General features: G+C 46.8%; 1 protein-coding gene across 1 annotated transcript; it reads right to left on the reverse strand.

Moving 5' to 3' along the window:
* Positions 1-15733: 15733 nt before the first annotated feature.
* LOC146839308 (uncharacterized) lies at positions 15734-109461 on the reverse strand. The gene is made up of 4 exons (XM_085651332.1): positions 108911-109461; positions 74899-74977; positions 48583-49895; positions 15734-19005 (listed from the first exon to the last, which is right to left on the reverse strand). Exons 3-4 carry the CDS (start codon positions 49862-49864, stop codon positions 18386-18388), a joined length of 1902 nt encoding a protein of 633 aa, XP_085507458.1. The 5' UTR covers positions 49865-49895; positions 74899-74977; positions 108911-109461; the 3' UTR covers positions 15734-18385.
* Positions 109462-144179: the final 34718 nt, after the last annotated feature.

Genomic DNA, 144179 nt, shown 5'->3' on the forward strand with positions numbered 1-144179 from the left:
CCCCACATATGACCGATGTGTAACTGAGTGTTTGCATCAAGTGTCCTATCCGCTGAAAGAATCCCGGATCGTCGTTATTTGGGCCATATATGTTTATAATCATCGTGGGTGTATTATATAGTGTACCTTACAGCAGTATGTATCTCCCTTCCTTGTCTACCACTGCGCGGTGTGTGCGCCATTGTAGTCCTCTGCGCAGCAGGATAGCCACTCCCCTTGAATAATTGGAGTATCCACCGGACACCACCTCTCCCCATCGTTTATGCCCGAGCAAACCCGCGGTGCTTTCTGTCAGATGCGTTTCCTGTAGCAGACATATGTCTGCACCATGCCGAGCGAGATATGAATGTACCAGTCTCGCCTTACGACGGTCATTTAGACCTCTGATATTCCAAGTAATTCATGTTAAGTGTGACAGTTGTACATCAATGAGCCAACATTCCCACTCCAGTCCCCAGACAGCAGGTCCCCACAACACCCTTACATTTCCATTTAATTCCAATACTATTTTGACTTTCACGCAGATCTCATCCGCATATGCACAAGCTCTTTGGAACGACCAACAACCACCTCTGAATGTGCATATGGCATTTTGGCAGATTCCCCAAAACCCCCACCTTCCCAATCTCCCATTCCCCACCCACACCAACCCCCCAATTAGGTTGTGAAATCCCCCCCCCCCCCGTTACCTCAACTTTTAACTAGTAGCCCCATAAAAGGAGCCTTAAGGGAATCATCCCGTGGGGAACGTAGGTCTGCCAGCATCACTCCCCTGTCTCACGGCAGGTTGGCCAAGCTTAACACCGACTGGTCATATTAATACTGCCATAGCGACGCCATGGATCACATCAGATGAACTCAGCAAAGTCTACAATCAAAGAGTGCCCCATCAGTTAAAGCATTACAATACAGGGACCCAAAAGTATGGACTTATCTGACCCAGCTGTGCCGCACGCTAGTGCCTTCAGTCATTGTCGCTCGGGTTTCCAGCCTCGTTTGAATCCCCCGGCTTCGGATTTTGTCTCTGCTCCTTAGCCAACTGCTTTGCATATGACAGAGCAGCCTTTGCGTCCGTGAAGAAGGCAGGCTTGCCAGGGCCTTGTACCGTCAATTTGGCTGGGTAGATAAGCGAGTACTTAGTTCCTAGCTGCTGAAAAATCTTTTTGGCTGGCATGAATTCTTTACGGGCCGCCTGAACCTGCAATGTAAAATCCGGGTACATAGCAATGTTATTTCCGTCATATTGCACGTCTCCTTTCTCCCGTGCTGCTCGGAGGATCGCATCGCTATCTCTGTAGTTCAGGACTCTCGCCAGGATAGGTCTTGGCGGTGCACCTGGTCGTGGCCTGGGGCCCAAAGTTCTGTGAGCCCGCTCAATGAGGAACATGAGAGATAAGGAGGGGCCAAACAGCTCCTTCATCATGGTCTCTATATAACGCTCCATGTTCTGCATATACGTGGTCTCCAAAAACTAACGTCTGCTAAAATGCATGGGCAGCCTTGTAAATATCGCAATGTGTACATCAGCGATATTTACAAGGTTGTACTGCCCAGTGACGCCCACTTTGCATCTCATTAGAGATGCAAAGGGAGGCGTTGGGTAAAAGGGTGCTAACATGCGCTAATGCATGTTATCACCCTCTTGTAAATAGGGCGATATTTTTATCTCCGCTTTTTTGGCTTTAAAAGCCAAAAAAGAAGAGATATGGCCCTTGTAAATATGCCCCTTCATTCTGTTTTCTAGAATACATTTTCCTTTGTTATGCTTTTTAACCATTTCACTTTTCTTTTGTTCCTTAATGGCACATACATTTTTAATTTCTCCACAAATTTCATTTACTTCTTTGTCATTAGCAAAATTCATTTCCTTAATGCATTCTGCGGTGTGTTCTACACTTTTTTCTATATCAATAGCGTTCTTTAAATCAGGATTACCAACTAATGACTTCTGTATTTTCTTATGTTTTGTACATCGTACTAACAGGTCTCGAATGAGAGAATCCGTCAGATCATTGAACTCACAAGTGTTAGCTAAACCTCTTAGTCCTGCTATGTAATTCCCCACTTTCTCATTCCTTCCCTAGCTTCTTTAAAAAAATGTGTGTCACTCTAAAACAACATTTATCTTATCAGCAAATTGTAATTCTATCTTCTCAATGGTAGAGGCATTAACATCTCTCTCACCAAATTCTCCTTCCTCTTCTTTTAACTCAGAAAGACTGTGAAATACTTTCCTACCTTCAGCACCTAGGTTATGTAATAAAATGTGTTGTCTCCTTAATCGCTGAAAACCCACTAGTACCTATAGCTATCAAGTATGTTTCAAACCCTTTGATCCAGTTTCTCCATGCCATGATAGGTACTCCAGCCTCTGACAGGTGGAGGTTGGTTCATGCTAGCCGCTGCCATTATAACTGAACACAAATCTGGGATCAAAAATAAGAACAATATTAGAGTACCCTGTGGAAAAAATATTGTGGTTAGTAACACTAAATAAAATAATACATAAATAACCAGGTAAGTGATGTACTACATAAAATCATTGTACTCATACAAATTGTTGTGAAAGTTACTGCTGGGCTAACACCTCCACAGAAGACTTCTCTTCACAACATATAGTGTGTGGAACAGTTCTGAAGGCAAGTTGCAAAATGTCGAATGCGTGAAGAATATAGTCTGTTCACTGCTGGTTTACTTCCAAACCAAAGGTTACTGAAAATGCTGCTGCATAAGGAATGGATACTCTCTCTCAAATACTTAGGCACTCTCACCTCAATTGATAGGAAACCCCTTGCACGCAGAGATCTTAGAGGTGAGGGGAAACTTAAACTGCATACTGCCTCAAGAAAACAAAATTATCTCATGCAGCGGAGACCGAACTCCCAAAGGAAGAACCCGGTAAATGAGGAAAGCACCCAACGGAATCTCTGACAACGCGAGTGTAACTCCACTCGACAGAACACACTTCACAAGCAGAGCAGGCTCCTACTAGTGGGCAGGCACTCACCGCTAATCTTCCTGGATTATTTTATATTTAAGTGAACACTTGCCAGGGTACCGGAATCTCCGTCAGACCGCAACTATGAGGGAAACTGTAAATGACACCACACCACTTCCCGGGCAGGGGTAGCACCTTCCAGGGGGCAGTGCAATCACCGCTACGCCTACTAGGGTTTCCAAAGCAGGGTGGCACTAGAGTAAACTCCTCCAATGGGTCGACACGTCCAGAGTAACCCAGATGAGTTATAGAGATCAATGTTGGCTCCCTTCACGAATGCACAAGGCACAGTGCGTAGCCAGGGCAGCTTCCCGAAGCCGTAAGAGCCCTAAATTGACTTCCAGTTGCTGATCTTCTCAATGGAAGACGAGAGACAAGAAAACTCCAAACTCCACAAATGCCTTGCCGATCCTTCAGGAAACCTGTACAGCACTGCTTGGCAACACATGGAGGGGATGCTGATACGTTGCCCTCCTCGCAACTAGAAATTGTCGCCAGTGAAATGAAGAAGCTTACGTCAGGTAAAGAAACTTTATCCAGTAGCGTCCATCGACATCTCTGACCCAGAACTAGAGTTGGGTCCGGGAGTGCACCTTAGAATCCTCACAGCATTCTAGGAACAGGTCAATACAACTTGTAAGGGGAGGGAGGAATAGTCCAATGGCAGGGAGGGAAGGGAGGGAAAAAAGGTTACATTGATACAGTCAAACACGATAATCTCCTAGACTTACTTGAACACGGAATGGGGATATCTGAGAATGTTCTAAATGGTTCGCCTCCTTCTTAGACAGCCGTACACAAAGAATCAAGCTCAACCAATCGATGTCAACCACCACGGCTGTCACCTTAGGAGTACCTCAGGGCTCCTTCCTCTCACCTACCTTCTTTGATCTATTCATGGAGCCCTTAACTGAAATTCTAAAACTCTCCAATACCACATATATGCTGATGACACCCAACTATACATAAAAGTATCATCACCTGAGGATATCCGCTCCCTCAATACAACTCTGCAAAAAACACACAACTGGCTAACCAGAAGCCATCTCAAACTCAACGCTCTCAAAACCGAATTCCTCCTAATTACCCCTCCGCGAGGACACGTTAACATATAAGACTGGATGAAACATTTAACAACCTTCGACTGCAAACCACACATCATAGACTCCACAAAATCTTTAAGAATAACAATTGACAAAAATCTCAAAATGCACAAACACATCAGTGCAGCCACCAGAGGAGCAAACATTCATATGAACATTATCAGAAAACTAAAACCCTTCCTTCCCATTGACGACCTCAAATCAGCAGTGCAAGCCCTAGCGATACCCAGACTAGACTATGGGAATACAACCTAATGTGGTCTGCCGAGATCCAGCCTAGCTCCACTAAAAGCCTCACTCAACGCGGCCGCAAAATTGGTCACCGGCTCCAAAAGGAACAACCACATCACCCCTGACCTAAAGGCACTGAATTGGCTCCCTTTCGAGGCAAGATCACAGCTAAAAATCACCTGTATGACACAAAGCCTTGCACTTCGGCACACCAAAGTATCTAGCAGATAAACTGGAACTATCAGGTGGTGGCAGAGCATCGAGAAGCTCCAGCACCTGGCTACTGAAACCACTAAAATTCCAGAAAAAAACCCCTACGATCGAACTATCTCCGGCCTAGCACCCAGAAATTAGAATGAACACTTCAAGCACCTCCTTCAAAAATGAATTCAAACTGCTTTTAATGAACAAATTACTACCCAAACCCCTCACTTAACTTGCTCGCCAAACAGAACCTACACTCGATCATTAGGACCATTGACTTTCACACTCCTGAATCCGCTTGGACCTCTAAGATTGTTTGACAACAAATCTGCCCTCCCTACTCTTTACTCTCTCTTTGTAACTATTTGTATTAAACTTCAACATGTTGTAACTTATGTAAAGTGCTCTGATACCCTTCCAGGGTCTAGTCCACGCTATAGAAAACTTATCAAATAAATAAATAAAATAAATAAAGACGATGCGGGCATGTAATGACGTAACATATACAATATGATATCTGGCAGAGAATACTTTTTTTTTTTTTAAACTAGTGTAGAAAGAATTTCTGTCCCCAAGAATATGTACCGATGATCTTACCTGCGCTGCAAGAGTGTATTGCACACCCTGTATCCTGGTTTGGCAGGCACAGGAGTCAAAGGAGGTTCTGTATGGCTAATGACAACTCAGTGTTTAAGACCATTAGTTTCAGGTGCCGGAAAATAAGAAAAGGCACCAGGGTCCATGTGAGGCCAGACCCGGCACTTGCACTTGTAAGCACCTCCACTAAGAGCAGGCTTTGTTTATGACCCACAAGAGTAAAAGGCGCCCCCCTCAGGGGGTCAGAAACATGTCCAGAAGTAGCAGGCTGGTGGGGGCCAGTCAGGCACACACTACAGAGTTAGTAGGATTTCAGTGTGGGTGTATTAAGCTGAGATGTGTGGTACCTGTTAGAAATAGGGGTATCTAGTTGAAATGAATTAAATGGGTTTTTATAAAGTGCATGGCTACTCGGAAGCATCCCAGCGCTGAGCGGATAAACCAGAGGGAGCAGCCAGAAATTAAAGGAATAGCCAGGTTTTCAAATGCTTCCGAAAGATGGAGTGAGAAGATTCTCTACGGAGGTGAAGTGGGAGAGCGTTCCAAAGCTTGGCGGCATTGTATGAAAAAAGCCTGCCCCCACTTCTAGCTCTCTTGATTCTGGGCACTTCTGCCAGATTGAGCGTGTCAGAGCGAAGGTTTCTGGAGGCTTTATACGGGCGGATCAAATCTTTGATGATGGGAGGTCCATTCCCTTCCAGGGACTTGTGGGCTACACACAGGGCCTTGAAGTGTATTCTCTCCTGCACTGGAAGCCAGTGCAGGGAGCGCAGAGCGGGCTTCGCAGAACAGCGATGGCTGGTGCCAGTAAGCAATCGTGCCGCCGCGTTCTGAACGATCTGGAGCCTAGCAACCACTGCAGTGGGGGCTCCCAGATCGAGGGCATTGCCGTAGTCTATCCTAGATAGAATCAGAGCCTGTGTCAGTAGCTTTTTTGCTGGGAAAGGGAGTAAGGGCAGGACTCTGCGCAGCATTTTAAGCAGGCCGTAGCATGAAGCGACCGTCTTCCTAGCTTGGGTTTAAAAGGAGAGGTCTTGGTCGAGCCATATGCCTAAGCTTTTTATTTCAGGCTTTGAGACCGGGGCCGGACCCATGCAACCTGGCCAGAGGTCCTTGAGACTAATACTTAAGTGGTTACTGAGCATCATCAGCTCGGTTTTGTCGCCATTGAGCTTGAGATGGGAAAGGCTCATCCATTTAGCCACTTCCTCCAAACAGGAGTGGAGGTCAGTGGGTGACTGACCAGCTTGATTCAGTGCTACGACTAGCTGCCTGTCGTCGGCATAAGACACTATATGGATTCCAAAAGGGGCGACAATGTCCATATACAGTGTCCATATACACATTAAAAAGAGTCGGACTCAGGGAAGAACCCTGAGGGACTCAACACTGCAAGGGTAGGGGATCCGAGGTGATATCATCTTCAAACACCTGAAAGCACCTACCTTCCAAGAAGGATTGGAGCCAGGAGAGAGCTTGGCCTGACACTCCTCTGTCCGTGAGACGGTGAGCCAGAATTTGATGGTTCACCGTGTCGAAAGCCGCGCTCAGGTCAAGGAAAATGATCGCGGATGATCCTCCTGAGTCAAGAATCTTTGATTCCTCCACCACTACTAACAAAGCGGTTTTGGTCCCTTGGCGGGGACGGAAACCTGTTTGAGATGGATGGAGTAAATCATGAGACTCAAGGAAAGCAGAGAGTATATGATTAATATGTTTTTCTGCGATGTTGCTCACTCCAGGGAGGAGCAAGATAGGGCGGTAATTGCCTAAGTCATTAGGGTCCAGATGGGGTTTCTTAATAAGGGCTTTGACCATGGCTTTCTTCCACTCGGGTGGACCAAACCCGAGGTGAAGGAGGCATTAATCACCCTGAGGATAGGGGGTGCAACTATGGAGGCTGCCATTTTCAACACGTTAAGAGGTGCAGGATCGAGAGGCGATCCACTTTTCACCGAGACTAAGCTAGGCAGGAAAGAATCCAGGGTCAAAGGGGTAATAGTCTCCATGAGGGGGGCGTTCTTGGCTCGACTGGAGACTATACTGTTAGTGATGAAAGCATTGTCTTTCAAGGGGAGAAGCTTGAGAATGTTTTGCACTTTAGAAAAAAAGAATTGTGCAAGGTCATTACACCAGCGTCCGGACGGGTATCGTTGGTGGGTCAGGGACTTTGAGTAACTTTTTTGCAATCCGGAAAGTTTTCCTAGGAGAGTTGACAGCAAGGGCAATCTTTTCAAGTATAGAGCTTGAGCTTTCTTAATTTCCCCTTTATAGACCCATAAAGTTACTCTATATTCTAACTTCTTGGTGTGGGAGAAATCTTTTCTCCATAGCCTCCCCAACTTTTTGCAGTGTTGTTTGAGAAGGCGTAATTCAGGGGTAAGCCATGCTGATTTATTAAATCCAACTTTTTTCTGGATACGTTTTTTCTGGAAAGTTGGCAGAGTTATGCACCTTGTCCAAGTAGTAACCCTTCCTTCTAGTCAGGATAAAGGGATTACAATTCTAAAATAACCCTTGCTCACCCGCTTCGCACAAGCGGTCTGGCTTATCTCAGAGGCAATGTGTAAAGAATGTGCACATAATAAACAGTAATACAGTGAAAACATTACAAAAGGACACCACACCGATTTTAGAAAAATAGCCAATATTTATCTGTGTAAATAAAGACCAAAACATTAAAAATCCAACATACAGTAATCAAAATACGACTGCTGCAAGAATAACCTTAAAAAACGTCCTTTATTCCCGTAATTTTATATAGCGTGAACTTGATCAGAACGTATCAGGTATCAGAGCGCTCTACATGAACACAGTTGCATTACACAAGGACACATTCATTTTTTTTTGTTAGGCATGGGGAAATTAAGTGATTTGCCCAGAATCACAGGATGTTCAGTGTCATTGCCGAGACTCGAAAGCGGTTTCCCAGATTTGAGCTCGACCGCCCTAGATGTTAGGTCACATCCTCTCCCCAAGAGTCGGGGCTATCACTGCATCGTAAACAAACAAATCCAACAGTTCAGGCAGATCGCGGCAGCGTTGGTCAGCTACAGTGTCCACAGACCCGCAAACAGCACCTTGTAAATGCAGGGTGTTGAGGATTTTGCTATGAGATCTTAAATGTGGCTTTGTCAGGCTTGGATGTGCAGGAATTGTCGGTCCCTTGAAGCCAAACACGTTGTGGATCGAACTCCGTGGAGTTGAAGTCAGGAGCGCAGGCTGGCGTCGGAGCGAAGTGTAACAGTGGGCTTGCGGTGGTGCAGGCAGCGGCTCGTTGACGTGTGCAGCAATGTCGTTGAGACCAGGGCTGTGGTGTGAAGCTCGTCGCGGTGCCGGCAGGTCACAGTGCAAGCAGCGGTGTCGTCATTGCTGAAGCGCTGTCACTGGCAGATGATTTGCAGTTGATGGTGCTGGCATCAGTAGGCCAAATCTGTGGTGTGGGATGGGGCGGTGCATTGAGTAACTTACGAGAAGTACCCTCAGGCCATGGTGAAGGCAGCAGCGTCAATGTCCACGTGAAGCGTCATTGTCGGGGATACCAGGAGTAGATATGAAGTGAGGCGTGCAATGCCATCTGGTCATGGTGCAAGCAGTGGCTCGGTGGTAGCGTCGCTGAGACCAGGGTTGCGGTGAGATGTGGGAGAGTGCTCTCTGCAATGCCAACAGGACACTGAGCCGGCAGCGGCGTCAAGTTGCTTTTTCCTCTGTGGCAACTGAAACACTCAGTTCCAGAAGCGCGTACCCAGAGGTTGGTGAAGTCTTTGCTGTTCCCGAGACTTCTTGAACAGTGGGCAAGCTGTAATTAAAGCCCGAGGAGAATCTTTGGAAAATAAGTTGCAGAAGGTTCTGTCCTGTCCTGTCCTTTCACTGCCCAGGACAGAAGCAGCCACTGCAGGCCATTACAGCATAGCACACCGCAACGTGGCAGTTCCTGCTCACAGCTTCTCCAGCTCTTCTTCTTGGAAGGTTCCTAAGTCCAAATGAGTTCCAATATTCTGGGGTCATGGCCTCAATATTTATATTGCTTTTTCAGGCAGAAGGTTTCTGAGTTCAGTACAAACCAGTTCGGGCCTCCCTGGTCCAGCTTCACTACAGGAGGTGGAGACAGCATTGTGCAGAGCAGACACAGCCTATGCAGGTAGGGGTATGCGAGTGCCTCCTCCTCCATTTCTCAGTTCTCTTGGATAAAGAATTTTGCATCCTTTCAGTATTGTTATTTTTTCAGTTTTGGAGAAGGAAGCTCGCGGTTGGGAGCTGGTACTTATTTCGAAGGTAATTTAAGGGTAGAGAGAGGTAGTTAGGTATGTAGTATGTTATTTTTTATATTGTTGTGTAATGTAGCGTACTTGTAGTAGCATGTGGAATAGCTTTAGTGTGTTGTATTCTTGATGATATGAAGTGTTGTAGGTCATTAGTTATGAGTATTTGAGTGTGTGTTTTGTAATTGGTGGTGTGTTTGAGTGAAATGTGAAGTATTACAATGTATATGTATGTGTGGGAGTGAATAATTTTTTTCTTTTTAATAGGTGCTTTTGTTCCCGATTTGGAGTTGTGTCGGAGGATGCATTCGACTTTTTTTTGTTTTTTTAAGGATATGCATATTAGTTTCATATAAACAATTATTATTATTATTATATTTATTTTTTGGGTCTCCTGGAGCGTTTCTTTTTATGCTTCTACGCTACAGAGAAATATGTAGGAGGATTTCTTTTATACAGTTGTCTTTTTCCATTTTTTGGGATTTTTAAATTGGTCGATTTTGAAGGATTTCTGTCACCTTATTCTTTTTTGGCTAATGGTCTGAAGCTACAAAACTGTGGGTGGGGAAGGTTATTTATTTCTTTGTAGTTTGATGTTTCAATTTTAGATGGACTGATGTATTTCCTATCTGTGGAGGGTTATATTAGGTTTGGTTGGTTATTTTCCATTGATTTTTGTATTATTAATTTGCATTATTTTGTTAATGTAAAAAATCTTTATAATATGTCAAATATTATCGAAATAATATTACTTTTTTTATATTTAAAAAATGTATAGAAGTTAGGTTGGTGTGTTTTTTTATGTTTGCTAAATTATTATTGGTCATAGGTTAGATTTAGAGTATGGATTTTGCAATGGCTTCAAGGTATTCTAGACCTTTTGTATTTGTCTAGAGTCTAACTTTGTATTATAAATGCTCATACATTGTTTTAGTTTCTTTAGTTAGTTTAGGGCATAGTTGTGTTATGGATTGGTCTAGTCTAAGTTTCTGGAAGCTCTGTTCTTTTTGTATAGCTTCTAGTAGTCTTAGTAGGGTAGGTTTACTTCTTCCCATTGTGGACTGGAAGGCATTTTGCCATCCTTCCACTGCGTTGTTGGTTTTGGCTTGTTGGGTTAGGGTACTATTCTACACATTCCACCATGGAATGTGGAATTTTGAATGGCACATGTGTCCAGATCTATGTAGTCTTCCTACCCAGGTATCCTCAAAATAGTCTAGTAGGGGAGATAATTTATTTTCGTTGGCTTGATATTAATAGGTTATAATTAATTCTTATTTTTTCGGAGTTTTATATAGACCGAATTTGACTCAAAGGTATCAGAGCGCTTTACATGAGCACCAGTTGCGTTACACAAGGACACATACATTTTTTTGAAAGGCACAGGGAGATTAAGTGATTTGCCCAGAATCACAGGATATTGAGCGTTGTTGACTCAAACCCAGTTCCCCAGATTTGAGGTTGACCGCCCAAGCCGTTAGGCCACATCTTCTCCCCAATAATAATGATTTGCTACTTCAGTTATGGGGACATAGGCTAGAGCAATTATTTTTTTTATTTGATATGCAAAGTGGCTATTTGTCGCATATTCTACACTTAGGGCCCTATCACGATGTCCGCCGAAGTTTCCTCCACCCTACATCTTCTCAGTCATGGGACCGACTGACACCCGATCGGCGGTCCCGACCGAATAATTAGGATATGACCAAACACTGTTCGGTCACATTCCTATACTTTACAATGGGAGCATGTATTCAAGCCGGAATACTGCTTCCTTTGTAAAATAGGAGGTGCAGTTCATCCCTGAGATGCCTGCCAAAGGGTGCAGAAATCAACAGGGGTGGAGGCCGTGCACCAATGGGGACCCTGCCGGGGGCCCCCAAAGTTGAATTCTGACAGCCTTTCTGTGTTGTAAATGCCGGCACAGAAAGGCTGTTGAAATCAGACATTGTAATCCCTTGGGATTACTGACAGCATTCCGACTGGCGGACTGGCTATCAGAGCCTGTTGGAAGTCAGTCGGAATGACCAGTCGGATTCCTTTCCAACCGCCTCTATTGTAATGAGGTGGGCGGAAAGGAATCCGACCGGCACATTACGATGCTGTTGGAAAGGCTCCGACCAACGGTCGGAACCTTTTCCGACAGCATCGTAATCAGCCCCTTAGGGTAGTGTTTTGTTGGTGTCTCCATATGCTCTGATTAAAATGGTAATATCACTCTTGTATGGCTGTGTGGGGAACATTTTTAAGAATGGCTTGTATCATTGATTGTTCAAAGATATTGATATGTTTTTGGGGGTAATAATTGTTAGTTTGCTGTTTTATTTAGGTTAGGAAGTCTACATAGGTAGTTGTTTGTTTATTAGGCAAGAGGGCTAGATGAAAGGGATATTACTGTTTTGGTATTCCCAATGGATGGTATAAAGCTGGTAAAATGGTCTGGGACATATTTTAAATGTGTCATCCATCATCCATGTTTCGCATTGTCTTTATTTAAATAGGTTTGTGGGTGTTGTAAAGATAATGCCTATTTTTTTCTAACTTTTAGTGTCATATAAAAGGAATTGTTCCTCTTTGTGAGTTATAGCGAGTTCAGGTGGAATTTCTACCTCACTGAATGTTTTTGGGGCAGGTGATGTATGAGTCGTGGCTTTTTTGGTTCTGGAAATTAGTCGTTTTAAAGTTGATATGGCAGGTAACTGATCAGTTATGTGCTCTGGGACATTGGGCAAAATGTCTTTGAGAATTTCAGTTGTGGGTGTTTGGGAGCCAGTGCTTGCTTCTTTAATATTTTCTAATACATTTCTGACTTCAATTTCAGTCACAGGAGGGGGTGGTTATGTTCCTGGACACTTATAACAGTTGTTTCTCTAGTTGTTGGCGTCCCATTGCAAGCATTTGAATAATATTTTAACATTTCCAAATTATGTGGTTAGTGGTTGATATCTCTTGGCTGTATGTGTACCCCATATAGCATAACAAAGGTTTGCCTTTTTGCGAAGAGATCAATTTTGCACCTTTTGTCATTTTCTTAATTGTACTGTAATTACATATATATGTAGAAAAAGTTAAATAAATATTAAACTCATTTTTTACATTTTAACATTTCAACATATCTGGGGTGTGTAACATTTTTGGGTTTCTTGATAACGTTTCTGTTCTTTCTTTTTTTCAGTTTGCTGCTTTTTCCTGTTGAAATAAGAATAAATGTTTAGCTACTTTGTTTAGAAATAGCATGTTTTTTAAGAGGGGAAAGCGTGTGGGTGGGGTTGGTTTAGATTTTGCACTTGTGTGTTAGTTTGCATTTAAAGTATACTTACAATATTTAGTTGGTTTTTCTTGTTTTTCTATGAAGTTGGTTTGACTGAAGTTGGGCTATTCTGTAGAGAAGAGAAAGGGTAAAGACAGAAAGAATTAATTATTTAATATTGCATTTAATTTTAATTTACTTAGGTGTTGCATTTAATTAGAGTATAGTTACTTTGTAAAGTTGGTTAGTGAATTATGTATTTAAAGAGTTTTGTTCTTCTCTGTTATAGTTTATTCGTAATTTTTGGCATTTTGTATATCGTTTATTTAATTGGTAGAAATTGTTTACTGGTTATTGTTGTTTGTAGTTTTATTTTAGTGGTTGTTATAGCGTCTGTTCAATTGTTTTGTCAGTTATGTCCTTATTTACAAAACGCTAATTAATTTTGTTTAAAGGTATATGTGGCTTTAAATGTGTTTTTATTAAAATATAAGTATTTATTTTATGTGCAATATAATTTAATTAATGTAAGAAATATTTGTATTTTTATTTTATGATGTTTATATATGCTATTTATTTTTGGTGGGTAATTTAATTGTATAAAATATGATGTGATTTTAGAATTGTAAAAATATGGTTTATTTAAAGATAACATATTTATTGTGTGATTTTTTAAAGATTTCTATATTTCTACTGTAAATGTGTGAATTTATCGTTTTATAGAGGTTATTTTTATGTGTATGCAAGATATTTAGTTATAGTCGATATATATTGTTTCGATATTTTTGTTATGTGCTATGTTTATTTAATGTTGATGATATTTTTGTCAGCAATATTTGTGAGTTTGATATTATTGATAGATCATTTTTATTGATTTGTGTATTTTTTTCATTAAGTATAGGTTGTCGATATTTTTGTTATCAATATTAGTGTGACGATAATTATGTAGGTCGATATTAGTAGTGACAATATTAGGTCAGTGAACCCTGTTCAAGAAAAGGGTTCTCAGCGTTTGCGGCATATTTAGTTGTTATAGCAGCAACCTTCTTTTCTGAAAGTTGGGTTTAAATGGAGATTTCCCCTCCTTTATCTTCACATCAGACGAGCATTGTGAGACTCTTTTCGGCTTCACGTACTCTTCCTACCTGCACTCAGATCACCCTCCTCTCTTGTACTGCTTTTCAGATGAGTCCAGCACGGAACAAGGAGAACGTGTATCAGAAATCTGATAGCTGACTAGAGCCTTGATTTTAGTGCAATCACGAAAATCGTAGCATCTCTCAGAGGGCTCCGGGGGTAGAGAACCTCCAAGGTTTACCTTTTTGTAGTTGTTTAGATTTATCCTGTGTTTTCTTTAACAAACTCAAGGGTTTGCTTGGCTTACTTGTCTCTACTAGGTATTCCAAGAACTGGTTTAGGAAGTCTGGTTCCCAAATTATTGCGTCCTAAGGATGCATACCCATCAGCAATATTTATAGGTAAGTCACATTGCCAGTCGGCTTTTGCGACCTCTGCAAGCTGCTGGTGCATAGCCAGAGATGCTGTTTTGCCTACAATGTTAGACAGAATCATTGCGGACACCACAGGAAAATTCCCCATTAGTTTCATCTCTAAATCCATCTGCCAAGACTGACAAGAATGGTGTACCATGACTGATGGTATATACAGCAACAAAGACTGTGCCCCAAGTGTTACAGTCACCTATTGCAGGAATCATTCCGTGGTGTAAGCACATAGTTAAAATTCTGTGCTTATCCATAAGAGGAAACACAGCTACGATTTGTTTTATTTTTGAAGGAGGAGGAGGAGGAGGAGGAGGAGGAGGAAGAAGCACAGCACAGCCAGGCCCTACAGACCAATCACAAACCTGCAAAGCAGCGTTGTGGTTGGTTGTGAGCGTGCCGGTTGGACGCTCAACCAGGGAATAGGAGCCTGGGCTTGTTCTCCATGCAGGCTGTAATGCAGCCTGCATGGAGGAGGGGAAAGTGCGCAATAACTGTTTGGTCAGCCCTCTCGGGTTGCCCAAACCAGTCATGTGCACTTGAGTGGGTAAACCACTCCACCCCTGCCCTGCTATGTGAGCAGAGCAGCCCCACCCACCCACACGCAGAGGAAACACAACATGATAATAGATGAAAGTTATTATCATGTTGTGTTTCCCCTTCTCACACGGCTTGAAAGCAGTGGGCGACGCTCTTCTGCCATAACGGAGGAGCCGCCACTGGGGTATGGTGTTTAACCACTTAGATCTAGGGAACATATGCGTACTGGTGCAACTATATGTGGAAGGTCGCCTCAGAACCAAATGTGATGTTCCCAATGAGGTAATGGTATTTCTAAGAGCACATATGCTCTGTATTGTGCTGGTGGTGCAAATACTGTATAGTCATGAAAAGTGTTTGAGCATCCACAGCCGGAAAATTGACCGAAGAATAAAATACTTCAAAGTGATAGCCATCATGGGCTTCAACCACGAAAATAAAATCACCACCTGCATCAGTAAGTTCATGGTATGTCACATGCGCATGGACAGCAGGTCTGCAATTACCTGCAATTACCTGCAATGACAATAGGTGCTGGTGCAGCCATAAGTAGAACAGAAATGGAATCAGATTGCAAACACAAAAATCGATTATCCTTCTAAACGTCCAAGCTTAAACAACCAACATAATTTGATGCTTCCTAAAAACTTTGTAAGATTAATCTCCAACACCACGGAAATTCCCGGTGGTACATGGAAGGGCTATTATGGACATACACAAGCACTACTAAGGAGACCCGTGTTATCGGTACCAGAACAAGCGTTGGTGGTGCCATGTTGCAGGGATTCTGTTTAGAGACAGATCTATGCCTGGGACCACAGGACGTTAGAATGTAGGGACTGAGTCACCATACCACTTTAGTACGTACGGGCCCAAATCCGACTAGCCCACAGTGCCTTACCTGCCCTCCGAACCTTACCAGAGTAACAGGTAAATTGGCACCGCAGAATACAACTCTCTAGCCCCAGGGCAACCATGGAAACAGATACTCACCTTTCGTTCTCTCACTCATGCATGTCCATAATAAACAAAAAAAAGACACAAGGAAAGTTTACAATATTTATTGAAACTATCGTGCTCTATCATGAAGCAATTGTGCTGCAATTAGGAAACAGAGACAGCTGAGCAATGTAATTAGCATTACGAGCAAACTATACACAATAAAAAGCCCTCCCATGGCGAATGATATATCTGCCTAAGACTATTCTCACTACGTGAACACAGTGCTATATCAGAGATCTCTGGGATTAAAACCGGCCCCCATACCTGACATTTATAATTAGGTGGTCTGCATCTCAGGTTGCGCAAAGCTAGTGCGTCCGTCCCGGGACCTTCCCCTCTGCAAGAATCCTCCTCTCTGTTTTCAAAAGGCAGGTCTTGGTGTATATGATAAGAGGTGCCTCACATGAGAACAGCAGCTGTTCCTCTGTGTTGTGTCTAAATACCAAGCAGTGTTGCTAACTGATCACAGAAAAAACCAGGCATGGTGTTGATCGACCTTGTATGAAATATTCAGACCGATACCCAGTAGTAGAACAGAATAATAAAAACATGTACAGCGTATTTCTAAAATAATATCGTGACACAAAAAGAAGCGTGCAAAGCGACCTAAAACATGCAGTTAGGCTAAAATAAGGGAGAACTCAGTGGGCCCTAAAGGGAACTCATCACACATGGTCACTGATGACCACGGGTGAATCTTGTGGGGGGGGGGGGGGGACACAGCGTTCACCAGGATGCTTCACGACTCCATACACTAGTGCTGTTGCTTCGATATAATAGTTTGGAGGCAAGCCTCGTGCACTCACAGATGGCACTGAGTCCAGAGTAATCAGACTATTTTAAGCCAACCAATATGCTCAGTGAAGGAAAAGGTCCAAGGAACAAAGGTGTTCCCATAGCAATTACACTATTAAACTTCAAAAGTTGTCTTCTGAAACATCAACAGTGCAAATTGTACTTGTAACGCTTGCACTACTCTAATAAACACAGTGATTGTGCGAACCACACATTGGAATGCCTCGCATCTGAGGGACTAGTGGTGGAAGAGCTGCAGGGGAGGGTAAGTTCCTTCCCACCCTCTTCCTGGACAGACTAATCACCAAGATAGAAAACAGACACTCTGAACGTACTGATGAGTTTGAAGTATCTTCTGTCTCATCGCCACATGAAACAGACAGGCAGATTGTTTATTAGCAAAGTTTTATTGCATAAAATAAGACATTCTTAGCACACAGCTCACTGCGACAGTGTATCTAGTCTAATTGTCAATCTCACCCCTCACACTAGAACAGGACCACAACTGACATAACAAAACACATCACTGCATTTGTTGAAATAATTCCTACACTATCTTTACCTGACCCTCTGCTCTGTTTTGTAATGTAAGGAACTTAGGGGTTGATTACGATGTAGGGCGGATCGCCACCGCCTGCATGGCGGTGGCGATCTGCCCTACATTTCCCTCCGCCCGCCACCCATTTCCCCCCGCCATATTAGTATGGTAGGGGGGACCCCGGCGGATGGAAAGACCATCCGCCGGTTTTCCGCCGGTCAACCAGTCGGAAAAGGGGTTAGATATGGTGGCGGTGTCTGCTAGACACCGCCATCCATATTAGCATGGGTGCGGGATTTTGCTGTTGGGGGCCCGTTGCGGGACCCCAGGGCATTGGGGGGTAGGGGGTGAACATGGGGGGTACCTATGGTACCCCCCTACATTGTCATGGACAAGGTGACAGGCACCACACAGTGTCTGTCACCCTGTGCATGACAATGCACACAGTGCATTCCCAGCATTGTGGCGGGCGGTGCTGTGAGCACCGCCCACCACAATGCTGGGAATAGAGGATGCCACCGCCATGGTGGCATCCTAATTGCAGGTGCGGGACCACCACACCACTGGCGGCCGGTCCCAGCACCGCTAGGGTGGCGGGCAGACGAAAGTCCGCCCCCCATTCTAATCGTCCCCTTAGATTTTAGGTATTAAATCCTCACCAAAATGAACCATCTCAAAACTGAATCGTGAAATATTTTTGAAAGTTGAAATTTCAGAATAATTTGGTTTGTGCCACCTTTGTATGTTGTTAGAATCTACACAGCCATGCATTCTGTTTTGTTCTGATCTCTCTGCCTGGATGGTCTCTTGTGAATGCTTAAACAACGAGTCTGAAGATACTGATAAGAAGTAGATGCTTCTATTTTAGTGTTGAAGGGAGTTTTTATTTTTCATCCTCAAGTGGTTATTGCTTAATATTTCATCTACACATTTATTTTGCTCTTTTGCCCAGGTTTTCAATCATTTTTTGTTGGGTCCTAGGAGTTATTTTTGCTCCACACTTGGTAACATTTCATCACCCTTGCAAACTTTCATGTGTATCTAAAACATTTCATTCACAGTAAAGCAATTCCCCCTGAAGTTCTTTGCTTAGTGGAGTGAAGCAGAAGGGCCAACCTTCTGTTTGGAGACGCTGCAGATATTGAAGTTTGTCCGTCAACTTAAAGCTCTTCTGACATTCAGAGGAAAGCGAGGACCTCAGCCCTGATGGTTTCCAAGACATCATAGAAGGTCTAATTTCAGCTGTAAATTCTTAGATGACATAAAAAATATCAGATTTCTTTTTTTAAATGATGCTCCGTTTGCAGTGCTTGAGACGGCTTCTATCTTGTATGTGTTACTTGATGTTGCTGACAAGCCACCTTTAATTTAAAACTATTGTCATATCCTGTGCTGCAACATAGCCTTTTTCTGTGTGTGTTCTCTGATGTCCTACAAGGCGTTCCTTACGGTTAAAGCTCTTGCCACACACAGTGCAGTGATAAGGCCTCCATCCTGTGTGTAAGGTGTAATGGCGTAAAAGGTTCCCCCTTCGAGTAAAGCTCTGTGAACACACACTGCAGTGATGAGGTTTCTCTCCTGTGTGTATTCTGTGATGTTGTATAAGACTTGTCTTCTTAGTAAAGTTTTTCTCACAGATATTGCAGTGAAAGGGCCGCTCTCCACTGTGAGTTATTTCATGTGTTGCCTTATCTGCAAACTTGAGTTCATGCTCGGTGTAGGGATACCGTTCTGCGTGTGTTTGTTCGTGCATTAAAAGATGCGTCTTTCCAGTAAATGTCTTCTTATACTCAGCACAGGCATAGGCTCTTAGGCCGGTGCGTATTCTTTTGTGCCTTGCAAGTAGTGTTTTATTGTTAAAATTCTCACTCCTGTGTATTCTTTGGTGTTTTCTTTCATTCATTTTATAAGCAAAATTCTTCCTTCCTCCAGAAGCTTTAAGTTTCTCTTCCCCATTCATACTTTCTGTCTGCGACTGCCGTGCTGCAGAATGAAAAGGACACTGAAAATTATACATGGGAAATATTTCTTGAAACAAATGCTCTGTTGTAATTTGTGAATGGTGGACAGTGATATCCAGGAAGAACGGAAAACGTTACTACCTGTAACCAATTGTTTGCTGCTTGTAGTACTACAGTTCACACGTGGTGCACGTTCTCCCCGTCACGTGTAGGGTTCTGAATAGTACAACATGTTTACTTCAAAGGGGAGAGGAGTTGGCCTAACGGCTAGGGCGCTCGACCTCGAACATGGGGAACTGGGTTCGAGTCTCGATAATGACGCTGAACATCCTGTGATTCTGGGCAAATCACTTAATCTCCCCGTGCCTACCAAAACAAGCATTGGCATAGCCAATAGGTCTCGCCTTTGGGACCTTGTAAGTGTTTTGCCATGCAACAGTTGTTGTTGTACCAAACAAATTGTGCTGCATAAATAAATACTTATAAGGTCCCAAAAGCGAGACGTATTGGCTATGCCAATGCTTGTTCTTTGTAAAGAAATAGATGCTTGTTTCTATTTCTTTACTTTTGCTATAATCGCGGCACCGGCGCTTTATTTTTAACATTAATAGTAAAGCGCCGGAGCCGCGATTATACCAAAGGTAAAGAAATAGAAACAAGCATCTATTTCTTTACTTTTGCTATAATACATACAAAGAAAAAAGCTGGGGGGAAAAATGCTACCGCCGGCCACAGCCTGCAGTGCAAGCGCGCGCCCGCCCGCGCACATGCACTGCATGCTGTAGCCGGCGGTAGCATTTTTTGAAGCCCTCCTTACATAAGGTCTCCGCCAGACCAGCGCAAGCGCTGGGTCAGGCTCGACCTAAAAAGGAATGTGTGTCCTCATGTAACGGAACTGGTGCTATGTAAAGCGCTCTGATACCCGATTCGGGTCAGGTTCGCGCTATATAAAACTCTGCCAAAAAAAAGTTTCGATTTGGAGAACGATTTATAATCCCATTGACGAAATAGATAATGCATCAGCACGCAGACTCCAACTTAAATTATTGTGTTGTTTCTCTGTAAATAGAGGTATGTGTACTATAAAAAATAAACTGCTTAGTGAAACTGAGCAACCTATATACCATGGTTTTCCACCGAGTAGCTCGAGGCCTGGTATTCCAAGTCCGTAGCGCCCCGATGTGCTGCCCAACCTAGTGAATGAGACGCATTTGTTTGAATTTGGCATGCTTCCAGATTGGAAAAGGATATATTTAAAAGCACAATGTGCTAATTTGCAGAATTTATAATCTGATGTTTGCAGACAAATATAATTAAGTCTGATAGTTAAATGTTAATCCAATCCAGATGTTTTTTCTCTGGGGCCTGGGGGCAGTGTGCATATGACTGCCGTAACACCGAGGCATTCAGAATGACAATTCATAAAGCGGTTTGTGACCTTATTCTTGGTGAATATTCCTGATGTGCTCAGCTGGACACTGCTAGCTAATGTTTGAGAATGGATTATTGTCTGAAGTGGTCCCCACAGTAACACTCAGAATTTGTGTTAGAAGCGGAGGAAGATTTTTATTGAATATAAGTAGTTCTTACTAAAGAAAAGGCCTTATATAACAAATAAGGTGTCGGCCGAGCCTCATTGTTAGGATGGTCTGTAGTACTGGATGCGCTGCGGGTTCGCCCTCTGAAAGGTCCCAAAGGATGTGACGTGTGACTGAACTGTCTGTGTAGGACGAATTGTCCAGGATGGAGATCATTCTCCTCAGCCAGTTGGTTCAAGGGGAGGAGATGGCCTTCGACAAAGAAGTCACCCGCAGTGAGTACCGAGTGGTCTACCCAGACCCTCATGTCCCCAACACTGTAGAACCGGGGTCTCGGGGAAGACCGACTAGAGGTAAATTTGGGGTGCTTATTGGGGTCCCCCAAGAGAGGCGGTGTATCCTGGCCATGCATGTCTTTGCCACTTGCAGGGGCCAGGGGAATGGAGGTAGGTGTAAGTCCCAGAGCTTAGGTATCGACAGGGACCTGAGCTCGGTACTGGCTTTGTCTAGAGAGTGCACAGATAATCAGCGGGACAACCATTGGAACTAAGCTGCCAGAAAGTATGGCTTGAAGCCTCCCTGGTCCATCTGCAGCTATAATTTGACAAGGGTGATTCGTTTGCGTCTAGTTCCCCACATCAGTGTGCGGAGGAGAGAGTCTAATTCCTTGAAGAAGGAGTATTGTGATATGACCGGGAGGTTCGCAATAAAATATAGAAGGCGGGGCAGAATGTGTATCTTTGCGAAGGCGAACTGGCCTACTTATGGGGGCTAAAGGAAGGGACTGCAAGAAATGCATCTAGGTACGGATTCCTCCCAGGGCCTTGCGGATTCAGGGTGTCTGGATCGACACGCATCTGTAAGTGACCAGTGGTGCGCCCAGATTTCGAAGCAATCTGCCTGCACATGTAGGGGCAGTGAGGCATGGGACCTATCCAGCGCCATGTCGAGCAAACAATTTTGGTCTCCACCTAACAGCCATGGTAACGTGGTCTTAGGGCGAGTTGGGTGTGTAGATGCTCCCGAGGAGTAGTGTTAGACTCGGGAGTCTCTGGTTGGCGCAAGGTTGCCCTTGTGTCAAGCAGGAACCCTCTCCTCTACGTCAGGGCGCAGGATAACCCCTCGTGAATGACCCTTGCTCACCCTCTAGGTGCGTGGCGTGAGCAGCCAAGGCGATTCCTCAAGCGTTGTTGGTTAAGCACTTACAATCACACACACAGTAAATACATCAATCCCCCCAGAAACGGACACCAGACTTGGATATGTAGAAAAATACGCTTCTTTATGTAAAAATAGGAATATATATCTCAGCAGACTTATCACAAGACCAATAACGTTTTCGCTATGCCACCAGGTTGTAAAGCAGGCAAATGTTCTTTGTTCGTAGCTTCAAATGGATACTTTGTAGTCTCTCGCAAATGTTACTTGTGGTTCCAGTACTCACAGAGATCGTCACCTGCGAACGGGGAAATAAGGCGAAGCGGGCCCCTAGCCCGATACTGGAACTTCTTCAGTGATGGGGAGAGTCGGCACAGGTCGGTGCGACTCTCAGCTTGGGAAGTGGTCTTGGGTCCTTGGTCAGCGGGTGTGGGCAGGTAGGCAGGCGCGGCCAGCGACCCTCAGCACGGCGGTGCAGGGGGGGTCTCCACAGCGGGGGCGGCGCGGCCTGAGGTGTCCGGGGATAGCGAAGCGGGGTCACAGGGCACGGTCAGTGCAGCTGGATGACCCGGCGTAGATCACAGTCGTCGGACGGTTTCCGGCGGGAGGGGTGATAGCGCGTTCAGCGCGCTCCAGTGGCAGGCGGTGACAGGGGCGCAGGCGGCCTAGCCCGGGAACAGAGAGCGGCTCGGGACGGAGCGGGGCTCTCACGGGGCTGCGGCAGGCGAGCTGAGTGTCACGGCCCTAGGAGGGGCGATGAGGGGCGCAGTCTCTTTCCAGCGGGATGCACACACGGCTCGAATCGGAGGACGAGCAAAAGCACAGAGAACCCACTGGCCCTGGGGTTCAGTTCAGGGGGCAAGCTCAGATCAAGCCCTTGGAGAATGTTCAAGCACAAAGCAGCAAAGTCTTCTCAGTAGTCTCTTCCTCTCCTTTCTCAGCAAGGCAAGAAGCAGGCCAGCTCCTCCAGCGTCTTCTTCTCCTTCTAGTCGGGCAGAGGTTCTTTGTGGTAAAACAGGATTCTGATTTCTTAGGAGCCAGGCTCCTACTTTTATACCGTGATTCTTTTGTTCTTTAGCGCCAGGGGGCCTGGGCCTGGCTCAGTCCAGTTCTGGAGCACTTTGTTATGGTGACTCTGCTCTTTCCTTTCAGCAGCAGGGCAGAGACATCAGCCGCTCCACAGGGGGCGGCGCCGGCAGAGCACAGGTCTATTCAAGAGTTAAGGTGTACTCCTCCCACCCATCCTGGTGTCATCTCTCTACCCACCACCTGGCAGCCAACCTGTCTCTGGGGATTCCCCAACCCTGCTCCTTACTGTTGCTAGGCAGAACACACACACACACAGCAGAGGCGGACTGAGATGGCCAGGTCAGTAAATACTAACTTTCTAAAAGTAGTATTTACAAACCCAGGATATTAAAATAAACTTGACTACAAGAAGTATTTTATTATTCTGAGTTCAGGCATACTAAACTCGACATTCTACCATGCTCTCTGAGTCCACTGGGGTCACAGCGTGTAGTGACTCCAGCAGCCCATTCTGGCCTATGGAGAGCAGGTAGCCTTCAATAGTGAAAAACGAAGATGGCTGTAATTCACTACTAAGACATGCCACACACATCAGGGCATGTCCTACCTTATGCCTACAATGCACCCTGCCCGTGGGCCTACCAGAGGGGTGGCTAATATGTAGGTAAGGGAAGGTTTAGGGACTGGCAAGTGGGGGCACTTGCGCAGTCAGCGCGACGGTCCCAGATCGCGCAGAGGGTCTGCGGTGGCAGACCCTAGACACATTTTACACGGCCGCTTTCTGTGGGTGGCGCAACCAGCGCTGCAAGCCCACCAGCAGCATTGGCATTCACAAGCCCTGGCACCCCTGGTGCACTTTACTGGGGACTGACAGTGAATCCAATAAACCAATCATGAACATCAATTACAGGTACACTTTACCTAGGGAGCACTTGCACTGCGGCACGGATTAGCCGTGGCGCAGTGTCCTGAGCGGACAACACCAGCAAAACAATCGAGGCACACCATCAAAAAGTGGAAGGGAAACTCACGCCAAGGTGCCAGGTCTAACAAGTAGCGGATGGCCATCTAAGCTGCCTTCAAGTAGTGCATAGTGGCCTTTCCCTTTGATTATTACGTTTGTTTCCTGGAAGGGGTCTCCTATAATAAGACGATTTGCACCTTCTGATGCCGGATATATGAGTATACTGCGTAGAGCTTTCTGGTGGTATGCATGCCTCGGATGTTCAAGGTGAGGAAAAGAATGTCAGCTGGGGAGGCCATAACGATGTGTGGATGGTGTGAGTACCAGAAGTGGGGTGGCCACCCTGAGGCAGTGACACCGCAACTCCTTGCCATTATCGAAGGAACCACAAAGGGCCCATCCACCAGGGAAGTGTTTAAGGGGAACTGTGTCAACTTAGGGATTAAAGTATCCCAATGCTGAGGGCCTGATACAACAGGTAGTACTCCAAAACAAGGCATGTTTGTTGTGCCCTAGTGTATCATGGTGGTGAGGTTACTCGTTGGTGTGTAGCCATATTGGCCTTTGAGGGTCAAGGGACGAAGCATGCCAGTGTTGGTGGGTGGCAGCTGGTGGTCTCGGCATCCAATGTCGGTTTTTCACATGAGGTGAGTGCCATGGCGGAGGCTCTGAGTGGAAGAAATGTGTATGGGTAGTTTGATTATGGTGTGCCAGTGAGGGGGACCTCCACTTCGGTTGTGGTGCGCATAATGCTGGATAGGAATATTAAGGAAAGTCAACCACATTAGATAATCTGCAATGGGGTTCCAAAGGTACAATGTTCAAATAGGATTATCAGCTGCCTGTGGCATTACCAGTGGGGGAGTCTGCAAGCCATTGTGTGAGTCTTCGGACTGGGGAGTGTCTCTGTGGTTGTGGGGTTAGGCCCCAGGTTAGCAGCAGCCTGCTGAGCCCACCTTCGGCCTGCAATTATCTGCTCCAGATTAGGATACACGGGTCTCGTGTGATTTACCCTGCCACTGGCTTCGCGGCCGGGGGGGCCCAATGTGGGCTTGGCGCAGTCAGCTGCTCATTCTCCCTGATGTTGCACAGCCCAGTCCCAGACCTTCCTGGGGTTGGTGAAGAAGATGGCGGTGCTGCCAGACATTATCTTGAGGAGCGGTGGGACCAGTAGCGAGTGCTGCACCCCTGTTGGCAGAGGCGCCACTTGATTTCCAGGAAGGAGCAGCGCCAGCGATGAACCTCCTGGTTGTAGTCAGGAAACCTATACAGGAGTATGAGGATAGAAATTGTTGCACTCCTTAAAGTGTTCAGAAAAGATGCACTGTGTATCTTACTTTTTGTTGAGCAGAGCTGGGTGCAGGCGGATACTACCCACTGATCGAAGGCGTTATTACCTATCCACACAATTGCGTCATCCTAGAAAAGCACAACGTCCCCAATTTGCACTCCAATTTGAGAAATGTGCAACTTGTATACGCTTATTTAATTAATCATTCAATTTGTAATCATTCTGTAGTCAATTTCATGGATTGTAGATCATTCACGCATTCATGTTCTTAGTGTTAGAACATCACACTTTAGTTGAAGCTTCCTATGCATTTAATAGGAATCCCAATCTCTGACAAGAAATGAGCAGAATGAGTCAACAGCATGATAATCCTCGGAAGGTTTACCTGCAGGATTCAATTTCTAATTTACATTTAGGCGACCTCGGCAACAAGCAATAATTGTGCTTATAAAACAAGCCAAGGTAATTTCACTCAGAGGACTTTTTTCAGTTTGAGAAGGTGAACGGTGAAGGGATGATTTTACCATCAAATGCTAAGCAGTGGATGAAGAAAAAGTCTGACAAAATTTAAATTGATTCATTTTAACTTCATGCATCGAATGTACCAGATACCAATTCTTTTGAGTACAATTTATCCGGCCAGATGTTCTGGGTACCCGAGATGCAGGATAGCTGGAGCATGCTTTCTCCATTTAGCCTGGACCTGTGTGAAGGAGTCACAATTCTAGTTTGATATTACAATGAGGTTAGAAAGGGCAACCAACATTTACTTGGCTCTCTTCTGAGCATTGTTTTTTAGGATGTATCAGGCATGTTGTGACAATGATCAAAAATAATGTTTGATACCTGAACAAGCACCAAGTAAAACTATATCCTCACTGGAGACATCTGAAGCATCACAGCCATGGATCCTTAAGTTAAGGCTGAAACTCTATTACACATCAGATAAACAGAAAATACAAGATGGCAACCATTCAGTGACCATTAGGTTGGCGGTCTAGTTCTTCTCCACAGCACAACCCATCAGAATTTCCTTTGCACGCAGTCTAGTTTAGAGGTGCGCATTTCAACTGACTTTGTGAGCGGTGAGCAGTGTCTTGTCAGCACTATTGTTCAGAGTGGATTTTTTGCATTATTTGGCTTTTTCAAGTACCTGCCCCATTATTTAAACAGTCTGCATGCCTGGGGTATTCCCCATTACCTTTTGGTTCTATTGCTTAAAGAGTTAGAAGTGCATGAGTTTTGACCAGAACTGTTTCCAGATCATTTTCAATTGACTCTCTTTATTTTCACACGTTGTGCTGCTCGCGCATGTGTGGCGGCCATTTTGATTGCCTCCCGTGATCAGAGACTTAAGCTGAACGCGTGAAGACGGGTATATCTTCTTCTGTGTCCCGGCCCTTGTGCTCAGCTCCCAATTTACGCCCTGCTGCCTTTGCTTATGCACAAGGTTGGATACATTTTCATTTACCTAGAGTACTCAGTGCAGGCCCTCCCTCCACTCTCTATTGAACATTAAGTACCTTGAATTACTGTGCCTGACTTGGGGTCTGGATCACTGCTCCCCTTGATTGCTCCTTATTGAGGTTTGATTGTTACTCTAAGTTTTTTTTTACCCTCTTGGGACAACGTTACCTCTGCTGTGCAGACGCCTTCATTAAAGCTGAATATTATGAAGACGGGTAATATTGTGGGGCTCCAGCTGGGTCTCTGGAGCAAGACCTGGAGGACGCTTTGGATGTTGGGGTGCAGCATTCGGTCAACAAAGCCCTGGTAAGGGCCATTGCGCCTTTATAACACCATCTCTGTCGTTCTGCTGAGCAGCAGGGTTGACTGCCGACCCCTCCCTTGCGTACCAAGACCAATGGAAAGCCCCTAGGGGTCCCTATGCCGCAGACTTTGAGAGGTTGTGCAACTCTCTCACCTCAGCTCATGACTATAGTGCCTCTTCCTCTGCCCCTGTACCCGATCCATTCCAGGATGATGATTCTAGCTCTGTGTCGGACCAGAACTCAGACCATGAAGAGGAGCCTGGCCCTAGTAAGCGCAAACGCAAAGAGCAGCATGTAGATGCCATTCCTCAGGCCAAGCTATTTACATTTGAGCCTTCTGAAATTGTACATCCAAAATAGACGGCATTGCTCTCTCCACAAGAAGTGGCAGACTATGTTCAGCCACATATCCGACAGGCCTCTGATACGGTTGTGCCAGCTCGGCTACGTCCGAGTGTCAATGGCCAGATTTTCCTAGCGAGGTCGCTGAGACCCCGGAGGTTGATCCTACTCTTGTCACGTACCTGAAGAAATATTCTAAAGATCCATAAAAAGGGATTGATGAGGCTGGCGCTCATGCCAGGATAACCTGCTGGACATGTTGGGGTCCTTTATCATAGATCCTGGAACTGGATTTCCATGTCAAAGAGTCAGCCATGTCCATTGACCCTGCTGAATTGATAGGTTGGGCGCAACATGCGACCTGTCAACTTAGCAACGTTCACTGTGACATTTCCATGAGAGGCGCAGGTCCATTCACCTTAAGCTGAATCACAAATTCACTGAACTTGCATCTTCGGAATTGGGTCATATGGCACAGGGCCTCTAGTTTGGCCAACCTTTCTTAAAAGAAATTTCCAAATTTGGGGCAACCTTTAGCAATTTGGATAAAGCACAAGGGTCGCTCAGCAAGGTCTCCCATCCAGTTTTGGACAGGGCCAGAAGTTTTAGTGGGTGCACGTTCAGCCGTGGATACCAACAAGGCCCGCAGAAATCAGCAAAATAAAGGTGGCAACCAAGACTCCAACAACCCCACCTTCTATCCCTTCCGCCGCTCCAACAGAATAGTTTCCGGAGAGGACACTATGGAGGCTCTCAATGTTCCTCCCAAGATTCTGGTACCGCAGGTGAGACCAATTCTGTTTTCAGATGTGAAGCTGGGGGGCAGGATTCAAGCTTTCCTGCACATTTGGCAAACACTTACTGGTACTCTACAGTTCCCTGAGGCAGACCTTCCCTCCTCCAGTGATGTCTTTTTGCCAATAAGAGTGAAATTTTATCTGCTCTGAAATTCATAACCTTCTTCAAAGGGTACCATAGAGGTCTCACCCCTTTACCCCCACGTGTTTCTTAGTTGCAGCTTCTTGTTGGAAAAGAAGAGTGGCGGTTCTCGTCTAGTGTTGAATCTCAAGGGCTTCAATGGTTGGGTTGTTTACTGCCATTTCAAGATTGAGGGTATCCATCTATAGCAGGATATTCTTCAGGAAGGGGATTGGATGGTTTCCTTGGATTTGAAGGACGCATACCTTTCCGCTCCCATTTTCCACCCCACAGATGCTTTCGGCAGTTCCTTTGGCAAAGCATTTGTTAAGAGTACAAAGTCCTTCCCTTCGGTCTCTTCTCCGCCCATTTGGTGCTTTACGAAGCTCCTTCGGCTGGTGGTAGAATCCCTGAGAGCTCGAGGGGTGCGTCCGATTATTTATTTTGATGACTTTATTCTCATGGCTCAATGCCCTCAGTTGGTTATCATGATTACTTATATGTAATGTTTAGGAGAAGAGAATATAATTCAGTGAAAGAGGCATATTAAGTTTACTTCCAGTATTCACTAGGACAGCAGCTAGTCGTCAGAGTTGACATGCGATTTTGTTCTGGGAGCAGAGTCGTTTGTATTTCTGTGACAACTGATCATAGACAATTCTTTTCTTAAAAAAGTGATGTGAAAATGTAATTGTTGGGAGGATCCATAGACAACTGTATGTTATATCTTTTCGTGTTCCCTCATTATAGGTGCAGACAACAAGTACTATTAGGAAATCACAAATGGCTGTCCCTCTGGTAAGTGCCTGAACTAGAGATGGGTTGCAGAAAACGTAAAATCACTGACTCCAAAGGCAGTCTCTCTTTTAAAACCTTCCCCACTACAGGTGCATAGTACAGAAAGATACTGAGATATGAGGTAGGAGGGAATTGTGCCATTCATCTGCTCCTGTGGAATCTCCCAACGCTTTGACAGGATTTATCATACGTTCTAAAAGAACAAAATGCAATACAAGTTTTCAACTTTAGCTTTACTGTTAGCAGAGAGATGTATACCTATAAGCTGGCAGAGTACATGGGGCCCAAATGTTGGATTATGGGCTAGAGATACAATGGAGTGGGCCTTGGTGGAAGAGATTCATATTAGACACACCAGGATAGGTAAAAAACTGGCAGAATATTTGATTATCTGGACTGATGTAATGCAGACATTCCCCACTACAGGTGCATAGTACAGAAAGATACTGAGATATGAGGTAGGAGGGAATTGTGCCATTCATCTGCTCCTGTGGAATCTCCCAACGCTTTGACAGGATTTATCATACGTTCTAAAAGAACAAAATGCAATACAAGTTTTCAACTTTAGCTTTACTGTTAGCAGAGAGATGTATACCTATAAGCTGGCAGAGTACATGGGGCCCAAATGTTGGATTATGGGCTAGAGATACAATGGAGTGGGCCTTGGTGGAAGAGATTCATATTAGACACACCAGGATAGGTAAAAAACTGGCAGAATATTTGATTATCTGGACTGATGTAATGCAGACATTCTCTATACCCGAGAATCATGACACACAATAAGGACCCCCTACACGATGATACTTTGTTTGTGATTGAGATGGAGGTGGGTTGATGCGACACTACAGCCAAGTAAAGTTCTTTATACACTCCTGTTGAATAGATGTATTGTGCAAGTAACCTGCTGCTAGTCGAGAGGAGCGCCTAAGTACCATAAATGTTTTATAGAATGATCTCAGTGGGTGATTCAGGTTCGTGCAACAATCGTTATTAATGTCACACAATACTGTGTGTTCAAGGCATGTGTATTGTAGGAGAGTGGCATCTGCTTCACATGGGTACCCCCACTTTTTGCTGGTGTTTCACTGTTTTTCGACCTTAGTCTGGCTGCGGCCCTGCTAATCAGGACCACAGCCTAGCTGCTTCCTCTCTAAAATGGTTCCCATGTACATTGGGTACATATCTAATTGGATTCTGGAGTGCCTTATAAGCCCCTAGTATATGGCATACTATGTACCTAGAGGTCTACCAGGGGCTGCAGCATGTATTATGCCACCCCTGGGAAGCACTCCAAAATGGCACCACAGGTCTGCTACTGCAGCCTGGGTAAGGGTGTGCTTGCACCCCTTACTGTGGTATAGGCTACCTATATCACTACCCTATACAGACACATATAAACCTATAAGTCACTCCTATGGCAGGCCTTGACAATCCTGAAGGCAGAGTGCTTGGTTTTATGTGAGAGGGTGCCCAAGCATGAGCGGAGCCCCTCTGCAGCTTTCGGAAATACTTCCTTATGGCTGTTCTGTGATACAGCCATACCATATACTCTTAAGTGCATTATACCCTCGCAGTAAATGCTAACTTTGGAATGGCTGCATCAAAACATGTCGTGTTTGGTGTCAAACGCTTTGGAATACTACCCCCCCCCCCCGCCAGTTCTGGCGGCGGGGGTAGCATTCCACCCTTCTAGAGGGATAGACATGTTCACACTGGCTAAACCCGGTAGGACTTTCCTGAGCCCTGGCATCAGAAAATGGATGCCTCTGCCACAGACACAAGTCTGGCCTCCTGCTGCTGACCGAAACTCCGGCAGGGGAGGCCTGGACAATAGGTTTCCTGTCGAAGGGAGGTGTGACCACCTCCCCAAACAGGCTGATGTGTATTGGGGCTGGGCGGGAGCACTTTCTGGTGCTTTGAAGTCCTGCACTGGGGGCACGTTTGGTATCCCTGTGCATAGCCCAGTTCAAACCGGTTGCAGGGGCTACCTGCCCCTGCTCTGGCGCGAAACTGGACAAAGGAAATGGGTGTAACCACCCCTCTTTCCAAGCCCACCCATAGGTGGGGCCTTAGAGTTAGTCCATCCCCTAAACTTACTATAAGTATAGGAATCCAGTCCCTAGGACTTTAGATTACCCTGGACAAAACTCTGCAACATATATCCTGGACCTTCGGTGTTCTACTTTAACTAGAAGACTGAAGAAATCTCCCTTGGGGTCAAGGAGTGACTTCCCTGCTTGGCAGGCACCAAAGAAGCAACTGACCGGTCTGCAATTCTGAAGCTCCCGCTGGACGCCGAAGTCTCTGCATCCCCAGAGGTGGATTTCCAGACTTCCCCGAGCAAAGCTGAGGCCCGTGGCTATCGTGGGTGACGTGGAACCGTGACCCCTGGACACCGTGAACTTTTGCAGAAACACTATCTTCTGGGACTCCCTCGAAGTTGTGCTTTGGGCTCAGAGTAGCCCAGCCTTGAGCACCTCCTGCAACGAAGATTGTTGGCCTCCACTCCACGAGTGACCCGTGGGCCAGCTTCAAGTGCGACCGCTCGAGGCTCCTTCGCGATCACTAGCCCGTTGGCTAGCAGGTCCCCACGAAGGCGACTCCTTTTCTGCTTGGGCTTCCCTGGTTGCTCCAGACGTGCCCTGACTTACCCTCGCTGGGTGAGTCCCTCAGACCTTGCTGGTCTGCACCGCAGTCCTTTCTCTGAATTCCAGTGATTTGCCGTTGCCAAGGCTTGTTGGGTCCATTCTGGTCGCTGACACCACAGCACTTGACAGACTTCATGGGACAGCTTGAATCCGGCTTGTGGACTTCGTCGACGCCTCCTGGACCTCGTGGCTGAAGAGTCAAGACACTCATCAACTCACCTGAAGCACCCGACATCTGTGGGCATTGGTCCATCCTGCCCTAGGTCACTGGCAAGTGACCCAGACTCTGTCCCCTCTGCTTTCAGGTTCCTTCCATCCCAGATCCAGGCTTGGATCTCTGCGGACACTTCTCCTCTTAACGGCAGCAGCAGTTCTTTGCAGGCTCCCATTGAAATCGACGACGCGACCCGACACCAAAAGACACCTATGCACCCGGCTTCCCTGGGTGAGGTAACTCGAGTTCTCCGGTGCTCTTGTGGGTGCTAGCCCTAGAACTTCTTAAGTCCAAAAGGGTTTGGTCCTGACTCGATTAGAAGTGTCCCTAATCTTTAAATTTCCATCCGCGACATTCCCATAGAAGATAACGGGAACCCGCGGTTGTGTTTTCACACTGCATACAGTCCCCGTGGGTCCCCTGTGTCACTAATTTGGGTGGTTCCTTGGGGTCCCAGCGATTCTAGAGGCTATAGGCCTAGTGTCTATTCCAGTTGTGGTTCTTATACCACTTTTTTGGTACATGGTTTGGTACGCCCCTAGGGCCCAAACGTGTATTTGTGCTATTACTGATAATTGCTAACTTGTAAACTAAGTACTTCGAACTCCAGTCTCATAAAGAGACTAGAGGGGTGTGTTTTATCTTAAATACATATATTTTAAATATATACCTGGTGTGGTTGTCCTTTCATTTGGTCATTCAAGAGATAATAGACTGGTAAAACAAGCTGCTTTACATTCCTTCAAGACTTAGCCTGAAGGCTGCTCTCCATAGCTACTACTAGGATAGCTTTTACAAAAGGTTGTCTTTAACCATTCACCATAAGGGGTTGTTTGGACTGATACAAGGTGCCCACTAGAACTAGTGGACAGCATATATCAGGCCACCTTCTCACATTGGTGTGCAGCATGTGGGATTCCAGCTTGCTATTGTTTTACCAGATAATCTCAATTGAATTGATCAACTGAAAACCACTAAAGGTACCTTAGGTACATATAATATCAAGTTTTGCTACAGTAAGTTCTACTGAACGTAGAGTTGTGTGTTAAGGGATAGCACACCCTTTCTACAACTCAAGAGAGTTTAGTAGGCCACACTAGTGTAGGTAGTGCAATACACCACACCACATTAGTAATGTCTAACCATCTAGGAACCACTGATTCCCTACCAGGGACTCTGACGTCCCTATCCTGACGATGAGGATGGCGACTCAACAGGTCTATGCTGGATATCGGGTATGTGGACTGATATTGAAAAGCTGGCACAGGCTACAATGAAGGGATTCTGCTGCAGCATTTTATGCAAATCTTTGCTCACCGTCAAGGCAACGGATGTGGATTACTCTCTACAGCGCATACAGGCCACTGTGTGCAACACTTCTATCCAGCGGTTTGAAGCGGCCGTTGTGGAGTTTTAGGTTACACGTGTCACTGAAATCCATATTTAAATAATCCATATTTGTAAAGCGCGAACATATCACCCCTTAAGGTTTCATGGCGCTGGGGGCCCTTGGGGAAATTAGGTGAGCTATTGCCCAGAGTCACGTGATGCTGGTCTGAGCTGCCGCCGTCGCCGGGGATCGAACCGTGATCCTGTCCTTTGGCATCGGCCGCTCTGGCCGCTGCGCCATACCCCGCTCCAACACACAAATAGGACTTGAGAGCAGCGACGTGCCACGTCACTCATGTGTCCTCACGTGGATGGGACACTATTGCAAAGATACTCTGCCTTCTAATCTGCCTAGTTTCCTGGTAAACACATATAATTAAGAAATGTTCTGAACTCCCGCTGATTGTTCATGTGCACTCAGTTACTGTTGGGAGGCGTTTGAATGTCATCATACTTATGTCTTCTCAGCAATACATTTGTTTTTCATTCAATGAAACCCCGAGTAGTATGTGACAGTTTTGTGCATCTTCATTGAGGTTTCCTGAATAAAGACACAACGCGATCTCTCTTCTTTTACCTGAAACTTATTCTAATATATTTTAGCAGTTACTGGAAGATCATTTATATCATCATCTCGGCATCATGCAACCTACGTTTTTGCAGTTCCAGGAAAGCCACCTATAAGATGAAAGCAGCGGGTTACAGCGTTCAGCGAGTTTTTAGTCGCTACAAATAGGTTCAAATAAAAGGTGGCAGCTTGAAGTCATTGGGCATGGGTGGGCCAAGACATCTTTGAACATGTATCAGTGGTGGTGTGCAAGATGAAGAGGAATTGGACGAGTAAGCTGTCAAAAAGCTGGAAAGACATTTTTGCATGCCTCCAAATGTGGTGGTAAGGAGACGTCAGTTTGTATCCAGAGAGCAAACTGCCAGAGAAACTCTAGATATGGATGTGGCATTGCTTGGAGTGTTGCTGCTATATGTGAATTTGAAACCTTCACTCCACAGGTAATCAGAGACCCACCGTCGACTAGGTGCTATATTAAAGGAAGACAAGTAAAACTCGGTCATTAAAAGACGCAGTAGGGATGGGTTATAACACACACGCTCAAAGGAGTACGCCAAAGAATTAAACAAAGGAATGGAGGAAGCGGTCTATGCTGTAAAATCTGGTAAAGTTGGAGCAAGACAATATCACCAAGGAGAAAAGTTTTCAATATGAATAATTGTGGTTTCAGATGTGAATTTAAACTGCATGTAGATTTCTCTGAACAGTGTCTTCCTATAAGCAAAGAATGTGCTAAGTGCGATGTTAGGACATTTTAGCAGGGTATGGGGGGGATAGGACTAAAAAGAAGAAGGTCACTATGGTGGTGGAGGAGACAGATAAGGGGTTGGCCCACAGGCTAAAAGATGTAGTGTGAAGAGTGCACCACAAGAAAGATGCACCATTGGCCAGGGATCCTACTGAAGATGTCATTGTTGGAAGGGCCGCTAGTCCTCGCTTGACTGACTCAGGATTTAAGATTACTATCATTCCACAGGATACCTCAGAAGAAGAAGAGTCGGAGCGGGATCAGTGTCCTCCGGATATTAAACTGGTGGGGTGGGTACAATGGTAGAACTGATTTTGAAGGCTAATTACAGAAAACCGTGGAATTCAAATGATGAGCTGTAGTAGGGAAGACATTTGTTTCTGTAGAAGATCCAGACATACTAGGCTGGCCTCACCAAGGATGTTTATGGATTGTTTTAAGCCTAGGTTCTGATCCACAAGTGTTATGGGTGGATGATGGAATTAATATTGAAGTAGATCTGGAAAGGATATTATAGCAGAATAAGGAAATGTTTTGGGAAGAACTTGCAAGAGTGAACATAATATTAGGATCAAGGGAGGCATTGTGACAGTAAAGCAAAAATGTATATGTGTGCCGTTCAGCATAAGAACGGAGATGAGTCATCTGTTGAAGAAACTGTGTAATGAAGGGGTGATTTAACCTGAAGCCTCTACGTTGTGGCTGTCTTTTATAGTTGTGGCACATTAAAAAAAAGATCAATCAATCAGGATTCATAAACTGCGGTTAATCACCCAATAGGTTATCCAGATGCTTCAATAAACTCAGGATGTGTGTAGATTAGAGGAGCCTTAATAGAGTCATTTGAGTCGATGTCTATCCTTCACCCATAAAAGATTAAATGATAACTTTTGCTGAAGCAAAAATCTTCTCAAAATTTAATATGCTGTCAGGGTATCCTGAAGTGGTGTTCAGCAAGAAGTCAAGACATTTGATGGCATTTGTAGCTTCTGATGGACTATATCAATTTTACACCATGCCATTTGGTCTGGTCTCTGCTGCAGCCATATTCCAAAGGAGGATGGCAGACTGCAATTTTGGTTTTCCAAGACGATGTTTTGATTTATGGCAAACATTGAGATGAGCATATGTGTAGACTTACAATATCTTGGAAGTCTTCCTGAAAAGAGGTTTGTGATCAAGAAGAGATAGCTGTATGACTGGTTTAATATCTTGGGCATGTGGTTTTAGCTAAAGGGATTTCCCTATGGCCAGGCCTATTGAGAGCCACTGATGCACCTGTACCCAAAGATCATGACCAACAACTTGTGTTTAATGGCATGTATGAATTTTATTCAAAGTGTACTGAAAATGTTGCGGTGATTGCTGAAACACTTCACATCCTTTTCAAAAAGAATATTCGATTTGTCTGGTGTTGGGGACAGGAAGGTGCATTTGCAGAGATTAGGGGAAAACTGCTCAATGCGCCACTTCTGAGTCCATATCTACCAGGCAATGAGTGCGGTATCACTGATGATACTGGAAGGGCTGGTGCTGCAGTGACTCAAGGCAAAGGAAAGGAGGAATGTGCAATGGCATCACACACACTGCGACCACGTGAACGTAAATACTCGAGCATGGAGCGTGGGAGGTTGGACTGCACGAGGGCAACTGAAAAGTCATCTTTGTGTGGGACCAAGTTCAGAATAGAAAATGAACATAACCTCACATTGTTACCATTCAAAAGAGGTTTAAGTATGAACGTTTTGGAACATCATTTTGAGGTTGAAAATATTGCAGGACAGAGGAACAGAAATGCTGATTGTGCTTTGCCTGAGAAAATTGTGGATGACTGTAAATTTGTGGAACGTATTGTAGTGAGTATGAGAGATGTGAGGAGAGAGAGAGAGAGAGAGAGATGAGAGAGAGAGAGAGAGAGAGAGAGAGAGAGAGAGAGAGAGAGAGAGAGAGAGAGAGAGAGAGAGAGAGTGAGGAATAACAGAGTGGTCAGCGAGTGTATCAGGGTTTCTTTGGTGGTAGGTGTCAGAGTGGAAGATGCTGCAGGGCTATGCTTTCAGCTTATAAGACACTGTACTGCCTCATTTTGTGCCCTGGGAGGCAGAAACGCGCATGATCTGGACCTCGTAATGTCACTGGAACGTCAAAAGAGAGGCCAAGAAACATCAGCCATCTCAAGAAAGAGGAATTGGCCTTCAACCGATGCATGCGATATTGCAAAGCTATTGTCCACACAAACATGATCGCAGAGCCAATACTTTTCTTAGCAGTCATAGTATTTAGGAATCACCGGGGGAATCAGATGCCAAATTTCCCCAGTAATTCCACATATCTCAGAGCAATCACCATTAACTTCACATCACCCCCCAGCAGAATGACTTCGGCCACTGATATTGGCGACTTAACCAGAGGGAAAAGGGACAAAAACGTAACAGGAGACATAACAGCAAACATAGCAGGGGTCTTGTAATGGGGATCATATTAGATTAAAAACCATAAGCAAATCACACCTAATCCTGTATACTGAAATACAACTATCCTACCTTGACATTCAGACCACCTTGTATTGTGCACATAACCCTACAGACAACACTTCATCTTGAAACTCCCTTGACCTTGTACATAATGAATTTAAAAAAGAAGCTGGTGAGAATAGAATTACACTCAGATTTCCTGATAAAATACTGCAAATCAGGCACGATACCCATAGGACTACAAATAAAAAGTGAGCTTAGGTTATTTATAGAAAACAGGACATTTTTGAAAACATAGACTCTAATTGCTAACCGTTGCAGTAGAGACTGGATGTTACTTATCATAGACACTGCACAGGAAACAATTCTAATAGAAAGACAAGACATACAGACTCTAGAAGCAAGCCTTAAAGATGGGAACACCCTTGAGGAGGCAAAAAATAAATTAGAAGAGATTAACCAAGACATTAGCGGTTATCGAGAATATCTAACAAACAAGAAGACAACAAAATTAAGAAAAGACATGAGTAGATTTGATTATGAGATTGTTTACCCCTACTTAAAAAAAGATTATAATGAGAGACAAGAGCAACGGTGGCAGAGACCTCCTAGATGTAGGTTCCAGTATCAAAGACACCCAAAACATATAACCTTTTCAGAGACATCAGGCTCTAGTAGCAAAGATGAGATGAAAAAGAGATGAGGGACCAATGCACGGGAGAGATAAAGAGTACGAAGGTTTTTTAGAAACAAGGCCAAAAAGAAATCAGAGGAACTACAAGAACAGAGAGAAGGGGGAACCGCGAGAGAAACCAAGGAGGGAGGAACCAACACCCGCAGGAATACATACGGACAAGGAGCCAGAAGTACTGGCGGTAGATAGAACACCCATAGTCAACCTTTCCAAGAGGGCCCTAAATAGAATAGAGGAAGAGGTGTTAAGTAGGGGTTTTAGTTTTGTTCCCACTGCTAGTGTAAATAAATTTCAAATAGAGAAGGACTTGAGAGCCTTTTTTAGAAAGGTAAGATTGCACCGCTTTCTTGAGGGTGGACCAGAACGACATAGGGACCAGGATTCAGGCCTCAGACAGAAATCCACTTTTACTCCACATCTAGGACAAGTAGGCAAGAACGTGGAGACCTCTGAAACAGTAGTGAAAATGGAAGTTAATAACCTTCTACAAGAAAGATGTTATCAAGATCATAACATGTCTTAAAACCAGAGAGACGCCATAGAATCCCTATCTGATGATAAAAGCATTACCATCAAGCCAGCAGATAAGGGGGGTGGAGTCGTAGTGTTTGATACAGAAGAGTACGAGAGGAGAGCCTTAGCACTCCTATCTAATCCACAACATCATCAAAGGGTCCCGAATGCACGTTTGGAACAACTAAAGAGAGATGTGAGCAATTTGTTGGAATTAGCAAAGACTGAAGAGTGGATCAACATTGAGGAATACCAATTCTTGCACAACAGGAATCCTAAAATTCCAGCATTTTATGGACTTCCAAAAATACATTAAAACCTCACAGATCCACCGCTAAGACCGACAGTGGCGTCCATAGACTCGCAGTTCGAACCCCTCAGCAAATACGCTGATGTCTTCCTTAAGCCCTTAGTACAACAGCAAAAATCGGAAATAAAAGATACCGCTGACATGATCCCTAAAATAGAAGGCCTTGAGTTTATTAATAAAATGGAGTATATGGTAACCCTCGATATTGAGGCTCTGTACTCTAACAAACCCCAGGGAGATACTATAGAGGAGATCAGACGGATCATGAAACAGCCAATCATACAAGGAGCCAACAAGGCATTTATTTTAAAGTGCGTGTCAAAGTGCGCATGAATAATATCTTCCTAACAATTAAAAGGTACCAGCATGGGGACCACACGCGCCCCCAGTCTAGCATGTATCTCTATGTTGCGGGCGTTGGAAGAGACATATATATAACCAAATCTCTCCTTTTTATGAAAATGTCCATCAATGGTGTCGTTTTATTGACAACATCTTTTTCATTTGGCGAGGCCCCAAGGAACAACTTAATGAGTTTTTAGCATGGCTCAACCTGGGTGACAATAATTTAAGGTTTACAGCTCACATCAGTAAAGGCAGCCTACACTTCCTTGATATTACAATTAAGCATAGTGAAGGCCATCTGGAAGTTGAATTATTCTCCAAAACCACTGATAAAAACACCCTTCTGCATTACAGCAGTTACCACCCCAAAATTCAGAAAGATAACATCCCTTTTGGGCTGTTTCTGCGCCTCTGCAGAAACTGTACCTCATTACATGACTTCCATACCCACTCAGAGGCACTTAAGAAAAAGTTAAAAGAGAGAGGTTACCCCAAAAAGTGAGTCAATCATTCCTTTAAGAGGGCTAGATGTTAAGATAGGGAGAGCCTTCTCAATGGGAGGAAAAAGGAACAATCACAGGACAGGCTGGTATGAGTCGGCCAATTCTCATCAATGAGCAATAAATTGAAAAATATTGTTAACCGTAATTGGAATTTCCCTCATGATAGTGAGACATAAATGCTCCCCAAACCCCTTTACGGATTCAGGAAGAATAGGAATCAGAGAAACACTGTGGTATTTACCTATAGAGAAGATCGTACAGAAACTCAAAGGACAACAGAAGGTTGTAGAGATATAGGTAACCACAAGTGTGGCAGTTGTAGTGCCTGCGATCTCTGCATGGTGGGGAAAGAAATATCCCTTATTGGGTTAATCATACAATCACCACCCTTAACAACTGCAGAAGTAGGAACATAGTATACCTTCTACTCTGACCCTGCGGTTTGGAATATTGTTGTATTGTATAGTATAAGATGTCATGTAAGCAGGTGGCTGCTAAGCAACAGAAGCTTCTACTTCTGGAATGCGGAGGAAGGCAACCAGGAGAGAGAAGCGGACGTTGTGGAGAAGAGCTCCTGCTGGAGGTTATTGTCTACATTGCTTAATAAACCTCTTTATCAATTAGCTGAGTACTGTAATACTCAAAATATGGCGACGAGGATGGGATGCCCTAATGAAGAAAGAGGACTGTAGACATCGACATTTCTCAAAGTTGTGTGAAGTCGAGAAAATTTGCGGCGCGTTTGGAATTAAAAAAAAAAAAAGAAGATTCCTTATGCAAGCGAAGACCTCTAGCAGTGATCGACAGGTTTTCTTCTGTGTAAGTAAGAATATTTTACTTACATAATTGTCTGGTAACTGATCCAGCGGTTGGAGTGGCGCGAGTCTGCGGTGCGTGTTATGAAGGAAGGCTCGAGCAGTGGCGGCATCAGTGAAGACTCGCAACTCTGAGGTGCGCGAGTTGCAGTGCGGTCACGAAGTGAAGCGCGTGCAGTGGCGACATCTTTGAAGGCTCGCAACTCCGGTAAGCGTATCCAGGAGGAGCGCGTTAATCCATGTCACTCTCGCGAGCTTAATCGTCATGCGCTAGCCAACGTGACCCTACGCTGGAGGTCAAGTAACGTGCCGCCATTTTGAATTTGGCTGCATTGTAACACAGCGCTACACTTGCCAACCATCAAATCAGTTAACTTGCCAACCAGGAATAGATTTAAGTAAATAAACGAACGACGGAAACAGCGGTGGCATTCAGAACGTCAAGCGCTTTGGTTTGGATTACATTTAAGTTGAGTGAAGATCAGCTGACACAAAATAAAAAAATAAAAACAAAAATCAATCAACATTTCATGCGCTATCATCTGTATTTGAAAGCTACTATTAACCAACATCACCTCGCAATCACCGGTGATAGGCACACCGCCTATCAATTCAGGTAAAATGACGTCTCAAGTCATCGCTCCACCCCCAACATTTCTTCAAGAACCAGGATCTCCTTGCATGCCTTGGGAAGACTGGAAAGAGTCCTTTATTACTTACTTGGAAGCAATTGGGGGTGAAAATTATGTTCATAAGAGAAAATTAGCTATCTTAAAACACCATTTAGGAGTAGAAGGCAGAAATGTACTGAAAACACTTCCCAAACCTAATTCTATATTAAGAAATGACAACGCTGATTCTGATGACGAAGAGGACTCCTACGTGATAGCTTTAGCAATGTTAGAAGAAAACTATGGCAAAAAATTAAGCATTGTGGTTGAGAGACACAAATTCTTTTCCCGTAAACAATTACATGATGAAAAAATTGAACAATATGTCGCGGCTTTAAGAAGGTTAGCAACCACATGTAGATTCAAAGATCTCAGGGATGAAATCATTAGAGATCAAATGATTAACGCTACCAATAACAAGAAAGTTCAAGAAAAATTGTTAGATTTGATTGACCCTATGCTAGAGAAGGCCATAGCAATTGCTAAACGCATTGAGAATACGTCATTGTATGTTAAAGAATTGACTGATTCTGAGTCCAAGGTTGTCACCAATGCTACAAAAGTGTGTAGAATAAGTGATATAAACAAAAAAAAGTATTTATACAGACGTTGTCAAAAGTGATAAAAACGTAGAAAAGAAGAAAAACGTACTAAATGTTAACAAAATATGCTACAGGTGTGGTAGTAATAGACATTCATCCGATGCTAACCACTGTCCTGCAGCAAAAAGTAGATGTTATAAGTGCAAAAGAATTGGCCATTTTTCAAGAGTTTGTAAATCTTCCAACACGTTTCACTCAAAACCAGTCATTAATGTCATTAATGAAGATGTAGCTAATGAATCTGTTGAAAGTGACATAGAAGTATACATGATTGACGAAGTTGATGATATTGGTTGCGTTGAAAATTACAATCCCCCAAAATGTAACATTGGTATTGATGATAAGATTCTACCTATGTGGGCAGATTCATGTTCCCCGTTTACCTTAATTAGCAAACAAAATTGGATAGAGTTAGGTTCAAAAAAACTTCAAGTAACTGACGACAGTCCAGTAGGATATTGTGGTCAGAAATTACCTGTCATGGGTTATTTTTTGTCTAAAATTGAGTTTCGAGGTAGAGAAACAATGGCTAAACTTTATGTTGTTGAAAAAGGTAAATCTTTGCTAGGTTGGAGAGAACAAAAAGCTCTGAATATTATACTAAATCCTAATCACCCAATGCAGGTTCCTTTAACTGATACACCTAACGATAGTGAATGGGTGTCAAAATATCCTAATCTTTTTAAAGAAGAACTTGGATGTTTGAGGAAAATTCAGACATCGAATCATACTTAAAGATGGGGTTATACCAAAAGTGCACAAAGTACGTAATGTTTCATTAGCGTTGAGGGAGCCTCTCAAACTTGAGTTAGATAGATTATGCAAAGAAGGCATCATAGAGCCGATCAAAGCCTCTGAGTGGCTTAGTCCAATTGTGATCGCACACAAACCTAATGGATGTATCCGCATGTGTGTGGATTTAAGAGATTTAAACGATGGTATTTGGGTCGACCGCCACCCGCTTCCCCATATCAACGATATGTTAGCCTCTGTACATAATGGGAAATATTTTTCCACTCTAGATTTATCTAGTGCATATCATCAAATCCTACTGCAACCAGAATCTAAACACTTAACATCTTTCATCACTCCGGAAGGAGCATTTCAATTTATTCGTATGCCCTTTGGCCTCGCATCAGCCTCAGCTGTTTTCCAAAGAGTGATGCAGGGAATATTAAAGGAAATGATTGATACTTTAGTATTTCAGGATGACATTCTGGTATGGGGAAAAGATGTAGCAGAACATGATAACGTTTTAAATATTGTATTAAAAAAACTGGAACAAGCGGGATTAACCATTAGTTTAAAGAAATGCAAGTTCCGTCAAACTGAAGTGGATTATTTAGGCCACACCTTAACTCAAGAAGGGGTTAAACCCAGGCTTAAATTAGTGGCTGATTTGGAAAATGCACCTGTACCACAAAATAAAGATCAATTAAGATCTTTTCTAGGACTTGCTGAATATAACGCTAGATTTATCTTTAACTTCTCGAATTGTGTATTTCCACTTCGGGATTTAATGAGAAAAAAAAAACAGCATACCAGTGGTCGGACAAGTGTCAACACGCTTTTGAGGAAGTAAAAAAGGCGATAGCCGATGCTATTTCCTTAAAACCTTTCAATGCTAATGATAAAAGCATAATTGTTACTGATGCTAGTGGGTATGGTTTGGGTGCAGTTCTTATGCAAATCCACAAGGGCAAGGAGAGAGTGATAGCCTTTGCATCAAGAACACTTAAAGGAGCTGAGAGCACCTATTCCACCATAGAAAAAGAGGCATTGGCGTGTTGGTGGGGAGTACAACATTTCTGAAATTTTGTGTGGGGTATTAAATTTGAACTCCATACAGACCACAAACCCTTAGTTGACATTTTTTCCACTTCCGGTGCAGCTAGAGCCAGTCCACGCATAGCGAAATGGATTTATCGTCTACAGGAATACAATTTTAGCATCAAGTATGTACCAGGTGTAAGAAATGTGAACGCAGATTGTTTATCACGTCTTCCTGTTGAAAAGGTAGATGGTAGTGAATGTGATACAGAAGTTGAGGAATGGGTAGTAGCCAAGATTGGTGACGTTTGTCAAGCCATAGAAGAATCTGATTGGAAAAAAGCGATTCAAGAGGATGTTGAGTTAAAAAGGATAGTTGAGTGTCTTCCAATGAAGGAGGGATGGAAAGCACATAACGACTTATTAATTTTTAAGGAAGTCTGGTGTGAATTATCTGTAGTGAATGGCATTTTGAGAAGGAGCAATAAGCTGATAGTCCCCTCTTCCATGAGATCTAAGCTGTTGCAAATGATGCATGAAGGACATGGTGGTATGTCCGCCATGAAGAGGAAAGCCAGGGAAGACTTCTGGTGGCCTGGCATGGACAAACAGATTGAAAGATTTGTTAGAGGATGTGTAGCTTACTCTCGTAGTGATAAAACACATGAAGTTCAAGAAACCCCCATCCACCAAGTGATATGGCCTAAACAGGCGTGGGAAAGGTTGGCTATGGACATTTGCGGCCGTTTCGAGATTCTAGGGGTTGGTTGTAAATTTGCCATTGTGTTAATGGATTATTTTTCCAAATGGCCGGAGGTGACCTTTGTGCGTGAAGTAAAATCTAATAATGTGATTGAGTTTTGTGAAGAGATTTTCCGAAGAGAAGGTTGTCCGGCGGAGATATTAACTGATAATGGCACTCAATTTACATCCAATGAGTTTAGTGAATTTCTCAAGAGATGGGGCATAAAACATCTAAAAACTCCGGTCTATCATCCAAGGGGAAACGGTTTAATGGAATGTTTTAACCGTGTCCTGGGTGAATGTGTACAGATGGCTGTGCATAATGAACTGGATTGGAAGGACTTGGTTAAAAAAATGCTGTGGAATTATAGAACCACCCCACATTCAGTTACGGGAGAAACTCCGTTTTGCTTGCTAAAGGGTAGAGTTCCTTGTTCCATTGTTGTTCCAGGGCAGGTTTGTTAAAAAAACCTTTGATGACAGTGTTATGAGAACCAAAGTTGAGAATTATCAGAGTGCCTATGTACACAGACACAATGATAAATTGATAAAAAATCCTAAAATATTCACTAAGGGGAAATTTGTAAGGGTAAAATTGGGAGCGATTCAACACAAAGGATGTTCCAAGTTCTCCAATCCAAAAGAAATTGTTTCTGTTAATGGTAATTTCATACAGTTGTCAGATGGAAAGTGGTGGAACACCAATCGTGTGTCCTTGTGTTATGATACTGAAGTGAGTGAATGGATGAGAATCACTTCAGATTCTGTTGGTCGAAGTGATTCAAAAGAGGTTCTAAGCAGGGGTGTGAAGACTTACCCATACTCTCCACCTAAGGTCAGGGAACCCAGTTTCAGATCATTACCCAAGAAACTGCATGATTATATTTGCAACTAGTTTAAAAATGTGTTTTCTTCTGTATAAATTCTTTTTGTTGAATGTAGTTATATATGTGAATTATTGTGTATTTATTTTCTAAAGAAAGGGGATATGTTGTATTGTATAGTATAGTAAGATGTCATGTAAGCAGGTGGCTGCTAAGCAACAGAAGCTTCTACTTCTGGAATGCGGAGGAAGGCATCCAGGAGAGAGAAGCGGACGTTGTGGAGAAGGGTTCCTGCTGGAGGTTATTGTCTACATTGCTTAATAAACCTCTTTATCAATTACCTGAGTACTGTAATACTCAAAAGATATATAGGGGAGACTGGTAGAGAATTTAGGCAAAGATTATACGAAGACAGATCAGCTAATAATACTAGAAAAAAAATACTCCCTTAGTAAACCACTGGATAGAAAATCACCATAGTGCAACAGACAGCAGGTGGATAGTTTTGGAAAATTCAGAGACATGAGGAGGGGTGGTAACAAAGAATACAGAAGGAAACAGAGAGCAGAGGTTTATTATCAAATTTGACACCATCAGACGTGGCTTAAATAGTAGAGAAGACCAGGAACGCATCATTGTGGGCTAGATACTCAGTATAGTCAAGGAAAAGTATAATAAGTTCCAGCAATATGTAGGTGAAAGAAAGTTACAATGAGATCTTAGAGCACAAGAGATATTACCAGGGTATAACATGAGAAAGTGCTGTGTTCAATCAAGTAATGAAAGTGGCTAAGTGGCTTTCTTTTGAACCACAGACTACTGGGGGCGGTCGGTCCATTTTAAGACGGCTGCCCATAATGAAGCTTGTCAAAATATATATATATATATAAATATAAAGGTAGAATGGTGAGTTTTTTAGGTTGATAATATATCTTCTCCCTAATAAGTAATAATATTTAACTAAGCACATAGGACATAGCCGAATTCCTGTATGGGAATAAGTAACTCTAAGATGGCCGCCAACAATGTAGGCACTAGAAGTATGTAATGAGATATATTACTAAATTTGGTTACAACATGAGGGAGTGTAGCCCTACAAGGGCTATTAGGCTTTTTAAGCAGACAAAGTTCTCTCTCTCTCCCTCTTCCCTTATAAGTAACAACATGTAGTTATGTATGGAAGACACAAACGTATCTCCGCATTGAAAGTAGTCACATAAAGATGGCCGCAGTAAAAACGGGGTGTTTTTTCCATAATCGTAAAAAAAGCAGAGATCCGGGGAAGTATAACTTCCGAGTCAGGGAGGATTTATACCCTATGTACCGCGGTATTGGTTATTGTGACCGAATCCGATTTAGTAGCAGAAGCCTGATTGAGAAGGTAAGACCTTTGCAAGCCTCTTGTAAATTTAACCCATAGGGGAGTCGGCTTTGAGGCAGAGTGTTGGCAAAGGAATAGGAAAATTCGTGTTCCTTCTCCCTCTCTTAACTAGTAGAGGTGACTTGCTTTCTTGACTCATTAGCAACCTGCAGGGGAGGCGGGCCTAACTGGTTCATCTTGACAGGGACTGCACGCATTATATAAACGCTTGTACCTTCCCGCATTTCAAAACCAGATGGTACTGGTTTCAGGATGATCATCTATTAGCGTCCTATAGAGGAGGTGGTGTTATCGGCTCCTCCAGGTAGGGGCCGCGTGCTAAAGAATAAACGCCTGTACCTTCCTTCCTATTTTTTAATGTTTGAGAAGATCAACCTTAGTATCTTTTGGTCAAAACTTGTAGTGGCGGTGAGTTGCATGAAAATGCTTGCACTTTCCCTCCGCTAAGCAATGGAGGAGATTAGTTAAAACATTTAGTCTTAATGTGTTTGTAAGCGTAGCTGCAAATTACGCTGTTGGAATGTAAAACTGTGACTAGTAGCAGGGCACAATATCTCTGGGAACATGCCGACTCCAGCTTTTAATTTTGATGCACTGAATAGGCAGTTGAGTACTCCTATTGAGATTAAGGCATCTTGCTTATTTTAGGGTTGAGCTTTTCACAACCCTATAAGAATTAAAGCCTGGGGTGCGACTCTGGCATCAGCATTGGAAATATGCAGTAACATTAAAAGAAGCTGACGGCAGTGCGAGTAGGACACACTCTATCCCTACCAACTTTAGGACACAGAATCTACGCTTGCATGAGATTAGATTGGTTCAGAGGAGGTAAGAACCCCACAGCACCCGGTATGTTTTTTCTCCCTTTTTTATCTTAGAATCACCAAAAGGTATTTTCCGATTCTGAATCAAGAATGTTGGCGAATTAAACAAAGCCATAGACTTTATAACATCCTGCTTTATCTAGATTGAACGCGTATCACCAAGTGTGGTGAGTGTTATATTTTTTTAAGTGGAATTTTCAAAACGTTTGAATGTATGGTGTGTGTGATCGGATGGTAGACGCTTGGGTAGCCCTAGGCAGTTAGTTAAGGGGTTACATACCCACCAAATGAGATTCTGCATCAATATAGGACCGTGAAGGAGCTATAAGAGCGTGTGGTATAATAGAAAAGAACATAAAATTAGAACGTCTAGAGAGGAGTACTGGTCCATACAATATAGGAACTAAATATATATCTTTGTATGTTTTCCCTCTAAATAGATTACATAAGGTTAGCATCTCGAGGAGGGAGGAAAAATTCCTTATTATCTTACTGTCCTGAGGAAGGTGGTTTTAGTAGTTGTACCCACCGAAACGCGTCGACGCTGAGCACTGCTGAATCCAACCACAAGGAACTACTGGAATGAATGGACTCTCACATTCACCAGGACACAAATGTGATGTGAACTGTTGGATCAGCTAATGCAACAGCTTTTTTTAACTGTGCAAAAAGGATTCCCCGTTAAGATATTGTTCATTTATAGTTATTTCAAAAAGTGTTTTTATATACTGCACTCATAGTTTTTAAATTGTATATTGCATGTCAAATATGAACTTTTTAAAATTTTAAATGTTTCGATTACAAGCAGTAAAAAATTACATTTGATATACAGTAGAAAATTCTTTTTTACTAAAAAAAAAAAACGTTTAAAAAAAAAAGAAATACCCCTGGATGTTGGATCTCATAATTGGTGGTATACAAGCCTGGAGGGTGGGTTTCACTGCAACTTTATGCTGAGTCTATTCACAGGGAATAGGTCACTGAAGCGAGTTTGTGTATGAGTGTGCTTGTTATAGGATTTCCAAGGGGAATTCTTCTTCTCTTCCTTGTATGTTGTTATACAGGATACAATATGTTATAATACAACCGACCCTCTCTGACCTGCAGTTCCCCAGCCCTAGTCACAGGTACCTACACACTACAGGAAAAAGACCACTTCTTATCGAAGGCTCTGGGGTGCCGTGGACCTTGCCCTACCCATTCCATCACTACAGACCGGACTATCAGATCATTTGTCTTCTTCACACGGCCTTCCTCCCCTTCTAAGCGGCAGACCTTGACTGACTCAGAAATCGTCCTATATTCTGTGCACTCAAACATCACATACACCCCGCCCAATCTTTAAAGTACTTTAATTTACACTAGCAACAAAAAAGGGCGATGTTACTCTTGGTGAATAACACCTCACTTTCATCTGACAGGGGATGATGAGTAGCGCTGTGCTTGGATTGAAATCACAGATTCTGCCACTAATTCCTCAGAGGTCCTGAGCCCGGAATGGGGCGTCTCATGCACAGACCAGAATTCAGGTCTTTTTTAATGTGCAAACTCCGTTGCGAAAATAAAGGCGATAACCGCTCCTGGTGCAGTCAAGGCCCCCACAAAGATACCACTCCACACAACTCAGTTTTGGCCCCCTGCAGGTTTTACAAAAAATCTGGTGACATCCACTTTGGAGATATTTTATGTTACATTCCTTCAGAACTGTACAATTTACAAGCCATTATGGATGTTCATTCAGTACGAAACAAATACCTGGGAAGGCTTTGAGCAGCAATCCATCTGCGTCTGTATCTCCTCTCTCCAATGGGTCTGTAGCGATAACTTCATCAGTATCAGGAACATTCTGTGCCAGGAATGATGAGGATCCAGATGGGCCCTGCGCATCAGTACATGTTTTTTGTAGGTCAGAGTTCTCATCTCGGTTCTCAGGATGCAGTGGTTCTCGCTTGTAGTTCAGATCGGAGTCCTCAGGACTCGGTGGTTCTAGCTTATAGACGCGATCTGGACTGAGTGCCTCAAGGTGCATTGGTTCGGTCTTGCAGCTCTGATGTGGATCATGAGCATCAGAGAGCACCTGCTCCAGACCTGTGCTGAGCTGCAGACTCTGGCCCTCTTGAAATGCTGGTTTTCTGCAGAGGTTTTGCCATTGGCCCTCACCATCAAAGCAGAACAGCTCTTGCTTTCGGTGCTCATTTGTTCCTTCCCCATCTGGGAGCACTGATTGTCTGCAGTGGTTTCGCTGTGGCTCATGTCCCTCGTGAAACAGTGGCTGCAGGCAGACGTTCTGTTGTGGGCCCCAGCTATCTGCATACAATGGTTCTTTCTTCACGTGCTCCTCTTGTTCGTGTTCAACTGGGAAAACTAGTTGTATGCACTGGTCCAGCTGTGGTTCCTGCCCATCATCAAACGCTGGTGGAAGATGAAGGCTTTGCTCACCTGGGATGACTTGAGCATCTGGAGGAGGGCACCTGGAGCCAGTACAGTCCTGCTGTGGTCCAGGGCCATCCGGAGACAGAGGTTGGAGGCACTGGCTCTGCTTTGGTTCATACCCATGAGGAGACGTAGGTTGAAGACACTGAATCTGCTGTGGTTCACACCAAGGTCGAGATGCATGTTGGAGGCACTGGTTCAGGTCCCTTGACCCGACTGAAAGAGGAATCGGAGGGGACTTGCTAACACAACGAGCTCTAACCGTCTCTGGACTGACCATCTCCAAAGACACTGCCCCATTTTCAAGGTAATCTAGACCCTTTGCTATCCAGGTCTGCTCCATAAGTCCAGCGACTCTTGACGGCACGTCCTCTAGGGTATTCTGCAATTTATCCAGTTTGGCTTCCAACTGCTCCAACATAGACAAAAGGATTATGTGAGGCAGGTTCCCCGATAGCGGTTCCATCTCACAGTCCCTCTGAGCATCATTTTGGGATCTTGAAGAGGGCACATTATGGATAGGAGAAGATGGGAGTGCAGCTCCTACGGGTTCAGGTGAACATTGCACTTCTCCTTTCTTTCCTGGAGCCCTTCTTCTGCCCATTCTGGTATTCTGATGTTCAAGTATCGAGTGTCTGTGAAAGGGAGGAGAAGAGAGAAGACAACAAATTAAAACAGGACAAATACTCCTGCCTGCCTCACCACATCGCATGTTTAAGTGTACAATGAAAACAATTCACTAATTTTAATTATATATGCCTCCCTTTTTTTGCCCAAATCAGAATTAATTCTCTGCACTGCCAGAATGCAGAATATTTTGGTAGCAGCTCTCTCGGCCACCATGCCTCGAGGAGTTCTATCAGCAACAGTCCACCTAACGGCTCAAAACAACTAGCTCATCTCAAGAGCTGGAGAGGACCTACCCTACTCCAGGTCAGGCTGTTTTTGCAAGTTTGCCCGTCAGGACTGTCCAGGTCACGTAATCTCTGCTGATGGGGTCTGCCTCAAAGATGAATCAACTAAAGCCATACAGGAAATACCTGGACCCAGGAAGAAAGAAGAGGAACAAACATTTCTTGGTAAGGCAGATTATGTTCTCGGTTTGTACCCTATTTACTTGTGCCATATGAGCCCTGCTGAGGAAACGTGCAGACTACGTGTGGAGTAGGGAATGCGAGAAGAATTTGCAGATGTTAAGAAGTGTCTTGTGAATGCTCACAGTTTTGCCACAGGATTGACCCATTTTGTCAATGTGGATCCCAGCGACAAGGGCCTAGGAGTGAAACTGAAACAGGGGCATGATCGAAAAGAAGCCATGATTGTCTTTGCATATAAGGCTTGGCCGGGGGCTGAATGTAGTGTTTCAAGTCCTCAAAAAAAATGTAAATTCTTGGAAGGGTACCATTTGAGGTAAAGCTACAATTCCTTGCAAGAGATTTTTAGCAAGAAAGGATTTATTTGTGTAAGTGGATTGTGGCAACTGCAAGACTGTCGTTCACAAAATCAAGTATAAATTGTTGGTGCAGAACATTTTTGTTTTTAGTTCATGATTAGTGCTCCCCTGGAGCTTAGGGCCACTTTTATTGAATAAGCACATGTAGGACATCTACGGGAATCCGACACAATCGTAAGGATGAACGCTGGGACACCCCGTTTCTGGGGCAGCCATGCACTTTACACAACTGATAACATAACAGTTATTGGTGGCAGAGTATGGATCTACAAATTGAGCACAAAGGGAGGGCGTGTTTAGAGTGCAGTCAGAGTGATAAGACTACGAAGGCACAGATTCCTCCACTGGTGTGCACAGAGATCCCCACTGGCCCCTGGGATCAAATTGCTTTGGACTTTCCGGGCCCTTAGCTGCTTTGGTACGGTTCCTATTTATGCGGTAAATGGCTGCGGGTGAAATGAAAGTACTGGAGGTGCAAGTGAGAGAAGGGAACAAATTGGACAGCTGAAAAGCGAGGCAACATATGATGAGTTCAAAGCAGTGGCTGATGTACCGTTTTCAGTTGGCAATTTGGTTGTTGTTAAATCACCTGCAGATCTACTGGATGTTTTCGGTGTCAGCCAACCTCTCAAAGTTGTTAGGTTTGTCTATGGGGATAAGGAGTTAGAAGATGGTGGCATTCAGAACCTGAAGCACATTTCAGTAATTAGAAAGGGGAAAAACTGTTTTGTTATTTTGTTTATCTTTGCTTATTTTATCTGTTTTCTGATGGGCATTGGTTTTGGGCTGTTATGTGTGTCTCATACTTAGGTTTCGCCTGCACAGCTCTTGTACTGTGCTTGTGAAATGTATTATATATTTAATATGAATCTTAAAAGGAGCTAACATTCTGCCCCTTTTCATTGGTTTTTGTGCTCATCTCTTCCTTTCCTCCGTTTCTATTATCTGTAGCGTACTATTTCCTGTTGTTCCTCGTGTGTTTGCTATCAGTATCCCGAAGCCCAAGTACTGTTTTCTTCCTCTTTGGTTTCAGAACGTCTTTTTTTAATAGATTTGCTACTTTACACATAACGCAAACGCCGAAGAGGGTATCTGGGCGCTTCACAGGCAAGGAGAGATTTAATAATTTGCACAGAAACACTGGATGCTGTGCCTCCTGCCGAAACTCAAACCCTGATCGCAACGGCACTCACCAGTCCCCCCCCCCCCCCCCCCCCCCCCCGGGCCCTAAGCAGGCACCAACTCTAGTGCTCCCTTTTCCTGAGAGAGGCAGGCGTTTGTTCCTCTTGTGCCCTTTTTACTTGCTGACCATAAGGGAACAGAAACGGACTGCCTCCTCACCTCACCAACACTCTTATCCAACTTGCATAATCTTGTCAAGCTGCTCCTGTCATCTTGTCGCATCTATCACTGCTCAAAGCTGCATTAACAAACTCAGCGGTGGCAATGAATTTGGCAGCGGTGGAAAGCAGGTGGAACGTGTGAGCAGAGTCTGCAGAATTCACATCGCCCTGCAGATGTCACAAGCCAGAGCGGTGAGCCCTCCTGAAGCATGAATATGAAGCAGAGAAAGAACAAAGAGTCCATTTGCAGAGTGATCACATCAGCTTTGCCGCCGAAGGCAGGGTTTGTACTAACATCCCTTGTTTATTTTCTTGCCCAACAAAATACTGAACTCTGCAGGTGACGCTCCTGAGTGTCTGTAAACTTTCTCAACAAATCTAAGTCCCTTAATTGAGGCACCTTTGACGGCACTTACACAGACGTCAAGTAGGGGTAACTAAGGGTAGGGCATGTTACCCTTGACGATTCCTTTGGCGGCCTTGGCGTGGCACTTGCTACCACGGATATCATGGATCATGAAGGTAGGCACTTCATGATCCATGCATTTTGCTGAATCGGGGATCCTGTCCACTGAACACAGGATGCCTAGGAAAAGCAGGACTAGATAGCGGAGATTCATCAGACGTGAGGATTCAACAGCGAATATGAGTGTTTGTGACCCTATAGAGAGTAACTCCCTTGCACAGAGGAGGGCTCGTGCATTCACTTGGGTTCACCCTGGCTAGGCCCAAAATATAGTATTATTTTTATAAGTAAGACTGAGTCCCAAACCACTGCATGTTACACGTGCTATCTGTCCGAAATGATGCTAGAGCAGGCCACAGAAGCTCACATTATACAACACCTACTTCCTTGCCCACTCGCAGCATTAGTACAATAAAGGAAGAATGACAACCTCGAACTCTGAGTTATGTATTTATACATCAGCAGGTGTACATAGGGCATCCCGAGCCAGTGGCTGACAGAGGTCTACACTGTCACTAGGCTTCTGGTTATAGGTGACAAGAGCCATTGTTGCAAACACCACATCACAAAGTAATCAGGGCAACCTAACATCACAGTGTATACGTGTTGCACATTAGTAGAGAGAGCCCCAGAAAACATGCAGGTATAGGTGATTCGAATAAGGTAACACGGCTGCATCAGACATATCAATTTGTGTAAATATTAGCAGCGGAGCACACAGGAATGCATGTGAATCACCAAGGAATTAACAAAGGGACATATGCGAAGCCTTATTAACAGGATTACTTGCAATATCAAGAGCTTTAGAGGGAAATTTCTAGAATAGACACATGATGCCTTCAAGAGGTGGCGTCGGAACAACTGTCTTCTCAGTTTATTTCATGTTATTGTACAGAGAGGTTTTGCTGGTACTGGGTGGGATTCCAATAACACATTTGAAGAACCCAGAATCCACAGCCTTCGCCTTCTTTCATTGGTGCTCACCAGCAGGCATGTGGGCTTTGAACGGATTAGAGGGAGCTTGGGCATGGGTGTGTGTTTGAATTTGTATACGATATTCAAGTTTAAAAGCTGAATGGATGAGTCATGTTTTGGAAAGGCAGTTAGCTTGGGGTTTTATAATGTAACTGTTTTGAAAATGTAATGGGGTGCCCAGGGCTGGTGTGAAATCATGAGACTGCAAAATATGACCTAATGATTTGTAGTCTGGTTCCAGGCATCTAAAATATTTTTTACCAGCCACAACAAGTTTGTATTTTTAGGGTGTCCGACTTTAATGGAGCCCAAAATTGGTTCTACTCCAGAGATAATAAGATGGTACTACTGCCAGCCTTCCCATTGTTTTTATTCATGCTAGGAGTACTCTGTAAATGCTCTTGACACTGGTGACAGTAGGTTAAGAAGCTGGTGAACCCATAGGTAAGTTTCCAAGTAGATTTACTGGACGGCAGCAGACCATGGAACTGGAATACCAGAGCAGCCGTGTCAGGATGCGTGTATTTACCATCCTTGCAGTCTCTTCTGATATTGCTTCCTGTGCCTGTTGCTCTTGAGCCTAATTTCCCTTGTTTGGAATGTTTGATGACCCTTTTTAAAACAGGCAGTCTGGCACAGAAAAGACTGCTTCAAAAATATCAAAATAATTGTCACGAAAGACTGTTAAATGGTTTATCGTGAAATGGGTAAAACAGAACCCTGGAGCACAGTAATGACCACAATTCATTACAGGGAGAGGTGACAAAGAAGATTAGACGCGAGACATGGGGGACGCCTCTATAAAATGCTTACATGTTAATCAAAATTGATGTTATTGCACATTATATTGCTTTTCTCAATAAACAAGTCATAAAACTTTTATGGAGTTTCAGTAACTTATATTGCACAACTGCTCACCAAGCTGAAACTTCCAACAATAAAGAAAATATATTAATCACAGAGGTGAAACCTAGAGCATTTGCCAAAGGTTGCTTCTCCTCCCTTCCTTTGTGGTGTCTTTGGTGGGATGGAGTGGGGTTGGGAGGGGGGGGGGGGATGGTTTCTCAGTCTAATTAATGTCGGCGTAGCTGCTACATTTCCCAGGTCCATGAAGAATGTGCTGGCAAGGTTATTTCTTTGAATTCTTGGACTTGTAGTCCTGTTTTTTTTTTTATATATTTCTTTATTAGTTATTCATTTAATTAAACAAACTGTATCAAGAAAAGAGTCCTTGCATAATCACAGTGCTATGTGAAAGATACAAAAGCAAGTATGGAAAGTACATCGCATGATGAATTTTAAGCCACTTAACGTTGTTAAAGGGAAAACTTCCGATTTAGTCCAATTAATTGGGAGACCAGAGAGTGTTTAGAAGCGGGTCGCCTCACACAGAAATGGGGGTAGGTTGGATTCTGGGTCTCAGACAAATAGCATGCTGTCATCTGCATAGAGGGAAGCGAGGCGGGGAGCACGATGAAAACGGAGACCTCTCATTCTTAAATGCAGTGCTTGGAAATATCGAACAGGAGGGTCCGTAGCTTTGCTAAATAAAAGAGGGGATAACAGGCACCCCGGTCTAGTGCCACAGGCTAGTGCAACTGGATCCGTTAGCATGCCATTTATTTGTAGGCGGGCCAGTGGATTTGTATAAAGGAGGAGTGCACAGAAGCCTTTTGGCATTCCAAGGTTTTCTAATGAGGCGCATAGGAAGGGCCATTCTAATACATCAAATGCTTTTTCAGCGTCAAGCATAACTGCTTATTGAGAACGGCAAATATAGTCTGAAGGTTTATTGATGTGGACCGACTGGGATGAAACCAGATTGAAATGGGGAGATTATTTTATCCTTTAGCAGAGAGAGGCGGGTACCCAGGATTTTAGCTAAGAGCTTATTGTCATAAGTTAGGAGGGATAATGGCCTAAAAGAGGTGCATCTGTCAGGAGGTTTGAACTGAAGTAAACAAGCATAAGGCGCAATTTGGGAAAAAAAAACAAGTGCGTGATAAACACCAAATAGGACAATTATACCAAACATTTCATATTATTACATTTACGTGTATAATATTTATAATATAGACTTTTTCTTAATTATTTAAAATACATTCATTTTTCATTAGTAATGTTTGTTTGCGAAAAAAGGGGGTTTTGTACAGTACAGGTATCAGGAGAGAAAATATGCAACAGGCGTTGTGACTGATATGAATAATTCAATAACTATACATCACTGATATATATCTAGACTTATAAGCTCTAATTTGTTGAGCTCTAACAATTCATATCTATCATTGTACACAATATTTTCATCTATCCTGGTAGACAGTTAATACAAAAGAATTATGAAACTGGCGGTAGGTGAGCGCTACGCACGTTTCGGCATGGCCTTCTTCAGGATTCCGTCTCAGTGAACACTATCTGGACCTGTGTCCAATGGAGCTCAGAAATTTCACATGCTGATAGAGATGTCAGCACAGTAGTATTTGCATCTCCTTAATTAGGACAACCAAGCAACTTTCCTTCATGTATGCCGGGTGAGAAAATATATTCCAATATATACAGGAATGATACAGGGGAGACTGCAAGACCCCTTCAACAGGCAGAGGTAGATAGAGTGAGCAGGATAACTGGACTCACTGCAGGCATTTTTAATCTGTTCCCAAATGCGGGACGCACAACGCCCGGCAACTGGCATGTCAGGAGGTTTGCCCAGTTTGAGTAATGAGGTAATAACAGCTTCTTGTAGTGTCGGGAGAGGCTTCCGAGCTCCAGGGATTCCGCGTAGACCTCGGGCAAGTATCGATTTGTAGGCCGCGTAAAAAACTCAAGTAAAACCATCATAGCCTAGAGCGCGAGTGCCATTTAAGTCGTCGATGGCCTGAGTTATTTCTTCGTAAGTTATTGGGGCGGCTAGAAAACGCTGCTGTCCAGTGTCTAGCCACACCATGGCTGTATCAGCCAGGTATGATGCAATCATTTCCGTAATGGCTCCACATCTCGCTGTGTACAACTGAGAATAATAGTTAAGGAAAGTGTCAATTATAGTGCCATTGTCGGTGATAATGGGGCCATTATTAGGATTAATTTGTGGGATTAATGGAGCCTGATCCGGAGGGTGCAATAGTCCGGCCAGTGTGTGGCCTGGTCGCTCCCCCTCACCATAAGCACAAGGAAACTTGCAGAGAAAGTTTACTTCTCGCTGAGCTAGTTCCAGGAACTCCTGCAGTAGGGAAGCCGGCGACGTGATAATGATGGTGAGTCATTAGCCGCCGCTTGTTCATCCATATCTTTCAATGTTTGCTCGATGATTGGCTAAATCTATACGCATCGAGCGCAGCACTGAGGAGTGCCTGGCAATGCATACTGCTCTAATGTATGATTTGAAAGCATCCCAGGGTGTGGAATAGTTGAAAATATTCGACTATCGCATCGCGTACTTCCGAGCGGAATACCTCATCCAGCAGAGCATTTGAGGGAAAGCACCGAGGCGCTCGTGGCAGTGCAGCTCCGAGGAAATGCAAGTTAAGAAGTACTGGAGAGTAGTCCGGTAAGGTCCTGGGGAAATGTTCAATGTCAGTGACTGCTAATGTTAAGTTTGGTGTCAGGTACCAGTGATCAATACGAGAACAGGATCTGCTTGGGGCGGAATAGACGGTGTACCCTCTGGAAAACAGGTACCTGGAGCGCCAGGCATCCGTTAATAGGAAAGATTGGAGAAGAGTGGATAATGCTTCAGAGGAGAGGAGGAGAGGGGTTTAGTGATTGTTCCAGTGCCAGTTGTATCTGTAGAAGGATCCAAAGTGAGACTGAAGTCTCTTCCCATGAGTACCGTGTGAGCCTGCATTCGATGCAAATGCGTGTATATATCATTTAAAAAGTCTGGGGTGTCTACGTTGGGTGCGTATATATTAACCAAGAGGAGGGGTATAGCAGACAGTGTGCCGGACACCAGGAGGTAGCTGCACTTGAGATCTGCTACTATTTCGCGTGGTGAGAAAGAGACCGCTTTGTGTATTAATACGCATTCGCCTCTGGAGTATGTACTGTAGTTTGCAAAGAAACGATTCGCGCCCCACTTTGTGGCGAAGAGGGGGGTAGTGCCTGGCGCAAGATGTGCTTCCTGCAGGTTTGCTATTTGTATGCCGTGTCGAGACAGATAAGACAGAACTTGACGCCATTCGCTTGGATTAGATAACCCAGGTACATTCCAAGTTATGCATTTCAATGGCACATTACTGACCTAGGAGGTGGATATACTCATTTAAAAGGTTGTATTACAAAAGAGAAGAGTGTGATGGTAGGAGTACCTTGTGACAGAATTGTTAATATGTGTACACTCTCTTGCTGAAAATCCAAACTCGTAATATCAACATACATTAGAACATTTCCCATTTCCCCCCACCCACATCGCGGAGCTAACAACCCGCTTCTGGTGGTTCCCATCGAAAATCTGGCCAAACAGTACCAAACATAAACATGTGGGATCTTCCTTGGGGGGAGGCAACGCACTAGGGAGAGTGCCTGTGAATCATGACTGAAAGGGGTTAGTAATTAGGCCTTGTAGGAAGTAGAGACCGTGTCCACCCAGGATGAGGGCAGCGCCAGAGCGTCAAATTGTACCCGGGTCTACTCCGACCTCTAATGCAATGTCATATGAACAAATATACTCATGAGTCAGTTCCAGGGAAAGCGACGAGCTGGATGAATTCAGAATCATTAGATCGCCGGGCTTAGCAACGGAGATCTATCGGGTTTGCCGACATCTGGAGGGCTCTGTGTGCCATGGGACTGTTAAAGTTTATGGCTTCCACAGGAGTACCGAATATGCAGGCTTTACCATCTAGATGAATTCTCAGTCGTACCAGGTAGAACATGGAATACTTTATATGGGCCTTTTAAAGAAAGCGCTTAGCGTCTGTAAACTTGCGGTGTGCCTCCTGCAATATGGGAGTGAAACCGGGATAGAAGGAAAGGGTCATACCTTAATAGTGCAGTGGAGCTTTCTCCCGAGCGAGCCGCCGGACTGTGTCACGATCTCTATAGTTGAGAAGTTTGCCGATTATCAGACATGATGGTTCTGTGAGCTCTTTTGATTGTAAGTGTGGACGAGAAAGCTTCTCTGTCAAATAAATCCACATGCAGGATTTCCACATGGGAGCTCATACGGCCGGTGTTGGAAGGTTCTGCAACTCCCGCAATGCGTATGTTGTTTCTACGCGACCTGGCTTCCATGTCTTCCAACTTTGCAGCTGTTTATTTAAGCCGTCTCTCGAGTTTGCCCATACGTTTCGCAGTGGATGCACTGACATATTCACGGTCTGAGAAGCGTTGTTCAACATCTGTTATACGCGTTTCATGTTGTTCAGATTTCTCATGTATGCTCTCAAAACGAGTCATTATCGCATCCAAGCGCCTATCAATTGATTTGAATCCCTCATGTAACTCTGCTAGGATAGTCGCCGTGTCCACGGGGGTAGGAGGTCCATGTTCTGTTGTCCCGAGGCCGCTTCCCGTGGGCCCTCATCCTTCGCACGCCGAGGAGTCTTGGCCACATCAAACGAGAGTGGATGCTGTCGAGGGTCGGAGCGCCCCATAGCGTCAAGATAGGGAGAGCCATAGGGTTGTCTTTTACGGTGAGGACAAGTGGGTGGGCAGCTATCGAGTTTGGCACTTGCACTCGCAATTTCTACCCCGTCCGCAGCAACCACGTGTGTCAAACGTGAGGTTCTGTAGCGATCCGAACCCGTGAATTCGGTATCGTAGTACTGACACGATTTCGGTACCAATGAACCGCAAATGATCCATTGTATACATGACAGTGTTTTCGCTGCGCAACTAGCATGAATTCACTGGAAAATAGGGCATTCTGTCGTAAAAGTCATGGCATCCATTTTAGTTACGGCATCCATCTTGTTTCTTGCCCTCACATAGTCAATGAACGGACGATGACCCCGGCAGAGTCACCTTGCTAAGGACACGTAAGCTCGAGCCCGAAAAAGGCTGACGCTGCATGACTAGGCAGAATCAAGCTGCCTCCCTTGCCTGAGGCCAGTCCTGCTATACTGGTTCTCGTGTCCGTTGTCCTGACTGAAAGGCCGAAGACGGTAGCCATGCCCGTTTATGATCCATAAACACCTCTTATCCTACATTTCAATCCTTTGCACCTGGCTCTGCTCCTTTCCTTCTGGGCTTTTACAATGGGGAGGTTACGATTTTTATGATGGGGAGGATCGGGCGAAGAATGGAAAACTGTCGAGAGGACCTGATCGAATACCGAAAACCTACAACTAATTATTGTTTGATGTCAAATTTTACTGTTTGTTTGGGATGCCGGGTTGGGCATGAGAAATATTCGTGTAATGTTGCCTAAAGACAATTTGCGTGTATTTAAAGAGTAACCCACTTAATGCAATTTGAACAGTCTCGTAGATTCTGCCTCTGTGTGGTTCCTATGATTTCTGTGTCCCTGCAGTAAATAAACCTTGGTCTTTGACGCCACCATCGAGAAGCCCGTGTCTCTGTTTGTTTGTGCACCGAGACAGGAGGAACTCAGGGGACTTCGGGTGTTGTTTCCCTGACACCTCTGGACTCTTAAAAGTCCAGAACCTCAAATTGGCGCCCAACGTGGGGCGACGTCATCCGGTACCGGTCCAAAGCCTGAAAAGTTCGAGAAGTTTCGTGTGAAGATTCCGGAGGGAGGTACCCCGCTTCATCGATCCCTGCATGTCGTAAAAGTGGCCCGACGATCTCTTCCACGAGGGTTCCCGTTCCCAGACGGCTACAGAGGACCGCTGCCCTGACTGTCGCCCTGTCTTGGACCCGAGGTGCAGACCTTAGTACGGCGAGACATAGACGGGTTCTCCTTGGTGACGTCTTCCACATTTCAGTTAAGTATTTAGTTACGCTCGATTTGGTTGTTCCTTGTTGCTCTGGTTTAATTCGTAGATTATCATTGGTTGCTCTTGTTTAGATAATCTCTGTTTTGGTATTAGTTCATTTTGGTAGGCCTAAGTTCTCTTCACATTTTTGTTGGAATTTGTTTTTGTTGTCATGACTACCAGTAGTAATTGTTTCTTGTCCTGGTTACGTTGCAACGGGGATTCCCGGTTGGAGGATTCGTGTTCGGTTCCTCCGATTGGAACTCCTACATATGAGCTCTATTGTAAACATGGTGTGGGTCCTATTACGTATAATGAAGTATGGGTCCGTTATACCAAAAAAGATGGTGTCCTTAGTTGGCCACCGCATGGTAGCTTCGAAACGGAAATACTAGACAATCTAGAAATGAAGTTGTTCAAGAAAAAAGCCCGGCCGGCAATGTTTGATTCTTTTCGCGTATGGCGCAAAGAAGCCAAACAGAGAGAAATTAGGAAAACGAAGAAAGAACAGAAAGAGAAAGGGTTGACTTTAATGGAGTCTGCTAGGCAGTTGCATGTCAACGAGACTGAGAAAGCAATGGAGATGGCGAATAGAAAATATAATTTGGCAATTGATAAATGTTACCCTGTATTGCCATCATGTCCTGCTAAGCCGATGGAGGATCATGAAAAGGATCCTCTGTTGTCTTACCTGTTGAATTCACCTCCACCGTATGCACAGGGTATTACAGTACCACAGTTGTTACCTGTTGTACAGCCAGCTGCTGGTCAGCCTGGAATAGTTGCTCCACTTCCTTTGATTGCAGCTCCTAGCCTTCCCGTGGTTAATGTTCCTTCGGCACCCCCTCTTCCTGGGTTGCCCGTTCCGCCTTTGCCTGTCGTTTCGCAAACTGCTTTACCTGCTACTCCCACCCTTACTATTTCATCTGCTCCAGCTGCCCTGCTCCCGAACCCTGTGAACATTCTGACTCCGCTTTCCGTTCGTCGGAAAATAACCGACTCTGTAACTAATATCTTAACTCCTCTCTACAGGTCTTTAATTGGGACCCCCGTTTCTGACTCTATACAGAGACGTAGCCAGCTTCCTGGTCCCCAAGAACGAGACAATTTAGATTCGACAGCTCTTAGGTGGATGTCGAAAGCTGTGAAGTATGATGCACGAAGAGTATTAGATACATTTATGCAATGGAATGAACCAACTCAACGTTATGTTTTTGACGTGATGTGTTCTCTTGTGCGTGAAGAATGGGAAGATGATGATTTAGACTCCGTCCCCTCTGACCTGATAAATATTCAACAGAAATTTGCCGCAGGAATGGTGATAGGTCCAGAAGTAAGGGGAGCGATAGAACTGATTTTAGCTTATAGGGATGAGTCCCCTCTTCGAGCGACAAGAGACCCTGATGGTTCACCGATTACTACTAGGAAACGACGAGGACAATATCCGATGAGGGAAGTTCCACCGATATGGCGTGATGCAGTTCAAGCTGATGGGAACTTGGGTATTTTAGCTGCTCCGGCACATTTCCAGAGAGTGTGGATACACATCCCTTGGAAACGGGCTGAAGTATTAGCAGTAAAACAAGCGTTACCAGACCCACGTAAAAATCCTGCTGGTTATTACAAAGAGTTAACGCAGACAGTTCAAGCGTGTATCATGAATTTGGCAGACATTGAAATGTTGTTTGGTAATGTGGTGCCACAGCCTATATGGGCCAAAATTCGGCAAGAGAACCACCCAGTCGCCTTAGGAGGTGATTGGGCAGCTATTATAGCGGCAGATGCGCAACAAGTTGGCGGTGCTAAACCTGAACCTCTGATTGCTGCCTTACCTGGCAGAATAATTACTCTGATGAAAACGCTGATGCCAGCGTTACGAGTCAATTGGGATAAATTATCGGCATGCAAGCAAAAGAAGGACGAAAGCGTCTCTGACTTCTTCACTAGATTTGAAGAGACCTTCGTAGACCACAGTGGGCAAGATATGAGTACTGAGGGAGGCCAGAGATTGTTTGTCGACAAGTTCGTGTTTAATTTACTACCTGAGCTTAGTAACAAGTTAAAGGATTCTGAAAGTGCATGGGCAGTATCGACGACAGCACAGATACTTGCAACTGCTCAGTATTACGAGAATAGAGAGAAAGAAGAGAAGGAAAAATCAGAAAAGAAAACAAAAGATTTAAAGACCAAAGTTCTTCTGCAACAGGCGTATCCGCCTCGTTCGAATCAGTCAGATTCACAGCAGCGACCACAGTATCAGCAACAGCCACAATTCCAGCAAGGGGCGGCCCAAAGATTTAATTATGGTTTTCCCCGACAACAGTTAGCATGGAATCAGTGCGCTTATTGTAAAAAGGAGGGTCATTATAAGAATGAGTGTCCAGTACTGCACCCACAAACTAGTGGTGTCCCAGCTCAGAGAGGTAATGTTGGGTTTATGCAAGCTCCTAGAGGTAGAGGGCGTGGTACGACGACACCACAGACTGATCGCCAATCAAATTATTTTGATCAGCGAAATGTACAACCTGCGCAACCAGGTAGATCTCCACAGTATCATGTTGAAGATTACTATGATCATAATGAAGACATTCAAAGAAGCGAGCAATAGGACAGCCGCAGGCGGAGAGAGGGAGTAGTATCAGTTCCAGTTGATCAGAGTGGACCTTATGTCACAGTAGTTACCTCAGGCGTGGTCGAACCGTTTCTGTTGGATACTGGTGCGGCAAAAAGTTCAATTATGCATGCGAAACTCCCTGGCGCACCTTTGTCTGGCTTAACGAACACTTCGGTAGGATTCTCAGGCGCCCCTGTTCACAATCCTGTTTCTAGTCCTTTGTCAATATCTGTTGGGCCATGCGAGCTAGAAGCACCCCTTATCCTAACAACCGGTTGTAATGAAAATCTGCTTGGTTTAGATCTGTTGAAACGCCTGCATGCGACACTGTACTGTTCTCCTTCGGGAGTACAGCTCACATTAGGCAAACGAGTCATCTCTCCAATGTATATGTCGATGGACGAGCTCCCACCAGAGCTGCGTTCTCTCCCTGATACTCTTTGGGCGACTGGTCCTAACGATGTAGGCCTCTTGGAAATTCCCCCTTATGTGGTAAGTCTGAAAGCTAATGTTAAATTTCCACGAATCCCACAGTATCGGATTTTGAATGAAGGTGAACGAGCACTCTTGCTGATTGTGAAAGACTTAATACAGAAAGATGTGATTGAGGAAACTAGAGGAAACGTCTGCAATAGTCCTGTTCTGCCGATTTTGAAACGTACTGACCCTTCCAAACCTCCAATTTACAGATTTGTGATTGACCTCAGAGAGGTTAACAAAATAGTAGTTCCGCAGTTTCCTGTGGTACCAGATATCACTGCATTACTGACGTTGATTCCTGCCTCAGCTTCATGGTTTACAGTGATCGACTTGAAAAATGCCTTTTTCAGCATTCCCATAGCCGAAGAAAGTAGAGACATTTTCGGTTTCTCCTTAGGAGGTCGCAGTTTCAGATTCAAGCGCGCTCCACAAGGTTATTGTGAAAGCCCTTCAATTTACAGCCAAGCATTGAAGAGTCAATTAGATGCCCTTGTACTTCCTCATGGTGTTGCTCTGATCCAATACGTAGATGATCTTTTACTAGCCGCTGATGACAAGTAAACTTGCAAAGCAGCTACAATTTCTTTGTTGCGTCATTTGTCAGACTTACACCACAAGGTGTCACCTTCTAAACTGCAATATTGTTGCCAAGAAGTGACCTACTTAGGTCATCTTTTGTCAAAGGAGGGAAGAAGGTTGACCCCAGAGAGAATTAAAGCAATTTCACAGATGACTGTACCAGGCACACAAAGAGAAGTGCGTGCGTTTTTGGGTATTACGTCATACTGCAGGCAATGGATCCCAAATTTTTCTCTCATGGCAAAACCATTGGTAGCCCTGACTGGAAAAGGTGTTCCGAGCCCTTTGCCATGGTCTGATGAATGTCAACAGAGCTTCTCCGACTTACGTGATGCGCTGTGTTCAGCTCCTGTGTTGGGTACTCCTGACTACAGTAAGCCATTTACTCTATATGTCCATGAAAGAGAAGGTTGTGCATTGAGTGTATTAACGCAACAATTTGGTGACAAACAGCGGCCTTGTGCATATTTCTCATCCACATTAGATCCGGTAGCCAGAGCATTGCCAAGTTGTTTGAGAGCTACAGCAGCAGCTGCAGTGTCTATTCGACAGTCTGCTGGACTAGTCATGAACAACATGTTAGTAGTCATGGTTCCACATGCTGTGGATACACTCATGAATCGAACGAAAACTCAGCACCTCACCAGTGCTAGACTATCAGGCTATGAGCTGACGCTTTTGGCAAGTCACATTCAGATCAAGCGATGCAACATATTGAATCCAGCAACACTGTTGCCGACTACTCAGGAGTCGAGTGATTCAGAGCCCCATGACTGTTGTTTCAGAACTGAGGAAGAGACAAAAGGTAGGATTGATTTAAAAGACACTCCGTTACTAGACCCAGACGGCACTTTATATGTCGATGGGTCTTGTTTTAAACTACAGAATGGTGATGCGACGGCCGCGTATGCAGTTACGACTTTGAGTACGATTGTTGAGACTGCAAGAGTAAGTCAGAATTCTGCCCAAGCTGCAGAATTAATTGCATTAACAAGAGCGTGTGTTTTAGCTGAGGGAAAGAGAGTGAATGTGTTTACTGATAGCCAATACGCCTTCGGCGTTGCACACAATTTTGGGCGTCTCTGGAAAGAAAGAGGTTTTCTCACGTCCCATGGGACTAAGATCCAACACGGACAGCTAGTCAGCGATCTATTGGAATCCCTGACTCTACCGAATGAAGTCGCAATTGTGAAGTGCAGTGCACATCGGAAGATTACGGATGATGTTGGCCGTGGGAATGCGTTTGCTGATGAGGTCGCTAAAGAAATGGCCAAGAACATGACGAGCCGAATGTACGTTGCAACGTCTGCAAGATGGATTGCAGAATCAGGAATGTGTGAGAATACGATTGAAAGTGTGAAAGCAATCCAGAATGAAGCAACTGAAAACGAGAAGAATGAATGGAAGGAGAAAACGGGTAATATGGATTCAAGTGGATGTTGGGTCGATTTGTCTGAGCAGCAGCGTTGGATGTTACCTGATGCGTATGTACTTGCAGTAGTCACGATGGCGCATGGAGCGGCGCACATCAGCTCGAAAGGGATCTGTAAAATGTTAGCTCCAGTATGGAAGAACGATGGAATTACTAAGTGTGCAGAAAGAGTGGTGAAAAATTGCATGATATGCCTGATGCATAATCCTGGCAAGGGAACCCCAACCCCAACTGGCCATTTTGCTCCCCCTTCTTGTCCCTTTGAAGTGATTCAGTTGGATTTTATCCACATGGACAGGTGTAACAATCTCAAATACGTCCTAGTGGTAGTCTGTGCCTTCTCAAGATGGATTGAGGCATATCCGTTAAAGGATAACACTGCTATGTCCACTGCCAAAATCCTCCTCAAAGAATACTTCCCCAGGTATGGTATGCCACGGATTGTTTGGTCGGACAATGGAAGTGAGTTTGTAGGGAAAGTTATGAAGAGTGTGTGTGCGGGTCTGGGTATTTCCCAGAAATTTCACAGTGCGAATCACCCACAGTCAGCCGGTTTGGTTGAAGGGTACAATGGCACCCTGAAGCTGAAACTTGCGAAAATTCAAGCTTCCACTGGTCTCTCGTGGCCAGACGCACTGCCTTTAGCTTTACTGTCCACCAGAGCGACTGTACACTCTCGAGTAGGGCTTAGCCCATATGAGATTGTGTTCGGCCGCCCTGCTAATGTTTGGGGAGTCCCTAGGCCAAAGGAATTCAAACGGATTGAATACCCAATGTTGATTGATTACCTTCATGATCTGACTGCTAAATTGAGCCTTATTCATCAACAGGTATTCGAATCCTTGCCTAAACTGCCGGAGAGTCCAGGCCACACGTTGAAACCCGGCGACCAGGTCGTAGTTCGGAACTTTGAACGTACTCGGAACCTCCAGCCAAGATTCGTGGGTCCGTTTCAGGTCCTCCTCACAACAAGAACAGCAGTACGCCTAGCTGGAAGGAAAAATTGGGTGCACGCCAGCCATACGAAGCGTGTCCCTCTTCCACTCCCCTATGACAACTGGGTTAGACAGGGAATTGGTGTATCCGAGACAGAACCTGTTCCTAGGCACATCCCTTTCAGTGATGCAGAGTACCTAACGGACCACCCACGAACGGAAACACAGAACTTTGACACCTCAGCAGGAACCACTCCTTTGAATCCAGAACCGAGTATTGTACAAAGTGAACACTTGTCACCTGTGGAGTCGAACATTTCCGCACCTGTAGACCAGCTATTTCAAGACCAGACAAGACCCGGAAAGTACAGATATAACCTACGTTCTCATGTGATGAACTAATGACATTGCATTATTACCTTTCTATTTGAAAACTGTTTCGATCGTATTGCATTCCATTCAGTCAGGAAGTTTGCTAAAATTTTTATCTTTTTATTTTTCTGTTTCTCTCACCTTACCATCTGGGTTACCGTAGGGTCGTAACGTGTGCCTTGTTTTAATTTGCAGGGAATCAGACACTAGGTCGGGTTCTTCTGTTTGTCTTGGGAACTCCCAGGATAAACAGAGGCAAGTTTTTAACAGGTACAAACCATCCGTTGCGAACGGTTGTAGAAGATGGAGCTTCCTGAATTGCGACGGGTTAATGTCATAAATGTGCACAAGACAAAATTATATGACATATTGTACAGTAAATGTTTCCTAATGCAATGTACTCTGACACTTCTGATTGTCTTAATAACTTTGGTAGGCGGAATTATTTTCGGTATTCAGTTGATCTTTACACCTGTTGTATCTACAGTATCTCCCCATGCTCCTGTTTCTCCGACTGTTGTTTCTCTTCATTCTTTCCATCCTTTTCCTGCCCACGAGCAAGCTCGACGCTCTGAGTTTATAAATAACACTTTCATTCAGCTCTTGCACCAACATCAACTAGTGGTTAACACAACAAACTGCTGGGTGTGTGGTTTGATACCACATACCATGGACAAAGGCATCCCTTATTTGGTTCTGCCTTTTAGTTATAATGGATCATTCTGGGCATTTCAGACCATGTTCGCTTATGCCCTAGAGACCTATCCTCCACGACCTCCGCGTTCCACTCTGCTAATAGAGCCTTGGTAAAAGGAATCACTGACATGGTGAGAGATGTCAATAATACTCCGTTCATTCCCAAGGATGAATTGCGAGTTTACATGGGTTGGAATGTTACGGAATATGGCATTACTCTGGGTGAGAACAAACGTAAGAGCTCAACTCCGATCTGGGTCGTACCCCACCAAGGTCAGGTCTGTTTGCAAGGAAATGGGAGGAATCCGAAAGCTCGACTAGGGAAAAGTGACTGTATCGAAACATATGTTTTCCCGTCACAGTCTTCCCCCGCATTCTTAGCTGCTAAGGGTACCTATTTTGTTTGCCAAGACAGAGCATACACATGGCTGCCTGCTGACTTCTCAGGCTCATGTTATATCGCTCAACTGCTACCTCCGACATACACTGCTGCACCGGACTATCACAAAACTAGAGTTGTGAGAGGTGTTTTCAGTAAAGAAGATACTGCTGGCCAAGAGGCAGGAGACTTTTTCAAGGGTTTCCTCCCATTCTGGGGGCCTATGGCCAACAGTAGAAACTTACGTCAACTAACACGGGTAGTTGAGTCCACTATCACTGAAACTGCGGGTGCCCTTAGTAACCTGACAGCTGAGCTTCAAGCGGATCGCCTCATGACGTTACAGAACCGTATGGTTCTTGATGTGTTACTTGCAGATCGAGGTGGAGTATGTAAGATGATCCAATCAAGTTGCTGCGTTTTTATTCCAGATAATGCGCCAACAGTATACAAGGCCATCTCTAAGTTACATAAGATTTATGTAACTTAGATGTAACATAAGATTTCTGACTCTATTCATGTAGAGGAAGGTGACTGGTCATTAATGGGATGGTTCTGGAGCCTGTTGTCTGCGTGGGGATGGAAGGTTCTGATAGTCACTGGTGTTGCATTAGTATTTTTATTTTCGTGCTGTCTCATTGTTCAGTGTGGTCCTGCCTTATGTAATCTCTGCATTTCTACATGCGTAAGAAGACCACCTGTTTTTAGAGATACGCCACGAGATAGAGTAATGCTGCAACAACACATCAGTGACCTGATGAACATAGAAATGGACTCTGACATAGAGTGAGTTATTGCCTATGTAAGGGCAAAAGGACGGTCTGAGGTTCTGTAGCGATCCGAACCCGTGAATTCGGTATCGTAGTACTGACACGATTTCGGTACCAATGAACCGCAAATGATCCATTGTATACATGACAGTGTTTTCGCTGCGCAACTAGCATGAATTCACTGGAAAATAGGGCATTCTGTCGTAAAAGTCATGGCATCCATTTTAGTTACGGCATCCATCTTGTTTCTTGCCCTCACATAGTCAATGAACGGACGATGACCCCGGCAGAGTCACCTTGCTAAGGACACGTAAGCTCGAGCCCGAAAAAGGCTGACGCTGCATGACTAGGCAGAATCAAGCTGCCTCCCTTGCCTGAGGCCAGTCCTGCTATACTGGTTCTCGTGTCCGTTGTCCTGACTGAAAGGCCGAAGACGGTAGCCATGCCCGTTTATGATCCATAAACACCTCTTATCCTACATTTCAATCCTTTGCACCTGGCTCTGCTCCTTTCCTTCTGGGCTTTTACAATGGGGAGGTTACGATTTTTATGATGGGGAGGATCGGGCGAAGAATGGAAAACTGTCGAGAGGACCTGATCGAATACCGAAAACCTACAACTAATTATTGTTTGATGTCAAATTTTACTGTTTGTTTGGGATGCCGGGTTGGGCATGAGAAATATTCGTGTAATGTTGCCTAAAGACAATTTGCGTGTATTTAAAGAGTAACCCACTTAATGCAATTTGAACAGTCTCGTAGATTCTGTCTCTGTGTGGTTCCTATGATTTCTGTGTCCCTGCAGTAAATAAACCTTGGTCTTTGACGCCACCATCGAGAAGCCCGTGTCTCTGTTTATTTGTGCACCGAGACAGGAGGAACTCAGGGGTCTTCGGGTGTTGTTTCCCTGACACCTCTGGACTCTTAAAAGTCCAGAACCTCAAATGGGCTATGGATGCACCATTAACGCCAAGGGCGTATCAAGGTAATCTTACAGGTCGCAGATACTGAGGCACGAGAGTGGGTGAACATCATGGGGCTCCCAGGCCACGGCAATCAGCATCTAGTGCTAACCAGTGAGGCAAACGGTCAAGCTCCATCATCTCCCTGAGAGCACCCACGCAGCTCATCGACCTCCGGGGCACGGGGGGTCCCGACTTCAGTCTGTCACATGACGGAGAGGGTGGCCCGTGCAGGAGTATTAGTGAGTTCCAGCTCAGCTGTCCCATGCTGCCAGTCCGCGGCTCGCAGGCCTCGCGGGCCTCGATTTATTGCAGAGCACGGCCACGGCCCTGTCCTCTGGCTCACACGCGACCCCTGTCATTTTCTAACTGCGCAGGGACAGAGGTCAAATGTCAGTTTGACGTTTTACTATTTGTTCCCCATCTGTTCCTGGACAATGGTTTTAACTTTTCTTTCACTTATCACAGTTTATGGTTTTTGTCGAGTGAGCCGACAAGGATTATTGTGAAACGAAAGGAGGTAAAATGTCCGTTTTTTCTCCTCAACATTTAAACCGCTTGTGCATGAATAGCACACGTATTTCAAAATATATCAGGAATTATGAAATACATTTTTTTGGTAATTCAGAAGTGTGATGCAAACAAAGATTTAAATAGGAGAAAGTAAATCAGAATACATTACTTGGTGATGTGCAAATGACAAATATTTGCAGACACTTTATTTCCAAACATTGCACACTATATAGTTTTAAAACCAAGTCAGTGACAAATTCTGTGGCTATTTTATTGTAAAATCTGCTGACTACAAATGACAGTGTGCTGCTACTTTATGCTTTAGTTATGTATTTATTAAAAGTGATAGCTTTTAAACATGATTTGAGAAACATTCATGCCCCAGCCCTGATGACAATGCAGTTAATGAACTAAGAGGAAAGTCAGCGGTCAAGTGTATGAAGAAAAGGGCGTCTCAGTGAATTAAAATTCTTGCCTAGGATCACATAATTTGAAACCAGTTTATGGGTCAAAAGCATTATAATTAGGTCATTTTTAGGATTTTTCGAGGCCTGTGTCTCCAGAGCTTCAGGCACGCGTGACCATCTTGGTCCACGTCCAGGCCACGCCCCGTAGTCCTGTATTATGATGGAATAAACAAAACTACAAGTCCCAGAATTCAAGGAAAAGACATGGGTTGAAGTAGTACAGCGTGCATGGAACTGGGAAACTAGACAGGGCTGTAGTCTGGAACTTTCCACATGTTGTGCTTTGGAATATTTGGGTCCGATGTTGGGTTGAGCTTTGTTATTTAGTTTGTGTACTTCTCTTTTGAATAAACTGGAGTTATGACCAGAACAAGGAGCATTCAGTGTTTAAACATTCCAAAACATGGCTGCATCTTAATGAGGTCAAGGATGCATCACAGCCCTGGCACTGCTGGCCCTGCACAGGAGTGGAGTCTTGGTCTGTAAATAATGAGTAGTGCCCCGGTCTGACAGACCGAGCCAGAGGGCCTGGTAGCATCATGAGGGCTAGGTCACTCTCTGCCCTGGCAATGCTCATGACTGGAATCTAAGTCTATGGCTAAGTCATCTAATTTATCTAAGTAGTGACGCTGCATCTGCTGGGGGTGCCTGGGGGTCACACGTGCATCGAAGACACTGCCTCTGCGCTGCAGATTACTCCTTCATCATATGCAAAGATTGTGCCCTGAAATGCAGGACGTCGGGCCTGTGCACTCCCGTGGTCTGATTTCACCTCAAATGCAGCTACCACAAGCAGTGTGCATGTGCAACACAGAGAACACTGCTGAAACACTTCTGGACTTTGGGAACAGAGCTTGTGAAGCAACCAGAGCCAGATCCAGGAAAAATCTGAAAAAAGGGAATAACTTCTAATACTTCAGCCAAGCACAGCGCCGCTTTTTCCTCTGGCTCCAAACAGACAAGGTGATTAAGAAAGTGTTTGAGAGGGTTATTGTTTTTTTTTTGAGCTGTTGCAGAATTTATATTTGGTTATTTTTAGACAGCAGAACTCGTGTATAAACAACATACATAAAGAAGAACTTTGGGCCAGGCCCCTTTACTGAAGTGTCATTCACATTTTGGATCTACCTATAATACACGAGTGAGACAGCATTTGTTCTCTTTACCTCTGCATAGGGTACGGATGAGCACAGAGACCCAAAGGAGTCCCTTCCTCGATGGACTGTCCCAGACTCCTGCCTCATCGACATTACACGGAGGAGTCCACCCCATCCCTTTCTTATAAGAGACTGCCATGGCTGCGCTGTCACCCGCACCCAGGGATGGCTCTGACCCTGCACGCTTCATTTTATCTCAAATACCAGAGTTTCATTTTTAGTCAATACAAATACCACTTTGTCTTTTCATGAAATACCACACAAACTTGCTGAGAACGACAGAACGCAGCACGAGTGCAGGAAAGTCATCCTTTTTGCCCTGATCACCTCACCTCCCGATACTGGTGGTTACTGACTCTGAAAGTGTCCTGGACTCTGTAACCAGGCTCAGGGCCAGTGCTCTGTCCTTAAAAGTATATGGTGTTTGGTATAATTATAAAGGATCAAGACACCCTACCGTAAGTCCCTAGTATATAATAGGGCAGAGAGGTTTAAGGACGTCAGGATACTTAAAGCACTTAAGTGTGCGCTGCTGCGGTGTCTAGTGCCGTTTTAAAGCCAGACCTGCCTTGCAGGCCGGTTTAAAAATAAAACGAGGTCCAAATTTGACTCTGGAATTAAATGTACTTCCAAAGTGCAAAGCCACCTTTTTCTTTCATGTAAGTCACCCCTAAGGTCCGCCGTAGGTGCCCAACAGTAGGGGGCCTTGTTATAAAATGCATGGACAATATAAATTATGTTTATCTACCCTGACAGGGTAAACAGTCAGATTTGTTGTTCCCCATTGTAGTGCTGCGAGCCACATAGGCTAACATGGGAATGCTTTATTAAAGTTTAATCAAGTCTAACTTTTAATTTGGCGTTAGCTAGCAACATGATTCAAAGTATCAAAATAATAGTCACAATAAATCCAACACCTTGCCAGATTTATTATAACTATTAGAGAAAAGTTGTTTTAGAATTTTGTATCCTGCAGTTACCTAAAGCAGCCCTGTAGCATCCTCTTCTGATTGGTCAGCCTTTTAACAGCCTGAGCCAAGCAGCGCCCTGAGTAGGTGTGAAGAGGTCTGGGGCTGAAACAATACAGCAATCTGATGGGAGGACAGCTGTGTCCTGGAGAAGCCAGCACAGGAAGGGGATTGGGGAGATAAACTGAACTTCAAAGGTAGAAGCAAAGATGTCACAGGACCGAGGCCAGCCCCCATTTCCTTGAACCCCAGCAATTTGGGAGCACCCCTAATTAGATTAGGAGAGGGGCTGGAGGGGGGGGGGTGTAGGGAAAAGAAAGCCAAACCTGTGGGTTGGGTTAGCCAGAGCTACACTCCAAGGAGAGAATTCCTCCATTTTGATTTTGGAGGAACTGTACGTTCAGGGACAAAAATAAGCCCCACTTCGTAGGAAGTGGTCATCACAGAAGGAGTCAACTTGAACCCTATTGGTTGTGGTGCCCCCTCTCTTGCCAGCCCAGATTGTGGACTACATATGGATGGTCTGCAGGAGCCCCGCAGATCCCAGCTTGAAACAACAGAAGAAGGCCTGCTGGACCCTTGGACTACACAACAGAGGACTGCACTCAGAAGAACTGCACCTGCTGCACTTTAAAGACCCCACACATGAAGGACTTCGCCTGTCTTCAAGAATAAGGAGTGCACAACAGGTAGTGATGGAAGAAGCCACCTGCAACACCCACCAAGAGGACAACTCCAGCTGACCAGCTTCACCTGGATTTTCCTAGACTGACAAATTGCAGTTTAGGAGTTAGAGACCCAGACCCTCAAGAGGCAAGCCACAGCTTCTGAACAGTTGGCTGGGGTTATGGATCCCTTCTGACTCTCAAGGTACCTTTCAGAACAAGATCTGAAAGTTTGGGGACGTTTTGCTAACTTTTGTGAAAAAGCTCCAGAAAAAGACTGGCTTGACATTGAGAGTCAAGCAGCTGTCAAACCGTAAGTCAGCCTGACTGCGCTGATTTGCCCTGCTGAAGACTTCGGAGCTCCCCACCATCGACACCGAGGACAAAGACCTCCAGAGACCCAAAAGAAGTCGCACTGAAGCAGGCTGCCGCCATCGTCTAAGTGAACTCCGAATTCAAGGACCCGATGTCAGAGGTTGTGTATCTAAAGTCAGTGTGTGTCACAAACTGAATGTAGTAGTGTGTCATTGTTCTACTATTTATTGTCATGTGTAATCCTGGACATGGAGCTTGATTGGTGCCACGCAATCTAAAGATTAAGGTCACATATAAGGATACTAATTATCGCAGCCCCCCACATTGACAGGGTACAGGACTCCTAATTCAGCAGCGCTGCTTATAGGACAGTGATTGCAGACTGAGCGTGTATACTGCTTACAATAATTCCCCCCCCCCTAACAGCTGGGACAGAAATCTCATGGGATTTGGCCCGACCACCTTCACTCATATTGTGTCAAGGATTAATCCTGGTCAGAGCTATATTTTTAAAGCTGTCCAGCCGGACAGTTATTTAATGTTCAATAAGTTACTCATACAAGAATTACACAAAGAAAAATTTAAGTGGGACACAAGCCTGCATCCAACTTTAACAAGGAAGACGTACAATAAGAAACAGAAAAAGGCTCATGCAAAAGGAATTGTTTGTAAGAGACACATTATTGATATAGCAAACAAATCATAAAAGAGACACATTTACACAAAAATAGTGAATTACGAGAGTGTATAAGGTCTGACTATTGAGCGTAAAGAATTTTGGAAAAATCTAAATTGAGTTGAAAGCATTCTCAAACTGTAAAACTTGTAATGTAGTGTATGCAAGTTTATGTCCCTGCAACAAAATATATATAGGACAGACTACTCAAAAAGCATGCATAAGGATTTTCCAATTTCGTAACAGGTTACGCTGCAAGACACCAAACGCCCCCCTTGTGAAACACTTCCAGGCAACAGGCCACACTGAGTACAACATACGCTGGACAATTATAAGTGTGATTAAGCCCCCTCCCAGGGGTGGAGACCTCTGCAAGTCCGACTGGACAGTTTTCAAAATATAGCACTAACCGGGTCTATATTCAATCCTTGTTCTCATTGACTTTTGCCTAGGGACCACTGTCTTTAGAAATAGCCAATCACCCAAGGTCCCTGGCTGACTTTACTTGGGCTCCCTTGTTTCGTATAGCAAGGATTAATCCAGCACATACCTACTTCCTCAAGCACTGCGCCACGAGGGGCCCAAAGCTCCCGACTCTGTTGACAGTCTGCACTGCAGCTCCTGAAAACCTGCAAAAGAAAATAAGACAAGAATCAAGAATCGTAAGCACTTAGACTACAGACAAGTAATAACAAAACTTAAACTAAAAAATCATCGTGCAGCAGAACAGGTAACGCCCGGCCCAAGTAAAGCAGATGTTTTAGGATTTGGATGCCTCGCACTTAAAGACATTAACATTGACGCATAAACTAACCTAGCGCTCAAAGACAAACGCATACTTGTGCGTGATAATGGTCATGGAACCAAGGCATAGATGTTTTATTGGATGTTATCGTAGATCACAAAATGTTGCCTGATTCACGCAAAAAGAGGAACTCAAAGGGCTGTGCAAAAAAACTGTCAAACTCTGTTACAAATGATTCTTTTGATGCACATATGTTTAGTAACATGGGACAAGTGTCGGAACCATGTAGTGTCCAGTTGGTATTTCACTTAAGTGCTGCAAATTCTGTTAAGACCGTCATATAAAGGTCAATCCGATATCGCACGTCCAGGGAGGTCAAAAGTACATATAATAATTATGCTCATGGATATTTAAGGTTGCAGTAATATATAATTGTTTGTGATTATGATTCATATGTCTTTTCAGTAATCAACAATCATGAAAAACTTCCCAGTCAGAGTAGATTCGCGAACATCACAATTCCTACCAGATGGTGTTGATCGCAGGTACTACACAGTAGGGAAATAGGTCACACTTCATGGCAGGTGGATGAGGGTTTAAGTCATGTATAGATCAGTCTGGTAACTTTCTCCCATTTTTAGGTCGAGCCTAGTGCAGCACGCATGCGCTACACTATGAGGAGGCCTCTTGGAATCACTCCAGACTTTCTTGAAACATGTGCATGTGGTTTTTCAACTTCCACACATTCTATTGGCCTTTGCGTGTGGCTTTAAAACATGAAAGCATGCAATTGGCTAAATCCGGGTGCATGTCCCACCTTTCCTGTAAATGTTCACTCCCACGGCATCCAGCTGTCGGGAGCGAGTAGCAGTGCGCAGGGTGCCAGCTGCATTCCTCGTCATGGATCATTAAACACAGCGCAGTCGCTTTCAGTTTAGCGGGCGCGCTGGTTTTTTTCACTCCCCACCTCTCCTCTCTGACCATGCCTCCTCTTCTCCTTCCACCCCCTCTGGACCTTCTCCAGCAGTTCCACATCCATATTCTCTCACTACCACCTCTTTTCTCGGTTTGATTTCCCTTTACATCTTCAATTAATGCCCCCATACGCCTTCCCCTCCCCCTCATTCCCCCTGCCCACTCATGTTAACTCAGTCTTTACTTCCGCTCGTAAAAAATTCCGACCTCGGCTCTGTCTTGCCCCCCCTCGGCTTCCCTCTGTCCCCCTAAGTTCTCTCTCACCCCCACAGTCATAGATGCTTTCCTCACCCACTTCACAACCCCTAACTTCCCCTCCCACGTCGCTTTTAGAAACCACTCCGCACTACCTTTTACCCCTCACAGAGAAAATATATTCTAACTCCCTTCCACACATTCCCTCCCGTACTCCCTTTCGCTGCCCTCCTGTACTCATTTGCCCCTGACACTCCAATTCTTTGCTTGAGTCCTATCTTGCCTCCACAACCCTCACTGGGTCCCCATCTCACGTCCACGCCCCTCCCCTCGTGCATTTACCCCCTCCTTTTACTACCCGCCCCATCCTCACCGTCCTACTTCGCCCCCTCATTCCTCATCTCCTCCTTTACCACCTTCCCACATCCTTCATAGCCACGCCCCTTCCTTCAATCACCTTCAACCTCTTTACTCTCCAATCCCTGTTCCACCAGCCATCAATCATCCCTTCTTGCCCTCGTTCATCCCCAGCCCTCTTCCACTAAGATCCACTCATCCCTTTCTCCCCACCATACTAACTTACTCCACGCCCACTCATTCCTTCACCCATTCTGTGTACATGGTGTTGTACGTGTAGCGCGCTTACCTTGTATTGTGTGCTTAACTCTGTGTACTCTCTTCTACTGGTACTTGATTTACATGTTCTCGGATGTTTCTATGTCTTTTCACCCTTTTTAAAGGCGCTACCACCACCTGAATGACTTCCATATTGACCTTGCATGCTCTTACATGTACTCTGTGCTGTGTGGCAGTCATGCGCGGGTGCTTTGTGCTTGGCATGTTTTCTTTGCAATATGCTACTACCTTGTGTTCTGTGGCCTGCCTTGTTCTGTGGTCTTGGTGCTATACATCTACCGCACTCTTACCTGTGTTTTACATGCACCCTTTCTACCCCGCGCTTTGTGTACACTAAGCTCTAAGTATGTATTGCCACAACAGGGTCCTACTGTGAACTCTGCTGTGCATATATTTTACAACATATTGCCATGTGCTCCATGTGTGGTGTATATTTATCTTTATTATAACTTATAGCTTTTAAACATGCTGCACAGCATTCACAATGCTCTACAACACATATAAAAAATGTTAACAAAGCCAATAGCTCTGTTTAAACACTTATAGGCCCTAAAGGTGAGACCTATTGGCTATGCCAATGCTTGTTTAAAGGATGACATGATGAAGACGACGACTCCCTGAAAGACCCTCCTCCCCAAGCTTTACCCGTAATTCCCAGAGTAAGATATAATCCCCGAACAACAGGTAGGGCACTAGGAGATGGGCCCTTATCGTCTCTGCGAAACAGTAGTGCAAGTCATCTGGTAAGGTTTGCATCACTGAACCTGTAACCCGATCGCTCGACATTGAGAACAAAAACTCCAAAAAAGTGACTAAGTGCGATGGTAAAATCTTGACCGGGAACTACCGCTTAACCGAACTAATCCACGCTCCGTCGCGGTTGGCCTAAAATTTTGACTTTGTCCTGGTCCATTGTGACCGGATAGCCTCGGTTGGCGCTTTGTGCGTTTTGGCACAAGAATGCAATTTTATTAATTTAATCTTTGAAAATTCATATCTCTGATTCCCTACATTAGATTTTTGTTAATTTGGTGTCATTCAAAAGATAAAAATATTCTCTATTGTTCTAAATTGGTGTTCTATTTTTATGGTGTTATGTCTTATACTTATTTACTGTTTTGGTGATATTAAATGCTTTACACTTGCCTATCTCCAAAGTTAAGCCTGACTGCTCGTTGCTAAGCTAACAAGGGTTGAGCAAGGATTAATTGATTCAGACTGGACTGGAATTGATTATACTTATTTACTGTTTTGGTGATATTAAATGCTTTACACTTGCCTATCTCCAAAGTTAAGCCTGACTGCTCGTTGCTAAGCTAACAAGGGTTGAGCAAGGATTAATTGATTCAGACTGGACTGGAATTGATTAGTGATTGTGGTATTATTACTAGCAGAAGGTGCATACTACGACACCTACTAATAAGCCACTTTCCTACAGTAAGGCACTGGATCGTGGAGCCATGAGCCCATCCAGACTCCTAAGCAAATGTGTGACCACTGGCAGCTTTCTACCTCAGAGCCGACTGAAAGTGCATCAACCAAGAGCCAGGGAACCAGCTACCAGCCGACAGGTCAACTTGGAAGGTAATTTAAGGCTTGGGTTCTTGTGGGCAAGACTTCGCTAAGCTTTATGAGCCAATCAGCATTTGCCGGTAGCCTTCCTTGAAATGGAATGAAATAGTGTATTTAATATACTGCGCAGCTACTCAAACTTGAGTGTCCTGGTGCGATGCAGCGGATAAAGTAGTTGGAAAAATGGGATAGATTTTTTTTAAAAAGCCAGGTTTTAAGGTCCTTCCTGAAAGATAGCAGGTCTGTGGTGAGTCTCAGAGATTCAGATAGGCTAGAAAGCCGAAAGATCTTCCACCTGTGCGAGAACTGCGTATTTTGGGCACGATGGCCAGGGTAACATTAGTAGATCTTAGGGATCTAGATGGGATGTAGCGTTTGACACGCTTATTCAGGTAGCCGGCTCCTAAGCCGTAGAAAGCTCTGACAGAGATGATCATCGCTTTGAAGTCAATCCGTTCATTCGTGCCAATGTAGAGACCTTAGAATGGGAGTCATGCTAGACCTGGCTTTGGATCTCATGGTAGCTCTGGCCGCGGCATTTGGCGCCCCCTGCAGGCGCCGGATAAGACATTTGGGAAGACCAAAGTACAAACTGTTGATATAGTCGAGCTTAGATGTCACCAGAGCCTGCTCCACAATCTTAGCCTCCGTGTCCTTAATAAAATCCAGATTTTCTTATCAGCAGGCTGTGGAAAATCTACATTGTCAGTGACAATTCCTAAATTTTTGACTTTCTTCTCAGCTGTGGGCGGAGGCGGCCAGTCTTTTGGCCACCACGTGCTCCAGTTGTCTGTTTCAGGTTGTCCAAAGAAATCAACATCTGTTTTGTCTGGGTTACACTTCAGCTGATTTATCTTAAGTCAATTAAATACCTTTGTGAGGCAAGACCTAATCATTTTGCCATCAAAGTCGATAGCTTTATCGCAAGTGAAAAATCAGCTGAGTGTCATTTGCGTAGGAGACAATTTTTGCGCCCTCTTCCTCTACCAAAAGTTCAATGGGTGGTAGATATATATTAAAAAGGGTGGGACTGAGAATAGAGCCCTGGGGGACTCCCACATTCATGGCCAGAACAGGAGATGAGAACGGGGGTAGCCAGATATCCCGAGATCTGTTTTCTAGGACATGTTAGGGCGGACACCCAAAGGCCGATGTTAGCTAATCTATCCAGGAGCCTCTTGTGAGGGACTGTATCGAAGGCCGCCGACAAATCGAGTAATATCCGAACAGCCTTTCCTCCTTGGTCTATCTTACCCTTGATAAATTCAGTCACCTCCAGCAGAGCAGACTCTGTACTATAGTTGGCCCTAAAGCCCGATTGGGACTCATGAAGAAGCTTCCAGTCTTCAATGTATTTTGGAGGGCCTTGTTAACATGTTTCTCTAGCACTTTAGGGAGGGCAGGAAGAAGGGAAATTTGCCTATAGTTGGCGGGGTCAGTCTGTTTGGCATTAGTGTTTTTTAGGAGGGGAAGAATCTTTGCTTGCTTCCATAATTTCGGCATGTTGCCTGAGGAGAGGGATAGATTAAACAACTTGTTTACAGTAGGGTTGATGACGGGTGCTAACAGGCTAAGGATATTTGCCGGGCAAGGCTCAGTAGGAGAGACAGACTTTATGCTTAGGAGAAGAGCGAGTGACTCTTCCAGCTGAAGCATTTGCCATGCGGTAGAAGGTCAGTTCTTCCTCGGAGATGCTAATATGAGCTTGTTGGATAATGGAAATCTTATCATGGAAGAATTGAGCTATCTGCTTAGAACATTCCTCCGTGCGTGGTCCTTCCATCATGCTGGCTTTCATGGAGGTGAAGGATTTCACTAAGCTGAAGTTTTGTACACTCTTTTTTTGGGCTGTTTCAATCTTGGTCTGAAAGAAATTCTTATTTGCTGCCTTCACAAGAGTATAGTGACTTTTAAGGTTTCTTTATAAGCTTTCCTGTCATTGGGTAGATAGTGTTTATGCCATTTTCGTTCCATTTTTCTGAAGTTCTTTTTGCTGGTTCTGAGGGAATCATTAAACCAAGGTGCTGGGGGGGCCGACCTCTTGGAGGAGCGAGTGGCTACTGGTACTGCAGAGCCACAAATCTAATAAGAGGGCATCCCTGACAGGGTTGCCCGACAGCTCTGGAGAAGATCAGACAAGGGCATCTGCTAACGTCGGGATGGATAGTTTGTGAAACACCCTGCAGTTAGAGTCCCTCTGAATTTTATTTGCCGGAGGGGCTGTATCCAAGTTGGGGATTATACATTTTAAAAGGAGGTTGTCTGACCAGGTAATAGGTAGTGGAAGGCTTGCCGATACATCAAAATTGTGAAAGATTTGGTCTAGGGTATGGCCCTTCTCATGGGTGGTCGCAAACATTTATGGGGACAGATTGCAGGCTTGCATCGTCTTCAAAAAGGAAGTTGCTCTGGGGTCATGGTCTTTGATCATATGTATATTGAAATCTCCTAAAATAAGGCAGTTGTTATATTTTAGGGCCAGTGAGGTGGTGGCTATGTTAAGTGTAGAGATAAAATTCCCGATTGCGCCTGGTGGTCTGTAAATCAGAATACCTACAATGCTTTGATGGGGAGATAGGCTCCAGCGGAAGCCTAAGGTCTGCCCCTCGATATTTTCAATCGGGATGGGAGAGCAGTCCAGTTTTTGATTAAAAATCATGGCAGCAACTAGGTCGGTCCCTCCTGAGGATTTTGTTGGGTTGGAGGCTCGAGACAGCCAGGTCTCAGTCAGGCTGTTCATCTAGTAATAGGTCATGAATGTGTAGCTTGTGCCTTTGCATAGAGCGGCAGTTCAGAAGTGTGGCCTTGAGGGCCTCTGTTAACTGTACGTGCTTTCGCTAGTAGCTGAAAGGAGGGATCTTGGGGTAAAGTTCTCTAGGCTGGGAAAGTTCTCTAGGCTGGAATAGAGTCCAGTTGCAGTTTTGGCACTGAAAGCTATCTTGAGTATTAGGATCTGCCGTTTTGCACTGACCAGGTGCTGACAGTCTTAAGCTGAGCATTTAGTCCCTATTATAGTGCAGTGTTAGAGTCCTGTCTGTGGGAAATTGGGCAGCATGGCTGGCGCCGGATGCCTCCGGGCGCAGACGGGCTTGCCTTAAGCGCACCTTCAGCACGCCAGCCGCGCGTCCACTGCGCACGTCCTTTTGCATCGAAATAAATAGGCAAATGCCTTCGATGCAAACTGGACCACTGACTCAGCTGGGGAGGTGGAAGTGAGTAAACGGAAGAGGAGCCCGAATTAACCAGCCCTCCGCACAATCGGCGTATCAGCGGAGGCAGACCAGGACTGTGGGGAAAGGGAGGCCGGGACCGGAGTTACAAACAGTAAGCAGGTCCGAGTAGTCAAGTAGAATAAAGTGCAAAGAAGTTAGTCACAAGAATTTGATCACAGGATTAAAACCACTAAAACACTGAATAAAAATGAGCACTCCCTACCGCTGTTCCACACATTGGATTCAATGTCAATTGACTAAAACCCAGAAAGACAACCAGAAGCCACAGATTTCCAGAATTGGAGCAGAACGCTCAATGCGTCATGAACATGAACTGGTCCAGCCTTCCAGACAGATTAGAGACCTCTAGCCGCCTTCTTGCCTCCAACCAATGCCCTTTCATCACCTTTCTCTGGGCTTCCCCCAGTATATCTTCAGTTAAGGATAGACAAAAACAAGCTGGTCTCCTGTCACTGAAGGGCTGATGGCCAGAACCCCTTCTTTTCAAGAAAACCATCCACACCATATGCCAGACACATCATGCAACATACCCCTAAACTCCACGCAGACTACATATACTGTCACATCACATTCACACAGAGAATACCAAGAACCTCGGTCACATTACTCACACAAACACACTCTGCAGTTCTCCATGCACCCAACAGACTCCCACTATTTAAACGTAGATGCACCCTTCATCACAGAGACATGGCTCACACCAACCTCCGCATGTCATAGGCTGCAACTTCCTAGAAGCAAACTGCACAAAGCAGTAGGAGGACTCACTGTGTGAGCTAAGCAATATTCCAGCCATTTAGGCTCGTCTACCACCTACCACTCTTGCCATCGAAGACAGCCCCCTTCCACCTGGGAGTCAACAAGGTTTCAGCAATGTACCCAGATGACCTTGAATATCCAGGAATTCCTATTTACTGCTGCTACACATGGGCCAATCCAGTCATGCCCTTGTGAGACCATCTTCTGCTCTGGATATTCACAACATGACAGCAATTACCTTTATGTCCAAGCCAGAATTATTCAAGTTGGTGCATTAACATGCCATGTTCCTCCTCAGCCTAATGTTAGGCCATCACGTTCATTTTAATATATCGAGTCACCACACTTTTAAAGGCATTTTATTATACAGACCCCCGAACAATAAGCAGACATTTGTTTCTGCTATTGGTCACTTGCTGGAAGACAGCATCTGTCAGAGGTCTTATACAGTTTTGGGAGACTTTAATTATCATTTGGAGGTGCTCCTAAACCCTGAAACAGCCATGCTTCTAGATATTATGAACAGCGTGGAACTTACACAACAAGTTATGGATCCTACTCATTTGGCAGGACACACGCTTGACGGCATTTTTTCCAACCACCCCGGCCTGCAGGTCACAGAAGTCAGACCCTTGTCATGGACTGATAACTCGCCCATCTTGTTTGACCTTGCTAGTCAGGGACACGCACTAGGGGGGCCAAAGAGCAAGAAACTTATGGAGCTCCGACCCTGGAATAGATTAGATACAGGGGAACTCCAAGATCTCCTCTCTGCCTCCATTATTACTGCAAATTTAGAAGCAGAAGAAGGGGCGATCTCTTATACAAGTTGGGTTAATACTGCCTGTTGCAAACTTGCTCCATCTAGGAGCATTAGACCCAAAAGACTCACTCCGTCGGCCCCCTGGTTTTCAGAAGAACTGAAACAGGGTAAACATACCTGTAAACGGCTGGAGCGTCTATGGAGGAAATATTATAAGGAATCTGATAAGGTGGCATATAGGAAAGGTTTAGTAAATTACAAACAATTATTGTTTGCCACTAAACAAAAAAATGTTGTTAATAAAATCGGGCTCGCTAAAGACTCGGCCAAAGCCCTTTTTAAAACTGTTCTGGACCTGTCCTCCCCGCGTTCTGTCCAATTGCAACCAAGCACAGAACTCTGCGAAAGGATCGCATCCTTTTTCTTGAATAAAGTTGAAGTGATCTTCTCGGCCCTGAATGGTTCGTCGACAGTGGGGAGCGACGAGGGTGATCAGAGGGGAAACTATGCCCCTAATGTAATCCTGGAGAAATTTGAGGCTCTACCTCTTGTCCAAGTACGCTCTCTCTTGGAAACAGTTAAATCGGGATCACCTTTTGACCCCTGCCCGGTGTCCATCGCAAAGTCAGTAGCCGAACCTTTGAGTAAAGCTCTGACCCCAGTGTTTAACTCTATCATTGAGACCTGATGTTTCCCCAGGTTCTGGAAAAAAGCATCAATCTTACCCCACCTTAAAAAACCTAACTTAGACCCATTGGAACCCTCTAATTTCCGCCCTAGATCTAGGCTCTCATTACCTGCCAAAATGGTGGAAAAAGCCCTCATTACACAACTAGCGGCCTTTCTGCTCAGATCTCAGACGTTAGATGAAACGCAGTATGGTTTCCGAAGTGGCCACAGTACAGAATCAGCACTTCTGAAAACCCCGGATGAGATCAAAAGAGCGGTAGATTCGGGAGGAAGAGCAGCCTTGATATTATTAGATCTATCTGCTGCCTTTCACACAGTCCACCATCAACGCTTGTTGAATCGGCTCTGGGCATGCGGGATCCGGGGCAAAGCCTGGTATCTCATAAAATCCTTTCTGGCTGACAGATCCCAGGTGGTTTCCATGCGTGACTTCCAATCAAGACCGTTTATCTTACCGTGCGGAGTCCCCCAGGGTTCATCCCCGAGTCCGACCCTGTTTAATATCTATGTGTCCTCATTGCCCCCATTATTAAAACCTTGGGTTTTGACTTAACTTCCTACGCAGACGACACCCAAATAGTGGTCTCCTTGCAGCCAGGACAGGTGGGCAGCTTGGTAAACAGATTTCATGACTGCATGATGGCAGTGAGCCACTGGATGGTGGAAAACTGCCTAAATCTGAACTCCGATAAAACAGAGGTCATAGTGTTCGGAAATGCACCAAACTTTTGGAATGCTAAATGGTGGCCTGCTAGTATGGGGAACCTCCCAGTCCCAGTTCAAAAAGTAAAAAACTTGGGAGTAATTGTAGATGATAGGTTGAATCTGGGGGCCCAAATTAATTCAGTCTCTTCTTCTACTACGTTTGTGCTGCGGACAGTGAAAAAAATTCTGCCTTTCCTGCTGTCAGGAAGCCAGAAAACAGTGGTCTCTGCCTTGGTGATGTCCAGACTTGACTACTGTAACAGTCTCTACTTAAACATCCAGGAACGTTTTCTGAATAAGCTACAAAGACTTCAAAACGCAGCGGCCAGACTACTGACCGGGATCCCCAAATTTGCACCGATCTCCAAAGAAATTCAGAAGCTACACTGGCTTCCAGTCAGGAAAAGGATACTCTTCAAAACTTTAAGCACGGTTTTTAAGGCTCTCCATTCGACCGGGCCTGACTATTTGCAAAAGCATTTAAAGTGGTACATACCCACTAGAAATCTGCGGTCTTTGGGAGCGAAATTGGCTTCCATCCCCAAGATTAAAAAGCTCTCATGGGGAGGCCAAAGATTTTTCATGGGTGCAGCTAAGGCCTGGAATGATCTTCCGGCTCAGCTCAGAAATCTGCCTGATCTACTGTCCTTTAGAAAGGCATTAAAAACATGGCTATTCATCCTCTAAATCTGCACACTCCACTGTAAGCTCCTTGGTAATTCAGCTACATAGGATTGGTAACAGCGCCAGGACACCCCAGGGTAACCGTTTGCGCTCTATAAATTAATTTCACATAACATAACATAACATAACATGAGTCGACACCAATATGTCGTGGTGGAACAAAATATGTCAAGCTCGACCACCATTATTCCTGGGGTGAGCGTGTTTATACTTCCCTTCTGAAGTCTACGCGCAGCGAGTTTCACACAGGCTCCATCATTTCTCCCTTGTGATGCTATGCTCAGCTGCCAGCAAGAGGCACTAAGAGCCCAATGAGAACAGAATCATCTTGACATTGATTCCGGGACACAGCAGAGAGAGGGGGCTAGAGGTGGATCCTGTGAGCAACGTAGGTGCTGACACAGCAGAGGAAGGGAGGGTTAGAGGTGGATCCTGTGAGCAGTGTAGGTGCTGACACAGCAGAGGAAGGGAGGAGGTAGAGGTGGATCCTGCGAGCAGTGTAGGTGCTGACACAGCCGGGGGAGGGGGCTGGAGGTGGATCCTGTGAGCAGTGTAGGTGCTGACACAGCAGAGGGAGGGGGCTGGAGGTGGATTCTGTGAGCAGTGTAGGTGCTGACACAGCGGAGCGAGGGGGCTAGAGGTGGATCCTGTGAGCAATGAAGGTGCTGACACAGCAGAGGAAGGGAGGGGGCTAGAGGTGGATCCTGTGAGCAGTGTAGGGGCTGACACAGCAGAGGATGGGAGGGGGCTAGAGGTGGATCCTGTGAGCAATGTAGGTGCTGACACAGCAGAGGAAGGGAGGGTTAGAGGTGGATCCTGTGAGCAGTGTAGGTGCTGACACAGCAGAGGAAGGGAGGGTTAGAGGTGGATCCTGTGAGCAGTGTAGGTGCTGACACAGCAGAGGAAGGGAGGGTTAGAGGTGGATCCTGTGAGCAGTGTAGGTGCTGACACAGCAGAGGAAGGGAGGGGGCTAGAGGTGGATCCTGTGAGCAGTGTAGGTGCTGACACAGCGGAGGGAGGGAGGGTTAGAGGTGGATCCTGTGAGCAGTGTAGGTGCTGACACAGCGGAGGGAGGGAGGGTTAGAGGTGGATCCTGCGAGCAGTGTAGGTGCTGACACAGCAGAGGGAGGGGGCTTGAGGTGGATCCTGTGAGCAGTGTAGGTGCTTCCAAAACGGAGGGAGGGGGCTGAAGGTGGATTCTGCAAGCTTGAGAAATCAGGTTTTGGTGGTGTCATAGTATGCTGCAAAGAGTTATTGTTGTTACACTGTGAGAACTATGCTGTGCCTGATCAATGTTTAATTTTGCCCTTTTATACTTTTGGAATGAATTGATGTAATGTAATTGTCTGCTCATGATGTATTATCATGCAAAGTATTGATCTGCCTACTTGTATGAACTGTTGCTGACAAAAATGTTTTTTTTTTAAAGACCAAGACAGTAAGAACTGTAATTGTAATTCACATTTGTAGAGTGCGTTATCACCTTCAGGTCTCTAAGCGCTATGAGAGAGAGCCCTACCCTAGCACGTGAGGAGATGTTAATTGATGAGATTGTGCCCCAGGCTTCCGAAAAAGAACTGTTTTTAACTTCTTCCTGAACGGGAGAAGGGCGTGTTCCTTACGCACATTCTCCGGCAGCTTGTTCCAAAGTTGGGGAATGGAGGTTGAGAAGGCTCTTCCTCCTTTAGAGGACAAGCTAAAGCGGGGGCAGGCCAGCAGGCCGGCCTCCGAGGACCGTAGCACCCTGCTAGGAGTATAGTTGACTAGACGATCTTTGATGTACATAGGGGCTTGGCCATAGATGGCTTTATGTGCGATGCAGAGGCCCTTAAACTTGGTTCTCTGCCTGACCGGGAGCCAGTGCAGCTGACGTAGGAGGGGGTGGCGTGAGCCCTCCTAGGCGCTCTGAAAATTAGTCTGGCGGCATCATTCATGATGACCTGTAATCTGGCCAGCAGTTTTCCAGGGAGGCCGAAATACAGGGAGTTCCCATAGTCAAGTTGTGACAGGATCATGGCTGATATAGTCATGAGTGTGGCGAAGGTGAGAAGGGGGGGGGCAAGTTCTCGCAGCTGTCTCAGCATGCCAACACATGTTCCCACTACTGCCGACACCTGCTGGGTCATGGAAAGCTTGGCATCAATTTTGATGCTCAAGCTCTTTACGGCCAGCTTCTGATTTGTGCCCAGCTCTTGTGGCCAAAAGAGGTCACTCCAGGGGTTGGAGTCTGTAGTGACGGCCAGTACCTCTGTCTTATTGGGGTTAATTTTGAGGGAGTTGGCCATCATACAGTTGACTGTAAATTTTAGAATGTTTTGGATTCTTGTGTGGGCGGTCGGGGAGTTGTTTATCTGGATGATAATTTGAGTGTCGCTGGCATTATCATAGATCTGACACTCCATGAGATTCAATGCAGCTATCAGGGGCTGAAGGTAGGCGTTGAATAGGAGAAGTGACAGCGCCGAGCCCTGTGGTACCCCACACGAGAGTATGCCTGGGTTGAACACATCGTCAGTCAGCTGTACTCTCTGGGATCAACCTTTAAGAAAAGATGTAAGCCACAGAAGGGCCGTGCCCTGGACGCCCAGCTCCGAGATCCTCGACAACAGTTGGTCAAATGCCGCGGATAGGTCCAGCAAGACCAGGGCACATGGCTTTTTCTTATCGGCCCTTAGCCTTAGTTCATCCAGCACAGACAGCATTACCATTTCCGTGCTGTGATGAGCCCTAAACCCTGCCTGGTTGAATTGTAAGAGGTGGTTTTCCTCTATATGGTGTGACAGAGATTTTAGCACGTGCTGTTCCAGCACTTTTGCCAGGAATAGGAGTTGGGAAATCGGCCTGAAATTTTTTAGGTTCTTCGCATCTGCCCCAGGTTTTTTTAGAAGCGAGATGACACAAGCTTCCTTAAAGTTAGTGGGAACGTGTCCTGCTTCGAGGGATTGATTAGGTAGCTTGAGAACCTCACTTTCCATCCCTGGTAGTGCCACCTTAAAGATCCTTGGTGGCCAGCGGTCTGCAGGTGACCCCGACTTGACCCACCCTATTAAGGGAGACAAGGAGTCATCGGTGAGCATGGGAAAGTCGGTGAGTGGTTTATCAAATGTGGGGGGCGGAGGTGCTGGCGCTAAAGGGCAAGGGAACGTAGGCGTAAGATGAATTTCCGTCAGTAGGTCCTTCACTTTCATTGAGAAAAAGGACTGGGACTTGTTGCAGTCTTCCAGGCAGGAGGAGGGCTTCTGTTCCTTACCTTGTCTCAGCTCTTTTAGGATCCAGAAGGTCTCTTTTTGTGTATTGTCAGCAGCCGAAATCTTAGCTTCGTAGAATTCTGCTTTCCTTGTTAGAATTGCCTTTTTATAGACTGCAAACATAGTGATATTCTAACCGGGCGCCTGGGTTGTAAGCTTTTCGCCAGGCTCTCTCGCACTGGCGAAGGGTTTCTTTCAGGTTTCTTAAAGCATCATTGAACCAGGGGGGGCCTTTGCCTTTGTCCCTTATCTTTCCCTGCGCGTTGGGGCTACCATGTCAATAGAGTTCTTCAGCCTTGTTGACAGGGAAGCACTTTCTACATCAAGGTTTCCCTGTGTTGGAGTTAAGGTGGCTGATTTATGTAGGATATTAACCAGCTCAGCTCTAATTTTATTCCAACTCCGCAACACTTTCCACTCCAGGGGGGGGGGGGGGGGGGACGGGCTGCTTGTTTTGTGGGTGGAAAGCAGCCACTAATTACATTGTGATCAGACCAGGAGCAGGGACTGATATCTGTTGGGCTTGTAAATGGATGGGATGTCCAATCCAGATCGAGTGTACGGCCCTTCTCATGAGTGGGACCATTCACTAGTTGTCGGATTTCTAAAGAGATCAACGCCTCCTCCAACTGTTTGGCCTGGCTGTCTTTGGGAATCTGAGCCCAATGGAAGTTAAAATCTCCCATCACCACAATACATTTATACCGTGAACGGATATCGTTAACTAGTTCCGTAAAGAGCTCAACGAACCTGGGCGGCGTTCATGGGGGCGGTACACTATCAAAATAGCTAGACAGGCGGTCTGGGAGCAAAACTTGGCCCCCAACACATCAGCCCCCTCGATGCTTTCTGCGCATAGTCTCAGCCTTTAATTGATGATTATATAGGATCGCGACACCACCCCCTCTAGTGCTGCCCAGTCTATTGAAGCAGAGGGCAGCATAGCTCGGGGGCATGGCGGCTACCAAGTCTGGGGTCCAGGACTCCTCGAGCCAAGTTTATGTGATTGCTAGAATGGCCAAAGGGTCGTCTTGAAGGAGCGAGAAGACCTCAAGATTATGTTTCTGCAGTGAACGGATGAGGAGGGTGGCTAACCCAAGTCCCCATGGGCTAGTGGGCCAAGGCGGCCTAGTATGATGTGTTGTGGGATTTAGGCTGCCAGTTCCCATTTGTGACCTCAAAAGCCCTTCCGATCTGAGTGCGACAGCTACGTTGTTATTAAGTAGCGTCGTGCCTTGGTTTAGGAGCAGGAGTTCCTCCGTGGAGTACAGGGAGCGGGGGGCCAGGGGTCCCTGGTCGTGGACGGGCGCAGACTGGCTTGCCTTAGGCATGCCTTCGGTGCGCCATCGGTGCACGCGCTGCGCGCTTGCTCCAGCTTTGCTAATAAGCGCGAGACTCCTCCCACCCACCACACAGCCCTGCTGTGCAGCGGCTGGCTATTCCCGAGCACTAGACAGGGAGTTAAAATGGAAGTGCTCAAAGCGGAAGTGAGGGAGCGAGTCAGTAACAGTGCAAACCACAAGTGCAAGGTACAGTTAAAAAGTTTTAAAAAGGTTCCAACAGTTAAAAATAGCAGTGTTTTACAGCAAGCGCAGCGGCGCTACGAGCAGACCACCATGAGCGTAGGCACAACTCTCTTTGCACATTCTTATGTTTCCATCGCAGCCCACAAACATTAGATGCAGAAACAGACTCAGAAGTAGATGCAGAAGACGTCCTCCTCTACTGAATACAAGTAAAGGCAACACCTAGAAATAAAGTGAGAGATTTAGCATTAGGGGACCAGATAAACCAGGCAGAGATGGCCTGAGAAGTTTTAAATTTACAAGCTGACCACCTGTCTCCTTCTACATAGGTTACAATGTACCAGAGCAAACCTAGCCAACAGTGGACATAGCATGTCAACAAGTGACAAGACACCAGGGGAAGGCATATGAAGAGTCTTAGTACCTTAAGGAGACTCCTGGCAAGTTGACACCCAAAGCCTGTAGGGGTATCCTGCTGGAGGAGAGGCTGCAGATAATTTTCTTTTAAAAACAGAGAAATCTGTGTCTGGGGGTCTCTCAAATCAGAAGCACTGACTGCAACGGGGAAAGGGCCTGTGAGAAAAGCAATGTGAGCTGAAGGCTCAAAGGCACCCTTCTAAGTAGGCTAAAACGTAGGTAGCCACCGGAGGGTCGAATTAATCAGAAGATAAGGAAGGTGAAGGGAGATGCCCCTTGGTTACCAACAACACACTATTAAAAAAGGGTTCATAGTTAAGGACACTGGAAACACTAAGAAGTGGGTTGACTTGGCATGGGAGACTGACCAGGAAACCAGTGGTAGCAGCAACTACTCCCCTGGTGGCCTCATAAATTTACAAAACAAAATCAGGGACCCCACACCTTGTGACAGACGTGAGCCAATTAACTAGCCCTGGATAAACTGACAATAGCGAGATCTGAGAGGGAATGACAACATCCCAGCAACAGATCATTGAATATTCGTCAAACCTAGGCATTTATTAACACCATCAAACATGTGGGCTTTTATAATTACCCCAGAATCCCAAACACTAAAAATGCAAACATAAACCACCTTTAGCATAGAAGATCAGAATCACGGCCTGGGTACTGGAGAATGCCTGAGACCTATCAATGAAGGATAGCAAGTAGGAGTATTATCATCCCGGAGAGGGAGGCCATTCCAGACGCTGGTTCAGAACAGTTGACCGACGCCATGGGACAGTCACCTCTGAAGACAGTGGGAAAATGAAACATTTCCTAACTCACGTAAAGGAAAGCTTCATTTCTATTAAGGATGCAGAGGTGAGGATTACGCATTACTTTCTTCACTTTTAATTATGCAGCAGGTTCAAAGATGAAACAAAAAACTGCAAATACTACATATCCCATGAACCAAAGTGAGAATGTTTCCATGACAACCAGTAACCAATCTCAACACAGTCTGCATGTCCATATAAATCCATGCTTCCTGTAATCCTTCCTCTTCTTCACTATAGGAAGTTGTGTTCAAGCACCCTTAATCAGCCTTGGAACCAGAATCTACGAATAAAACATACTCCATTAAATATATTCCGAGACCAGACTAAAACACGATCCAAAAACATGAGCAATTCATAAACTAATTACATATGTTTTTCCTGAAGCCATGTCACATTCCTCACATTCTGTGACTTAGGAAAACAGTTAATATCTCAATTATGGGACTAAACTCAATAATACAATAAAAATAAAGACCAAGCCACTGTACATGAAATCAGCACAACAATATTCATAATACCAAATAATGTGATACTTCTGGTTACTCACGGATGCCAAGTTACAACAAGATACGATGCACTTCCTGTAACCCAGATCGATGGAAGGGAAGTCTTATTGTAAATATGCAAACGATGGGATAAGCCCCGCCTCCGCGTCCTTAATAGAATTGAAACTTTCCTTTACGTGAGCTAGGACATTTTTAATTCTATGTCTGGACCTGAGGCGAGGATTATGCATGTTCAAAGCTCGCTCACCACCAGAGATGCGGCGTCATAGATTGGTTTGATCAATTTTACCCACCTTCCAATAAAAGAAGATGAAACCGTCTTGAACAGATTTTTTTTTGTTTTTTTTTTAAAACCTTTATTTTCAAAAGTCTGGACACAGCTATTCAGCCGACAACCCGGAGGTTCGGCAGCTTCGATAAAGAGGAACAGAAACGTGTCCACTGTACAGTGAAGGAGGAGTGCAAAGATTCTATTTTTAAATAAACACAAAACACACAACAACCCCCAGCAAGGCAAGAACACTGAATGCCCATGGTGAAAGCCCCCCAGGGGAGGCAGGACCCCAATCATCTACCAGTTACAGTACTATGAAAAGAGGAAGAAGGGGGACAGCAGAGGCCAAAGAAGTCCATTAACCATACTGAGCTGGAAAGAAGGTTAGGAGGAAAGCTGTTCCTCGGGGGGATCCAAATCAGGGGCAAGACATATTCCCCCCCTGTATTGATTCCACCGCCCCCAGATGGCGTGCCACTTCCGAGGGCGGCCTCTAGCGCAATATACCGTCTTCTCCCTTAGCATACTCCAGTCCATATTTTCTTTCCACGCGGTCAGTGTGGGGGGCCCCACGGAGCCCCACAATCGCGCGATATCTCTCTTAGCGACCATGTTACCCAGAGTCACCCATTGGGTCTGTGCCTCATCGTGGTCAGTGGGCCCCCAGACATTCAGGAGGCAACACCGCGCTTCCGGCTGCATAGCAATGCCCGTCACCTCCCCCATCACTGCATGGACTCTCCTCCAGAAGTCCGTAATGACACCACATTCCCAAATGATATGCAGGAAAGTACCCACCATACCACATCCCCTCCTGCATAGGCCGCATGTGGACCAGCCTTGGCCCCGTCACATACACTCGATGCAGTATTTTAAGCTGCACCAGCCGCAGACGCGACGGGATCGCAACCTCCTTAGGAGAGGAAACCGCAGACTGCCAATCCTCATCATCCAACTCGAGGCCATCCCTAGTCCACTGGTCCCTCAGCCCCAGAAGCATATCCGCCCGGACGTTGATCAGTTTCTTATAGATGAGCGAGATCGTGCTCTCGGGCATATGGCCATCAAGGACCCGGTCCTCCAAAGGAGAGGACTCAGGCACCTTCTCACCCTCTATGAGGACTGATCGGAGGGCGTGACGCACCTGAATATAGCGGAAAAACTCGGATGGCCCCAGCTCATACTCCTTCTGCAACTCTTCAAAGGACTTCACCCTCCCCTTAATCAGCACATCTCCGACCCTGGAGATGCCGATCAAGTCCCATTTGTCAAAACCTTTTGTGTGCCAAAGCCTACCCAGTCTCTCAGATTCAAGCAGCGGGGTAGCGAGGGTGAGCCTATCCTTCCAGCCCAGCGAGTCAGTTGCCATCTTCCACACACGCACCGCCACTCCAGTGGGCCCCGTGAGGGACGAGTCCAGTGGGCCCCGTGAGGGACGAGTCCAGGGACCGCGAGTACAATGCCCTGTAATAGTTACCACCACGCAGCAACCACCTGTCCATGGCATACCCAGGGCTGAGGGCAGGGCCATAAAGCCCATGATTAATCGCACTCAGCTGGGTGGCCCAATAGTACCGTCGGATGTCTGGAAGCGCAATACCCCCGTCGTACCATGGAAGCGTCAACTTTGCGATAGCTATTCGCGGCCGCCCATCCCACAGCAACGTTCGTTGGAGGCCTTCGACCTCCCGAAAGTAGTTGGCCGGTACCCAATCCAAAGTGTTCTGTAGTGCGTAGAGGAACCGGGGAAGAGACATCATTTTGAACAGGGCCGCGCGCCCAACGAGGGAGAGCGGCAGCCTCCGCCAGCCCTCCACATCCCGCCTCAGGCGCGCTAGGGGGGGGAGCAGGTTCCTCTCATATCGCACAGCAGAGTCCATGGAGATAAAGATCCCCAGATACACGAAGCCCTGCTGAGCGACCTGGATCGAACACGTTCGAGGGATCGGTGGGACCTCGCCACTAAGAACATATAAATACGATTTACTCCAGTTGATAACAAGACCCGAGTTCCTACCGAAAGATGTGAGTACGTCACAGACCACTATGAGTGATTTCTTGGGTGAGGCAAGATACAATAGGATGTCATCAGCATAAAGCGAAATGCGGTCCTCGTGTTCAGGCGACCATCTAAGTCCCCGTATATCCGGGTGCCAGCGTATCCACGCAGCCAGCGGCGCAAGGGCGAGGGCGAACAACAATGGCGACAGGGGACAACCTTGACGAGTACCCCTCCCTAGCTGAAACGGAGTCGACGCCCGGCCATTTACCACCACACTCGCAAGAGGTCCCTCATACAGCAACCTCACCCAGCTCACAAAACCGTGGCCAAAGCCGAACTTGGTCAACACGGCCCACAAATATGCCCATTCCACCGTGTCGAAGGCCATCGTGGCGTCAAGAGACGCCACAATAGCTGGTTCGCGCAGCGTGCCCGCCCTGGCGATTACACCATGAAGGCGCCGAAGATTTAACGCAGTGCTACGGTGCGGGATGAATCCGGATTGATCCGGGTGGACCAAGTCACCGAGTACCCTAATCAACCGGACCGCCAGGATTTTAGCCAGAATTTTCGGCTCTGCGTTAAGGAGTGAGATAGGCCTATATGAGGCGCACTTATCTCGGGGTTTGCCCTCTTTATGTATAACCACAATTGTCGCCAGTCTCTGATCCAACGGGAGGGCCCCACTCCCCCGCGCCTCCACGAACATGGCGCGCAGGTGAGGGGCGACCCTATCCGGAAACAGCTTGTACAGGTCGACCGGCAAGCCGTTCGGACCCGAGGCCTTGCCCGAGTTCAACGCGCGGATAGCCCCCGCCACCTCGTCGACCGTTATGTCTGCATCTAGATCGTCCCTATCTATATCGGAGAGACAGGGCAATGCGATATCACGCAGGAGGTCACGCGAGTCCTCGGGCGGCCTGTCCGACACTGAGGCATAAACCATTCGGAAATAGTCCGAGAAACACTGTACAATCCTCTCAGGTTCCACAATCACATCTCCCCCCTCTCCCGTCAACTCCGGCACTACTCTATTAACCCGTTCTTTTTTATCCAGCCAAGCCAGGAGTTTCCCGGCCTTGTCACCAACATCATACAGACGGCCCTGCTGTTCCCTACTGAGGGTCTTAGCGGCATTAGTCACTAGGTCCTTATACTCGGATTGCTTCAAGCACAGCTCATGCAGTGAGGCCTCTGTAACCTCCTCCTCCAGCGCTCCCTCCAAAGCCGCGATCTCCTCCTCAACCTGCAAAACCTCGCCATCTCTCCGCCGCTTGGCAGCCACTACAAGGGAGAGGGCTTCCCCCCGCAGCACGGTCTTAAATGCTTCCCACAGCGACAGCGCCGAGTCCACGGATCCCTGATTGTCCTTGAAAAAATTATCTACTGTCTTTACCAGCGCGCTGCGCATCTTGGGGTCTCGGAAGTACCAAGGGTTGATAGGGGCCACCCTTCCCCCTCCCTCCCGACCTAGATCCAGCCTGACCCACACTGGCGAATGGTCAGATATACCACGCGCCATGTGCCTGGCCTCGGACACCAATGAGGCATGCGCAGCCAGAGTGAGTAGGTAATCAATCCTAGAAAGGCTACCATGCGCCCCGGAGTGGAAAGTGTATTGGCTCTGTGTGGGGTGCCGGAGCCTCCAACAGTCTATGAGGCCAAGCGTTTCTAGAAAGTCTGGAAGCCACTTCTGAGCCCCCCCTGTGTCTCTGGGCGGGTATCTATCCAGCAGACCGGAGCCAACAGCGTTGAAATCACCTCCCACCACAAGCATACCCCCCGGGAGATCCAGCAAGGCCCTACCCAGATCTGTAAACGTGGAGGCCTGCAGGGCTGGCGGGACATAAACCGAAACTAAAACCAAAGTTCTTCCTTCCCACCGCCCCGCCACCGCCACAAACCTCCCCCTATCATCAACAATGGTGGAGTCCACCTCAAATGGTAGCGAGGCTCTGACTAGGATGCCCACACCCCTGGACCCAGAGGAGAATCCCGAATGAGCTATGAATTTGTAACCCTTCCTATTCAGAGCATAGCACGTATTACCTATAAGATGCGTCTCCTGCAGCAGGGCGACATACGGCAATGACCGTTTCAAGAATTGCAAAACAATCCCACGCTTAATGCGATCCCCCAAACCATTAACATTCCAGCTTATAACACTTAAACCCCTACCCCCCATCCCCAAACGTAAAGAGGCCCACCCCACACCCGAAGAGCCACCATGGAACAGCCCTGGAAATAATCACTATGCCTTGCGAAAACAAACCCCCCAACAACAAACCCAAAATCCCGGAAACCCCCCCCACCCTGCACCCCTGCTGCAGCTTACAAAGCCCCCCCAACTTGCAGTGTGCCTGTCGCCCTACCAAACCCAAAATCTACAAAAAGTACCCTAAGGGAGGAAAGAGCTCCCCTCGTCCTCACACAACCTCCGTATTTACTGCAAGTCATTATCTAAAGTCAGTCCGAGTCAGTCCGGTTCCGAAGACATCAACCTTGTTCATCCCGGCCAGAGTCCCCGTCTACGGCAGTGTCCTCCTCCGTGCGTCGTCGAGGCAGAGCGTCCAGCCATTCATCCGCCATGGCAGGCGACTCAAAGAAGAATGTTCGGTCTTCATACACCACCCGCAGTCTGGCAGGGAAGAGCATGGCGTATTTCAGTTCCCTCTCCCGAAGCCTCCTCTTCACCCCCAGGAAGCCCTGCCGCTGCCTCTGCACCTGCTGGGTGAAGTCAGGATAGAAATTCACCGACGCGTTCTGGAAGGGGACCGGGCCCGTTACCCTCGAGGCCTGCAGGATCGCGTCCCGGTCTCGAAAATGAAAGAGCCGGGCGACAATCGGCCTCGGTGGGGCTCCCACCTTGGGCCTCCCACCCGGCACTCTATGGGCCCTCTCAACTGCGAAGAACTTCCCAAGACCCTTAGGCTGCAGATGGTTGAGCACCAAGTCCTCCACGAGCAGGTCCACGGAAGTCTCGTCCGATGACTCCGGGACCCCGATAACGCGCACGTTGTTGCGCCTGGCCCGGCTCTCGAAGTCCTCCAGCCGGCGGGCGGCGAGATCACTCTCGGTCCGCAACTTACGGACCTCGGTCTGCAGGTCCGAGACATCATCAGCAAGGCCCGTGGTCTTGATGTCCAGGGATTTGACCCGTTCATTTGTTTTGCCCAAATCCGCGCGGATCAGATTAACATCCACCAAGATGGTATCCACTTTGTGCGCCAGGGCATCAAACTGTCTTCCCATCGAAGTCTGCAGTCCGTCGAGCGCGCCCATGACATCCTGCAGTGAGAGCTCCGGGGCCAAGGGTGAGGCAGTCTTCTGTGTGTCCGGGGACTGGCTCGGTGCACCCGGTGACCCCCTCTGCTGGGCATAGCGGTCCATGTTATTGGCTTGAGTATAGGCTCCCCGCCTGGTGGCCTTAGGCTTCGGCCGGTCCACCTCTGCTTTGCCCGACATGGTGGGTTCAAGCAAGTCGGTTCAATCAGGACTGCCCTCTCTCAGCGAGAGAGAGCAGGAGTGCTTCGTCTAGCGATGGGTCGCCAGTGTGGCAGGCAGAGCGTCCAAATGATAATAAGGCAGCCGTGAGCACTCCCTGGGCTGGGCAGACAAAGGGCGAGAAAGTGAAAGTGAAAGGATAGGGACCTCCGTCCGGCAGTTCACACCTCGCCTTGCCGCTGTTGTTCAATTAGAGGTCGGGCATCCTGCCAACTCGAGCCCCTGGCATCCCTCGGAGATAGGCCTCAATCTTCCGCCATGCATAACTCCGGTTCCCGGTGGGCGATTCGACCTCGGGTGGCATCAATCGCCTCCTTGACAGGTCATCTACACGATGCCATGCATACAAACAGGATTAGATACAGGATAGACGACGGAGGGCACGAGGGTCTCGGGAGCTCAAAGCTCACGCGGCCATCTTGGTCAAGGGCTAGGCTCCTCCCTTGAACAGATTCTTGATGGTAATTAACAGTTGTCTCTCAGCGGGCTGCCTTACTTCTGCCATCATCTCCTCGCAGGCCTTAAGAAGGTATCACACTACACAAAGTTTGTGAGAACCCTCAAAAGCTGGATAAATTGCTGACCTGGTATTAGTTTTGGTTCTTGGAGATATAGTGAAGGTAACCCTTTCCAGAGTGAAAACTCTCACTGTGATGTCTAATGCTCTGACATCAGACACTCTCTTACAGGTGACAACATGGCATAGCAACATGGCCAATTTAGCTGAAATCTCCTTCCTAGAAAGGTAATGATTATCCTGCCAGCCCTAAAGATGACGTAGTACTAGACGGACGTCCAGTAACCCAGAGTATCTGGGTTCCAGGGGCTGTGACATTCTGATGCCTTGGAGCAGTTTACACACCCATGGGTGTTTCCCCACTGTAACGTTGTTGATGGGATGATGTCCCGCTGAAATTGTAGATCTGAAAGAATTCCCCCTTCAATAAAGAAGCCCAGAGCAAGACAGTTCTGCATGAAAATCAAGATGAAGATTATCTGCGTCCACGTAGGATCCAGGCGTCTCTCCGCACACCATCAACCCATCTTCTCCAGGCCGATCTGTACCTTTGGACTGTCTCGGGGGCCGATGCCTGCTAGATGAGCCTCTCACTTTCATCCAAAAGTCTGCCGTCTGCCGTCTGCCCAGCATCGCCTAAAACCTCCAAGCCATGAGGCTGAGGTGACCCTGTAAGACCAGTGGATGTGGACGGCCGCTGGGATCCCGGGGAACGATGGAAGTTGCACTGGGGCCACCCACAATAGCTCCAACAGGGTTGGGAACCATGCCTGAGACTTCATGTCCGTGTTATGAAGAACAAAGAAGTTCTCTGACGCAGGACTTGAGACCGCACTTGGGGAATCAGAAGAAATGGTGGCAACACATAGCCTTGACCTATCGTCAGGTCTTGCAGGAAGGAGTCTACCGCCAATGCTCCCGGATCCGGTCGGCAGCTGACATACCATGGCAGTTGGGCATTCAGTCTTGAGGCAAACAGGCCCACGTTGCATGGATCCCGTCGGTCCATCAGGGCCTTGAATGTCACTGGGTCCATTTGCTGGAATCCTTGAAATGTCTGGAGTTCTATTCCGTCACTGTGTTCTGAGACCCCGGAAGGTACTCCGCCGTCACCGAAATCTGGAGATGGAGGCAGTAGTGCAAAAAGTCCTTGGCCAGCTCTGCTAATGCTCTTGAGTGGGTAGTTCCAACCGATTGATATATTAGACTGCTGTTGTATTTTTCATCCTCAGGAGGACGCAGCAGGAGACCGTGTCCCACGTTAGAGATAGGATTGCAAACAACCCTGCGAGAAGTTCCAGGCAGTTGATGTGCAAACTCATCTCCCACTCTGTCCATCTGCCTTTCATGAAGATCGTACCACATCTGGAACCCCAACCCAGCTGGCTAGCATCCAACTCTATTATCAGGTCTGTGAGAGATCTGAGGATCGCTCATCTGATCAACGCCTCCAGGTGGTCTACCATTATAGTTTTGTTTTGGCCTCCACGGTCAGAGAAACAAGTTTTGAACAGGTGCGACCCCTCCGTAGACGAGTCACCTTCAATCGCAGTAATGCCCTGTAATGCAAAGGGCCCGGGAAAATGGCTTGAATCAAGCATGACAATAAACCAGCTATCCTGGCCAACTGCATGAGGGAAATCCTGTCCCTTTTCAGGACCTTGGTCAATTCTTTCCTGATCTTGTGGATCTTCTGCTCTGGGAGGCTCAGCGTGGCTGACCTGGAGTCTCTGAGGAACCCCAGAAAGGTCATGGTCTGCGACTGAGTCAATTCTAACTTCTGTCTGTTGATGACGAATCCCAAATCCTGGAGGAGCGCAATAGTCGTGCTCAAGTGTGACAACAATTGTGTGTGTGATTGATCCATCAGGAGTATATCATCGAAGTAATTAACCAACCTGATACCCTTCGTCCTTAGGGCCTCCACCACTGGTTTGAGGAGCTTCATAAAGCACCATGGTGCTAAGGAAAGGACGAACGGGAGAGTTTGAAATTTGAATATCGGGTCCCTCCACTTGAATTGCAGAAAACAGCAATGTGGGGGAAATAGAGGGACTATGAGGTATGCATTTTTGAGGTCCAAAATTACCAATCAATAGTCCTACCGAAAGAGATCTCTCAGATGGTGAATGCCCTCCATCTTGAAGTGGCAATATACTAGCTACTTGTTGAAGCCTGTATGGTTTATTACCAGATGAAACCCCTTGTCCTTCTTTTCTACTATGAAACAATTGCTGAGGAAACCTCGAGGGTGTAGTACTGACCTTCGAATTGCTGCTTTGGTGAGGCATTCCTGTACCTTAGAGTCAATCAGGCATGTGTCCTGCTCCGAGAAAATCAAGAGATGCGGCCTTGCCATCAGAACCGGAGTTCTGTAGGACTCCATGTGGTAGCTCTGTACCGTCTCCAGGAACCAAGTGTCCGACGAGATCTGTGCCCACTTCTGTGCAAAAAATCTCCGCCTCCCCCAGTCTTTGAGGGAAAGAAAGGTTATCGCCTACCGTTGAAATCGCCGGGTGTGTTAGCCCCTCCTTGGGCAGTGTGGCTGGCAAAGAAGGTCCCCTGCCAGCTGCCATTAAATCCGTTGTTCTGGCAGGCTTGACCTCTTTTTTATAGATGTCTGCGACCTGTCTAGAGCCGCAAATGTGACCACGAACTTCCCAAGTTCTTTCACAAAGGGCTCACCAAACAACTGCCCTTACCTCCAACAACTCCCCCAATTTAGGGTCTATCTCAATCAGGAGGGAACGTTGCCTCTCTGCGGAGAGAGCACAGTTGGCGTTACCTAACAGGCATACCGCCCCCTGCACCCAACCTGTCACAATATCAGTGGGTAGGGAGTCTCAAATTGACTCACCTGTTCTGCCAGCTCAATGATTTTTGTCAGGGGCCCCACGACGTCTAAAAACATATCTTGACATGCCCTCCAGGAGCGGTCAATCCCCTTCTTGGGATCCTTCATGTACTTTGCAAAAAAGGTACATATCTTGGGGTCTATGTCAGAGGTGGCAGCCATCTTGCCCCCTAAGCTAGCCTAGGGCACTTCGCCTGCAAGCGGGTACTTGCTTAACCAGGAGCTGGCAAATTTTACTGGCCACATATTCTGTCACTTTCTGGTCAGGGAGCTATTTTGAGGATCTTGGGTGGTAAATAACATCAGGCTCGAACATGTCGGTTGAGGTGGAATCCCCTTCCAAGGATTTGGAGGCGGCTGACCCAGGGCTCCAGGGTCTACCTGAATCCTGCCCCCCATCAGAGGATCCGTCCTCATCTGTGTCACCCTCACCATGTTTGGGGGACCCCTCCTCAGGGTCAAAGTATAGTGCAACAGAGTCGCTTATTTCCCCGGGAAAGCTTCCTTCCGGTAGGGTGTGTTCTTTAACATGCGTAAACTCTTATGAAGGCCTCTCTCAGCTGATCAAAGCCTTCCAGGTGCCCTGCGTCAAGTTTCTGGGCCATGTGAGAAGTTATCACGGATAGGCCACTAGGCCCTGCCCACAGGTCCCCAAGGATCCCAGAGTAACCAGAGACCTGGGACGTCAACTTTTCCACACTGTCCTGTAGGTGGGCAAGCACTCCAGTGATAGCGTGGGAGAGAAGCTTGTCAACCTCTGCAGGAAAGCAACGTTGATAGGGCCATTCCTCTTCAGAGGCTAGGTTAGGGGAATATTCATGGTCGCAATAGGACTCTATCACAAGTAAGGGTGTGAGCACCAGATATCACTAATCTCGCCCTGTATTGATTAAGATGGGCAGCCCCATCACAGTTGCTTGGTAACTAGAAGTAAGACAATCAGCTACTAGGTGGCATCAACCCTACTGCGTTCGCAAAGTCATGCGGGGGTTGGTGGGGAGGGAAAGCTAAAGTGGGGAGTCCTTGCTTCCCAGGAAAACCATTGCAACCTCCCTAACACATGTCATGGGTCTGTGGAGTGCTCAGGATAGTGCACTGGTCAACAGGCCATAACGCGCCTGACAGAGTCCATCGACGGCGCAAAACAGTGCCACCTAGGGGATTTGCACGGTATAATGACGTGCTAGGGCCGAAGCCTACTGCATGATAGCCGCAGAAATAAGCACCAGTATAAACACTGTAACTGCTTAATAACAACAGTACAAGCTCTTAATATATAGCGCTCTGTACCCCCCAATATCACTGAACCACAAGAGTCGTTAAGGAAGTGAGGAGCTTAACTGATGGAGCAGTGAAGGAAGAGGAAGTACTAGATGAAGCATGAATTTATATGGACATGTGGACTGTGTTGGGATTGGTTAATGGTTGTCATGAACACATTCTCCATTTGGTTCATGGGCTATGTAGTGTTTGAAGTTTTTTTGTTTAATCTTTGAATCTGCTGTACAATAAAGAATGAAGAAAGTAATGCATAATCCTCGCCTCCAGTCCTGACATAGAATCGAGTAATATACCTGGTTCTCTTCTCATGAGCAGAAGCCCCAAACTGAACTGGTCTTGAGAGCCTTAGCAGTGTAGACAATGAGATGAAAGAGAGGAAGACATCCCTCTTATTGAAATGTAAAGCTCTTCTCCCTTGCAGGGGAAGGTACTCTGAATCACAGGGCAGTGCCTGAATAGATGGGGGGCAGGGGGGTGAAATAAGGACATCAAAAATGGTGTTTGAGCCTGAAATATTGACTGCAGAAGAGATTGCAAGAGGCCTTTTTAGAGAAGCAAGTACCAACCACATGGAACAGGTATCACCAAACCTGGGGTAAGGAGAAAACTGAGGCAATGAAGGGCCTGGTCCTAACGTGCATAGCGGTCAACAGGGTCTGAGTAGTGGGACTGGAAGTAATGTTTTTCAATGTGGTGAGAACTTTGGAGGAGGCAGTATTCATTCAGGGTGGAAGACCGAAACAGTCAGGAGAACATAGCTGGTGAACAAATGGGACAAATGTGCTCTCGGACTGGAGGTTGGTGAAGTTTCTAGATAATAGGTATAGCATGAGAAAAATAATCAAAAGGAGACCATCAGTTTAGCTGATGCACTCTGAACGACCTTAAGTCATTTAGTAGGGTTGTAGGAACCTGTAAATCAATGCAGCTGCTACAAGGTGCCTGCTTTCTAGGGTCAAAGAAGGGGCAATCTTTTTCAGGCTTTTAATATGATACCTGCATAATGACATAACAGACAGGCCTTGCCAGGCAGAGAAAGAACTGTTGATCTTTACTTTCAAGCTCTACACATTTTGAGCAACAAGTGGAAGAGGGTCCATCTCCGAAGTCTAGTAGGGATCAAGCCATAAGTCATTATGGTAATTAACAAGCAGAACTTCGGTCTTCTCTACGTTTCACTTTAGTTTATTGCAACCCAGCCACTGCCATAGGAAAGGCATGGTTTGGTGGAATGGGAGGGGAGGGGAGGGTTTACTGTCTAAACACAGCAAGATCTGGGTGTCGTCAGAACACATAAATAGCTGGTGAACAAATGGGGCGAGATTGACGACCCACGAGTCACTCTGAAACTGAATGCAATTTGTTGAATGAAAAGTTGCCCAATCTGGCGATACATGTTCAGCCTGTAAAGAATGATATGAACCTTTTTAGGGCCTAGCACCCGATACCCAAAGCCTCAACATGGTTCACCAAGATGGAGTACTCAACTGAGCGAAGACAGCAGAGTGATCTAATGAGATTAAAGCATTGGTTCCTGCTCCCATTAGAGCTCATCTATAATAGGGAGAAGCACTGACTCTGTATTGTGCGATGGCCAAAATCATGCTCTAGTGTCCTTGGCTACAAATCTTTCAAACAGCTAGGAGCAAAGGAAAGTAATGATATTGGTCAGAATTTTTTCAAAATCAAGGGATCTGCTTTTGGCTTTCGTAGCAAAGGATTTGCTGTGGTGTCTTTAAGAGCGGCAGGCACAATACCATTAACTACTAAGTGGGGAGTAATGGCAGAGGTACTGGTCCAACTGAGTGATTCAGTTGTTTAAAATGGGTTACAGGACTGACGTTGTTCAGCTAACCAGATCTAGTCACCTCAAAAAGAAGTTGTAGAAGTCTCAGGGAAGAAAGTGGAGAGATCCCTGTGTCAAAGGTTTAACTCTACAAACTTGTCTCCTTACACATCGGGCTCTCATCGGCTCTTTGCTGTTTCACCAAATTACTCAAATCGGCAATAGAGTTTCTAACATCCAGAGTCAAGAGGCTGATCTTTATCTGGATGCTGAATCAGATGGGGGCCCGGTTTCTCACCCCAATTTATCGCCCAGGTCATGAGCTTCAGAATCAGCCCCATCATCGAGGTCTGCCAGTGCAACTAGATCCTCCTCTCCAGGGGTATGGTCAGGATCAAACTCGTACTAGGATGTCAGGCGCCTTTTCAGGAAGGCCTGACTTGGACTTTCCAAGCATTAGAAGTAGGAGGTTGTGATGGTCTTTTGGCCTTGGATTTACCCAGCCTCATAGCTTCCCTTGAAGTTCAATGGGACACGTGACAGACCAACCTTTCCCCAGCTGGGGTGCATAGAGCGTTTCGATGCTAATGAGAGGATTTGCCTGCTCACCTGCTCCAAGAAGTTCGAGACTGTCCTTTGTAAAGATGCATCTATAGCAGCAAACGCTTCATCAAAGGGGGGACCACCTGATTGCCTAAGGTGTGCCCCACCCCCACACTCCCTTCCATCATCTGCCATGGTGCTCAGGTGTAATTGTAAGTATTCACCCTGGCATTAGGAAGGGCTACTTGGAATCTAGGAGGGTAATTGCCCTCAAGTCAATTGTCGCTCCCCACTGTTCTCCTTAGATTACTGCCCGTATCCCAAAAACACCCCTGGATACATTGTACAAATCATGCTATGCAGATGAGCACCTAATGTACTCCCCAAAATAAATCCCTTCCTCATGCATAAACGCCAACTTTCAGGAGGAAAAAAAGGTAAGTAATGCAGCTGTGAAATTAAACGTACACTCTGCTGATACTCTGCCAATCTATGAGAGGAAAGAATGATGGGTGCTTGTGAGATGCAAAGCTGCGCATTCTAACTCAAGCACCCTCTAGTAGCGCACACCCGTCACTGCGCGAATCGGATTATTGACTGGGGTATGCAGCACTAAAACTCCCCAGCAGCCAGAGTACAGTTCAAGCTTTTGCAAGCGTGCAGTCACCATGTGTGCACTTCCTGACCCTGCGACTGCCAAACACAGCTGTCACAGGGGCGGGAGGCCAGGCAGATGAAACACCAAGAACTCAGTGGGGAAAACTATTTAACAAGAATAATGAACCCCAGGGGATGACTTGACATATAGAGATTAAAGTAGCAGAGCAGTCACAAATCATGCACATTGTTTCCCTATAATACCCATATATGAAAAAACACTTATCTGGCTACAGAGAAAAGAAAAAAAAAAAGTAGAGGTGCTTAACCTCTTTTGCTAGAAAGGAGGAACTGTCATTAGTGGACTGTTTTCTTTAGGCTTGGGTCCCATGGAATAGGTAGTTCCTGAATGTGTTCTATAGTTCAATGTTGCTGATGAGCTGCTGAGCTAATAAAATGGAGAGAGAAATGCATAAGCTGAAAACTTTGGTCCCAACATAGAATGCGTATTAACTTTGCATATATGAGAGCACTTTGGAACATTTAAGATGGAATACCGGTGCTGCTCCACCCCAGATGTATGAAACTTATGAAACTCGAAGGGTTTGAGGGTGCTCAGTAGGATTAGAGGGGTCACAGGTTCAGACCTGCCAACCTATAAACATTTTTCAATATGTGTGATGTGAGTCAGGTCCTTGAAGGTGGTAGGTCTTTCCACAGAGCACAACCTGTGGCACTTTAAATTCACCCCAACACCAAAAACAAAGCTTCTGAGACAGCTGCCACTGTCCCGGGATGGTTTAAACTCACATGGACATCGGCGTCACAGAACCTCCAAACATTTCGCAGGAAATCTGATCTCTGAAGGGATTTCCAGCTAATTGTGTGCGAACCGTGTGATATCACCTGCGCAGCCAATATTGAGTGACACACGGCGGCACCGAGTTGGAAGGTTGCCAAGTTGCTGTCTCCCATCATTTGTTGTGTCCACACCCTGAGCTGCTCCTCTCAGTTCTTGACTCCAAAGGCCAAGCTCAACAGTCTGACTTCAATACACATCCTGTAGGGAGGAGATAGAGAGTCCTTGTGGTGTTCACTGGCCGTGGCTAAACCTGTGACCTACCTAAGCTACTGTGGTGTGTGCATGATGTAATAGAATGTTGGTGATGGATGGTAGAAGTCAGTGTCCGGTGATGGAGATGTGATAATACACCGCATATCTTGGTGCTAAAGAAGTGGTCACAAGTTGACAGCAATAGCAGATAATATTTGACTCACGTCCACGCAGCTGTATCAGTACGAAAGACAAGAACCAGATGTATAATGAGCTAAAGCAGTGTTGCAAATGAAGATTCCCTGGAATATTCTGGCACCACATTCAATATTCCAGGTGTGAGGTGTCAATTCTCACTTACCAGCATTAACAGAGAAGAGCATGTGAACTTTTGATAGTACTTGTGCGATGACGGTGTTAACCCTGCTGCTTCGTGAGCCTGGCTGAAGAATGTTATAAACTAATTTCTCTCCTGCAGTACAAAGCAACATATGACATGTGGCCTCAGAGAATCCTAGAGATGGAGGGGTATCATACATGTATCTTAAACAGGAAGCTGTTCACACTCACTGGAGTGTATGCCATAATTGAACATTTAAAGGGCTTTCTGTAAGCTGGATACTGTTCATGTGCACTGGAGTGTACAACGTAATAGAACATTTAAAAGGATAAAAGATTTAGTAGGTTTTGCGTCAAGAACAATCAATTTTATTAACAATACAGAGGTGAAGATTATGCTTCTCAATCTTTGCTGCAATATTCGCAGCAGCCATTAAGAACAGTCAAACACAAAAAACTACATTTCCCATCAGTTTAGTGATTAATCAGCACATACATGTCCTTTTATCAATCAGAGGCACCAAAAGGACTCCTCTTTCTTTACTCAGTCCAACAAAAGATCAACAACTTGGAACTTCACTTACAGAAGAACAAAAAGCCACTGTAACTCCAATATGGATGGTATGATACAGAATTCCACTATAGCCTAGAACCCTCCAGGTGGTCACGGAAGAGAAAACAGTGTCACTAAGGACAGCAAATCCAGAAGAACCACAGGATCCAACCTGTTATTGGTGCAATACCCATTTGGCCGTGCAGCTTTACAGAACGGCCTTTACTCCTGCTTCTGCTTAGTACGAGAAACAACTTCAAACAAGGTAACGTCCAACCCGAAACAGAACATTTAAATAACAGAAAAGGACATCAAATGACCAACACGGCACAATCCTGGAATATAATATTAAGAGCTTGATTTATTATTGGGCGGATGGTATGCAGTTCCACCATGGGCAGAAAGTACATTACTCTATCCCCATGGTGGAGAGACCATCCGCCTAATTAATAAATGACCGCTAAGCAGGCAGTCATTTATCAAACATGAAGGCGGTTCCTGGCAATGTGTATTACTCTGTTCTATGGGGCTGTACCAGCAGGACGCAGCCCTATAGCAGAGAGTAATTGGTTTTTTACGGGATTTTCTTTTTGTAAACAAAAAATATAATGCTCCTTTCATCATGGGAGTCTTCGGTGAGCAGAGCATTATAATGTTTTCATTGTTCCTTCTGGCGGTAAGAAACAGCATAAAAGGACTACATGTCCAGCATCTACATCGGACATGCCGCCAACATGTAAATTAGGCCCTCATTCACATCTAATGCACATGTTGACTAACGCTGGGATAATCCTCGCCCTATGCCCTTAATAGAATTGAAAATTCTTGAGGCAAACGCTATAACATTTTTAATTCTATGTCAGGAACGGAGGCTGAGATTTTGCTTGTTTAAAGCGTGTCAACGAGCACTGATGCCACATTGGCTATTGGCTTATAATAAAATGTCTTGAAAGTAAAATCAGATGACCAATCTATACCCTCATAATATTCTCTAACCTAGAGCCTAATAAACATGTTTTGGTGCCATTGAACCCCTGACTGAGTGTGCCCCAATGTACTCATGTCAACCCAGTCTTCTGCCATAAAACGCCCAACCTATCTGACCAGATCAGCTGATCTGACAGGAACAAATGGCTTTTGCAATCAAAAAATGGCCTTCAGCATCTTGCTTGAATCCCATTGAACAAAGCTCATACGATTTCAAACATTATACAACACATAATTTAGGGTCATTAGGAAAATCTAAATATGAATCATTTAGAAAAGGTGATATTTTGTCCAGAAATGTGGAAAGACATTCCTTCAGGCGAAAAGACCTCATAGATCTAAAGCTCTTATAACCAAAGATCTGCTACATGACATCCAGCATAAAAGCATTGTCAATCCGACTAACAGTTGTTTCACAATCAGGAGAAATGGCTTTTATCGGCCCCTCTGCCTTTTAGTTCATGAAGTCAATAATAATGCCCCGCTTGGAATCTCCCCCCTGGACCCACCTCTCCTCCTCTCCCCTTTGGACTCACCTCCCCTCTCCCCTCTCTCCCCTGGACTCACCTCCACTCTCCCCCCTGGACTCACCCCCTCTTCGCCCTGGACTCACCTCCCCTCATCCCCCCTGGACTCACCTCCCCTCATCCCCCCACGACTTCCCTCCTCTTCCCCTTGGACTCACCTCCTCTCCCCCTTGGACTCACTTCCACTGCCCCCTGGACTCACCCCCTCCCCTCTTCCCCACCACCCTGGACTCTCACTCTCTGCCCTCCTCACACCCTGGACTCACCTCCCCTCGCTGCTGCCACTGCTCCCCTGTGTAGTTAACTCAGGAACGGATTCATTTCCGGGTGACCAGAGGCAGCGACAGCACCAGCGCGGAGGTTGTTCGAAACATCTTTGTTTTCTGAGCCAAATTTCTGCTTCCGGGTCAATCGCGATAGAGTTAGCACCAGCAGAGAAGGCTGAATGAAGCGTCCTCTTAGCGTTACATTACCCCTCCCACCCAACAAATGTCTGCTTTCGGGTCAGCAGCGGCAGAGTCAGTGGCAGTTCCGTATGCTGATGAGCTCTCCTGAGGCCTGTGAGTGTGATAGTGTCCGGGTCAGCGGCAGCAGCGTCAGCAGCAGCAGCGGGTCATAGCATCTTCCTCTCTGCCCAGCCTCCTGCAGAGGAGTGAGAACCCCTAGGGCTCTGTCCGTCTGTCCAGTGGAAGGAGGAGCCCTGTTTGCAGTCACCTTCATTTTCAGATCCTCACAGACCACACATCCCCTGCCCCATTGCAGTCTGTAAATGTCTGCCCAGGGAGGAGACTGTCAGCACCACCTGCTGTGACTCAGTAATCCTGAAGGACACCTGCAAAAAAACTAAAACCTTTACGTTATTTCCTTGGCCTCACTTACTACAGCTTGCCTGTTTCTTGTGCCGACCTCAGACACATACCCTTTTTACGTCTCGCCTGGTGTAGGCTGCGCACATGCGCAGTCTCGCTGGCGAGATTTAATGACTTTGGTTAGTTTCTGTAAAGGGCATTAAGCCCTGCCCCACTTTTCCATTGGCAGGAGTCACCGTTTATGCTAAACGGTGGCCAGCCATTGGAAAAGAGGTGTGTGTGACATTTTTGATTGGCTTTCTGAGCCGTCCCATTTGGACGGGCTCGTCTGCCTTCCTTCTGCCGTGAAAGCTTTCTTATCTTTATGGAGCCATGTCTTTCAAACACATGGCCCCATAAAGACAAGAAAGTTTTCGCGAAGGATGAAAGTGAAAGCGAACCGTGCCTTAGCAGCTCAGCCAGGCGCACGCCTAACGGAGAAGTACAGAGTACCCTGTGAAGTTATCTTTGGGATCAACATCTTAAGAGCAGAGAGGATACCTCATGGGATATCCAACAGAAACACAAGTCAGAGCTGAGTGTTTGGACATTGCCGATCTCACTGTTTAACCCCTTCCCCGCTCATGACGGAACCACTCCATCATGAGCCACGGTTGCGCTGTGCTCATGACGGAGTGGTTCCGTCATGCTACGGCCGTTGGCGGCCGTTCCGCCCACGCGGCGCTAATTCCCCGCCTGTGCGGGCGATTAGCGCAGTGGGCGGAGACGTGACGGAACCACTCCGTCATGAGCACAGCTCTACCGTGGCTCATGACGGAGTGGTTCCGTCACGAGCACAGCACCACCGCGCTGCCCCCAAACCCCCCCCAGCGCCGCGGCGGAATTCCTGCCGCGGCGAAGGGGTTAATTTTTGTTTTGATGTTTTGTTTTCTAAAGCGCCATCACGTAGATCTACTACAACGCGTGCCTCCGGCTTGACGCTTTGTCTTGGTGTACTACCTGTGTTTGCTGGTGCTCGTTACCTGCTGTTGTGAGGTGGACAGGGTGTGCGCGCGTGTGTGTGTGTGTGCACGAGGGACCAACATAATTTCCAATAACGCACTTGGCAGAGATGTTGCATCTGAAGAATCCAGTGTGGAACATGCCTCTCCTACGCCCTCCCTGTTTTCCTCAAGGCCTGCCATACACCGGCAATCTGCCATCGCCATTCCCGCACACGCGGAACAATAGAGCCGCATCCAGAGAGCGCGCGCCGCATGCAGGATAGGATGCGACATCCCTCACTAACATGACCAGGTACAGTGATGGCTTGGGTACCGCTCGCCAGTAGGCCCAGCCCGATGCGCTTGTCCAGTAAAGGCATCTGTTGCGTTGTTTTATCTTTAGCGGCAAGAGACGCGCACCAACATTGTCTGGAGTGTTCTTCATTTTTGGAGGTGTGGGTTTTAGAAGAGAAATGCCCGTATAATTATCTGCGTGAGCAGGGAGGACCGGGTACTGATCTCAGTCTGATGGAGATGGAGCAGGTCGGTTGCCTTGACAACCCTTCAGATGGAGAGGGTTCGCACTGCGCTGTGTTAAGAAAGGAGCCTATTAATTCTATGCACGCGTTAAACGCACTTTGTTGTGCGGGTTGGCCATGACTTGTGTTGCTCAGCCACCTGCTCTTGCGCGCAGAGGTAGCAGTTAACTTTCTCAGTTGCCTGTTGTAGCTGAAATGCCGTCCGCACCTGCATAATGACAGTGGTGGCCACAGGGGGCTGATGTATTCTCATTCATGCCCGCATGTTAGCGGTGGCAGGTAGGCCCCTCCACAGGTGTATAGTTACTGTTAGTTCTCTCCACAGCTGCCTGGTGTTTTTTGCAAACAACTTCACGCTAGTGCTGAGGCAGGTGAATCTCACCCACGTCTTGGTGCAGTAGCTACAGTTCCCTCCACACCTGTGGACTGATTTTGCAGCGTCCATATCTCTGTGCAGTGCTCAAGCCCTTCTAATGGTTTCCCCTTCTCCTTGTTTCATAAAGCAGTCCGTGGCTTATTTTTTATTTGTATTCGTTCATTTTCTGAATTGCAGCTTTTCCCACTGTTATCTTGACAATCCCTCTTCGGACCTCAGGTCGCCTTCTGTTGGTTAATACTCGAAGAATATGTTCATGATACCTTTCGCATCTGGTAGTTTCAGTCCCTGCTGTCTGTATATCAAATACGTCTCTCCCTCCCCCTCCCTCGCTCGCTCCCTTGCCTTGTCTGTCTTTATTCCTCTTTCTTTCTCAACTCTGTGTCTCTCATTTTCTGTGGGCCTCTTTCTTTCAATCTCCCTGTATTCTTCTGTGCACTCTCCTTTCCTGATGGTGTCAATTCATGTTGGTTTTGAGATTCTTAACTGGACAGTCTAATTTATTATATATATAAGGTTGCTCTGCGTCTATATGCTGATTCACGTGAACGCATGCATGCTCGCTACATTGTCCTATTTGCTGTATTAGGATCAGTCATTGTATTGAATGTTTCTGCTATAGATGTTTCTTGGACATTCCCTCTTTTTATCCCTGGCTGGTGCAGTTCGGGTTCCTCAATTCCCCTCTATTTCCACGAACAGAATGATTTCTCAGTCACACACACACTCACACATCATACGCTGGTGGGGCCCATAACACCAACATTCATTCTATCAAACTATCCGCACCTACAAAGGGACACTGGTTCCGAACCAAACTGCTTTCTTGATGGAAGAACCACTTTCCCTGAATCACCCTAACAATTCCTCCATCAACAGGTCGATCACATCATTTAGTTGGATTTAGTTTAATGACGCCTTAACACTCTAAATTTATTCAATAATACATTTCAATGAAATAACAACCCGCCACATTAATTCATATAATGATTTTTTATCTAATTCAAATGCAGGTTAAATCTTAATAATTCAATATCATCTTTTGTCATATTTACCTATTCTGGCTAATTGTCGTTTTCTAAGTCAGAAACTGGTCCTCAGTCAAATCGTCAAAGTTCTGTTCTATCATGCAGAGTCACCGTCCTCTCCATCAGCATAACATCAGGATACTGGAAATGACGTTCAAGAAGTGGCGCGCATACCTCTCTAGTCTACTATTATTTATACTAAAATTTACATTCCAAATGTAACAAATAACGTTTTCAGGGGTTTCCATTGGTTAATAAAAATGCATCTTGGTGTATCTGGCAACATTCTATGATTTTCCCATGTGGAATAAGTTTCAAAAGCGAATATATGGGACATTGGGAATCCGTAGTTCAAATATGAAACATTTTGTTGAAGGGTTGGCCTTTCGCCCAGAGCAGCCTTGGTGGGCACAGTGATGACAGTTCACTGGCAGGTCACAGCTGCTGAATTTTGCACAAGCGCACTTCTTCTCTCCCTTCACTGATGTCATGTGTAACTGTCAGATTCAGTCGGCGGCCATTTTATGGCAGGCTCAAATGGTCAACTTAAGCAAAGAAACACAAAAAACGTAATTAATACATGGAAATGATTAAAACAGTGTTATTCCCTTGCTAATACCCTTATGTGCGTGCATTTATCTAGCCATATGCAACATCCAAAGCCGTTAATACTTGTTTATTTTAGCGCAAATCACAATAACATCACACAAGCAACGTTTATCATTTTAATATGCATACAGGCTTAGTTCACTTATTATTTTAGCCATGCAAAATGCATTCCCACGTGTATTCTTTCTGTTAATAAGGTTGATTAATTCCAAAATATCAAACCATTAATTATTATAATTATTCAATAGTCGTTTTAATATAGACATGCGAAAATGGAGTGGGTATTCAAAAAGAAAAAATTATACCTGCTCCAACAATCCCCCCTTTGGTGATTTTATCACCACAAAACAAAACCCACAAAATTTATTTTCCCCTTTTACAGAAATTCAAATGTTTTCTTGCTCAGATTTTATAATTCTGTTTCCTCCTCATCTTCTCTTTTTGCTTTGTCATACATACTCTCCTTCCACTCTTCCAATTCTATTTCTTCCAAATCTCTTTCTTGTTTCTTTTCTTTCTTTTTGATATTTTCTCGTCTAATTTTCTTATTTTCTTTTTATTTCTTCTATGTCTACAACACATATATCCTAGTCTAAAAATTAATAATATGAAAATTACACACATTAGTGGAAATAATATTTTACCAATAATGGTACTACCTACTTTAGCTAAAAAATTCTTAATAGCAGCCATTTTATTACTAACTTTAGTCCAGATACTTTCTACCTCCAGTGGTACTATTTCATCATGCAATTCTGTAATGTTTTTGATGTAGACTTTTAGATCTTTGCTTTCGTCAGGAATGTAAGTGCAACAATGTTGAACTTTCAGCATTCCACAGACTCCACCGTCTTTTGCCAATAAGATATCAAGGGTGTTGGAGGGAGGACCACCGGGGAGTCGGAGGGACTACTCCGGGCACCTTCCTACCGCCAAGTTATAGCCGAGCGCCGCTGAGAAGCCTCCTAGGAGAGGTCCTTCTCCTATAATCGTACTAGGCCCAGTAACACCACCACACAGGACTCCGTATCAGTTGCTTATCTTGGTTCTTTATATAAAAAAAGGAGCACGTTCAATATGTACAGTGGGATCGAGAGATCCAGTAAGAGTCTCAATGTCTTGGAAGGAATAGGGTAGCGGGACAGTCTTAGTACCAACCAGGTACGGGAGGGCTCTGCGCCAGACCTTGGATGCTGGTCTCAGAGCGGCTCGGACGTGGAGAGCCGCGACGGCGTCAGCAGGGCTCGGGTTGTAGTTCCGCTTGGGTCGAGCCGCGACACAGTCAGCAGGGCTCCGGTGGTAGGTCCGCTTCGGTCGAGCCGCGACGAGGTCAGCTGGGCTCTGATGGTCTGTTGCAATAAGGTCGGGCCGCGACGGCGTCAGCAGGGCCCCAAAGGTTCGTGAAGGTCTTGTAAGCACGATGGAGCCGCGACGTCGTCAGCAGGGCTCAGCAGGTAGTTTCAGGAAGAGTCTTTCTCCGTAGGGTCAGCCGCGATCCGATCAGCAGGGCTCTTGACTCCAGGATACTACTGTCATCTTGTTGTCGGGTCGCCCCAGATATAGGTCTTGAGCCCTTTGATGTCCGGACCCTTGCGCCCAGGAGGGCGGAGAGGCCGGGTAGGGCGCGGCCAGACGCCCAGCAGGAGAGGCGCCAGGCCCCAGAGAGCTGTGGGGCGGTCGCACCTAGGTGTGGAGGACGGTTGGGGGTCCCATCGATACTGCCCTCCGCCGGGAGTGGGAAGGGCTCACGTGGTATCCCCGGGCCAGGGGTGGGCGCCTCGATGTCGGGCCTCGCTGGGACCGAGGCCGGGTAGAGCAGGGTCACGGAGGTGGTCACGTGGAGTGACGTGTAATCCAAGATGGAGGAGCCCCGAGGTGCATGGGACCTCGTGCAGCTGAGCGAGGGGGAACCGGACCACGCCACGAGGCCGGCTCCAACACGCGTCCCCCCCAGCTGAAGGCAGGGAGAGTCACCCATCTCCTTGGGGGTTCTCCTCGCCGAGGCGGAAGAATCGGGACAGGCCGTCAGCATTGGCGTGGTCGTTGCCGGGCCGGTGTTCCACGGTGAAGTCCATCCCTTGCAGCGAGATGGACCATCGCAACAGCTTGGGGTTCTCGCCCCGCATTTGCATGAGCCACCGCAAGGGCCGGTTGTCAGTCTGGACCCTGAAGTGGGTGCCGAAGAGGTAGGGCCGGAGCTTCTTGAGAGCCCATACCACAGCGAAGGCCTCCCGCTCGATGGTGCTCCACCTCTGTTCTCGTGGCAGCAGTCGGCGGCTGATAAAGGCCACAGGTCGGTCGAGGCCCTCGGCGTCCATCTGGGAGAGGACCGCCCGACCCCGTACTCGGATGCGTCGGTCTGCACCACAAATTCCTTGCTGTAGTCAGGGGCCTGTAGCACCGGGGCAGCACACATGGCCGCCTTGAGGGCTTCAAAAGCGGTCTGGCAGCGGGGCGTCCAGTGCACCACCTTGGGCTGTTTCTTGGAAGTGAGCTCCGTAAGGGGGCCCACAATGCTGCCATAATCCTTAATGAATCGCCGGTAGTAGCCTGTGAGGCCTAAGAAGGCCCGGACAGCGGTCTGGGTTGCGGGGGGCTCCCACGCCTGGATGGCATCGACCTTCAACTGGAGGGGCGCTACCTGGCCACTCCCCACCTGGTGGCCCAGATAGGTCACAGATTCTTGACCGATCTGGCACTTGCTGGCCTTAATTGTGAGCCCGGCTCTTTGGAGAGCGGCCAGGACTTTGCCGAGGTGTCCCAAGTGCGCGGCCCAATGGTCGCTGAAGACTGCAATGTCGTCGAGGTAGGCATCGCTGAAGGTTTCTAGCCCGGCCAGGACCTTGTTTACCAGCCTCTGAAAGGTCGCTGGGGTGTTCTTCATACCGAAGGGCATCACCCGAAAGTGGTAGTGCCCATCGGGGGTGGAAAAGGCGGATCGTTCCTGGGCGCCGTGAGTGAGCTTGATCTGCCAGTACCCAGCGGTGAGATCAAAGGTGCTTAGGTAGCGGGCGGCCCCTAAGCGATCGATCAGCTCGTCTGCCCGGGGCAGGGGGTGGGCGTCGGTCTTGGTGACTGCGTTCAGGCCCCGGTAGTCTACACAAAATCGGAGTTCCGGAGAAGTACCGGGGGCGGCGGCCTTCGGCACCAAGACCACCGGGCTGGCCCACGGGCTGTCGGAGGGCTCAATGACTCCAAGGGCGAGCATCTTGGCGACCTCGGTCTGTATACAGGCCCGGACTCGGTCAGGTACTCTGTAGGCGCGATGTCGCACAGGGGGGCTGTCCCGGGTATCCACGTCGTGTACGCACCAGGGGGTTACGCCGGGCGTGAGAGAGAAGAGGGCAGCGAAGGGTTGCAGCAGCCTCCGGCAGTCATGGCGCTGTTCTGGGGTCAGCGTGTCGGAGAGGTGGACTCCCTCTAAGGAACCGTCTTGGCCCGAGGACCCCAGGAGGTCGGGCAGGGGCTCGGAGTCGCTTTCGCCCCCATCATCAGTAGCCAGCAGCAGGCTTAGTTCAGTTCGGGCAAAGTGGGGCTTGAGCCGGTTGGCGTGCAGGACCCGGAGGGGGTTCCTCGGGGACTCTATGTCGACTAGGTAGGTGATGGGGCTCTTCCTCTCAACCACCTTGAAGGGCCCGGTCCACTTGTCCTGCAGGGCGCAGGGGTCCACGGGTGACATGACCCAGACTTGCTGGCCTGGCTCGAACTCGATGGTTGAGGCGTTTGCGTCATATCAGCGCTTCATGTCTTCTTGGCTGGCTTCGAGGTTGGCTTCTGCCAGTGCCCGGAACTTCCGAGTCTGGTTCCGCAGGGTCAGGAGGTACCGGTAGACGTCGGGGGGGGGGCATCTGGGACGTTCGCCTCCCAGCCCTCCTTGACCAGGCTGAGGGGCCCTCGGACGGGGTGCCCATACAATAGTTCGAAGGGGCTGAAGCCCAGGGATTTCTGCGGTACCTCTCGATAGGCGAACAGGAGGCAGGGCAGCAGGACATCCCACCTCCTCCGCAGGGGCTCTTCCAGACCCTGGATCATCCCTTTTAGGGTCCTGTTGAACCGCTCGACCAGTCCGTTCCCCATGGGGGTGGTAAGGGGTAGTGAATCTGTAGGTGACCCCACATTGTTGCCAGAGGGATTTCATGTACTTTGAAATAAAGTTCGTACCCCTGTCGCTCACCACTTCTCGGGGGAACCCCACCCTGGAGAAGATGCCCATCAGGGCCCGGCCCACAACTGGAGCTGTCACAGTGCGGAGTGGGATGGCCTCCGGGTATCGGGTGGCGTGGTCGACCAGTACCAGGATGAAGCGGTGTCCCCACTCGTTCGAACGGGGTGTGGACGGCTGGAAATGGTTGGAGGGGGGCTTTAACTCGACCCCCAGTTTTCCCGCTAGCCTGGCAGGTCTGGCAGGACCGGCAGTGGTGGTCCACGTCTCTCCGCATTCGGGGCCAATAGAAATGGGTCACTAGACGGCTGTAAGTCTTGTCCCGCCCGAGGTGTCCGGCGAGGGGCACGTCATGCGCCAGGTTCAGGAGGAACTCCCGGAACCGGAGGGGAACCACCAACACCCGGCCGGCTCCCAGCTCGGCGACTTTCTGCTCGCTGTATAGTAAGTCATTGTCCCAATAGACCCAGTGGGTTCCCGTGGGGTCCCCCGAGGCCTGGGCGGCCGCTTGCTGTCGGGCCCCCTCGAGGGACGGGCAGGCCTTCTGTTCCTGCTGGAACTGTTCGCAGGTGGGGCCCCCATCGTGGCGCCACTGAGCCAGCTCGGGGATCTCGCTGAGGGAGGCGGCCTCGTCGGGAGACAGTTCGGACGGCCCGGCCTCATCGTCGGGTTCCTCCGTGCCGGAGGAGGGTGATAGTTCTGGGCCCGTAGGCTGGTCGGTGGCCGCGGCAGCGGCGGGTTGGGCGGTCATGGACCGGGTGGTGGCGCAGGCCCACTCAGGCAGCCCTAGCATCCCCAGATGCTCTCGGCGCTCCACCTGGGCCCAGGGGGAGCTCTCTAGGTCATTCCCCAGGAGGCAGTCCACGGGGGCGTCGTCGCGGACAGTCACTTTTAGGGTGCCCGACACTCCTCCCCACTCGAAGGGGATCCTGGCCATCCGGCACATGCTTTCGGTGTTGTTCGCGGTCCGGACCGGGCATAGGACATGTGGCAGGATTTGTTCGGGGGTCACTAGGTGGCAGCGGACAGCGGTCACGCTAGCCCCAGTGTCCCAGAGGGCTTCGGCCCGTCGTCCGTTGATGGTGACCCACTGCTGGTACTTCTGGGTGTTGCTTGGGATGGCCGCTCGGGGCACCATTTCTCGGGAGCCCAGGCAGATGAGCGACATGGCAGCTGGTTCCCACTCGGGGGACCCGTCCTCGCGGTTTTCCTCCTCTTCTTCTCCTTCCCCCAGGGCAGTGGCAGCTATTTGTCGGGGAGGGGGCCCAGCGGTCCCGTTTTGCCGGTTCACGGGGCAGGCCGGGTCGCTCGCATAGTGGCCGGTCTGCTGGCAGCCGAAGCAGGTCACTGGTGGTCGGGGTCCCGGTCGGGCGATGGGGGTCCCCCTCCGGCCCAGGGTCGGGGACGTGTGGTTGGCGGCTTGGCCTCGTGGCGGGCTTCTGGGCGGTCCGGCTGGGAATTCTCGGCTGCGGTGGGACCCCCCTCCTCCGCCCCGCTGGCGAGGGAGTCCAGTGGTACTCCGTTGGTAGTCCCCCACGGGGTTCCGGGGGACCCTTGTGTTGACCCATCGGTCTGCTTCGGCGGCGAGCTTCCGGGGCTCGGTCAACTTACTGTCCAGGAGGTGTTGCCTTAGTTCTACAAAGCAGTTGTTGGCGAGGTGCTCCCAGACAATGAGGTCGAACAGTTCATTGTACGAGGTGACCTTGCTCCCTTTTATCCACCCTTCAAAAGCCCGGCTGAAGAAGTCCACGTACTCGACCCAGGTGGTACCGGGGAGCTTCTTGCAGTCCCGGAAGCGCTGCCGGTACATCTCGGCTGATAGTCCGTAGCGGGTGAGTAGGGCTTCCTTCATGTGATCGTAGGAGGTCATCACTGCGTCGGGGAGTTGCAGCAGGGTATCACGGCCCTCGCTGAGGAACCTCCCCCATAGGCCGGCACCCCAATCCTTCCGGGGTACCCGATGGGAGGTCATGGCTACCTCGTAGGCTCGGAACCACTGCTGGATGTCGTCGTTCTTGTAGTACTCTTTGACGACATCCTTGGGGATATGAACCTTTGGCTCGGTCAGTGGCAGGGCGTCCCGGGCCCCGGGGGTGCTGGTCTCCCCCGTTTTGGATTTCAGTTCGAGTTCTTTAAGGCTCCTCTCGTGCTCGAGGGTTAGCCGTCTCTCTTCGAGTTCCCGATGCCGTTTCTTTTCCTCGATTTCCTCTTGCAGCCGTAGTTGCTCCAGGGCTATTTTCTTCTCCGCTAGCTGGAGCTCGCCGTCCAGCTGGAGTCGTGCGAGGTCCATTTCGTGTGCCTGGACCCTCTCCCGTTCTCGTATTTCTTCGTGGGATAGGCGGGCTTCGGGGATGCCTTGCCCCCCATCTGTCGGGGTTGTGGTCGGCAGGTTTTCGTCCCGGGCCGAGGTCCCTTTGGTGCGGGGTGGAGTGGCCTCGGCTTTGGCCCAGGCTTTCAGGGCTTTCTGCATTTCTTCCTTGGTGCCCAATCCTGTGGTTGGGATCCCTTTGTCTTTGCAGAATTGTTTTAGTTCTTTGTGGGTGTATTCTTCCAGCTTTTCCAGCTGGAAGGTTGCGGCCACGGTTGCTTCTTGTCCGTCCATGGTTCCCCTTTTCTTTTTCCGTCTGGTTAGGTAGTGGGTGCGTTACTTGCTTGTACGATTGCGTCTGGCTCGGATCCCGTCGCTGGCCACCAAATGTTGGAGGGAGGACCACCGGGGAGTCGGAGGGACTACTCCGGGCACCTTCCTACCGCCAAGTTATAGCCGAGCGCCGCTGAGAAGCCTCCTAGGAGAGGTCCTTCTCCTATAATCGTACTAGGCCCAGTAACACCACCACACAGGACTCCGTATCAGTTGCTTATCTTGGTTCTTTATATAAAAAAAGGAGCACGTTCAATATGTACAGTGGGATCGAGAGATCCAGTAAGAGTCTCAATGTCTTGGAAGGAATAGGGTAGCGGGACAGTCTTAGTACCAACCAGGTACGGGAGGGCTCTGCGCCAGACCTTGGATGCTGGTCTCAGAGCGGCTCGGACGTGGAGAGCCGCGACGGCGTCAGCAGGGCTCGGGTGGTAGTTCCGCTTGGGTCGAGCCGTGACACAGTCAGCAGGGCTCCGGTGGTAGGTCCGCTTCGGTCGAGCCGCGACGAGGTCAGCTGGGCTCTGATGGTCTGTTGCAATAAGGTCGGGCCGCGACGGCGTCAGCAGGGCCCCAAAGGTTCGTGAAGGTCTTGTAAGCACGATGGAGCCGCGACGTCGTCAGCAGGGCTCAGCAGGTAGTTTCAGGAAGAGTCTTTCTCCGTAGGGTCAGCCGCGATCCGATCAGCAGGGCTCTTGACTCCAGGATACAACTGTCATCTTGTTGTCGGGTCGCCCCAGATATAGGTCTTGAGCCCTTTGATGTCCGGACCCTTGCGCCCAGGAGGGCGGAGAGGCCGGGTAGGGCCCAGCAGGAGAGGCGCCAGGCCCCAGAGAGCTGTGGGGCGGTCGCACCTAGGTGTGGAAGGACGGTTGGGGGTCCCATCGATACTGCCCTCCGCCGGGAGTGGGAAGGGCTCACGTGGTATCCCCCGGGCCAGGGGTGGGCGCCTCGATGTCGGGCCTCGCTGGGACCGAGGCCGGGTAGAGCAGGGTCATGGAGGTGGTCACGTGGAGTGACGTGTAATCCAGGATGGAGGAGCCCCGAGGTGCATGGGACCTCGTGCAGCTGAGCGAGGGGGAACCGGACCACACCATGAGGCCGGCTCCAACAAAGGGCAAGTCGATTTTGCATTACCCTAGCACGCATGGCAACCATTTCAGTGTTTACCAATAGAAATCCTCCAGCGGTGCTTGCTGACAAGCGATCCACTACTGTTGACAGCTACCGAATATTATTTGCATTCAAAGATATTCCCACTGCTGGTATCAAGGCTCCAAAAATGTCACCTACAATTTCTGCCCAAGTCTCTCTTCTACTGCGTATTAGTAGGTTATTTTGTCCATTGTTTTCTACTCTATCCATGTGAAAGATTTTTGGAAAGACCAGGCCAACATAACATGTGGAATACCAATGGTCTGGCAACCGATAATAAGCCTTGTTCCCACAAATGTAGTACAATCCAGGAAAGACTGGATCATTTCCACCTCTAAATCCCCATCCGGTTGCAATGAAATATGTATCATGGCACTCACTAGTCCCTATAAAATAATAATCATATTGGGATCTCTTCCTCATAATACATAATTTGCCTTTCTGTGGTGTATCTATAGCCATTGTTGGACTGGCTTCATTTTTCAGCTCCTTTTCTTTATCTATGTCCCACACAGTTTCACTCATTTTATTTCCTTCTGCTTTTCTGTGCATTTTTATTCTCCTTTCCTCAACCATGTCTAAAAATGTTTTTTCTTCTTTCTTCAAACTGCAAGTTAGATTGTTTCTAAAAATGTATTCTAATGTTAATTCCTTAGTTTCTATAAAAATGTCACCTAATACGTTAGCAGCTTTAGCAGGATTCAATTCATTGTTCATAGGCAATTGCCCAAGAATGTTATCTATGTCTGACAAGTTATAGTCTAATTTCCCTACTTGATAAAATATACTTATTAACACACTACATGATATTCCATAAGTTGCTGGGAGGTGATGATAAGTCACTCCTTCTGAAACAGAGGCAGGTAACTGCATACATACGTAGCAATCCCTTACGTCCATTGTTTTTACGTATTCAAACAATAATTTTGAAAACACATTGCTAGAAAAATCAGTTATAGACCTATCCTTGTGTATATGTACATTGCTTGTTTTAGTCGGAACTGCCTTTTGGGAACTCTTCCCTATGTTAGTCATATTCTCAGTATGCCCTTCTAATGTATCTAATGTTACTTTGAAAGAGATCAGTAGAGCAAGTATACTCCAAATAAGCATTAATAATCCTGTACAACAGCAGCACATTTTACACCATCTTTTCATAAAGGTGCATCTACTCTTGTTATCATCTATGTTAGCCATCTTGTTAAATTGACCGTGTCTTTTGACTTAGCCTCTTCTACTCCACTACTGGTTTTTCCACCTCTAGGCACTAAGCACCTAACAGGTTATTCCAGTCCTTCAATTTCTAGTTTTAGTCTCTTTATTTTCTTCCACAAATGCCTTCTTTGGAATTACTCAGTTTGGCATCTCATCATTTTTCACTTCTTTCTCGTCATCCAAATACAGAAATTCCTGAATCTCCGCTTCTTCTCCAATATCGGATAAGATAACTCTCAGGATTCCCGCTGTTTCTTCTTCCTCAACCAATTTCAGCAAAGCCTCCTCTGGATTTCCTTGACTTTCTGCCTCTTCTCCTGGTTCAGGCAGTGCCACATACGTCCATTCTGGCGACTTATACTTTTGGTTTGGTTTTCTTGTTCTTTTGTTTTCTTCAGATATCTCGGTTTCTCCTTTTGCTTGGTTCTGACTTGACACGTCGTTCACTTGTTCAGTTTTTGATGGGTTAACTCGTGTCAGTCGATATCTCAATCTTTTTATCTTATTGGGCCAAAGGTCTCCTTTAGCATTTCTTTTTGATTTGCCTTCTTTAATGCTTCTCTCCTCAATCCAAGTTCTCTTTCTCACAACTTGACCCTCAGGTATCTCGTTTTCACTTTCTTCAGATTCTGTCTCATTTACCTCTTCCTCTCCAACAGCTTCCCTTTCCACCTCTTGTGTTTGCCCTACTTCTGTCCCTCCTCGGGTCTCCGACACGCAATCTTCCTGCTGTCTACTTGTCCCTTCACCTAACTCAGTGTTGGTTGTCCCTACACCTCCTCGGGGGTTTTCCGCAGAAATCTGTCCCTCTCTCTCTATTTCTGTCCCTTCTTCCCCTTCAAGGATTATTTCAGGTGGAACTTCTCCCACTCTCTCATCTGGTGTAAATGTCACTTCTGTTGGAGTGTTCTTTTCTTTTCTTTTCTTCTTTTTGTGTTCGTTACTGGTAGTTGGTATTTCTTGCTCGTTTCCAGAATCTGAACTTGTCCCTGAAATCTGCAGTGTTTTTCTCAGGATTTCTCCTCATGGAGTTAGAACTGGTCTTGGCCCTTTCTCCCCCCTTTCAGGATTTTCTTTTGACTTTGAATTCTCGTTATCTGAATCTGCACTCGATTCTGAATCATCAAAGTATTCTTTACCAATGCTGTCACCTGGGTTTGGAACTCTCAAGGTGTGGCTTGCATGTATCCAATTGTTCAGTCCAGCACACTTCACAGCAGTTGTTGTGGTCAGGACAACTTGCCTTGGCCTTCCCCACCTTGGAACCAAGCAATTTCTTCTTCTGTCGACCTTTATTCTCACCCAATCCCCTGGGCTCAAATCATGGGCTGGTTTCCTTTCAAGTGCGGTGGCATCCGCTCCAACCTGGTGAAACACAGAATGGACTGAGTCAGCCAGGCCTTTACAGTAATCCAAAACCATGTCATCAGTTATAGTCATCAACTTATTGACTGGTACAAACACGTGTCTCATGGCGCGTCCCATAATAATTTCATGGGGACTCAAACCTGTGGTTCTGTCTGGAGTAGATCTAATCGTCATCAAGACTAAAGGCAAGACATCAGGCCATTTCATTCCTGTGGCTAAACACATTTTCCCTATTCTGTTTTTGATGGTACCATTCATTTGTTCAACCACACCAGAAGCCTCTGGTCGGTAGGCACAATGTAGTTTCTGTTGTACACTCAATGCTTCACAGATCAATCTCATGATTTCATTATAAAACTGTCCTCCTCTGTCTGATTCAATGGTCACTGGGAACCCGAACCTTGGGATGAATTCTCTTAACAATAGCTTAGCCACTGTTATTCCATCATTTCTTCTTGTCGGGAATGCCTCCACCCACCTGGAGAACAAACAGACTATGACCAAAACATACCTCAACCTGTTGCAAGGGGGCATCTCAATGAAATCTATTTGCATTCTGGTGAAGGGTCCTCCCTCTCAGCCTATTGTGTCTAGGCTCACTACTGTTTTTCTTCCAGGATTGTATTGCTGACATATCAGGCATCTTTGACAGAGACTCTCTGCTATCAACCTGAATTTTGCATTGTACCAGGTCTGCTTAAAGGCCCTTATCATGGCATCTCTCCCTAGATGTCCTTGGCCATGATACATCCGTGCCATGGTTGACATCATGCTATCAGGCATTACTGGTCTTCCATCCCGATAAACCCACACATGATCTTTCTCTCTTGGTGCACAACCTGCTTTTACCCACTGTTTCATTTCTTCATCTCCTGCTTTGTCCTGCAACTGCCTCACTTCTTCCCATGTTCCCACAGCGTTAGTAAACATTAAGGAGCAAGAAGACATTTCTCTTTCCTTTGCCCGATTGATTGAATACTGGTTTCGTGCACAATACTGAGCCATGTCATTGGCAAAGCGATTCCCGGTAGTGATGTAATCACTACCTTGACCATGAGCAGCACATTTTGCAACAGCCAGTTCTTTTGGCAACTGTATCGCCTCAAGCAATTTTCCAACCACTTCTGCATTCTTTATGGGAGTTCCACTTGAGGTCAGGAAACCTCTCTGTAGCCAAAGTTGGCCAAAGTCGTGGACAACTCCAAAGCCGTACTGGCTATCAGTCATCACAGTCACTCTCACATTCTTCCCAATTTTGCATGCCTTTGTCAATGCCACTAGTTCTGCTACTTGAGCGGATTTAACTCCTTTCAAGGGTGAAGCTTCCAGGACTGCCGCAACTGTGCATATTGCATATGCCGCACTCAACAATCCTTCTTCTGTTCTCAAACAAGATCCATCCACAAACATCACATAGTCACTTTCTGGCAATGGCAGATCTTTTATGTCAGGTCTGGGTTTTGTACAAAAGTCAAGCACATCCAGGCAATCATGATCAACATCATCTCTTACCTCCACTCTTTCAGCATCTGGCAATAAAGTGGCTGGATTCACATTCACACATCTCTCAAGACTCACATTAGATGCACCTAGAATGACTTTCTCATACTTAGTCAGCCGACTATGTGACATGAACTGTGTTCGGCTCCTTGTTAAAAGGATCGCCACATCATGAGGTACAAACACTCTTAATGGATATCCCATCACAATTCCCTCACTTTGCTCTAGGCTTCGGCATGTAGCAGCTACTGCTTTCAGACATCCTGGCAAACCCACAGCTACTGGGTCAAGCATTGATGAAAAATACGCAACTGGTCTCCTCAATCTTCCATGTTTCTGTATTAACACTGAGAGTGCACATCCGTTTCTCTCACTGCAGTACAACTCGAACTCCTTCTCATAGTCTGGCATACCTAGGGCAGGTGCTTCACAAAGCCTGTCCTTTAATTGTCTAAATGCTGCCAATTCTTCTTTGTTAATTCAAGGGGGTCTTTCACCTCACTTTTTGTCAATTTTATCAATGGTTTGGCAATCAGGGAAAAATTACTTATCCACTGACGACAATAGCCAACCATTCCTAGGAACATTCTCACTTCTCTTTGTGTCATCGGGGCTCTCATTCCTCTGATGATTCTGATTCTGTCTATTGTCACTTTTCTCAGCCCTTTCTCAATATTGTGTCCTAGGTATTGTACTTCTTTCTTGCACAATTGCAATTTTGCTGGAGATACTTTTAGTCCTCCATCTGCCAAATGATTTAGCAAAGCTATTGTGTCTGTTTCACAAGCTTCACGTGTTTTCGATGCCACAAGTAGGTCATCGATGTACTGGACCAAAACTGAATTTTCAGGCATTGCTAGACTTTCCAGAGATTTCTTCAGCAACTGATTAAATATTGAGGGGCTCTTTGTGTACCCCTGTGGGATTCGGCACCATGCCAAAATACGCTCTCCAAACCGAAATGCAAAAATCTGCTGGCTATCATGATGCAACGGGATTGAAAAGAAAGCATGGCACAAATCAATTACTGTGTACCATTCTGCATCATGGGGAATCTGATACAAAATCACTGATGGATTTGGTACAATGGGACAGCATGAAACAACAATTTTGTTTATTCTTCTCAAATCCTGCACTATTCTGAACTTTCCATTAGGCTTCTCCAGTCCCATTATAGGTGAATTACATGGACTGCTCAATATCTCCCTCAAAACTCCCTGCTGGATCATTTTCTCAATTAAGGGTGTTACTCCTTCAATTATTTCAGGTGTCAGTCTGTATTGCGGAATGTTTGGATAAACTGCTCCTTCTTTTACAGAAATTTTCACTGGGTCTACATTTCTCATAAGGCCTACATCTTCTCCAGTGAAATCCCAGACTCCTGCCTTCACTGTCTGTTTTAATTCTGGTGGCAATTCATCAGGATTGAATATGGCATATGTTTCAGTAACATCATTCTCTCTGTTAGCTATGGTCATTTTATACAGGACATCTTCATCTGGTGTCTCAAAAGCTATTCCATCTGGAGTACAGAATATAGTGCAATTCATTTTGCACAATAAATCCCTTCCCAGCAAATTTACAGGACTGGTGTCACACACCACAAAACGATGCATGTCTGAAAATTTCCCTATTATGACCTTTACTGGTTCTGTAAGGTACGTTCTAATTTGTGTGTTAGACACACCTACTAATTGGAGTGTTTCATCCGAAAGAGGAAGATTCTTTACATCAGCTGACCTGACAGTTGATTGTGTAGCTCCAGTGTCGACTAGAAGAGCAGATTATCTCTCTCGTTCACCGTTAAGTTTTACAGATTACAATGAAAACTATGAGGAAAATGACGAAGAATGTTTAATTGCTAGTATAGATATTTTTCATGACACCACATTTAATGAAAAGGAATGGTTGGATGAATCCTCAAAGGATTTGGAATTGGATAGTGTCAGAGAGTATGTCATGAGTGGGTGGCCTAAAGAAAAAAGTCTACCACAAAATTTGCAACCATACTTTAAAATTACAGATGAGTTGTCGATTGAAGAAAAGGGGATGCTTGTACGAGGAGAAAAATGTATTCCACCCGTTTCTTTGAGGGAAAGGATTATCCTTTATGGTCATGAGGGACATCTGGGACAAACCATAACAAAAAGGAAAATTAGGGATAGCTATTGGTGGCCCGGTATGGATTCTGCCATTGTGGCCATTGTTCGAGGATGTATTGTATGTGCCTCCAGTGACAACAGTCTTAAAATGGAGGCGGTTCCCTTACAGCCTGTAGAATTACCCAACACAGTTTGGTCCAAGCTTGCTATAGATTTCATTGGTCCTTTTGGCATTCTTCCACGGAAATTAAGGTTTGCTATTGTGGTTGTAGATTACTACAGCAAGTGGTGGGAGGTGGAGTTCGTAGAAGAGCCAAATACTGTCAAGTTTTTGAAAAATCTGTTTTTAAGAGAGGGGTTCCCCAAAGAAATTGTATCGGACAATGGTGTCCAACTTGTGTCTAAAGAAATGGAGTGTTTTCTTGCTTGCAATGCCATCAAACACAAGTGTGTTGCGTTATACCATCCACAGGCAAATGGTCTTGTGGAGAAAATGAATCGCACATTAGTTGAGTGTATTCAATGGGCCATACAGAATAAGTTTGATATCTGTAAATCTGTTGAGGAAATGCTGTGGTCACATAGATGTTGTCCAAATGCTGTTTCAGGTTTTACACCATTTGAAATGGTAAGAGGACGCCCACCTGCTTCTAGACTGTGTCCTGCATGGTTGAGAGAGTGTCAACATAAGAATGATCATATGTTAAAAATGGACCAGGTCGTGAGGCCAAAGGTTGAAAATTCTCAGAGTAAAATGAAAGGACATTATGACCTTACCCACAGAGTCAAACCTGTAGAAGACAAATTGCAGGTTGGAGACTGGATTCGTATCAAGGATCCCAGTCACGTTCCCAAGGGAATGTCGAAATGTAGTCCTCCTGTCAGACTTGAGGTTGTGTCTAGGAATGCAGTGAGGGCTAGCAAGAATGAATGGTGGAATAAGGGAAGAGTGGTGAAAGTGCACAATCACGTTGTTGTTCCTAATCATTCTTCTTTTCCATCCAAACCGGTCTTGCATTCCTGTGTTTCTCCTCCATCTTCTTATTCTGATATTGATGTGTTAGAATCAAGGGGTTCTTTTCATCCTGAACCTGTACGTAGGAGTGATAGACGAAATATTGTCAAACCTTTAAGATATCGCAATTGATGTGCATTATCATTAAGTTATTTACTGTATGTTTATGATTTGGTGCATTAATGTCATGATATTTCATTTGCATTTTTATTAACGTATCTACTGTAAGTTTATGATTTGGTGCATTGATGCTGTGTCATTTTATTGCTGTTTATTTGGTTCATTCATTGTAAACAAGAGAGATAGTGTTGTGATCTTGCATTCATTCCATCAGGATGACATGTCTGTGGAATGCACTGTGTGAGCTTGTAGCTCAGAGATTCCAGAGGTGACTGTTACTCTGGTCTGCAGAAGCTGTGGCTAATAAACACACTTCATGAAGTATCTCTACCTGATGTCCTGCATTCATTCATACTTCATTACACCTTCCCATCTACAAATGGTCCTGTCTTGTCTATTTCTAGAGTTGCGCCAAGCACGCACTCTTCTTCCTCCCTTCGGCACCGTCAGAAATTCTCCTCTGAATCACTCTCATCATTTCGCAGCCAATATTGTGAAACAACGCTTGGGCATGGTGGTTTGTTTACCTGCTCTTCATTGTAGAATCCCGAGTTGTTACTATACTTCTGGGTGTTTCTGCTCTGTGGTAAAGGCAGTTTTGGCACCTGATTCTGTGGATTAACAGCCTTCTGCTGTTGCTGCTGTTGGCCACCCACCTCACTCTGCACCTGTGGATTCAATGATGGATTTTCATTATTAGTACCTGGAGGAAACTTACACTCGGATATCCAATGCCCTACCCTACCGCAATTGTGGCATGGAAACTTCTTTTTAGCTTCTTCTATATTACCTTTCCCCTTTCCTGGGCCAAATCTCGGTTTATTTCCTGGGTTATTTGCTTGTTCGACTAACTGAGCTTCCTGTCTTTCTGCAACTTTCACTTGTGCCCACATTGCCTTTTCCTTCAGTTTTCGTTGCTTTGCCTCAATCTCATCACTAAAATATTTAGCATGTCTCAGGATTTCGTCAATTTTCTTGCTCTGCCAGTCAACTGTGTGCTGCTTAATCATCTCACTAATTTCAGGACGTAAACCATATACAAATCTGTACACAAAATGACTCAGGTCCTTTTCACCCTGTTAGACTTGGGGGTCTCGGGTTGGCGCAAGGTTGTCCTTGTGTCAAGCAGGAACCCTCTCCTCTATGTCAGGGCGCAGGATAACCCCTCGTGAATGACCCTTGCTCACCCTCTAGGTGCGTGGCGTGAGCAGCCAAGGCGATTCCTCAGGCGTTGTTGGTTAAGCACTTACAATCGCACACACAGTAAATACATCAATCCCCCCAGAAACGGACACCAGACTTGGATATGTAGAAAAATACGCTTCTTTATGTAAAAATAGGTATATATATCTCAGCAGACTTATCACAAGACCAATAACGTTTTCGCTATGCCACCAGGTTGTAAAGCAGGCAAATGTTCTTTGTTCGTAGTTTCAAATGGATACTTTGTAGTATCTTGCAAATGTTACTTGTGGTTCCAGTACTTACAGAGATCGGCTCCTGCGAACGGGGAAATAAGGCGTTGCGGGCCCCGAGCCCGATACTGGAATTCTTAAGAACGTGTAGTTGCTTTTGGGAGTCGGCACGGGAGGGTGCGACTCAGCAGTGATGGCGCACCTTCGGATCCTCTTGAGCAGGTGCGTGTAGTCAGGCAGGCGCGGCCCACGACCCTCAGCACGGCAGTGCGGGGGTCTCCTCAGCGGGGGCGGCGCGGCCTGATCTCAGGGCGAGATCGCGAAGCGGGGTCACAGGGCACGGTCCGTGCAGCTGGGGACCCGGCGGGGATCACGATCGTCGGACAGGAATTCCGGCGGGAGGGGCGATAGCGCTTCAGCGCGCTCCAATAGCAGGCGGTGGCAGAGGCGCAGGCAACCTAGCCCGGGGGCAGAGAGCGACTCCGGTCGGAGCGAGGCTCTCAAGGGGGGCAAAGGCAGGCAAGCTCCCGAGTGTCACAGCCCTAGGAGGGGCGATGAGGGGCGCAGTCTTCCTCAAGCGGGATACACACACGGCTCGAGTTTCAGGACGAGCAAAGGCACAAAGAACCCACTGGTCCTGGGGTTCAGTTCAGGGGGCAAGCTCAGATCAAGCCCTTGGAGAATGTTTAAAGCACAAAGCAGCAAAGTCTTTTCAGCAAGTCTCTTCCTCTCCTTTCTCAGCAAGGCAAGCAGCAGGCCAGTCCTTCCAGCGTCTTCTTCTCCTTCTAGTCGGGCAGAGGTTCTTTGTGGTAAAACAGGATTCTGATTTCTTAGGAGCCAGGCTCCTACTTTTATACAGCGTTTCTTTTGTTCTTTAGCGCCAGGGGGCCTGGGCCTGGCTCAGTCCAGTTCTGGAGCACTTTGTTATGGTGACTCTGCTCTTTCCTTTCAGCAGCAGGGCAGAGACATCAGCCGCTCCACAGGGGGCGGCGCCGGCTTTGTGCTGGCAGAGCACAGGTCTATTCAAGAGTCAAGGTGTACTCCTCCCACCCATCCTGGTGTAATCTCTCTACCCACCACCTGGCAGCCAGCCTGTCTCTGGGGATTCCCCAACCCTGCTCCTTACTGTTGCTTGGCAGAACACACACGGCAGAGGCGGACTGAAATGGCCAGGTCAGTAAATACTAACTTTCTAAAAGTAGTATTTACAAACCCAGGATATTAAAATAAACTTGACTACAAGAAGTATTTTATTATTCTGAGTTCAGGCATACTAAACTTGACATTCTACCATGCTCTCTGAGTCCACTGGGGTCACAACGTGTAGTGACTCCAGCAGCCCATTCTGGCCTTTGGAGAGCAGGTAGCCTTCAATAGTGAAAAACGAAAATGGCTGTAATTCACTACTAAGACATGCCACACACATCAGGGCATGTCCTACCTTATGCCTACAATGCACCCTGCCCTTGGGCCTACCAGAGGGGTGGCTAATAGGTAGGTAAGGGAAGGTTTAGGGACTGGCAAGTGGGGGCACTTGCGCAGTCAGCGCGACAGTCTCAGACTGCACGCAGGGTCTGCGGTGGCAGACCCTAGACACATTTTTCAAGGCCACTTTCTGTGGGTGGCGCAACCAGCGCTGCAAGCCCACCAGCAGCATTGGCATTCACAAGCCCTGGCACCCCTGGTGCACTTTACTGGGGACTGACAGTAAATCCAATAAACCAATCATGAACATCAATTACAGGTACACTTTACCTAGGGAGCACTTGCACTGCGGCACGGATTAGCCGTGGCGCAGTGCCCTGAGCGGACAACACCAGCAAAACATCGAGGCACACCATCAAAAAAAGTGGGAGGGAAACTCACGCCAAGGTGCCAGGTCTAACACGTGTCCCCTCCAGCTGAAATGTGGGGAGAACTACCCTTGCCCAGGGGGTTCCTCGTCACTAAGGCGGAAATACCTGGACAGACCGTCAGCGTTGGCGTGATCTGTACCAGGACGGTGTTCCACCGTAAAGTCCATACCCTGTAGGGAGATGGACCACCTCAACTGCTTTGGGTTTTCACCCCTCATTTGCATCAACCATCTGAGGGGCCTGTGGTCCGTCTGAACCCGGAAGTGAGACCCAAACAAGTAGGGTCTTAGCTTCTTCAGCGCCCAGACCACAGCAAATGCTTCTCGCTCAATTGCACTCCACCTACTTTCCCGTGGAAGTAACCTCCTACTGATGAAGGCTACGGGTTGGTCCCAGCCCTCCTCAGTCATCTGTGAGAGAACAGCCCCTACACCATGCTCTAAAGTGTCTGTCTGCACTAGGAATTCGAAAGCTTTCTGACAGGTGTCAGTCCAGATCACGTTCCTGGGCTGCTTCTTGGAAGTCAGCTCTGTCAAGGGGGCAACAATCGTTCCATAGCCCTTGACAAACCTCCTGTAGTACCCAGTGAGCCCCAGGAAGGCCCTCACTGCGGTCTGCGTCTTGGGGGGCTCCCAAGCCAGGATGGTCTCAATTTTGGGTTGCAAGGGTGCCACCTTGCCACTCCCCACTTGGTGTCCCAAGTACACCACGGAACCCTGCCCGATCTGGCACTTGCTTGCCTTGATCGTAAGGCCTGCTCGGCGCAGAGCCATCAACACTTCCCAGAGGTGGCGCAGGTGTTCAGGCCAGGTGGCACTGAACACTGCGATGTCATCCAGGTAGGCGGCACTGAACGCATCCAGCCCAACCAGTACCTGGTTGACCAACCTCTGAAAGGTGGCAGGGGCATTCTTCATCCCAAATGGCATGACCCGGAACTGGAAGTGCCCATCTGGTGTAGAGAATGCTGACCTCTCTTTGGCCCCATCGGTCAAGGCGATCTGCCAGTACCCAGACATTAAATCAAACGTGCTGAGGAACCGGGCAGCCCCTAGCCGATCAATGAGCTCATCAGCTCTGGGGATGGGGTGCGCGTCAGTGTTAGTTACTGAATTGAGTCCTCTGTAGTCCACACAGAACCGGAGTTCAGGTGTGGCTCCCGGAGCAGCAGCTTTGGGGACCAAGACCACGGGGCTGGACCAAGGACTGCTGGAGGACTCAACCACCCCTAGCGCAAGCATTTTGGAGACCTCCTCCTTGATGCAAGCTCTGACCCTGTCAGTTACCCTGTAAGCCTTGTGCTTCACAGGTAAGCTGTCTCCTGTGTCCACATCATGGACGCACCAATCTGTGACACCAGGAACCAGGGAGAACCTATCTGGAAACTGCCCCAGCAAGTGGCGGCAATCTTCCTGTTGTTCGGGCGTCAGGGTGGGTGAGAGGTTAACTCCATCCACTGACCCATCTTTCTCAGAGGCTACTAAGAGGTCAGGAAGAGGCTCGGTCTCCTCTTCCATTCCATCATCAGTGGCCAGCAGCATGCCCACTTCGGTCCTCTCTAAGTGGGGCTTAAGGCGGTTAACATGTAGAACCCTCAAAGGGTTCCTGGGAGACTGCATGTCCACCAAGTAGGTGATAGGACTTTTGCGCTCCACAACCTCAAATGGACCTGTCCACTTATCCTGAAGTGCACGGGGCTCCACTGGGGCCAAGACCCACACCTTTTGTCCAGGTTGAAGCTCTACCAGAGTGGCATTCCGGTCGTACCACCGCTTCATCTCCTCCTGGCTGGCTTCCAGATTTGCCTCAGCAAGTTGCCTGAAACGCCTAGTCTGGTTTCGGAAGGCCAGCATGTAACTGTATACATTCTGGGGAGGTTTCCTGGGAGATTGCTCCCAGCCTTCCTTTACCAAACTCAGAGGTCCTCTTACCGGGTGACCATACAGAAGCTCAAAGGGGCTGAACCCTAGAGACTTCTGTGGCACCTCTCGGTAAGCGAAGAGCAGGCATGGCAAGAAGACGTCCCACTTGCGCCTCATTGGACCGTCTAGGCCCATGATCATGCCTTTGAGGGTTCGGTTGAATCTCTCAACCAACCCATTTCCTTGGGGGTGGTAAGGAGTGGTGAACTTGTAAGTTACCCCACACTCCTTCCACAGGGATTTCATATATGTGGATATGAAATTGGTCCCCCTGTCGCTCACCACCTCTAGAGGGAATCCCACGCGGGAGAAAATTCCCATCAGTGCTCGTCCCACCACGGGGGCCGTCACTGTCCTCAGAGGGATGGCTTCAGGGTACCGGGTGGCATGGTCCACCAAGACCAGGATGAACCTGTTGCCCAGGGCTGTCTTGGGGTCCAGAGGCCCCACAATATCAATACCCACTCGCTGGAATGGCGTACCGACCACGGGGAAGGGCTGCAGAGGAGCCTTGTGCTTCCCTCCGCTCTTACCACTTGCCTGGCAAGTCTGACAGGTTCGGCAGTAGGAATCTGAATTCTTGTGCATTTGGGGCCAGTAAAAGTGGGTGACAAGCCTGTCATAGGTCTTGTCCATCCCCAAATGTCCTGCTAAAGGCACATCATGAGCCAGCCCCAGTAGGAAGGTTCTGAACTTCTGGGGTACCACCAGCACACGGGCTGACCCAGGTTCAGCAGCCTTAGGCTTGGAATACAGAAGGTCACTCTCCCAGTACACGTAGTGTGTCTTGGCCTGAACACCATTGGCCTGGTCTGCAGCCTGCTGCCGCATACCCACGAGAGAAGGGCATTCTTTCTGCTCCCTGCAGAATTCCTCCCTGGAGGGACCTCCTTCTTGCTGCCAATGGGTCAGCTCAGGCAGGTCTCCCAGTTCGGCAATCTGTTCCCCGGTAGGCTCCAGAGCATCCCCCTCAGGGTCTGCTTCCTCCTGGGCCGTGGGAACTTCGGGGCCGGTTTCCCGCGCCTCCTGCGCCTTCTCCCTAAGGCCGGTTCCTGGACCTCTCCCTCAGGCTCCAGGACCCTCTCAACACCCCTACTGGCTGCCATGGACCGGGTGGTCACGCACGTCCAGTCGGGCAGACCCACCATCCTCAGATGCGTGGTCTTCTCCACCTTTTCCCAAGGGGAGCTCTCCAGGTCATTCCCTAGCAGACAGTCTACAGGCATGTCAGTTCTCACAGCGACTTGTAGAGTACCAGAGACCTCCCCCCACTCAAAGGGAACTTGAGCCATTGGACAACGACTCTCTATGTTGTCAGCATTGACAACCCTACAGTAGGCATTGGGTACAATCTGCTCTTGAGACACCAGGTGTTGCCTCACCGAGGTCACGCTGGCTCCTGTATCTCTAAGAGCCTCAACCTTCTTTCCATTGATGGTCACTACTTGCCCATATTTCTTAGTGTTAGAGGGTAAGTAGGTTTCAGGGACCATCTCACTGTCTCCTAGCGAGACTAGGGTCATATGCGCAGGACCCCCACCCTCCTGGACTGCTACCTCCTCCCCAAAATTAACATTAGCTACTTGCCGGGGTGGAGCACCAGTGGGTGCTGTCTTACCAAAAAGGCGACACTTAGGATCAGAGGCAATGTGACCCGGGTCACCACACCTGTAACAATTGAAGAGCCCCTTTGGAACAGGCCTACCTGTCAGGGCCCCGTTCTGCTGCGGGGATGGGGGAGGCTGAGAACCCTTCTGCTGGTTCCCTTGGGGATTACCTTGGGGGCCTTTTTGGAACCCTTTCTGTTTACCCTTGTCCCCCCCACTCTTCTGCTGGGGACCCTGCCCACCTTTGGCGGAGTCTCCCACTTGACCCTTGTGGACCCTGGTGCTGAGCCAGCGGTCCGCCTCCTCAGCAAGCTTCCTCGGGTTGGACAGCTTGCTATCAATCAGGTGCTGGCGTAGCTCAGGAAAACATTGACTGGACAAGTGCTCCCATGCAATTAAATCAAGCAGCCCTTGATAATCATTCACTTTGCTACCCTTCACCCAACCATCCAGTGCTCTGCAGAAAAAAGTTACATACTCCACATACGTACTCTCAGGGATCTTCTTAGTCTCCCTGAACCTCTGTCTATATAGCTCAGGAGTTAACCCATACCTGGTCATTAAAGCTTCCTTCATATGGGGGTATGAGGTCTGGACTTCTAGGGGCAAATCTAACAGTGTGTCACGCCCTTCAGCAAGGAACCTTCCCCACAACCCCGCTCCCCAGTCTTTCTCAGGGACCCGGTGTGAAGACATGGCTACCTCATAGGCTCTAAACCACTGCCCTATGTCATCCTTTCTAAAATACTCCTTTACTACATCTTTGGGGATGTACACCTTGGACTCTACCTGCACCGGTGGAGTGCTGCCACCAGAAGGAGCGGTGTCCAAACTTTTCGCCTTCAGCTCCAACTCCTTCAATCTTATATCATGATCCATTTGGCGTTGTTGTGCCTCCAAGGCCAACTTCTGCTTTTCCATTTCCATTTGTCCTGCCAACTTTGCCATCTCCATTGCATGCGCCCTGTCTGCTGCCCTGTCTGCCAGCTCCTCTAGCGACAGGACTCTGCTGGGCTCCCCAAGGTTGTCGGGTGGAACGATGTCCCCCGCATTCTGTGGGTCTCTTGACTCCTTCCAGGCTCTCAACGCCTTGGTGTACTGGACCTTCCTCTTGAATCCAGCATGGGGAACTCGGAGTTTTACACTGTAGCCTTTCAATTGCTCTACTGTGTTTCCCTCCAGTCCCTCCCAATCCACCTCATCTATTCCAGAAATCACAGAGAGTGCTCTTCCAGCAGGGAGTGAGCCAGGCATGGCTGAAGCAATGGTCGATGTCTCAACAGTTCAAAAATGAAAAACCTGTGGCTGCGTTACTTGGTCTGCTCTCACTATCTGGTGATTAATAATTCACTGTATGCAAATTACAAATGCAACTCCGAAATCCCAGCCGCTGCCACCAATGTTAGACTTGGGGGTCTCGGGTTGGCGCAAGGTTGTCCTTGTGTCAAGCAGGAACCCTCTCCTCCATGTCAGGGCGCAGGATAACCCCTCGTGAATGACCCTTGCTCACCCTCTAGGTGCGTGGCGTGAGCAGCCAAGGCGATTCCTCAAGCGTTGTTGGTTAAGCACTTACAATCGCACACACAGTAAATACATCAATCCCCCCAGAAACGGACACCAGACTTGGATATGTAGAAAAATACGCTTCTTTATGTAAAAATAGGTATATATATCTCAGCAGACTTATCACAAGACCAATAACGTTTTCGCTATGCCACCAGGTTGTAAAGCAGGCACATGTTCTTTGTAGTTTCAAATGGATACTTTGTAGTCTCTCGCAAATGTTACTTGTGGTTCCAGTACTTACAGAGATCGGCTCCTGCGAACGGGGAAATAAGGCGTTGCGGGCCCCGAGCCCGATACTGGAATTCTTAAGAACGTGTAGTTGCTTTTGGGAGTCGGCACAGGAGGGTGCGACTCAGCAGTGATGGCGCACCTTCGGATCCTCTTGAGCAGGTGCGTGTAGTCAGGCAGGCGCGGCCCACGACCCTCAGCACGGCAGTGCGGGGGTCTCCTCAGCGGGGGCGGCGCGGCCTGATCTCAGGGCGAGATCGCGAAGCGGGGTCACAGGGCACGGTCCGTGCAGCTGGGGACCCGGCGGGGATCACGATCGTCGGACAAGAATTCCGGCGGGAGGGGTGATAGCGCTTCAGCGCGCTCCAATAGCAGGTGGTGGCAGAGGTGCCGGCGGCCTAGCCCGGGTTAGAGAGCGACTCCGGTCGGAGCGAGGCTCTCAAGGGGGGCAAAGGCAGGCAGGCTCCCGAGTGTCACAGCCCTAGGAGGGGCGATGAGGGGCGCAGTCTTCCTCTAGCGGGATACACACACGGCTCGAGTTTCAGGACGAGCAAAGGCACAAAGAACTCACTGGTCCTGGGGTTCTGTTCAGGGGGCAAGCTCAGATCAAGCCCTTGGAGAATGTTTAAAGCACAAAGCAGCAAAGTCTTTTCAGCAAGTCTCTTCCTCTCCTTTCTCAGCAAGGCAAGCAGCAGGCCAGCTCCTCCAGCGTCTTCTTCTCCTTCTAGTCGGGCAGAGGTTCTTTGTGGTAAAACAGGATTCTGATTTCTTAGGAGCCAGGCTCCTACTTTTATACAGTGATTCTTTTGTTCTTTAGCACCAGGGGGCCTGGGCCTGGCTCAGTCCAGTTCTGGAGCACTTGGTTATGGTGACTCTGCTCTTTCCTTTCAGCAGCAGGGCAGAGACATCAGCCGCTCCACAGGGGGCGGCGCCGGCTTTGTGGTGGCAGAGCACAGGTCTATTCAAGAGTCAAGGTGTACTCCTCCCACTCATCCTGGTGTCATCTCTCTACCCACCACCTGGCAGCCAACCTGTCTCTGGGGATTCCCCAACCCTGCTCCTTACTGTTGCTTGGCAGAACACACACACACGGCAGAGGCGGACTGAAATGGCCAGGTCAGTAAATACTAACTTTCTAAAAGTAGTATTTACAAACCCAGGATATTAAAATAAACTTGACTACAAGAAGTATTTTATTATTCTGAGTTCAGGCATACTAAACTTGACATTCTACCATGCTCTCTGAGTCCACTGGGGTCACAACGTGTAGTGACTCCAGCAGCCCATTCTGGCCTATGGAGAGCAGGTAGCCTTCAATAGTGAAAAACGAAAATGGCTGTAATTCACTACTAAGACATGCCACACACATCAGGGCATGTCCTACCTTATGCCTACAATGCTCCCTGCCCTTGGGCCTACCAGAGGGGTGGCTAATAGGTAGGTAAGGGAAGGTTTAGGGACTGGCAAGTGGGGGCACTTGCGCAGTCAGCGCGACAGTCCCAAGACTGCACGCAGGGTCTGCGGTGGCAGACCCTATACACATTTTTCAAGGCCGCTTTCTGTGGGTGGCGCAACCAGCGCTGCAAGCCCACCAGCAGCATTGGCATTCACAAGCCCTGGCACCCCTGGTGCACTTTACTGGGGACTGACAGTAAATCCAATAAACCAATCATGAACATCAATTACAGGTACACTTTACCTAGGGAGCACTTGCACTGCGGCACGGATTAGCCGTGGCGCAGTGCCCTGAGCGGACAACACCAGCAAAACATCGAAGCACACCATCAAAAAAAGTGGGAGGGAAACTCACGCCAAGGTGCCAGGTCTAACACACCCAGATTCTCATCTCCACTAAACTGCTTGAAAGCCAGTATTAGTCTTTCGTAATAGGCATGGACTGATTCTTTCACTTCCTGATGTGTTCGATCAATTTTTACCCAGTCTGTTTCTTTGGGAGGTACCTTGTTTTTCAGAAATACCATGACTTGTTCATATTTCTTCATTACCTCGGGGTCTGGTGCTCCTGTTTTGGGATCTCTCGGGTATTCTTTTGTTGGCCAATCTATAACTATCTTGCATTCTACCCATAAGTCTGCTGGTACTATTATATCAAATAAGCTATTCAGGTCAATCCACAGTACTTTGGACAGTTTCACAAATCTGTCTACTTGTCTATACCACTCGACTGGCTTTTCTCGCAATCGAGGGAAGTCATTTGTAAATGACAAAATGTCCTGTCTTGTCCATGGGACATGCACATATCCTCCTCCTGGAATCTCTCTCATGGGAAGTTCTGTCACTACCTTCTCTTTTTCTCTCACAGGAAATGCTGGAAAAGTTCTGTCTGAAGCATCATCTCGTTTTCTATACCACCTACTTTTCCATTTATCCACATCTCCCCATTTTCTCAGCAAAGTGATTATGTCCTTAATCTGTCCTATTCGTCCTGTGGTATTCATGTTCTCAATGTCTTTTTCAGTGAAAGCCACTCGGTAAGGCTTTTGTAAAGCTTTTACCCTGTCCATGTCAATTCCCATTTCGCTTGCTATTTCTTCTAGCCTGTCATGTAGGTTCTTTGCTCTCCAAGTGACACTCTTGCACAAAAACAACAGCTCCTCATCCTGGTAATTTTTCAGCTTTTCTGTGGGGATCGTCCCTACTATTAATTCTTCTAGTACCATGCGTAATTTTGCCACATCAATTGTTTGGGATTCTTTTTCCTTTCCCTGCAAGCCTTTCAACCATTCGCTCAATTCATCTGTAGTTATTCCTGTAGATTTTTCTACACTCCCGTGTTCTGTCACTCTTTGTGGTTCCAGTATTGATCCTCCTGCCATTCCGTTTCTTTCTATGGAATCAGGACTTAAGAACGGGTTATTTGACACATTCAGTTCACCTTCGCTCATTGTATGTCTCCACGGGTTCTCCCTTGCTCTCATTAGGGGTTGTTCAGCCTGTGTATTGCTCACATACGGAACTGTTAGGCCATGTTCGCTTTCTTTCTGCTTCTCAAAAATGGGGATAACGGGACCTATTGTTACAGGAACTGTGACTGCTTCTAGATTTTTGGTCAATTCTCTTATCTTCTCTGTTAATTCTAGTGTGGTTTTTGCTAACTCCATCGAATTTTCACTATCAGTCCTATTTTCAATTTCTTTCTCTCTTTCTCTAAGGGGATTACCCCCTTTTACCTCTGGGGTCATAACTTCTGTTTTGATAATTCGCAGGGTTTCTCTCTTTGGGGTACCTTGGGTTAATACCTCTGGTTCCTGTCTGTAGGGTGGTGGACTTTTGTAAAACATGTCATCTAGAACATCATCCTCAGATTCGTTTGCTCCATACCTTCTAGATTCTACATTATGTCTTTTCTCTACGCATTTTCTCCCTTTAGTCTCCCCTGCAGTTCTTACGGGAAACAGTCCTTCAGTCATGCTTGCGTCTCGCCACCTTCTCATTCGATCATTATGAGTTTCACGATCATACTGTCGTCCAAACATATACCTATATCTACCACCGCTTCTCTGTTTTTCTCGCTCATGCATCTCATCTTCCCACTCAGTCAGCACCTCGAACTGTGTAGGTCTAGGTCGGAGCTCCAGACTCATCATCCGCTCACGCAGGTTTCTTAATATAGCCAGATTAAATGAGCCATGTTCTGGGAAAGCTAGAACTCCGTCCTCCCTTGTATACTTCACCCAATTGTCTAACCAAATACAAGTATGGTATCCATATTTCGCAACCATGAAGGATGCGGGGGTTTTCGTCGGAGGAAGTAACTGTCCTTCTCTTGTCACAATCTCTTTGTCCTTCACAAACCATCCCTTTATTTTACTAAACAATGTCTTTTTCTTCTGTTCGACTGCATGGTAATACATTTTCCTGTCTTCCGTGAATCCCTAGTCTTCTCTACAACTGTACGATCTTCTTGTCCTATTGCAGCGCGACTCTCACTAACGCACCAATCCGGAGCATCTACGTCACTGTCACAATCCTCAAATCCCAGCGCGACTCACACTAACGCACCAATCCTGGAGCGTCTACGTCACCCTGTACTTCTTCCAATCCTTGCGCGGCACACACTAACGCACCAATCAGGGCGTTTCTGCTGTTCTGAACCACTGTCCAATCCCAGCGCGGTCTTTCTGACGTCAGCAATCGCTGCAGCAGCTTCTGCTCCTGACTCCTGTCTCCTGTCTCCTGTCTACCCCTCCTTTACAAAACTACTCGGTAGACTTTGTTTCAATTTCCACAATTCTGTTAGTTACAACATATAAACATCTCCATTGTCCGCTTCGCTAACCAAAGAATAGCAATAGACCTTTCTCACGAGAATTCCGTCTTTCTCGAGAGCAGCGCTTACCTCTGCCCCACTACGGAATCGTTACTTCCGTTGATAAAGTAGCACATCCCTCTACTTCACCTTTCTATCAAGCATCAATTAACTGTTTCTCCAGAATTAAGACACATAGGTGCCGATTACGATCCGGTAAAAACCGGGTACGAACCGTCGGTCGGAGTGTTTTCTCCGTCCGACTCGTACCCGGTCATAAAACTGTACAAACATGGAATTACGATTCACACGGAAACACCATTTCCGTACGAATCGTAAAAAACACCGACCGACCAAAATATACATACGAATGTGATCCGGGAATGCTGCGACGTGACGTCGGGACGTATTCAGGCAGCGTTTCACGACCCAGGAAGTACGATTCGAACCGACAGCAGTCCGGACGGCAATATTTTCACGGCACCCAAAAAGTGCCGGAAAAGCGAAGTACGGCGCGAAACGACCAGAGTAGGTGGCCCGGTATGCGCCGTACCCCCCCCCAGCCCCCGTATGTACGCGCCGACCCCCCCCAGCCCCCGTATGTACGCGCCGACCCCTCCCAGCCCCCGTATGTTCGAGTCGTACCCCCCCAGCCCCCGTACGTTCGAGTCATACCCCCACCCGTGTATGTACACCCCTGTACATGTCGTACTCCCCCGTGTATGTACACCCCTGTACGTGTCGTACTCCCCCGTGTATGTACACCCCTGTACGTGTCGTACTCCCCCATGTATGTACACCCCTGTACGTTTGAGTCGTACCCCCACCCGTGTATGTACACCCCTGTACGTGTTGAACCCCCCGTGTATGTACACCCCTGTACGTTCGAGTCGTACCCCCACCCGTGTATGTACACCCCTGTACGTGTCGTACTCCCCATGTATGTACACCCCTGTACGTGTCGAACCCCCGTGTATGTACACCCCTGTACGTGTCGTACTCCCCGTGTATGTACACCCCTGCACGTGTCGAACCCCCCGTGTATGTACACCCCTGTACGTGTCGTACTCCCCCGTGTATGTACACCCCTGTACGTGTCGTACTCCCCCGTGTATGTACACCCCTGTACGTTCGAGTCGTACCCCCACCCGTGTATGTACACCCCTGTATGTGTCAAACCCCCGTGTATGTACACCCCTGTACGTTCGAGTCGTACCCCCAGCACGTAGCGCTGGGGGTACGTACCGTGCATACACGGGTGGGGGTACGACTCGAACGTACAGGGGTGTACATACACGGGGGGTTCGACACGTACAGGGGTGTACATACACAGGTGGGGGTACGACTCGAACGTACAGGGGTGTACATACACGGGGGAGTACGACACGTACAGGGGTGTACATACATGGGTGGGGGTACGACTCGAACGTACAGGGGTGTACATACACGGGGGGTTCGACATGTACAGGGGTGTACATACACGGGTGGGGGTACGACTCGAACGTACAGGGGTGTACATACACGGGTGGGGGTACGACTCGAACGTACAGGGGTGTACATACACGGGTGTACATACACGGGTGGGGGTACGACTCGAACGTACAGGGGTGAACATACACAGGTGTACATACACGGGTGGGGGTACGACTCGAACGTACAGGGGTGTACATACACGGGTGGGGGTACGACTCGAACGTACAGGGGTGTACATACATGGGTGGGGGTACGACTCGAACGTACGGGGGCTGGGGGGGGTACGACTCGAATGTACGGGGGCTGGGGGGGGTACGACTCGAACGTACGGGAGCTGGGGGGGTGTTGGGCGCGTATGCGGGCTCATGTCTCCATGTTTGCTATGGGTGTTCGGTGCGGACGGTGTTTTTTCCATACGGTTGTACCATCGGACGCACGGGATTGATCGTGATTCCGCGGTCGGACTTCACTTTTCACGTTTGTACGGTAAATCCCGAGGACGTGTGGGGAATTCTTCCCAATGCGATTCGTATGGTCTTTTTCCCATGCGAATCGTAATTGGCAGTTTGTACGGCACTTGTACGATTCGTACGGTAAAAAGACCGGATACGAGTCGTACGGGGAATTTTTTTACCGGATCGTAATCGGCACCATAGTTGGAAACGTAATGCTCCTGAGAAATAAAACTAGAGTTTCGCAATTAACCGGAAAGCCTTTTCATTCACGCACTTTCACACAAGAAAATGTAGCACATTCACACAGAATTCTGTTTTCCCCGAGAACAGCGAACAGTCTGTCCTACTACAGAATTATGACATACGTTAACAAAGCAGCGCTTACCTCTGCCCTGTCCTTCTAACAAGCTCAGAGAGTACCTATTACCTTTCTAATGATAAGCGTTTTCGGTATGCCAATAGGATCCCTGGTACCTAAGACCAGAACTTCACAGGTAACCTTTGCTATCATACACACTTCTCTCACACAGAAAATATGTCTCTAATGGCAACACACGGCGATGCTACCGAATCAAACCCAGACAATGCGACGCGCAACTTCAATTGTTACACGTTTCCCCTGTCTACATACAGTGCCAACAATTTCGCCTTTCCCGAGAGCAGCGCTTTCCTCTGCCCTACTACGGAACTGTCACCGACTTCCTACGTCCCAGAAGCCGTACACACTACATAGAACTCAATACGACTTCAACATATAGTGTTAGTACACATATCAATACCAATCAATAATCAATAAGCTATATACACGCAAAATCATTAAACCAAAACAATAAAAACCATCTCTAGCTACCAGAAAACTGGTGCAGTTCGGGTTCCTCAATTCCCCTCTATTTCCACGAACAGAATGATTTCTCACTCACACACACTCACACACATCATTATACGCTGGTGGGGCCGATAACACCAACATTCATTCTATCAAACTATCCGCACCTACAAAGGGACACTGGTTCCGAACCAAACTGCTTTCTTGATGGAAGAACCACTTTCCCTGAATCACCCTAACAATTCCTCCATCAACAGGTCGATCGAATCATTTAGTTGGATTTAGTTTAATGATGCCT

Source organism: Triturus cristatus, chromosome 4_1 (assembly GCF_964204655.1).
Source record: "Triturus cristatus chromosome 4_1, aTriCri1.1, whole genome shotgun sequence".
Classification (NCBI taxonomy): Eukaryota; Metazoa; Chordata; class Amphibia; order Caudata; family Salamandridae; genus Triturus; species Triturus cristatus.

Excerpts from the sequence above, each read along its gene's own strand:
- LOC146839308 (XM_085651332.1), bottom strand. The coding sequence starts at position 49,864 with ATGGGCAGAAGAAGGGCTCCAGGAAAGAAAGGAGAAGTGCAATGTTCA. Across the intron at positions 19,006-48,582 it reads GCTGCTCAAAGCCTTCCCAG|CACGGCAGTCGCAGACAGAA; the intron begins GTATTTGTTTCG and ends TTCATTCTGCAG.